The sequence below is a fragment of the Triplophysa dalaica genome, chromosome 12, assembly GCF_015846415.1.
Source record: "Triplophysa dalaica isolate WHDGS20190420 chromosome 12, ASM1584641v1, whole genome shotgun sequence".
NCBI lineage: Eukaryota > Metazoa > Chordata > Actinopteri > Cypriniformes > Nemacheilidae > Triplophysa > Triplophysa dalaica.
Genome location: NC_079553.1, coordinates 21,997,537 through 22,141,715, shown reverse-complemented (window position 1 = coordinate 22,141,715; position 144,179 = coordinate 21,997,537). Strand labels below are relative to the sequence as shown.

Genomic DNA, 144,179 nt, shown 5'->3' with positions numbered 1-144,179 from the left:
CTAAACGGCCCCGGTTTACCTCAGGATTTAATAGCAGTTGAAACATTTGAGATATTGTAAGATATATATAACACTGGCTAGAGGTATTTTACTGCAAAATTCTCACAAACTGTACCTTTAACTGTAATAAGTATTTATAAGACATTACAATGAATTAAAAGGTGCATTAAAAGGCTTTAAAAGGCATAATACATACATGCTTCAAGGAAAGTGTTACCCAAAAGTAACCTGAATTCAGTTTTAACTGAATAAAATGGTCTCTTACATGTTTAGACCCAGCAAAAATGAATAAAACATGCTTTAAGGAGAAATGATTTTAGAAGCACATTGGTGGATCTTAAAAAAGTAAACAAGCAAAGAATAAGAACAAAAACAGGCATAAATCTGATCCCATTGGTATGAAAATTGAACATTTGGGAGATTTTTCTAGGTGTATAGATCAAAGTATGTTTGCCATTATTAGGAGTAGAAATGTATTCTAGCTTTGGGATCCCTATTAAGCGTTGTGTGACGAGACCGTCAACTTCACCAGATACCATATTTTCATTCCTTTTACTTTTTAAATGATGTCTGTTAAGATATAAAATCCTGGGTTCCCATAATGGTTTTCTGTCCAGAATGCTCAGCTGAACTCTATCAGTAGTGGGCGCTGTGATACCACCTCTAATCTCCCTAACATGCAATTCATTACAACTGTCTGGAGTTAAAGACATTGAGCTGAAATGATGAAACTTTCACTTAAGAGTGACAGATGAGAACACTCAGAAGTCAAAAGGGATCCTCAGTTACAGCAGAATAAATAAACCTCACCAGAAGCCAGACGCGCTCGTGCGATGGTCGGTGAATCAGGGGGCGGAGCTGGAACGGTGAGGTGATTAGTCACGTGTGATATCTACAGACAAATAAATAAATCGACAAACAATTACGCAACTGCTTTTACATAACACTGCAAATTTTAATTTTTTTGTTTTGTATTCCAACTCAATTTTCCAGACATACAAAATGTAAATTATAATGCAACGTAAATCGCTTTGGATAAAAGCTTCTGCCAAATGCATAAATGTAAATGTAAAACAAGATTTAATGCCTTGAGTTGCAAAACGACCCAAGCATCTTGATTTCAGCGAAATCTGATAAATATGTTACGGTGTTTTTGCTTTAAACAAGAGAAAGGTGTTTGCCAGCAGGGTAAGAATAAAAAATAAGTTTGCTTTTCCTTTTGAATAAAACCTTTGAAAGCCCACTGGCAAACAGCTTCAGCATCTAGTTTTGAGAAAAATTATAACAATCGTGCTAGATTTCTCAATTTCTTCAAAGATTATTTGCTTCTCAAGTCAATATATCATGATTTAAGGATATTTAGATAAATGTATTGGAAAAACAATACCAACAAATATTACAAGAAAGATTTTTACGCACGGTGCCAAGTACGTACATTTGTCAATAGACAAAAATCTAATTAATATATAACATGTTCGCAAAACTGCTTGAATCGAATGTAAGTTTCATGTAAGCCAAGTCTTAATCTCATATTGACCAACTATCATCTCATTCATCTGCCATCGGCGAGCATCAAACCTTTTCCAGATCCTTAATCCTGTTGCGTTTAATTAGGAAATCATCCCATCCGTCCTCATCCTGATCAGCCACCAGAGTGTGTCGATTGTACGACCTCAGCTAAAAAACACAGAAGAGAGTGAAGATTTATCACGTGATATCAATCAAGGTGTTAGTCACGTGAAGACAGAACAGGAAGTGATGCGTGCTCACCCTCAGACGGGTCTTCTGCAGGTTTGTACGCAGGATCTTTCGGATCTCCTCCTCGCGGGCTTTAGAGACCTGAGGCAGCGCTCTCTCCTGAGTCGCCTTCTTGGGTTGGATGTTTCTTGAAGACATTTCAATAAAGTTCACTACAATGTGATATTCACTTACGCTCGCATGCAAATGTAGACGTCAGGTTTCACTCACTGCATGGATACGGTGGATGGCATAGCAGAGGGAAGTTTTGAAGCGCCGCCGCTCTCCACCAGCTCGATGGCCTGTTTAAACTCCATCTTGTGGTAGAAAGCAATGAGCTGCGGTTCTTTTGAACGCTCCCCCACTATCAGACACTTCTTCACATACTTCTTATTGAAGCGGTTCAGCCTGAAAAGAGGAAGGAAGGGGTGAGCTTTGATTTGAGCGCTGGAGCTTCAGAGACAGATAAGACACAGAGACATTGAATCGGAGTCTTAAATTGATCCAACACGTCTGAAGATCAGTGTGGAGATTCTGATGATTCTGACTGCGTTATGCTACATAATAACACAATTCTCACAAAGAGAAAAACATTTCATAAACTCTTCACATTTAAATGAAACATACTTGTCTTTCCAGTGATGATGTCCGTAATGTCCACAGATGTCCTCGATGCCAGTCAGCAGGTGGTCCAAAAACTAAAGACACCAACACGACAGATCTCGATTTATTAAAAACAAACAACAACATCTGAGAATATCAGTGTAGGAAAAGCTGAACTGCCGACAGAAGGATGACAGACGAGAACGAAAGAAATTTTTGCCCGTCCCCGTCATGAGACGCACTCAAACAGACGTCACCATAGCAACAATCAGTTTTATAAGTGATGAATAAATTGAGATTTGTGAACCAACGCTTGGTTCGGATAACAAAAAGCCTCCTACTCTTTTCCAGTAAAACATTCACAAAACTAGTTGAGCAAATACGCTGTCAAAAGAAAAAGCTGTAATAATACCTACAAAATATTTATATTACATATAAATGTATTTACATTGAATATAATAGAGATTGTGACAATAGTACGCTCATCCTTCTTGGATACAGACACACGTCGAGAATTATAGTTGATAGTGAGATAAAGTATTTAAAGGAGTTTTTCATGCACACAAACTTCCCAATAGCAAAGATCTGTTCTGTATATGTGTTTCGAGTTCTATCTAGACATCTGCAGATGGTCAGATGAGCCCACACGACAAAACGACTAAACTGGCTGGATCCTGTAGGTCTGCTTAAATTCCTCACTAAACCTGTCAAGAATGTGTCTCTGTTTCAAAATTCTAACTTCTAGCATCGTGACCTGATTTTCAAGACGGTTAAGTGAACTGAAGACCTAAAGTCTCACTCCCATAATGCACCAGGACATTTGACTCCAGATTCTTAGATTTCCAACACTGTAAAGCAATGATTCTTACTGTACTTTATTATTAATAACTCCAGCATGGTGCGGGTAACACTAAAGCTTGGACTAAATGCTTGTTTGAGCAGTCTTAACTGAAAACAATTGCAAAGCTCGGCCACCCGGTGGTGCTCAAACACAATCTGAATGTTGAAGAATGTTGGTAAGCAACAATGGGGACCCTACTGACTTCCATTGTGTGAATACAAAATCAAGGAGACCATCCTTAAATGATATCTTCTTTGTGTTACACTGAAGAATGAGACCCATACGGGTTTTAAAAACATGACATAGCATAAATGATACCAGACAAATCTCTTTAACGCAGCATGTCTGCACAATATTTATGTTTGTTAACTCTAGAAACGTCATCTAGTGATTTCACCGAGAATGGCGTTAGAGATGATTTGAGAAATGAGTTGAACCTGTGTGTGAATCTCTTCGTTGATAGATCGCTTGGTTTCTTGTTTTTTCTTCACCGCCAGAAGGTCAACCAGAGGTCGAATGGTCATACCCTGCCAAAACAAAGAGACAAAACATAGAAATCATCATGTGCGTCACATGCAATCCAATTTAAATGTGAACAACATTCAAACCACACCATGATCCCAGAGCAATGAAGTTTCACAGTCTACACATCTGTGATAACATGCATCCAAACGGGGCCTTAACATTTAAAATAAGAGACTTTAAGAATGGTGTGCTTTAAATGCACGTCCTCCTGAGACAGCACATCTTTAAAAGTCCAAAACACTGCTACATTCAATACGAAAGTAATTACCGCGGCTCATTTATGGCTTATTAAGCGATTTGATCGGTCAGTCCAAGAAACTAAAAAAGTATGAAAAACAGCTGTTCATCTCCACCAGAACTCACACTATACAAATGATCTGACCTATAAGTGCGTGAGGCACATGAATGTGATTGGAATTCACCCGTAGATGTGATAATGCCGTTCAGTGCACAGATCAATTGACTAGCTTTATAAAACGCTAATTTAACGCCACAAGGGGCCGGGATTAGTTTTTTATTGAATGTATTTACCTTATCTACTTTTGATTGAACTTTAATTAATTCAACCAAACATATTCATAAATATCTTCATAAAAAACAATGCCACCCACATCTAGGATGTACTGGAGGACTGTGGGTGAGGAAATTAGTAGCAATTTTGGGGAAAAGAAACGCATTAAGGAATATAAAATACAATTTACATGTCCCTCATGTAAAGGCACAAATACTGGATGCAATATTTGTGTGCATGTTTTAAGAATATGGCCTATAAGTAACCGTAATAAAAACAGTATAAAAGGAACAAAATGTAATAAATAACAGAAATACAAAATAACAGAAGAAATCAGGATATGGTAAAAAACAGGCCTGCATCCTATTTATACTTTTGGAATCTAGCCCTCAAAGAAAAGTAGTTGAAGACCACCGGTCTAGACCGTTTAAAGAGCAGAAGACCGCCGGCACTTCCCGTCCATGAGGAAGGAGCTGTAATTCATAGCGTGTCATCGCTGGTGAACATCAGGATTTGTCATACTGTGCCAAGCAAACATTAAGGACAGGAGGGAAGCACTGCAGCCTCTTACGTTTACATTTTTCGAGGTGGCAGGATTTTCCTCAAGGTCGGAAGCTAGTTGAGAACACACTATGCCGCAGATGGTGATAACAAATGCACCGTCATCCCTGCCAGAACCAAACCATCTCAACCTGCCAACCAATACCTGTGAACAGCTCATGTGGAGGAAGAACTCAATGTAAACCACACCTGTATCGACAATAGGGTGACCACCTGCTAATAAGCCGAAGGGGGGACAAGGGGTATGTTTCTGAGGGACAATGTGGGACACTGCCTGGCGCGGCGGTGCCCCCACCCCCCGGACAGACTCACTAGTGGTTTACCCATTTCTAGCACATACCACCTTACATGGTATATTAATAATGCCCTATTCCCCTAAACATGTGTAATTGCTGATGTATGCTCTTGAATAGGCCAGCCAATGTATATTTTTTTAAATAAAGATTCACAATATTTTGAACATTCAATGAATTGACAAATGCACTTCCACTTACGATTTACTTTAGCTATTTTATTTTCCCAGTCTTTCTTGTACCCACACCTTCTCTTTTTAATTAATGGCTCAGACCAGTGGCGTTGCTAGGCCCTTTTTAGGGGAGCTAAAGCCCCCCTAAAGTTCTAGCTCAGCCCCCCTAAAATATTGTGTGTAATGTAATCTGTACAAGAATTCGAGATCGCTTTATAGCCCCCTTTAAAACTCTTATTATGAAAACGGCGTTAGGCTGCTTTATTTAGCGCATTCTTCAGTTCACACAGTAGCACATTGGAGTTAACGTCATTAGCAGAGTAACTTTACAAGGTGTGTTCATTAACATGACATCTGCATTTTTGCCATTCTTTGTTATAAATGCATCTTAATATGATGTGGAAGCGATACAAGACCCTTTCCCATCCACTGTTTAAAAGTTTTATGTGCGTTCACCTCTCGTTAACTTTGTTAACGTAACCTCAAGCGAAATGAAAGCACCATAAGTTATTGTTACTAAATAATGATTCTGCAGTTGATTGTGACATTTATTTTATGGATTGTGGCTGTTGTTGTCACTTTGAAATATAAATGTTGCAGATTGACCGATTAATGTGATATTCATTTGAATAACAATAACTTGTATTTATGCTTTTCTGCATATTCTTTCTTAATGATTTATTTTAGTAACGTATACAATATATGGTGATTAGAGTCTCTCTCTCTCTCTATATATATATCCTCATTGGAGGCTGAGCCCCCCGTATATTGAAAACCTAGAATCGGCCCTGGCTCAGACTCAGTCTCTTTCTCCATTTTTCAAATTGGTCGCGCATCTAAAAGTTCCTTCCCAGTGTGTGCATGTGCGCGCGCTGTCATGACAACAACAACGGAACAACCTAGTCAGCAGTTCAACTGATGGGTGGGTGTGGCAACAGTAGCGTGCTGAACTGTCAAGTAATGTTCGTTTGGCTGCCTGGGGCTCGAGGATATAGAGCGACCAACTTTTTTTTGAGCAAGCTTTGATTATGCGTGACACGGTCTCAATTTGCGGGACGCATGAATTGGGCTTCAAACGCTGTGCGCGCGCACACGCTACGCGGGACGGGTGGTCACCCTAATCGACAACCAAAATGTCTTTGGATAGCCAAGCTAGTCCCAACAAGAAATGTTCTTTAAAACAATAATAATACGCTTAAGATTGTAAAACGGATTGGGCAGCGTGTGTACAGAGTCCTTAACAAGAAGATAATCTCATGAAACAGATCAATAAGACCAGAGAAAATCCAACATTAAACTATACTGACCATTTAAACGTTTTTATTTAATTTAAAATGTTGAAACCGACTCTTTCATTCATTATTCAAGCGTGTTTATATTTTTATCGTGTCAGTGTCAAATTCTGCAGGAATGAGTCTCTGGACCACACATGAAAACTGACTCCAGATCAGTCATGTGTGGCACTTGTGGTGCTCTTGTATAACACACACCACTGACAAACATGCTACAAATCAGGTAAATCACATTTATATTCACAGTAAACCACAGTCTCCGACTTCCTTGAACATTATTTACAATTACGGCAGCGTTGTCATTGCAGCAAAGCACAACGAAGAAGTGAAGAAGCGGGACAAGCACATCTTCGTCTGTGGCGAAGAGCGTGGCCGACTGTGACAAAGTGCATGACCACTGACACCAAGTGCTTCACCAACTATGTCAAAGTGCATCATTGACTGTCTCACAAAACTAAAATCTCACAACATCATATAATAAGTTTTACACACTCCATTAGAAAACACCTGTTGGCAGTATAAACATCTCACACTTGTTTCTCATTATGGTCTGTGTACCGTACACACAGAGTTCCTGCTGGTCCTGGTCTGTTTCAGCACAGAAAGCATCACATCATAATACGAATCAATCCAAACCAAAGTGATGCGGGTTACTTTCTCCACAGCAGCTCAGGCGTATCTTAGAGCCGTATCTACAGCAACATTAGAGAGCCCTCACTGCACTGCCATACAACAAACCATCATTTAACCATCAGCTTTCCTAAAGCTCAGTGGTAAGAGCATTGCGTTAACAACGGAAGGTCGTAGGTTCGATACCACGGGATTGCACATACTTAGAAACTAGGGATGGGCATTTAAAGCAAAATAATATTCGAAGATCGATGAGAACTATTCGAAAATTATCGAAATTTGCACCCCTCCCCCACATGGACGCATTTACAGTTTTACACACACAAACAGAGAGAGAGAGAGAACATTTACACTTTAAATCCGTATGACCGCACACTGCTTTATGTATTATGGAATAGACAATCTTAAATCAAGCCATACATTAAAATAACGTGCTGAAACATTAATATATTAAAAAACGAATGACGGCACTTATTAACAGTACGTCGATCAGCATCAACCGCTCATAATGCTAGGACATTTCCTTGTAAAATATGAGCATGCACATTTATACCAACTAAAAAACAGTGTGATTGATCAAAGAAAATATATTAAAGCCATAAAGATTTTAGACCAGACTTAAAACGTGTTAAAACATATTAACCGAATGACTTATTATTTATTAACAAAGTTTGGAGGCGATTTCATGAATTACCAACTCAAGTCATGAAAAAGTTTCTCCAGTGTGGCAGTGATTGTTCTTATAGACGAACAGTAAACTCGGGCTGTACAAACTCCATAAGATTTTTTAATCTAAAAATTCTTGTGAGAAAATGTTTTCCTCTATCGTCTCTTGATTGACAGCCTTTAGGTCCGTCGTTATTGGCAGCGCCACCCTTTGGTTACATGAACGCATTACGCGTGAAAACACGGTGATTTTTTTAAGATCGCACACACTATTCGAAATTCTATAATTAAATAAACTAATCGAATATTCGAAATTCGTGACTCATCCCTATAAGAAACAAATGTATAGGAATATGCAATGTAAGTCGCTTTGGATAAAAGCGTCTGCCAAATGCATAAAAAAATAAAAAAAATTAAAACACCTGCGACAACAAGAGCACAGACAGCGACGGACACTGACCTGCACAAACACAGTAAAGAAGATGACGGTGATGATGGCCGTGAGGAACATTTCTTTCCTGGTGAAATGGTCTTTGTCCAGGAGGTAAATCAGAGAGAACGCGATCGCCCCCCTCAGGCCGCCGTAAGCAATGATAAACTGGTCTTTAGTGGTCAGTTTCACAATACGAAACTTATTGATCACCAAGGTCAAGCCGATGACACCTGTGGAGAAATGAAACACTGAATCAAACACAAGCAGTGATACGCGGGTCACCAGGTTAACCTTTAGAATTGTAAATTCATAATTTCTTTTATTTGCATTCACGTCAATAAATATTGATAGCGCCAAGTTAAAGTACACCATGTTTCACTCACCCTCAAGCCATCCTAGGTGTATATGACTTACTTCTTTCAGAAGAGTTAAAATACCGTTCATCCTGGGACTTTCAAGCTTTATAATGGGAGTGAATGGGGGGGATGAGATTTCGAGTCTACAAAAAGCGCATCCAGCGATCAAAAAACAACGTTACATCACTTTTTTTCATTTGAACCGTGCCCTGTTCAAACTAAACCGCAAGTGTGACAGCCACCTAGAAGACCCGTTCATAGGTGTGAGCATTTCATGGACTCCAAAAGTATGTTGTCTTGAAAAGTGGTCGCAAAGCCCTGAGATATTCGTTTTTAATGTTTAGGCAGATGGCCATCTAGCAAACTGATATAACTCCTCCACGTCGCCCCCGCGATGTCATCGTCCATCACGATGTTTCACTGTAGTCATCATCCGATGCCACTTTGGTAGACATCGCCCAACCCTAATGACTACATGACATCCGACAGCAGATGTCTCCGAGACGTATTGCAGATGAGCACACAATGTCTTGTTTCCATCGATCAAAAAACTACTTTATAAACAGTATTGTCAATTGTCCGCCCTACATGAGCACCAGTGCATGAGAGTTTATAAAGTTGTAAATACGGACATTTCTCTTAAACGCATCGATTCTCTTTAGAAGGCCTTTTTTAACCCAAAGGAACCCTGAAAGTTTTTTGATCGATGGATGCACTTTCACTCCCATTTTAAAGCTTGGAAGAGCTAAGATAAATGGCATGTTAACTCTGACCGTCTAAAATTCGTCTGAAAAAAGAAAGTCATATACATCTAGGATGCTTTGAGGGCAGGTCAAACATAGGGTCATTTTGGTTTTCCACTGAACTATCTCTTTAACTTCAGTGTGGCAACAAACATGCCAATGATAAGAAACTTTATAAAGACGCAGTCAAAGGCCTGACGGTTTGATCAGGACCCCGAGAGAAATCGTACAGGTCTCTTATTGAGACTGAACAGGTTTAGTTGATATTCTACCAGATGTCAGGAGTTTCACTCACCCAGAACACGGGCCACCAGGCAGAGAATGACCGTAGAGATCACAAATGTCCAGTTCCAGCTGTGCTTCCCTGCCACTGTGGACACGCCCAGGAAGATAAAGATGAGCGTTTCGCTGACGCTGCTCCACATCTTCAGGAAGTACTTGATGGTTGTGTGGGATTTGTGGGATATGTTGGCCTCCACGTAGGGACGCGTGACAGCACCGCATGCGATCAGACTGCAGACAAAAGAAGAGGTTTACGTCTTGCAAAGTGCACGACACATCAAAATATCATCACGATGCAACACAAATCTAAATATAACTGAATCCACGTCAATGAATGTCTTTGAAGTTGCATGACACCATACAGTGTAAATACAAATGATCAGAAGAAGCAAAGAACTCTGTAATAGACTTTTGTGAGCCGTGTTAAATCCATGAGCACTTCATTGCTCTTAAATATTACTATCCAATTCTAAAAACTTGAATGTGACAATGTGTAAAGAAAGACTTTACTAAAGGAGGATTTTGTCGGGGTCCTGATGAGACAATAGCAAATTGCTTCACTTTCAGTCATTGGTTACCGTTCAGTACAGGGACTTAGCATTGCATTGCATTAGCATACACAGCACTGAAAGGAACAGTTCACATTTAGCGTGTGAGGAATAAATTCTGCCTGCAGTGAAATTCGCCATCAGAGGCAGCAGGGGTCATGACAACTTATTATTATTTTAAAGTGTTCACAGACATACGGGGGTGTGATTCTTTAGAAATCTCCACCTAATGAAAGTATGACTTACTATGAATTTACAGGCCTCATACCGCTGTGGGTCTCAAAAACATCATCAGGGCTGAACATTTAACATTCTTACGCCGCATCTAAAAGACCCTTTTCATGGGTGTGAACATTTGTGACAACATTTCATGGATTCTAGTTGGGTGTGGCTTTAACGTACATTTCCTTCTAAATGATATTTTATAGCTGAAATGTCTGCTTGACCCAGATAGCACAGGTACATGTGTAAGACGTCTGCTAAAGATCTGGAGATCTGAAAAACATCTGCTAAACGTCTTAGAAAGAGAAGTTTTACATTCATTCTCAATCATAAACATCTTACAGACCTCTTCTAGATGTCTATGTGACGTCTCAGAGACGTACTGCAGATAAGCACACAATGTCTTGTAGATGTAAATGCAAACATTAAATAGATGTCTGCCAGATGTATCTCAGCTATCTGCAGAGAAATTATCAATATCTGTCCGAATTTTAAATAATAATTTCCAGAGCATTCTGTTATTTCGACCTGTCCAGCCTCGCCTGTTGGAAACCTTCAGACGTGTGGTGATGTACGGCACGGTCTCTTATCGTCAACATCGCACACTCGCTCCATCACTGAATTTCCTGTCACTGCATCATAACTCAAGAGTTGTTTATAGCACTGAAGTATTGAGAGGCCGCTGACATGCTTTATTTCATAAGCAGATGAAGCAAACGCAAACTAGGTTATTGATCAGATCTCAGTTCTGTCTGTGACGGGCCAGCACAGGCCAATAAATCACAGGATGTTTTCAGTCTGAGATATCGGTTTCAATTGATTTATTATCAAAAATAAAATAAGATTGTGTGCAGTTTTGTGCAAATGTTTCTAAAAGACACCTAAAGCGCTTTAAATGACACATTCAAATGACCATAAACCTTAAAATGGGCCTCATTCACTAGCTAAATGTGTGTCTGTTGCTCTTACTGTGTATGGATTATCACTGCACAATATTTCAAATATAATATTTATCTTCTGATCATCTTTCATTAGAATGGAACAACTGGATACACCTCTTAAACAAATTTACTTTTTAGATGACATCACAAATCCCTTTGATGAAGTGAGTTTGAATCTGGTGATCCATTTCATTTTAGTAATACAACATTTCCTAGTGAAAAGCGGGCAAGTTGTTGCAAAACACCTTACGCCATAATGCCCGACAGGTGGAACACCTCTGCGGAGAGATACGCCAGGTAGCTGTAGACGAAGACGAACAGCGGCTCGATGACACGGGTGTGAGAGGTGAAGCGTGACGTGAACGCCGACAGGATTCCATATATAGCTCCCACCATGATGCCGCCGAACGACACCACCAGGAAACATACGATACCCAGAAACACATCTGTGACAGTGATGCTGCCCACGCTACTAAACTCCTCAAAGAGATGATAAAGAACCTGCAGAGCGGGAACAACATCCACACTTCATTAGACATGAAGGCCGTACATATCATCTGCACCGTATAGAAATAATCAAAAGTAACGGACGGAAATAGGATGAAATCAATAACGAATTTGTCTGCAAAATGTACTTACCACAGTGACGGCGTCATTCAGTAGAGACTCTCCGAACACCAGGATGTGGAGCAGTTCATTAATGTGAATCTCCTCGAACACGGCCAGGACGGCCACGGGGTCTACAGCAGAGACGACGGAGCCAAACAGCAAACACGACAGAAGGTCCATGTCCTCCAGGTGAACGCCCTTCAATTGACACACGCCGTACAGCACTCCACCGATGAAGAACGCATTCCACAAAGTTCCCACCACCGCAAACATGAGGATGGTGCCCAGGTTCTCTGTGAAGGGCCGCATCGGTAGAAAATAGCCCGCATCCAGAATTATGGGAGGCAACAGGTAGAAAAAGAAGATCTTGGAGCTTAGCACTGGGGGATCCTCGCCCACCAACTTAATAAGACCACCGATCAGCAGACCTACCACGATGAGCAGACAGCTCTCGGGTACGATATTTGAGACTCGTGGAATCAGATGAAACCCTGTGAGAGAGAAAAGAAGGGTCAGAAAAAAGCACAACAAAAATGGAAAATTCGCATCTCGTGATAGTTGTGCCAATTTCACATCATGCGAGCATAATGGCGCTGCAAAAGGCATTTGTGTGCATCACTAACTTTGAAAACTGCAAATATGTCATGTTTATTTAAGAGTTAGGTTTTCACAACGCAAACAAAAGGCTTAACTCATGCCAGTTCACAAATTAATGACAAGCATCTCAACCTCAAAAACACTTAACCGTCACACAAGCAAAGTTCACTATCAGTCTGATGAAAGGCACCGAAACCGGTCGAGCACAGCACAAAGAGAAAACGTTTCTCTGGAATAACGTTTCTTTCTTGTGAAGTGAAGTGCGTGTTCGTTCTACTGCAAGTTGCAATTCTGTGGTTTGAGCTGGAACTAACAAAACTGTCAATCAATGTTGCTAATAACCGTCTTATTATTTCTTCAATTCAGTCTAAGCGGTTACAGTAGCACTGCAGAAACACACACTTCACATTCATCCAGTTTTTTTTGTTACCAGGTATTGATTTATAGGCGATGTCATATTGCTGCAGTGGGTCTTTGAGGTGAAATGATTCACTACTGAGTCAGTAATAGTGAAGCAGGTGCAGAATGTGTTTGTCACACAGATCAGAGATCAGTCCCAGGAGACAAGCGGCTAAATTAAAACCATGTCAAGCCTGGAAGAATATACGACTCAGAGGAAAGAACAGATCTGTCCGTAATGTCTTCAGACCTCCAACTGAACATCAGTGTTGTGACAATCAAACATCTTGCTGTAGTATTCGGTTACATTACATTACTTATAACAGTAGAAAATGCATGTATTTAAGTAAATATTGTCGTATACTACAGTACATACTATAAGGTTTGAGAACACTGAATACAGTTTACTATGGTACGGTTTGAAATAGCAAGGTATTTTATCATGTGGGCACCTGATGTCAACGCATCCAAGTCTTGGAGCTATTGACTTATTTTCCTGTGTTACTGTGTTTTTACTCTAAGCTTGTTTTTTGCACAATTACACAAAAATAGACATTTGGTTTTAATACATCAACAAAAAAACAAAACTGCGGCAATATTGTGAAACACAATGACCAAGGGTACAAAACGTTTACTATAGTAAAACGTGGTAAGTTTACTTAAGGGTACAGTGAGAAGCGTTTGGGTATCAGAGGCTTTTTTAAGCTTCACACTGGCCTCAGGACACTGACCGAAGCACCCCAGGACTGAGTGAATTATTCAGGGCCGTGGGCTGCTGGCAGGGTGGCACACATCCTGTGGCACACTGGCAGTGTTAAGAGATGAGAAAACAGCGTGTGGTCTGTAAACATGGTACCTGTGTCCTGTGTGCCAGCGCTCACTGAGTACATCCAATTAAAAGCTGCTCATTAACACAGAACAAATGTCAAACATCTCAGCGCTAAACTATGAAATCCTCAAACAAGCTGCCATCTAAATAACTCATCTGCTTCACACGGGAACTTGTTCTTCCCCTCAGCCTGCTTATATCTGGAGAGAAAACACAAACCAGAAATACATTTTCACTTCATCAAATGTGTCCAAATTTCGACTGAGGAACAACTTTACAGAGGAGAGGATGAGTAACAAACGACATAACCTATTGTTTTGATGCATGATGTGTTGAAAGCAGTTAATGGTTATAATATATCGTGTTTGCACAAGCATCGTGTCGGAATAGAACATCTTATAAGCCATATCTTTAGGAATCTTGCATGACTACTTCGAACAGCTTTGCATTAACAAACTGAAAGTAATCCGGTCCGCAAGAAACATTTGACTCTGCGATACTGATCAAAGAGATCATGAGAGCTAAGTCAAACTCTGAGTTTAACTCAATTTCACTGGAGACTGGAGATATATATAGAACACTGACGTTATCTTCGTGATGGTTTTCTGACCATTGTGTTCATCTCCAGCGGTTTTTAAAAATCCTCTCAGTATGTGAAGCGTGTCATTTGTCGTATCAGCTAATACACCACACGTCACAAACACGTAGATCAAACAACCTGAATTAAAACCCAGTATAAATATTTATTCTGTGTTATTAGCATTTCTCATTCTGCTCAAAGGACATTTTTCCATTAACATCAACCACAAAAGCTGTGGACAAACAACCCAACGGAAGGCAACGTTTAGATTAAACTGCAAACATCTGCTGTTCTATTTGTTTGCGTCTCTCCTTTTAAAGAGTCTAAAGGCAAACACATTTGTAAGCAACCATGCAAGCACACAAACGCAGACGTGAACGTTTTGGCCGACACATTGCGAGGCTTCTGCGCTGTTCTGCTGGTACTGGGGTGCTAATAGACCTCCAGACTCAAGGGGGCGCTGACGTGTTCATTAAGTGCAATAACTGCTCCAGTTGGAAACACTAACACGAACTTGTGCAATTCAAAACATACTGCATTTCGCTAAATTACAGAAACACTGCTTAAGTGTATTTCGCATTGGTTTGCTATAACATTTGTTCTGACGTACCGCAGCAGTAAAACATCGCTGTTCACTTTTAAACTGACACTTTCTTTTCAAGAAAAAACATGAAACATACATGTTGGTTAAAGCGGCCGTGCAAAGCTGTTTCATGCATTCTGACTTCTTCACTTTGTTAAACGTGCAGTCTGCTCATGCTTAACATTGTCAACTTGGGTGTATTACGTAGTATTTCTGTGCTCAATATACTCCCCCAGTGATTGCACAGGTTTCGGAAAGTTTTTTCGAACATATAAAATGTTTGTAACAACTTTTCTTAGTCCCTAATTAGACAATTCTCCCGGAAAAAGCATGCGGCACGGCCACATGGACGCATTGAGAGCAGGAAAAGGATCATGCGCAGACGTCACTTTCACTTGTGTGCAGGAGAGAGAGAGAGAGCATATGTTCGCAAAGTTCAGGTGTTTGTTTGTTCACTGCATTTTGGTGATGAATGTTATATAAACGGTGGATATATTGTGGATTTGGCGATCGTTTGAAACTGAAAGATGGAGCCGTCCCAGCGCTGAAGGATGCCGGACATGAACCACATGCGGTGAGTGAAACTGATATCAGTGTTTTGTTGACAATGGGTGCACACGTGCTTTGGTTCAGTCTACCCCTCCCCCCCGCACAAAGTATGCAAAACTACTCTATAGATAGTCAAGATTAATTTGAGATTGGAGGAAACCCTGTGTGTTACGCCCGCTTCAAAGTAATATATAATGTTTAGTTCTTAAGTATATTTTTTCATATAATAATAATATTATCTAGCTTTTACATAATAATAATATTATATAGCTTTTACAAACATTTAAAAAGCCTTTTCATGCTTATTCCATTCCAAGTTATTGCATATGATATTTTTTTGGGAAGTTATTGTACATCACATTTTTTTATTGGTTTGAGGCCTAAGTGCTGTAGTCTAAAACAGCTAATACTCTACTTTATTAAGCACTAGAGCAGATTTTTGTGGCACCTTATCTCAGTCTATGAGACTGTGTGTTTTCAGAGGTATTTTCCTGAACCTTCAGCCTCAAGCGTTTGGATTATTCGGAGAGAGAAATGAAACTGTCGCTCCTGACGTCCCATAATTACAAACTGCAAAGTCATCGCGACTTCTACTGCAGACCACCGGAGATGGACACATCCTAAACGTTAAACTGGCTTTCACACAAGGGCTGGGGAAGAGGACAGTATACACAATATGATGGTAGAAACGTCGACCGGCAGAGATTGCACTTAATCCACAGTACATAAATGTGCATAGCTAGCGGTGTGCGAGACCGGTTTAGCTCAACAAGACATAAACCTGCCTAAAAAACATGGAGTAATGTGAAAATACACAGCGGAACGAGTGCTGAAGTCAAAACGAGGAGGAACTTATGAGTACGTCATTCCAGAGTCACAAGCATCACCTCACCACAAAGTCAGGCGTGTCTGCGCAAACTGCACGTCGTCTTAATACAGCGCCAGATCAACAGTTATAAAGTCAGGCAGTGTGAGGTTTTATGCCCAATAGCTTTGTTCCTAAAAAATGTTCCACGAAAGTGAAACATTTGATGAAATCACAATTCCGGCTTGACATCGTCATTTCTATCAGACCCTAATCTAATTTGATTTAAGTGTCCCTTCATTTTTTCTCCAAATTTTTATGAAAATGATTCATAGGTTTATGTAATATATTATTTTTATATTACACTAAGGCACATAATACAAGTAGCAAATTGAGTATAATACAAATAACCTTGAAGTCAATGTAAAAATAACATTACGGTAATAATAATATACATACAGATATATGCATAGATCTACATTTATTATTTTAAATGTTAATTATTTTATAGCATTGAGTTCAATTTACGTTTACAATATGAATTCCAGTCAAACTTTCACAGCTGAATTTTCAGCATCAAAGACCTTTTTCTTCACTTTTTCAATGGAGATGGTTTTGTGTTATATGTTGGACTTCATCTGCCCTTAAGTTAACTTTGTCTTCAGCACAGACACTCCAATTGCCGTCTAACACAGAAGGAATCCCTGGTTGCAGGGTATCATTGCTGGAGATTTCACAGAACTCTCTCAAGGGCACACGGTAGTCTGCAGAACGCTTTCGTCTCCAGGCATTCATCTGCAGTGAAACACACGGTTGCCTGTTGGGAGGACCAAAACTGCAGCAGTTTGCCAGAACTCTGAGGACAAACAGCCTGCGGGGATCTAGTGTGCATGTCATTCACTCCATCTGTATTTCTATACACCTTATAAACCAGTTCTGGGTATCGATTCTGATGTTCCAATACGATTCCATTCAATTTAATACAAATCCAATAGATATTTCTAAAAAAGATCAGTAAATAGCACATAACAATGGTGAATTAAAAAATGAAATGAAAAGCCACAAACCTGTATATTAAACTTTAGACACACTTAGGTGTATTGAAACAGAACAGGTTATTTTACTTTTAAGATAACAAACCCTTGCATTTTATGTGTAGGTGATGTTAAATTCGACAACACACATGCATCCGCCATGTTAATTAAGCAATAAATGAACAATATGCTCCCTGTTGTAACATCCACCCTTTGTAAAAAGAAAAGTGTTATAAGTGTTGTAACATTCACGTTAATGAAGGTTGAATGCTTGCGGAACTATGAAAGAAAAAGCATTGATTCACCGCTTTTGTGAAACGACCGCATTTTAAGAAACGATTAATTGATTTTAGCGAATTATATACGGTGAATGTCCTCTATATACCTTATACATAGTGCAACCATTAACTAATTTAACTGATATATTTCAATAGAAAAACTGCCCGCACACTCACTTTTTATTAGACCGACGTCAGACAAAGGCTGTTGTGAAAATGTTGGTCTAATAAAAAGCTTGCACAAGTGAGTGTGTTACTTATCTTCTACATATATATTTATCATCCTTGACCAGCACCTCCGAAGGTGAGCGTTTGCTTCTTTACACTTTTAATATTTTATTAGAAACAAAGAAATCAAAGCAAAATTTGCTCCTTTAGATCAGCAGTAAAAATAAGTCAACAAATGTAAATGTGATGGGCTCAAGCGCGTATTTCTCTAAAACAAGCGGACCAGGTTTTCTCATCGAGTTCAGTCTTGCATTAGATACTGGCTCATTCAAATTTCAGGCTGGTGGGTGGAACATGATCATGATCAACAAACATCTGTCATGTAAATCTAAGGGGTGAACAAGCAAGAAATGCAAATGAGAAGATGCAGTAGAGACCTTGCAGTCGTATGTCATGGTCCCCTGGCGTATAAGTTAACTAGCTAAACGTGTTGCATTGATGAAAGTGCCAAAACAACAATAACCAAAAAACATCTGACCAGCCACCCGCTCACCAATCATCATGTTACAATCATGCTTACAATTAAGAGTTTATCCTTTAACTTTATTATAGGAACTAGAACTAAAAATAACAATAACAATAACTATGAGGCGAGAGCAGTTGTCTTCTCACTGGATCTCTTTCCTGACTGATCTCAAACCAGTAGATCTAACTAGATTCATGTGAACCGCAGAGATAACACTGAAGAACTGACCATGAAATCAGCCAGTTTCACACGTGATGGAAAAGGAAGATGACAACACTTCTGCTAAAAACCACAAAGCCACAACTTCAACACACACGATTAACAACCTGAGCCATTCCAATGAACTACAACATCAGGTTCTCTGGATGGGCTCTTCTGACTTTCAAGACCACCCCCAGGACTAATGGGTTATGCCTGAGTGAACATTAGAACTTCAGTTAAAGAGAAGTTTCATATGCTGTCAAAGGCTTAACATGACCACAACACGCACATAAACCCCATGACAGATGACTCTAACTCTAGTTCTCTAGTTTTAGCTCTAGCTTATAACAAAGGTTCTCTGTTTTCTTGCCAGTTAGACGGTGCACACACAAGGCATGAGTAATATCATGAACAAACCCTATCGCATTAACTACAACTCATCTACTACGGGCGGTGAGACCTGGCACTCCACACGACAAGCATTTATTAATAATGAACAGACTCTGAAACATTAATGCTCGGCACTTTCCGAGGTGCCGACGTATTGTAATGTAAACACAACCGCTGGGAAAAACAGCACAGAGAACTCCGATCTTATAGCTGCACCCAATGCAAGACAACCAAGAAAAAACTTTTATTCACAGACAGGGCCGAGCCTATTAAGAGATAAGCTTATAGAGAATACAAATGAATCATAATGTTATCACCAAGCAATGTACATGGCAACTATCAGAAAGCAGAGGTGACCTGGATCCAAGCGCCAATTTAATGCGTCTGGCAGGTGCATTTCTAAACAAAATAACAATCTCTGGGCGTGAAAAGAGCTAACGCTTGAACCTGTTATAGCACAAAATGTACAGCTCGATATATTCAGGGTGCTATTTTTGAACAGAAGAATGATGTTTGCATTATAAATCGTGAATTAATGAAATGAGAACTGGCTGTCAGGTTGACAGTTGACCGAGTACTGACCTTTGGGACCTTTCAAACCTGTTTGTAAAAAAGTGTCTTATCAACGTCTTTGAAGCGTTTCTTTGAGAGGTGCGATAAAACGATCACTCACTATCTGACCTGCAATGTTGATTTATTAATAAATCCATAAATATTCTCACGGCAGTTTTAAAAGGCGGCCAATTCAAATGAATTAGTAAGAAGTGAATCGAAGATAAAAATGCGACTATTAGAAAAAAGCAATCATGAAGCTCCTCTTCTAAAACAAAACATTTGCAGAAGATTTCAAAAGTTCATAGGATTGCACAACCTCATTGTTATTTGTAGGCAAAGGAAGCAAAATCTTTCTTCGGAAATAAAAGTAAGAAACATAAGGAAACATGAGATAACACATTAAACACAGAAGTGCTTTATCTGCTGGTATTTGAAGACACTTTCAGATAGGAGGGTCTGACATCAGGAAGTGTAACTGTCACAGCATACACAGTCTCGCTCATAACCTTTTGTGAAACAGGAAGAACTTTTGCACACATCCGACCTTATCTTCCTTCTTAATAACACTACTGTCTCTTCTTTAAAGATCTTAAAGAACCGCAAATGTGAGCTGAAAATAACATTGGTGTGATTTTAACATATCCAACACAATATAAAGCATCACTTAATAAACCATATTACAGCATCTAATATTTAAAATAACACACCATAACCTTTCTAAGCTTTTAATAACACACAGGGCCTACATCCACCACAGTGTGGTTTGAGTTGGAGCTCTGTCAAGCTTGCCCTTAATACATTGTTTAAATTGTATTTTATATTAAGATTTGTGTTTTACATCATTACTAAAATGTATTAACTCACTCTAAACCGTGTCTTTAATCAAAATCATAATACAACGTACTGATTACTGATAATTACAATTTTTAGCTTTACATTATCCCACATGCTGTTAACACTACTACCATTTCCAAGCACTTTTTTTTCAAACTTGCTCTCACCGATTTCATTACAAATTGCTAATGTCTTTGAAGAGCTTGTTCTTAAAGTCACTCTTCCAGATAGAAGACAAAATAAACCAGGCCCCTACACAGAGTTTGCCGACTTTATGTCAGACCTACTGGTTCATGCTGACAAAACACTAATTGCTGGAAATTTCAACATTCATGTAGATAACGCAAATAATGCTTTTGGAGTTGCATTCATAGATTTATTGAACTCATTTGGGGTCAACCAAAACATAAACAAACCCACCCATCGTTTTAATCATACCCTAGACCTAGTTACATCACATGGAATCGATCTTAGCGATATAGAGACCCTACCTCAAAGTAATGATGTCTGCAATCACTACCTAGTGTCATGAAAAATGCATATTGGAATTACAGAGTGCATCCCTCCACTTTATCGACAGGGCAGAACAATTATCCCAACCACTAAAGATAGATTTAAGGATAACCTGCCCGACCTGTCCCAACTACTTAGCCACGGATGTCCCAGGAATGCAGAGATAACGCCTCAGGACGCGTGTTTCATTCGTTTCCACCAGACAGGTTTAATATCCAAAGAGGGTACTTGCCACATACATGTATCTTAGATAAACAAATATAAATTTGATTTGCTATTCCCACTAAAAATACAAACATTACATCATTGATTACGTATTCATATTTCACATTAGTATTTTTACGTCACGTCTAAAAGAAGGCACGAAATTCCCTTGCAGTAGCTCTCCTATTAGCTTTGCTTTGCTGAGCTTCATTTCACTATGGTGTAGACACGCCGGGAAGACAGAGAATGTCACAGCGCGTTGTGTCGCCCCTAAAGGAACACAACACTTTTTGGGGAAATTGAGGGAGTTGGAGAATGAGCCTGTTTCCAAAACAAGTGGAGTGTTCATTTAAAACAAGGAACTTGAGCTTGAGCAAGGCTGCCAGTGCAGTCTGTTAAGAGGAGTAAAGCCCTGACAAATGTTGCCTCAACAATCAGATGAATTACACTTGTCCAGCTTCGTCAAGTGGTCTGCTCGAAAACGTTTCGGAGGAATTTTTACACCTGTTTGCACGCGTCTGCGAGTTAACACATCACGTATAGCATATTTTTCTTTCACCATAAAGAAAAAAAAAATCATGTATGATTGTATAGTTATTTAATAAGGCATAATAAAAGTTGTATTATTATTATTGAAAAAATATTATTAACATTTAAATTTGTAAAATAAACATATCTTTTGAATCGTTAAACTGATAGTATTAAGTGGTCAAAATGTTTACTATAGGTTAACGGTTAAAGGTCAATATGAGCATCCCTGTACCGAATAGACTATGAAGTACTTTTAATCACATATTAAGCATTAAACGGTTAAGCTCCCGCTTATCTAACAGATCGTCTATCATGCTACATCACGCTCTCTATGATCACAAAACTCCAGACTTCTGAAAGTACCTAGAATAACTAAATCCACCAAAGGGGTTAGAGCTTTCTCATATGTAGCACCTAAACTCTGGAATAGCCCTCCTGATACTATTCGAGGGTCAGACACACTCTCCCAATTTAAATCTAGATTAAAAACACACCTTTAAGGCAAAGCATATGATTCATACCAGTATTATCTCTTGTTTATAAGTAAAAGGAATACCAGCTACACTAGTTGTTCCCTCCGTGTCCCCCTCCCCTACCTCTGGATACCCACCCGGAGGTAAAAGCTGATATGCCCGCTCAAGTAGGACCCCCTGGTGTCATCCTCCTGTGAGAACCTGCGGACTGACTGACCATCAGGATACCCACCCAGAGGAAACTTAATATTACACCACCATCAGCTGATCATCACGTGCTCATAGGATATATCATAGGATATGAGATCCTATGAACTTAACTCATCATCCCAGCTCCAGGCAATCTCCCTCAACAATCAAGAGCCAAGACGGCTCCTTGTTATTTTAACTCTAATACTAACTTTTGTTTCTTTTTGTCTTGCTCCCTGTTAAGCTGCTTTGCAACAATGAAACGGCGCTATAAAGAAAACTGAATTGAATCATTTCGAATTAACATTACGCTATAGTGTGCCGTCCACAATCTGATGCGTGTCAATAAACTGTAAAGTGGACCAGATATGATGCTGATGATCAAAAGTGTTGCTCGGATTGAAACTGACTGCAGATCGAGCTATTGAACCAGAACAGTGTGAAAGAGGGATATGTACACCGGTAACGGAGGAGAGGAATTCCCGCTGGACCGGGGGTCATTTAAGGAGACTCCGTCCTCTACGCTAATGAGGTCACAGCACACAGATGCTGTAAACTGACATAACATTTACATAAATTACACAGTCAATAAATCATCGTGTTACCTCAGTGATCTACAGCAACACCTCTTACATTTCATAGATTAACAAGTGTACATAAAACTGGATTTATTTCATATTGATATGCACAGCATTCCCAAAAGACACAATTCACCTTTAAAATATATAATGCATACATAAAATAACACTGATCACATGATGGTGAATCAACATCATTTGTTGTCAACGCAAAGCAAACACTGCTCACTTAAATACAAATGGCACTCACGCATTTATTTTCAAATTGTGGTTTAGTTCTCCAAATCATTTCTAGGGCTCTAATGTACATAATCCATGTGTACAGACAGGTCAGGTTTTGCCTGTTCATCCCCGCGAGGAATATGACTTTATAAACATATTAATTTATTAAATGAAAATGCTAAAGAGTTTAAAGGGTGAGGTTTAAGGGTAGGTCATGTATAAACTATTCTAGAACTATAAATTCTCAAGGTTTTCATTACAAAAAAAACTCTATTAACTATATACTGTTTACCATAAAATCCATTAGAAAATTCCTTTACGCAGTGTGTTTCTGGGTCTTATTCCAGAAGAATGCAGCTTTACATCCGCCAGATAACATCTCACCAATAAAAGCACACATTGGGGTTTCTATAATGGGCTGTTCCCATTATGACCATTATATCCATTAGAATCTCTTTTGATTGTATTTTTAAGCAGGGTAAATAAACAAACAAACACAATGTGTATACACAGGTCAGGGTTTGCCTGTTCATGCCACAAGGAAAATGACTTAATCGATGAAAATGTAAATAAGCAAAAAGGTTTTGGGGGGGTTACATAGTAGGCTGATAATAAACGCACATATTTAGATGATGAACCTGTAGAGAGAACCAGGAGACAGACACTCACCTAACTTCATGAGGGACGCCAGCAGGACCCATAAAGAGATCTCAAAGGGGACACGAACGTTTTTATAATCGAATGACAGAACCGGAAAGGCCTTTTTCGTGTAGTTGGCTTTGTGACCGGTGTCCCCGTTACCGTGATCAGGCACTTTTTCGTTACCGGATCCCATCTCCGGTGAGCTGGCGTGACCCCCGAGAGGCAACAAACTGGCCACCAGCACGAGGAAGAGGATAAACGTTGTGCGCGTGAGCCGATCCATGATAGAGGTCTGATGTACTGACACGATATTATCTGACCAGGTCGTCCGATGCGCGAGCTGATTCTGAGGCAACGTTAAGTAACTTAATGGATAACTCCCGCATCATTTTATGACTTCAGATTGAGTTTCCAACTTCCTGTCGACTTCACCTGAGCTTCACACCTGAGCGAAAAACCCGGAAATACGAGCAGGTATGTGTGCAGCCTCACATATAAAACCCTGCCAACAACTTCCACGACCGCAATGTGACCCACCCCCTGTCTAAAAGGCGAGGAAGAAGACAATCAAACGTCATCAATGTTAAAACATTCCTTTTAAAACACTGACTGCACTGTGTCTGAAATGTAGAAGCGCGCGAGGTTTACGTTCTGCCTCAAACGTCAAGAGCATCATCTTCGTCTCCTCAGAAACGCGGCGGGAAAAGGACATTCAATGACAACAGTAAAGATGACGAATCAATGCCGGTTCGATGTCATCCAACGGGTCCGATCAGGCATTTTTGCGCTCGATCATCTCAATGTCAGATCTCATCTGTCCTGTCCGATGCGAACAACGCAAAAAGTCGCATGAACTCCGAATGACGCCGCGCGCTGATCGGTCTTCCGCCGTACGCGTGACTGCCCCTTTAAGGATGCGATCGGTGAGTTTTGCCGGTGCGATCGGTGAGTTTTGCCGGTGCGTCCGATCATTCAGTCGGATTTAATCCTCTGGCGGAGAAGCGTGAGACGCGGAGTAAATATACGACAATAAAACACACCCTTTTGGGCAGGTTTAAAAAGAACCGAAGAGTTTGGACATTGGGAGGGGTCTGTTCACTGGGACATCAGCGACATCCGGTGGAGAGGAGGGTCACTGCAACTGCCGGAAGGGATGCCAGATCCTCAATATCCTGCATTGTTGGGTCACTTTCACATTAACATAACATCAGAGCATTTTGTTACTGTTTACTCACTTTCGTGTTATTAGTTTTAGAAAAATGACAACACGTAATACGTAATGTATACATTTTGTGATACATAATATAATATATATGGCAATACTTCATGCTCTCTTTGTAATACTTAAATATTACAATATTTCATATTTGTTAAATTCTGGTGTTTTATACAAAAATATAGTGAATATACAAATGAAAGTGTGTAATTTCATAAATTCGATTGCTTTTTTAAAGGGGTAGAGTTTGAGTTTTGGACTGGGCTTTTTTTCTGCATGCATGCCTGGCAACCCTGCAGGATGATTCAGTCAATTCAACAAACCCCTGCTTTATTGTTCATTCATAATCTATTGTTAGTCATCATAGTACAATAATTGTGTGTCTGTTTGTTTTCCTCCCTGCATTTTATCATCTGATATTCTTCATTTATCATGTCTGTATAGCAGTTTTACTCTATATGGCAGGTTGCCCTTCAATCTCAGCTCAAGGGAGAGTCAAAGTCTCCAAAAACTGCAATGCAGCTCTGACCCCAGACAGCACTTTGTGTCCAAATAATTGTCATTTATTTTAAGACGGTTTTCGGTGTGTTTTTTAGGGAAACCAAGTGATCTAACGGGTGTCAATTTGGCCGAATGAGGCAAACTAGTAGTTTCATAATCCTGTTATGAGCAAAGTTTCCAAGTAAACAACTTCAGTAACCACAATCATCAGAAACAGAAATTACAATGACTTATCTGTGTACAAATGTCTTATATTAAAATGATATTATACATTAACTCTTTCACTGTTTTATTATTTAGACACCTCAAATGATTGTTACCTGATATATATTTACTGAAGTAAAGAAATATGTGACCAACAAATTGTAAAAGACACAACATGACTTGTTCTCCCAAAACTCCTGCCAGTAGCATTTTGTGAATTGTTTGTTTGCATATAAAATGCTAAAAGATCCAAAGCCTATAAACACATTTGAATCGTCAATGTTCCAGAATAGGGAATTGTATACAGGCACTTACAGAAAGGGTGCAGGGGGAAAATGTCAGATAAAATGAAGGATAAATATGCTGCAGCCAGTATTCTTTGCTTGTTGACATTCTTCAAAATGTCTTCTTTTGTGTTCTGCTGAAGAAAGAAGGTGAAACAGGTTTAGAATGATTGAACGGATAAATTAAATAATTTGGGGGTCATCTGTCCCTTTAAGCTTTAACAAAACACTTGATCGATTCTAGAAAGAAGCCATGTCTTCTGTGATGTGATTTGTATCTTGCCTGAAGATGGAGGAAATACAATTAAATAAATAATAGAATCAATTCTTTGTCTGTAACCGCAACCATCAGCACTAATGTTAACAAGGCCAGGGCAAATGTTCTTGCGTTATATGAGACTCAAGAGATCTCAGTTGTGTTTTCTTGATGTATTAAATGTACATTTTCTTTCATGCAGGGAATCTGAAGGCAAATGTTATATAAACTTCAAACCTGCTCCCATTCAAAGCCCTTTATCATTTCATTCTGAATTATTCCACTTTGGTCTACAGAATGAATCTAAAGGTTCAATGTTAAATGATCAAATGTATTTTAGTTCGATCTTGTATTTGACCTTAAATTTGTTCTGAACCAGCAGATCCTGGATTTTTGCAACATCCTGCAATTGTGTTTTGTGATGTGGCTGCAGTTTTCATAGGCAGGAGAAGTTTCTCTGAACTGCTTCAAACACGAGAAAATAAATAGAAACAACTTATGTGTGGTCAAAGATTTCATTGAGCCCAGGTTTTGAACACACGCCTGGTTTATTTCAGCAACTTTATTATTACATGGACAAATGCAAAGAGGTTTAATGTTATTGCCAAGAATGAAGTGAATAAAAGAATGAAAGCCGTAACCTTATATTCCAGTACATATTTTCAAATCTCACAGCGTATTATTACATATGAGACAAACAGACGTAGCCTACCGACAAACATTCAACATATGAATAACCACTTATAAAAACACCAGCGTCAGCAAACACAAAACAGCTAAAGCCAAACAAGATGACATTACATGTAGTCTTTGAAGAAAATAATTTACAAACACTGCTGTCATTGCAAAAGGTTTTAAACATAGTGTGTGAAACCAACAATTACGTCTAGAGAAAACACACACTTGTGCAGCTGGTGGTGATGTTTACAGCTGTACAGCTCTTATGGGACGCCAGTGTCTTCCATACACTGAAATATTCCTTTTCATCTTTTACATTGATGCCATTTCACAAGTGTGGCTCATCTGAAAGTTACATTAAAAAAGTCTTCAGTCATCTAAGCTCATTTAAATCGACAAACATCATGTGAGAACTGTGAGATTAAACATTGAATGAAAACATTTCTCTGGAAAGACTTTCTCTCTTGTTCTCTAAACACGGACTTGGTTTTACATTCTATTGTGCAAACACAAAATAAACTATGCAAAGCCCTTCCAGGATACAACTGCTTTGATGATATCGCGAACACTTCAGACAAATGTCTTATTAAACAAGTGTGTGTGACATCAAGAAACCACAGGATTATATTCATGGTGTAATGTCTGACCAAATTTGTTTATTTTTCTCCATACGCATAGGTCACTGCTTAAATATAACAGCAGTGTTACTAAAATAACTATATTTCAGTGGGGTTTTTCTGCACTGTCTTAATGTTAACTTGCTCTCAAATGTTTTTAATAAATAGAATGTTGCCTATTGTATTTTGCAACAGACATCATATTTTTTAAGTATAGAACGGTGTTCAGATTGGTCAGGTTATCACAATAGAGCGTTATTATTAGAAAAGTGTACTTAGAGAGAAAGTTTTTGGTTTTTATTCAGTAACACTGGTCTCATAACTTACTTGAACATGCTTCTCACACTTCTCATCTCTAAATCCTTAGTATATCCAAAAAATTGTCATTCATTTAAAGCAAAACATTTACAAGGTTTAAAAGTAATAATAAAACGATAAAAATGAACAAGATCAGTATGTTCATGAAAAGAGAAAATAAAGAAATTGTTTAATTTTATACACAGCAGTGGTTCTTCAACTATGGTATAGATGGCGGCCCCTGGTGGTGGGCTAGATGACACGACAATACATTCAAATCTCGCAAAAAATATATTTACAGTTACGTTTATTTAAATCTTACATAGCAATTTAAATGTTTTAAGTTTGTTTACTTGTGAATCAATTTATAAAATGTAGCCTAATTTTATGCTTAATTGTTCATCGGACATCTTAACTCGTGCCACGCAGAGCGTAAACAGGCTGCTCACGTGACATTATTGCGTCTTATCAGAACGCCACTACATCAATAATTAAAGTTATACTTTCGCAGAACACTACCACACAACACTAAACAATAAAACAATAAGCAAAACAATACACTTTTCATTTTATTGTGTGGTATACATGTGGTTTTCACAAGAGAACCAAAGCTCTTAAGGTTTATATAAATAATATTTTGCTTGAAAATCTCCTTAAATATCATTTTGATATTCTTCCAGCAGATGTCGCTGTCTGCCGTTGGGAGACAGCGCCGAAAAATCCATCGTTAGCGACCCCCTCAAAATTCAGGTCTGTTTGGGATGGAGGCCTCTGACTCTATATGGTTAGATGTGTTCCAGGGACACTGGCAGAAGACCATAATACACAGACATTATAATGATGAAATGTGTTAAAACACGTGTGGTCCTTAAGGAGAGGCGGAAAACTCTCGGAAGTTAGAACGAGTGGGATGTCCACTTTAAAACTATTCTTCAAAGATATTTGGTGTTTTATAAAATCTGGTTTAGAAATCTGAAGTAAGATAATGAAGTGATCATTTATGAGAGACAGAACTATATAACCAACACATGTCTCCACAGACTAGATGCATTTCTAAAGATTTTGATTTGATAAAAGACACCAATTAATTAATTAATACAAAAATCGTGAAATTTTTCCTTCTGCATATTATAGAAAAACTTTAAGATTCGAAGTTGTCAAACAACTTAATATTCATTATATATTGACATACAATGTGTGTTTATTAGCATTTTGACTATGAACATTTGAGTCGGACTGGTTTTTACAATAAAGACAAAAAAAGGTTTAAAGATGTCCACTAGATCAGCGGTTCTCAAACTGGGGGCCCCAAGATGGATCCAGGGGGGGCACAGATTTTGTGCCATTTTATGTAATATATAATGTTTTAAATATTTTTGATTTAAATAAAATAAGACTTTATTTGGGGGGCCGCGAAGCGATGTGTCAATACAAAGAGGGCCTTACAACGTAGGAGAACCACTGCACTAGACGCAGGCTGTGATTTTCTGCAGATGTTCACTGACTTCATTGAGACTTAACATGACTTAACCTAAGAGTAAACATGAAGTTAAATGTATTAAATGAAATGTTATTTACTGAATCTTTTCTGCATTCAGTGATATTTTAACGTATCCTTCATATATAACATATTTGATAAAAGGGAAAAAAAGTTTTAAAAATAAGAGATCACACACATCTGTCAATGTTGATGTGATATTTTTAAAGCACCTGTTTGAATCTGAATGTATGTGTTGTGCAAAAACAGGTTTAATGATGTGAATGAGCCGGCCTAAAGTATCTGGCTCATTCAAATTCAGTCTCAGTATATTTCAATACAAGACAGCGGACGGATGCTTCCAGACCTCTGACATGTGTAAATGTGAACAGATGTATGAACATGTTTCTCCACACGCCTGAGCTCAGAGTCACTGCTGATTTGCACATATATAATTCACAGACAAATATGTTATTAAATAAAATAACCTCTCATTTACTGCAGAAGTGAAGTGTGTAAAACGGGAAAGTGAGAGACACGCATGAGAACGGCACATATGATAACACATCTCACTGCCCACGACAATGATAACAAAGACATTTCTGTGTAGGCACGCTTGCTGAAAGTTTTCACCACAAAATGAGAAGGTAACTATATTTAAAGCACTGGGCTCTGTTCCAAAACCTTGCTCAGACGTGACTCTTTCATAGCTCAGGAGACTTGATGGAGATCTCAGTTGTGTGTCAAGTTAGTCTAAACTAAGACTAAAAAACAAATGAAGAAATTAAGAGTGTGGATGTAAATTTTGACTTGTAGAGGTTGTAAATAATCTGGATTTGAGTAAATGTGATGAGAATTCATATTGAGATCTTCAATAATATTGACTTTTGATTCCAGACTTGACAAATCTGAGCTCAGTTTGACACTAGGTTGACATCTCTTCTTAAAAAACAAATTGATATATTTACTTAAAAACCTGAAATGGTAAATGTAGAACTAACAATTTCGTTCTTAATCATCATGTATTGTTACACATCACAAATCAACAGTTTGAAAAGACAGATTAAGCATCAATACAACACAAAAGCATCATTTGCTGCATCAGTTCCAAAAAGCTTCTGTTCTCGTCAACAAGTGAAAAAGTGCAACAATCTGGTCAAGTATCTCACAAAAGAAACATTTACGATGCAAACCATTTCAAACAGCCATCGAGAGCAAACCTTACATGCAACTGGTGTTGTGAGCTTGCCAGCATTGGGGAACAGAGAATGGAAGTGAGCACGGATGTTTTCCATGAAACCGCTGTCGAGTCTCGCCCGTGAACCTGGCACCATCTCCACCGCAGCGATCTCCACTGCATCACCCCACATGAGAGACGCACTCCAGGCCGAGAGCTATAAACGTTCTGTTCCCCACCATGAGACCGCCACAATCTAAACAGAGGAATCCTCCAAACATAGAAAGGTAAAGTAGAGATTTCTATTCCTGGAGTGCTGCTTGAAACTGTGTGTCGAAGGGAGAGGAACATTTAAACACAACATTTAGTGTGTTTGATATAGTTGAGTGTGGACGCAGGATTATCCTGAGCCCTTTATAACATGCTGCTATCACGTCTCTCTGAAGACTCAACAGGTTGAGCAAACACTTGCTTTATGGGTAACCAAAGACTAATGAAACACACAGCAAAGTCTCTCTCAGACCGGTCAAGAATCTAAAGAATCTGTGTGAGGGACAAGCCATGATACACGTTTGTTCAAATGAACTGAGAAACCTCCCTGTTAACTGCGTTTGGGTAAATGTGATGAGAAATGTGTGAGTTCATATCAAGATCCTCAATCATATTGATTTTCGACAGCAGACTTGACAAATCTCAGCTCAGTTTGACACACAGTTGACATCTCAAGCAAAAGCTCTTCATTTTATCTCATTGATGTCCAGCAGAAATAACTGAGATCTCATCTTATGAAAAACATTACACGCATGACCTTTATGTGAATGTGAAGTGCATTGTCTGTCCCAGCGCGTGCGTGAGGCACGTGAATCTCAGTGAAGCGAAATGAGAAGAGACGCTGCTCGAGCGAACAAGCAAGACTGTGAACATGCCCTTTAAATGTTGCATTAGTAGCATCAAACCCTCTTCAGTCCAGCATATAGCCTCTTCTCTCTCCTGTTAACACACTGAATAATGTCACGCATGTTGAAAAAAACAGCAATTTGTTGGGTAAGGTATGTTTTGATGCTGGTTTGACCAGTTTAAACCAGCACATACCAGCATCAAAACATTCCTATCCAGCATATGCTGTTTTTTTTCAACAGGGATGCATGTTCAGACAGAAATCATACAGAATTTCATGTTCATATGCCTCACATTTCTCACCTCCGATGCATTAAACACACGTTCTGGATGCACTAATTTAGTCTTCTTTTGATTGTTATCAGAAATAATCTACAGTCGCTCTATTGTTTGTGAATGTGTTCCTGAAGTACCGGTGAAAACAGATGAAAACCGGATGAAACCGTCTATAGGCTACTACAGTATGTTAATGAGTGTGTGGTGATCAGGGATTGGATAACGGTTGAGAGGCGGTTGGGGTTTGTTGTGTTTAAGAGTTAAAATGAAACAGCACAGGACCACAGGGTCAAGCTCTGTTACTACAGACTATAAAAAAATTAAGTTGCAAGATTCTTCACAGCGGTGCAACAGAAGATTCAGTCAGGGGTTCTTTGAAGAACCCTCTCGTCCTTACTTTTTTACAATCAGATGTTAAAGGTTCTTTAAGGAATCAAAAGGTTCTTCTATGGCACTGAAGAACCTTTTGAAGCACCTTTTTTAAGAGTGTACTCTACTCACGGCCACAAGCTCACAGAACTATGAGTAAAGCCCTGTGACAACAGAAGGAGAACTCACAGGAGAACACTCTTGTCTCATGAACAGCCGGGTGTCTGAGGTGAGTGTGATCACAAGAGTCACATTCTTCTGTCTGTCTATCACCCTCCTGTGTGATCATTCCAACCCAAAACATGTGTTCATATTCAGACATATAAAATTATTCTCAGGTCAACACAATGAACACATTGTTGTCGCCGGTTCTTCTGTAGACATGCTTCACTAACCAAACTTCTCCGTCTCTCTCTGAGATTAAAGAGGAAAACTCTCTCTCCGACTGTCATTTCACAAAGACGTGAGAAGAAAACTCTCGGAAAATACTTGACTTGTGGCTGAAAACACAACAATGACAAATACAATCAGACAATTGAGATCTGTTTTCGTGGTTTGAAGACAGATCTGTATTGTTCAGGAAAATGTGAGGTGACTCAGCTGACAGTGTGGGACTGCTGGGAGAAAGAACCTTTTGTGCTTCTGTTTGTTTATGTGTTGTTGTGTTGGGACAGAAAATGACAACCGAGTCACAGTTTGAAAAGACTCCCAGTTAAACCATTTGGAGGTCTGGTGCAGTATACAACATCACCCTGAATCTGAATTAAACAATTCATAGTCACTTTTTATAAAAGGAAACATTTCCAAAATATATGCTTTTATAAGGAACAGAAAGCAGCATAAATGATAAAGAAATCTATTTGTTAAACTCACGTGAAAAACTTTTCATGAAAGGTTCACAAGCAGCAACACAAACATTTTCCCTTTTATAAATCTGTCTGAACCCAGATACACTTCTAGTCTCACATAAAAAAACACTTAAGTATACATTAGTATTTAATATAGTAAACTCCAAGATACTAGTGTTTTTGAACATTCCTACAGTACATATTGAAGTATGCCAGAGGTGGCGCTATAAGCATCAGATTAGACTGACTTTAAGCGTCAGTTTTCTCTTTCAGGTCATTTCATGTCATGTCATGGCAGTGCAACAGTTTGAAGAGAATTATGGCCAAGTACTTATGACTTAATTCCCATACTTTTGGTGTAAATTTTAATCATTTAACTTTACAAATAAGAAAACAATTGAAACACAAACCTCAACCATGGTAACAATCAAAAAACATCATTCATTGTAAAAACTCTAAACACAACAAAGAACTAACAGTAATAACAATATTAAAGCATAAATTAAGCCATAAAGGACTAAAACACTAATCTTTAGAAGAAAAAAAAACAGAATTGAAAATTGCAGCAATGCATCATGGGATCCTCTTTTTCAGTTTACACTGTTTTTTGCAAGTTTGGCAAACGTTCTTTGACACATTATGGCCAAATACTTTCCAGTCGAAAAAAAAAATCTACGTTAGAATTATGTTTAGTATGTGCGGCAAACTAATTATTTAACCAAAAATGATATGATCAAGTTACTTTATTATCTTTGTAGGGAGAACATTTGGCAAGTTGAATTTTTTACAGTGAATATATTCATGACAATACTGTAAAAAACACTTTATTCATATTACTTATGAATAACAACTGTGCAATTCACAACATGCAGACTAAAGATAATTGAGCCGATTGTCTGTTGCCGTTGCAAGGGAAATTCCTCTAATTATTGATATACAGGTTTCACGGTTAAAAAGAGGTGATGTGAAGAGGTTTGAATGACCAACATCCACAGCAAAGGCCAGCAGATTCTCCTCACAAGCATGTTCATGTCTGTCACTGCGCAGGGATAAAAATACACCTCAAAATACTTTATTCAAGAATTCCTTTTCTAGGTCACATTTCCACAAGAACCGCAGCTCTATATTTACAGAGCGCACAGACCTTTATAACTTCTGTCATCATGTACGAGGGCAGCAGTACAGAAACGTCCAGTCGTACAGTACGACACGTGAACAGCTGGAACTCACTGATGTGTAACACAAAACCAAACACTCACATTTGACAAATATATTGATAAACAAAAATGAATAGTCATGTGTTTCTATAAAGCAGAGTTTATGAATCTGTAACAAACTTCTGTAGAGTCTGACACAGGAAAGAAATGCACTAATAAAATGTTCTTCTTTTCATTTTGATATCTGTGAAATGTGACATGGTCACTTGTTTGTAAATCACTTTTGATGAAATCAAAATGCATGTGATTAATATCAATTTTCTCAAATGAATGGATTTGCTATCACCCCATTTACCACCACATGACATCCAGGATGACTGCTGCAGTGCATTCTGGGATTGTCTTGTCTGTTAAAGGGATATGTCACCTAAAAATGAGAATTCTGTCATGATTTACTCATCTTCGAGTTGTTCCAATTTTGCTTATAACCAGATTTTGCCCCCCATTGACTCCCATAGAAGGAAAAATTACTTTATAATTTTTTTTCTGTTGAATACAAAAGAAGATATTTTGAAGAATGGAGGACAGGAAACAGTTCTGGGGCCCTTTTGACTACCATTGTATGTTTTCCTACTATGGGAGTCAATGGTTGATGTGATCTGTTTGGTTATTACCATTCTTCCAAATATCTTTCTCTACGTTCATCAGAACAAAGACATTTAAACAGATTTGGAACAGGTGAAGTTAATGATGACAGAATTTTAATTTTTGGGTGAAGTATCCCTTTAATGACAAATGGAACTCTGCCTTTGATTTTGTCAAAAACAAACATTAAACATTAAATTCCAACGCTGAAACTAAACTAAAACACAAAATTCACGAATTCAAATCTATTATTTTTTATAAAATTAAATATTAAAGTGAAGAAGATGTGCACTAAATCTGTGACCAACGAAATGCATGTAGTCTTTGAAAAAAACAAATATATTAATTATTAAAATATAATTGCTGGTGTGATTTAATAAGTGAAATCTGTGAACACTTTGATGTGGTGTACTGGAGTGTGTGTTGAATCAGCTGATGGCGTCTGTGTCGCAGTGGGAGCTGTTGCTCCAGACCCATAAAAACTAACAAGAGCTAAAAGTCCAAACTCAGCAGCTCACAGCTCTGAAGTCTCTGAAGCTGTGAGTCCATCCTGCTCTCAGAGGAACCAGAGGAGACCCTCATACACATTAGAGAAGCCCCCCCCCCCCCCCCCCCCGGGGACCAGAGCGAGAGGAAGAGACAACACAAACAAACTCCTGCATTTCCTGTTTCCTCTTCTCTTATCTTCCCTCATCCCTCTTTCATTGTTTCTCTTTAGGATTTGCTCTGTGCTGATACAGCTGTGGACTCATAACACACTCCATCTGTGAGGCTGAATGTGCTAAGTCAAGCACTCTGTCTTTATGAATTTTGTTTTCGCTACAGAAACGTTGAAACACGGAGCTGGGTCAAACATTCTCATAAGGAATAGTCCGCTGTAAGATCGGTCACATTCAGTCACTAGTCAGAAATCTGACCATCTGTCATTAGAGTTTGAGAAGAGATGTCAAAAATGTGTCAAACTAACTGAGCTCAGATTTGTCTTGTCTGTAATCAAAAGTCAATATTATTGAAGATCTCAATATGAAACATTTCTTATTAAAATGTACTCAAATCCAGACTATTCTGTAAAAAATACATTTTTATTCCTCCTAAACAATTTTATGAATTTTTATGAGACGTTGAAGTTGATACAATTATGGAAATGAAACATATGCGCAATTAAAAAAATCTGAGTGATTATCTGCGTCTCGTTTCGGAAGGCAGTGTCCTCGTGTCCTCCGGCGGTCACATCCTCTGAAGGATGGTGTATACGGAGGATCCTCAATTTGGAATTAAACGAAACATCCTTTGTAGTACATAAAAGGAAACAGGAACTATCACGTTGCTATGACAACATTTTGGGCTCTCACACCTGTTAAATTAATTAAAACGATTCTAAGAGCTGAAAAAGTGGTTACTTTCTACCCTAAACAATGCCAGAAGAGTTAAACAAATGTACCATTTATTGCCTCACTGTTTTAAACGTTTAAGGATCACTAAACACTGACAATTGTTTTTACTACATATGTCTGCTGAGGGAAAAAAAAACACGTAACACAAAATTGTAAATAGTTTATTTAAAACCACCATCCATAAAATGTGCCGCTGCTGCCGTTCATTTTAAAAAAAGACATTGGGCAATGCTAAGATTTGTGGGTTATCACTAGAAAAGAAAGAAACACCTCCGAGAAAGAAGGTCGCATTTGAAGAGTGAATTCCGAGTCCTACCTGCTTTTATGAAACGAGACAGCCTCGATGACGTATGCAGCCTTCCAATGTGACCTCCGGAGGACGCAGCCTTCTGAAACAAGACAGCTATTGACAGACTACAAAGACTCACACTCTTCTGCTACATCTCACAGCTCTTGATGTGAACGGGGTCAGAAGAGATGTGAGGTGAGAGGCGTCACATCATTTACACACCATCAGAATAATCAAAGTTTTCAATTTGCAATCTTTTGAATGTGATTAATGCCACAGCTTAAACTTTTTTGGCTCGGTTTTAAACGAAATGCAAAATGCTCTCTCATTTGAAAGTGGCTTTGCATAGAGTTTGTTCAATAGATAAATGTAAATGGTTCTTCAAGAACTTTTTAGTCAAATGTTATTATAAGAACCATTACTTTTGTACCTTTTAACACTCTGTGGACACATTATCTACTGCAAATAACCTTTCTGTGTACCAATGAGAATTTCTTCATTGTTTATTCATCCTCATGTGGCGAACCACAAGTATTACTGATGAGACATTCACCAATGTACTGTGCCTTTAAGGGAGGGAGGGGTTAGTTTAGTTTTTGTGTTCCGTTTGTTGATGTGCGTGGACCGATGTTCAGAGTTTGATTTATTAAAGTTGAGCGTAAAGCTGTCTCGACGCATCTTTGTCTCTTGTCTCCTTATTTATTGTACTCCACACTCACGTCATTTCGTACCTGTGTGAGTTTCTTTCTTCTGAAGAACACAAAAGAAGATTGACTTTCATTGTAAGAACACAAAACCACTGAGACATCTTTCAAAATATCTTCTTTTGTGTTCCATTGAAGAAACATGCAGAAAGATTTTTAATGAGAAGGATAATAAATCATGTCAGAATTTTCAAACAAATAATTAAGTGAACTTTAAATGTAGATGCAATGTAGTTTTATAAATGTGCCGAAATGTTTCCTGTTCACAATGTCAGCTCAGCCTTGACCGGAAGCAAACAGAAAAGAAAGTCGTTGAAGCTTTGACACATGTGATGCTTTTGTCAAGTGTCCATCACATTTGGCATCCTTTTATTCTTTGTCTGACCTAGAGTTTTATTTCAAGATGGTTTCTTCTGTTTGACTCGACCCGTGACTTCTTCTGGCGTGAATGAGCTCAGATAGATCTGCAGACACAAAGGACTTAAACATGCTCAAATGTGGTAAATAAAGCTGAGAGAGGTCTGCGATGATAAAACGGTATAACTGAAGGACTTTGAAAAGCTCTTCATCATGTGTCTGTGGTCTGGTTTATGTGGTACATGCTGACCTGTGTCCGGTGACTCCGGAACAGTGACCGTCTGAAGTCTGAAGCGAGCCGTCACTCTGTCTCCATTGGTTCATAACCTCAGGGCTTCCAGTGTCACGCCGCTGAAGTTTAGTGACGGCTGTTAAACTGAGCAGGGGTGGATTTTGACGCCGCAGTCTGCCACACTGATGCTCTTTATGTGTTCATTGCAAGGCCTGTTGGTCAATGTCTGTGCTGGATGGTTGACATAATGGGATCCTTTAATGGACCTTTAGGGCAATATTAAGCCTACAGGTCACAGGGTTTGACCGGCCGGGGGTGATGGTGGATGTCAGCTGACTGTCGTGCTTTAAATGAACTCAATCTATCTATCAATCTATCTATCTATCTATCTATCTATCTATCTATCTATCTATCTATCTATCTATATCTATCTATCTATCTATCTATCTATCTATCTATCTATCTATCTATCTATCTATCTATCTATATCTATCTATCTATCTATCTATCTATCTATCTATCTATCTATCTATCTATCTATCTATCAATCTATCTATCTATCTATCTATCTATCTATCTATCTATCTATCTATCTATCTATCTATCTATCTATCTATATCTATCTATCTATCTATCTATCTATCTATCTATCTATCTATCTATCTATCTATCTATCTATCTATCTATCTATCTATCTATCTATCTCTATCTATCTATCTATCTATCTATCTATCTATCTATCTATCTATCTATCTATCTATCAATCTATCTATCTATCTATCTATCTATCTATCTATCTATCTATCTATCTATCTATCTATCTATCTATCTATCTATCTATCTATCTATCTATCTATCTATCTATCAAATTATAACTAAGTATACTTCAAGGTAATTTTTTTAAGAAAGTGTAAGTAAAGTTCTCATATGTTTAAAAGGATTAGTACAACCAAAAATGGTCCCCATTGACTTTACCAAGGTAATTTTTATTCTTAGTATTGGAACGTAAATGGGCATCATTTTTGTATGCCCACAAGTATTCTTTATGTAGGAGGTATATTACTAATGTAGTAGTATATGCTTTTACAGTTTTTCTCAGTCGCTTTGGTGCATTTCTCACATCACTATTTACATTTGCACAACAGTTAATGCATTTCTCAAAACAATTAGTACAAACTGCAAAACCTAGTTGATAACCTGCAAAAGCGTGTAACTTGCTCAAAATGGATAGCTCATTCCTCAAAAGCAAGTATTCATGTCAATGAAAGTGTCAGTGTCATCAAGATGAAAAGTCCTGATACCACTGTTTATGAACAAGATAGTCAAATCGGTGTGTCATGTTTTCATTATGACTGTTTACTCTGTAAAGGTTTTCCAATGCAAAAAAGTCAGATTTTGGTGTCACTTCCTGAAAAAGGTTCAATACGGCACTATATACTATTTGCACAGCCATTTGAAAACTACAGTAAAGTTAGACATTACTGTATTTAGTGAGGTATCTGAGTACAAGACACTGAATATGTATGCTTCACATTTTTACTGCATATGCTCTTTGCAGTTCTAATTTGTTCACAGCATTGTGCAAAAGAATAAATACACTCTAATTTACAACAAACATAAACATACATAGTACTGTAAATCATTCATGCACATCCAGAGGTTCCTCTGTGTCTGGCCACATAGTTTCATCTACATCACAGCGAATATCATCTCTTGCAATGCAGCTAGGAAATTATCTCCTTATACCTTCCACCTCCAGGAAGAGAAATTCCTCTATTGGATTTAGGAATGGTGAGTAGGGAGGTTGATATTCCACTAGCATGTGCTGCAAACCACTGTCTGACACATCTGAGTGGTAAAAACGCACATTATCACGAACAACATCATGTTTATTCAGATGGTCTCCAGTTACATCCCTCTCATTCTCAGGGATTATGTAGATTTTGACAACTAGTTCAACATTTTTGTATGTAATGACTCAAGCAATAAAATGAGGACTATTCGTTTTATATGGAATGACTATTCAGCATTCACAAGTTTAGTTAATTTTGACTGACATGACATAAGCAAATGATAATGTTATAAAACAGCGGAGAGTTGTATGAAAGCAAATGATGCATGTCCAAAAGCATTTGCAATTTGTTGGAAGGAATGAGAAACTGCTACTATGATGTGCACAAATGACTTAATATTGTGGAGGTTGAACTAAATGTTGTGCAAATGTTAATAGTGATGTGAGAAATGCACCAAAGCGACTGAGAAAAACTGTAATAACAATTAGGACCAAATTGGCTCACTGTTTAGTTTAAAAAGTGTAGTTTAAAGTACAGTTTAAGTGTGACAATACGTAACTTTGAATACACAACTATGTTGCTCATTTCTACTGCAACTATACTACAAGTAAGTATATTGATAGTTTACCAGTTCAATACTTGCAGCATATTTCATGAAAGTACACTTTGAATTTTCTCCCTACTTTTTTATACTGCAAGTATGCTTGAAAATTTAACTTACAGTTTTTCTCAATTGCTTTGGCACATTTTTCGCAACAGTCTTAACATTCTCTTAAACTGTGAGTGCAAATGTCACAACTGTTTGCTGGAACCTTAGAACTTTATTGCATGTGTCACCCAAAACATTTAATTCATGCTTCAAAACCTAGTTATCTTGTCAGTAATTTGGCCAAGGCCACCAAAATATAAAGTACTTTTCATGTCATCGTGTGAGCCACACTGGTCAAAATGTTTAGTTGTTTTTTCACCATGACAGTCACCCATGGAAATAAAGGTTTCATAAAAAAATTTTTTTGAGAAGAGTCAATGGTACACAGAAAAAAAAGTAATTGAACCTTTTGATTTATTCAGTACATTTATGTTTGTGTGTGTATTACATGTAAACTGAAATCTTGCTTGTCCAATTGCTGTACATTTCATATTTCTAACGGTATGTTACAACAAAAATACAATAGTAAATAACTACAAAATAACCTCCATGAAAAACTAACTGTTCTTGTTGGACATCCTGTCGCTCTTGTTGGTCAGGCCAAAGATTTTCATCAACATCACATCTTATGTTTTCCATTGTCATGCACCGGGGGAAAAAATCTCCTTTAATGCAGCACCCATCCCCTGCAATGATCAGCTGTGATGTCCTCACATGCAGCATTCATGGCATCCAACAGAGACATCTGATCTTGTGGTCTATGATCATATACTTTCCACCTCCAAGCAGAAAAAAACTCTTCTATTGGGTTTAGGAATGGAGAGTATGGTGGAAGGAACTCCACTGTTATCCTTTCATGTGCAGCAAACCACTCACTAACAATGTTGGTTCGGTGGAAGCTGACATTATCCCAGACAACAACATAATTTGCCAATGTAGCAGACATTACAAACAATATCAATGTCATTTATGTAATTTACATGCGTGCATACCAGTTTTTGAGAAGTGAATGGATTGTTTTGAATGTGATGGCATACACGATGAAAAATGATTGAGAAGTCGTGAAGAGTTTGACAGTTTAAGTTAGAATTGACTCATCAGTTTTGATCAACAAGCCCTATGCAATTATTTGTTGTGCAAACTGCAGACGATTGTACTTAATGTTTGCACACATGTGCCAAAGCATTTGCAATTTGCTCAAATCAATAAGAAATTCCAATCTGATGTGAAAAATAAGCTAATTGTTCAGAGATCTGATCTTATTGTTTTGGAAAATACAATTTTCATTTGAGAATTGAGCCAAAGCAATTGAGAAAAACTGTAACATCATACTAAAAGTTTACTCTTTGTTTCTTTTTAATAATGTTACACTATAAACTTGCAGGGAACATGTGTTTATAGACAGTATGCAAGAGTAAACACAACTACAAGCCGAGTTTGCTTAAAATACTTAAAAACAAAGTATACTTTCAGTCTAAATTCTTTGGTCATTTTTGAACGCGATGCTGCAGGTCTAATTGGATTGGATGATCTAGGCTAAGCCATGATAAAAGTGATTTCGCCAGACCCGGAGATCGGCTGAATAGATTCCAAAACGATAAAACTCAACTTATTAACTCTGGGGGAGTTGGAGAATGAGCCTACTCAAGATAAACAAAACACAATAGTGACAAAACTAAAGGTCAAAAAATTATAATGAATCACCATAGTAACAGACAAAACTGTGGGACAAAAACTCTTAAAACTCTTTGAAACTTTCCCAATCATGATCAGTAAAATCATCACATCCAATCACTTCAGCATTTCAATCATGTTGTGGAAAATGTTGATCTTCAAGCTCAAAAAATTGCTCAGACAAGGAAGGTCCAGGTGTCAAAGTTTCAACTTTATTTGTACAAGTCAAACAAAGTGAGATGTTCCAAGTCCCCTAAACATCTGAAAACTTGGTGTTTTCCAGCCTCTACTTATAGTGAAACTTTTCAAAGGTGAACCAATCAGGTAATTACCCGTTATCAACTTTATTTTTTATCATCCTAACTGTCCTTGTCTGCCACCATTATCTTTAGGCAACAAGGTTTCATGTCTAATAGTGGAATCTCAACCTTGACTTAATTTTTTAAAAAATAAGTTGTGCCATCTGGCTTTTCAAAAATGAGCTGTGCTATAATTTATTTGGGTCTGGCCTTCACACCATCCCTGGATTTTGTATTACTGAAAATGATTAAAATAGTTCATAAAGTCAAGAATCATGCATAAATGTATTGATTATATCATTCAAACAATCTTATCGTTCCAATACTCATCTCTAAGTTAATGTGATTTCTGATCTACTCTCTGATCTACTCCAATACTCATCTCTAAGTTAATGTGATTTCTGATCTACTAACACGTCTTTGTTACAAACATTCCTATGAATACTTCTTTATAATCGGGGTAAATAAAAAGCCCCATAGTACACAGAATATGATCAGAATTATACACAATATATTCCCCCCTTTGGGACTCCGTAAGAGTCCCACACATGATTATTACTAACATAGGAGGAATTTCTACTTAAAATATGTGTTCTACAAAACGAATATATGTGTACTTCAAAATGAATATATGTGTGCTTCAAAACGAATATATGTGTGCGTGAGCAAGAATAATCAACAGTAATGATAATAGTTATTGCCTTAAAAGGACATGCTTATAAGCTATAAAAATAGAAATCCATCTGACCGATTAGGTTATCTCGTAACACGGACAACTCCTGCTTGTTACCATTTACTTAATAACAATGCCCTCTGTATTAGATTGCAAAAAATTGATCGTCTCTGACTGAGTATACTACCATCTGATGGTGAGGAGCAGGTCTAGCAATCCTCCTTACCGCCTGCATTATGCAAGGCCAAAGACACAGTAACATCAGAATTGGCGCCACAATGCAGATTATCAACATCAATATATTATGCAAATTGGGAAATATGTTGTTAAGCCAGTTCCATATCCAATTATCTGAATCTACTTCATCCTTTGCCATCATGGCAGAAAGCATTGAAATATTTTGTATTCCTTGTTCGATGAGATGTCCATCTGCATCGTTGTCTGGTATGTATGTGCAACAAGTCTCTCCAATCATAGCACAAACACCTCCTTGCGATGCAGTAAGTTGATCCAATACCAAACGATTCTGAAGAGCAGTAAGACGTAATCCTTGTAATTCTTCCTTGATTCCTTTCATCATGAGTTTTGTTGTGTTGATGAATGAAGAAAACTCATATCTAGTGATTTCCAAACCAGTCATCAGTGATTCTACTCCTATTGCCGGAGCAAATGCAACCGCAATCTTTTCTGCAACTGTCCATATGTGATGATTTTTTGGCACTGGGCTGTCCGTTAGGAAGTTGAACAATCCTCTTCTCACACGCCGTTGACTGTTCATTGCTTGATGAGGCAAGATAATAACTCCTCCATGTAACTGAACCAAAGCACACAGTCCTGTCCAGTTCTTTGGTAGTGACAAATATATTTGATAGCCACAGAGCCAATAGTATCCTTCAACGACTCCAGTTCCCTTGCGATCAGGAACATGCACAGTTGAGCATGATGGACATTTTGCTCGTCCTTTTTCGGAAGTAAGAAGATATTGGTAGGTAACAAGTGGCTGTGGTACTTTATGAGTAACGGTGAAAGTTGTAACAGGGGGATTTAAGTCGTCTGCATACCGAAGACAGGCCATACAACTTCGTTTCACCGATTTGCTTATAGGCTTATAGATGTCTGAACATTTTTGCTCTGGTATCGTCCCCAAAGCATGACTTCCTGACTTTCTTTCATAACAGACTAGATAGTTAGGGACATGTTTAACAGTTGCTATCTGAGCAAAAAGTCTATTAGGAAGAGGGTGTGGAATCCAAGTGTCGTGCATCATATTCTCATCAATTTGGGGTAACTTTAGTCCTATTTCTTCTCGTAATTTAGCGTCAAGGCCTTTCTTTCGTCCAGCAGCTGCTACTGCAGCCTTGGCTGCTTCAAATGTGTTGTTGGGATTCTGATGTGGCCACCAATCCCCTCCGGTGGTGCTGTGAGGAAAGTGAGCACAAACATAACAGTGTCCGGCAGCATTCATTCTTACGGTATGATTCGTCAACCTCCACCACATGTTAGTAGCATAATGATGAGGGGGATTGGGGTGTTCCATCCATGCGTCGGAAGGCTGTCTCATCTTGCTGTTGACACTTCGTCTTTTCTTTTGATGCTTTGACTCAGACTCTGGAACCAGTAGATCGCCGAAGAAATGTTCAGATGATGTACCATTTACTCCACAGTCCACCCGTCCCAAGGTAGTGTTCAAGACGTCCATGTCATTTGGATCCATATTCATGCCGTTTCTCATAATAATTGGTATTATTATTACACATGTTAAAATGAACATCATAGAAGCTATGCCTCGCTCTCCGCACAGTCCTCGAAACCCCCTGGGATGCCATGGGTGTCGCTTTCCTTCCATTGTGATAGCTGCTACGGTTCAATTCACCTCGTATCCTTCGGTACGATAATTGAAGATCATCCACTGACCTGGTTTTAACCTGGATCCCGCTTTGAATCGTGTATGACAATTATGTAGTTTTAATGTCAAAATCCCTGTATGTAGGTTAATTGAGGGCCAAAGCAAATATTGGGTGTACACAGTCAAAGTCCAACTAGGTTTTCTTTCAGTCCATGTATCCTCTTGTGTTGAAGTAAATCCTACTGCCAGTATAGCATCATCCCGCGGTAACAATCTCAAAGTGTCTATCTGTGACTGTGGTTGTCTTTGTCCTGAAAATGCAGACACATAACCAGAGATCACCAAGTCATAACAACACTGTCTCTCAGTACATTCACTTCTTGATGGAAAATAGAGCGATGTCCTTCTTATTCGGTCCGCAGGTAGTTGTCGGTGTGGAGAATCGATCATATGATATGGCCTGAACTTCTCAGCAAACTGCTTAAAGGCAGCTGACATCAATCATGTATTCCTTTTTTAGGTCTAGTTTCTTGGGTAATGTGCACACTGGTATTCCCACTCCGTGATAGGTAAGTTGTGACGTGTAGTTGTCAAAATGTTCTGCGCTCGATTTATAACTGGTCGTTGTCCAGGTTGTGTAAAGAAAAAGACAATAGTTATTCCAGCCAGGTTGTCGTAATAGGCTTGAACAGCGACTGAATGTCCTACGGCCAGAACCGCTGGATCTTGTTCCAGTATTTGTCGTGCTGCTGGTCCTAGGTGTAGTCTGGGGTACCACGGTCGTGAAGGATGTAGCACCACTCTCTCACTCCAGTGTTGTTGCCTTCCCCATGCGTATTCTTCCTCCTGCAGTGGAAGGCGTCGTTTCCATCCTATCTTAACCTCCTGTCGTCTTCTGTATCTCGCTGCTGACGTCAGTTTGATGATCCCCTGCAACTCTCTCCCAGGAACACACCCAGCCTTGGCCTCTATATTGTGATAATAGTAGCAGAAAGAGAAAAAGAAAGAAAGAAACACATAATGCATGTCCCTCTTATTGTCATTTTGGGATCTGCCATGGGCAAACAAAAACAAGGGGAAAGGGTTTTTTGCCAAAAACAACAAACAAAACATCAGCTATCTTCCTACCTATTTATATCTAAAAGAATATAACTACGCTACACGCCCCAAAAGGAAATACAATTCTAGACTTTCTCCCTTTCTTATATACAAACAGAGTCATAATAGCAAAATAAAAGTGGCACCCTTTTTCTGGTTTGGTTGTTTAACAAGCTAAGGGGTCTCAGATTCTTCACATTTGTCCATTGCTGTAATCATGGTTAACATAAATGCTTCAGAGTCATGTTGCACATTTATCTCTGTATGCAGTAACATTTGTCTAGCTGTGGCCTTAACCAACAACGATCTTAGTGTGGGGAGAACACAACAGAACAATATTGCAAAGATCATTAATACAACAGCAATCGTTATTCCTACTTTGGTCAGCCATTTTCCCCAGGACCCAAATATTGTCTCAAACCATGTCCCAAATGCCACATCTCTTCCTGCATTAGCCGTTATTTCATCTCTAAGGTTTTTCAACTTCTCCATAGCATGAGTAAAAGATCCATCAGGGGCAGTGTTATTGGGAATGTAAGTACAGCAATCTTCTCCAAACATTACACAGACTCCTCCTTTTTCAGCTAATAACCAATTCAGAGCTTGTCTATTCTGCCATGCCATTTTACTTGTTGGGGCTAGTTGTTCTCCAAGAGCTTTAAGTGCATCATTTGTGTAGTTAATAAACCTTTGTTGATTGTAATACAGATAATTTATCCATTCTGTGTTCTTATTTGGGGTAATCCATACAAAAATAGACTCAAATCCAGATTTAACTTCATCTCTTGCTTTAAACTGGTGTGGGATATTTCTAGGTTGACCAATGGCATCTATGTAAACATTTGGGTCACTCTGATAGGCCCTTTTCACTATTTTCTGTTTTGGCTCACTTTTAACATTCTCATTCGGATCCCATGTGATCATAGTGGCATCTTGTATTAGCTTTACTCTTGCACATAAACCTCTCCAGTGTTTTGGTAGTGTTGGTCTTAGTTTGCCTCCACCACAAACCCAAAAGTAATCAGCTATAGCATTAGCCTGATTTTCATACGATTCAATCAAGGGCCATCCTATTGTCATTTTTGGGCAATTTTCCCATCCTATCACTGTGAAATTATCTGAAATTGTAGCGGAAGCAAATTTATTATTCCATTGTCTTATTATCCCCTGCTGCCCTCTCATAGTCTTATCTAAATGCCAAATAGTTATACAATTCCCTTCAAAAATTCCCACATTATTGCCCTCTTTTTCATTTGTGCTATTGTAACATTCGTACTGCAATGTATAATCTATTTCATAAACTGCGGGAACTTCAATCATATTTGTTGGGATCCTCACATCAATATCCATACACTCCTCTCCCCATAATGAATGAGCATAGTAACGTTCCCTATTTTCACGGCCTGCCAGGGCTAAACATTCTGCATGGCAAAAAGGAACAGTGTTTCTCTTGGCACTGCAGTGCCCTACATAATGTCCAGCGCAATGTCTGTAATCATATGGGTTTGGTACAACGAACAGTTTGCTCAATGGTGACGGGGTGCAAAACACGCAACTATCCATGTACGACTGGTCCACTGTGAAGTGTGCCCACCTGTACCATTCATTTTGAACAGCAATGTCCCAAAGTCTCTCATACTGGGGCGCTTCATCACATGTTGAACTCGTAGGGTGTCCATTCAAGTGCTGACAAGTCAATTGTTGGGAACTCTTCTGCCAGTAGTTGTTCGTCGGATAATTCTGGGCTGGCAAACTCTCGGTCTGTGGTATGGTCTGCACCAAGCTCATCAAGAGTAGTACAGTGACCATAAGGTCCTGCATCTCCCTCCCGACCTGGGCCCGGCCGTGGTTCACCGGCGCCTGTTGCGGTTGGGGTGGTGTCTGGTTCTGGTCTATGGCGGCTATCTCGAGCTGCACTATGTTCCCCATGTATGTCAGGATCGTATAAAGTCCTGATAGCATGTTCCTCCGGGTGTCTCTGTTCTGTGCTCTGTCTTGGCTCGTCGGACTCCTGCTCTGGCTGTGATGCGTGCTCTGACTGTGCCGGCTCTGGCTCCTGGTGTGGCTCCTCCTGCTGTGTCCTCTGCTCTGGCTCGTGCTGTGGGAGCTGCTCCGGTCCCTCAGCTGCCCTCGGCGTCTCTGGTGCGGACTCTGGAATCCCCTCAGGGGTTCTCTGACTATCATCTTGGCTCTGACCTTCGTCTGAAGTCTCCGATAGGTCCTCGGCTTCCTCGTCAGGTTGCTCAGGATCTCGCCGTCGCAGTTGTGGTACTCTGGTGCAGTGATTCAGATGGTACCAGGTAGTACTCCCCTCCACTTGTACTGCCGTTGGTGTTGCTCTTGTGACTGTGTAGGGCCCCTCTCGTCTTGGCTCATTCCATTTTCTTCTGAAGACTCTTAGATACACTTTGTCTCCTGGTACGATTGCACATGGAGCTTCTTCGTCCTCTCTAGGCCCTCGACGTTGCTCCTGTGAAGATATAGCCTCATGTATAGCAGTTAATTGTCTCATGTAAGTTCTTAACTCAACTTGCAGCTGTTCCAAAGGCGGTCCATCATATGGGCCTCTTAAGTAGGGCACCGGCATAGGCCTACCCGTGAGCATCTCATGTGGTGTCAAATTTGTAGTCCTGTTAGTTTGCATGCGATAGTTCATTAGTGCCAGAGGTAGGGCATCTACCCAGTTCAACTTGGTGTCTGCACAGATTTTGCTAATCTTTGCTTTTAAGGTTCCGTTTGCCTTCTCAACCATTCCTTGAGATTGGGGATGGTAGACACACCCTAGCCGCTGTTTTATTCGCAACTGTTGCAAGACAGTTTTTACAGTTCTTTGAATAAATGAGGAGCCGTTGTCCGAACTGATCTCAGAGGGAATTCCAAACCTGGGAATCACTTCTCTCGTCAAAAACTTTATCACAGTCCCAGAGCCCTGGTCTGATGATGGCACAGCTTCCACCCATCTGCTGAATCTATCTATTATCACCAACATGTATCTCTTCCCTCTGACTGACTTGATCATGTCGACATAATCCATTACCAAGTGTTTAAAAGGTCCCTCGGGTACAGGGATGTGTCCTATAGGTGCTGAAGTCCCTTTTCTCACATTGTTCTGAGCACAAATATCACACCCTATTAGAAAATCATCCACTGTCGCTTGCAAATAAGGTGACCAATATCCTTGTTGCTTGATTTTTCTCAGTATCTCATTTCGACCGCAATGATCAAATCCATGTGTCTCAGAAATTAACACAGTCAATAGAACATGTGGTGCAATGATTAGTCCTTCATGAGATCGCCATACTCCATTTACATCTCTTGTGGCCCCCCTTTGCTGCCATACTGATTGTTCAACAGCACTTGCCTGCTCTTGTATGCGAGCAAGGTCTGTAATTCGGGGCTCGGGTTGTATTAACACCATGGGGGCCATTACAGCAACTTGGCACCCTGAGGCTTTTCTGGCCTCTGCGTCGGCAGCATTATTTCCTTGTATTACAAAGTCATTTCCCTTTTTGTGAGCTTGGCACTTAATAATACCCAAGAGTTTAGGTTGCATCATAGCTGAAATTAACTGTACTATCTGCTCAGCATGCTGTATTGGGGAACCATCACTTTTCCTGAACCCTCTTTGTTTCCAAACTGCTCCATAAAGATGACAAACTCCATGAGCATATGCAGAGTCTGTATAAATATTTACAACTTGCCCCTTTGCTAGCTGGCAAGCTGTGGTCAAGGCTTTCAACTCAGCCAGTTGTGCTGAACATGGCTGTTCACACTGCTGAGAAATTACAGGAAGAAATTCATTTCCTTCTCGTTTGACCACAGCAAAACCAGCATGATTTCCTAAATGGTCTCTGAAGCAGGAGCCATCTACAAAGTAATCAGCCGCCGCATTTAGTATGGGCGTAGACTCTAAATCTGGTCTAAGACGGGTAAACGCCAACGATTCAGACACACAATCATGTGGCGTGCCTTCATTATCCAGAGGTATGTAATTTGCTGGGTTTACAGTAGCACAATATTTTAATGTTACATCAGGATATGTCAAAAGAGCTGAATATGCCAGGGTTCTGGCCTGTGTTAAAACAAATCTACCTTGTTCCAACATTTCAACCACCTTGTGATGTGCATATATTATCACAGGGTATCCCATGGTCAAAGTAGAAGCCTTCTCATAAGCATAATATACAGCTGCAAGTCCTTGATAACAAGGAGGATACCCCTGTGCTACACTGTCCAACTTTGTACTATAAAAGGCAATGGGCTGTTTTCCCCTCCCCTTACAAGTCTCCTGCATCAATACTGCAGAGGCATATCCCTCTTTTCTGTTAGCTACATAGAGGTGAAAGGGTTTTGTATAGTCAGGACTTGTGAGAGCTGGAGCACTTTGCAGTTCTCTTTTAATGGATTCAAATGCTATTGTCGCATCATTATTCCATGTTAGTGTGGTTCTCAGATTTTGCTGCCCTGCCTGTTTCATTAAGGCTCTTAATGGGGCAGTTTTGATTGCATAATCCTCTATCCAATCTGAGCTGAATCCAGTCATGCCCAGGAATGTCATCATATGACCAACAGTCTGTGGAAGCGGCACTTTGCTAATTCCTTCCAATTGACTTTGTGATATTGCTTTGGTTTTATATGCAATTATTCTTCCCAAGTATTCTACCTGGGGAAGACAATACTGCAGCTTTGTCTTGGAGGCTTTATGTCCTCCTTCTGCCAATTTAGTCAGAACCTTAATGGAATCTCTGTGGCATTGCTCAAGTGTAGGGGCACAGATCAACAAGTCATCCACATACTGGAGAAGTGTACTGTCCAGTACTAGATCTTCCAGATCAGCTTTTAACAGCTGATTAAATATGTGAGGGCTATGGCGGAACCCTTGAGGGACCCTTGTATAGGATATTTGCTTCCCCTCATAAGTAAAGGCAAACAAATGCCTGCTGCTCTCTGCCAATGGAATGCTGAAAAAGGCAGAGCACAGATCAATCACTGTAAAATACTTAGCATCAGGCGGCACATTTGTAAGCAGGGTGTGAGGATTCGGAACTTCTGCTGGCCAATCTTCTACTATGTCATTGACTGCCCTTAAATCATGCACCAAGCGCCATTTTGCTTTATCCGCTTTGGTAACTGGCAATATAGGGGTGTTACAAGGACTGGATGTCTCAAACAGCACTCCTGCTGTGGTTAGTCCTTCTATAGTACCTCTGATGCCTTTTATTGCCTCAGGTTTTAAGGGATATTGGTACTTGTGTGGCAACTTAGCCCCTGATTTTGTCTTAATGACTATAGGGCTAGCAGATTTTATCAGCCCAACATCTGTGTCATGTTTTGACCACAATTTTTCAGGAACTAATTGCTCCATTTCTTCAATTAGCTCCGTTTGTTTCATCTCTTTTTCTAGGATGATTTCCGAACTCATGTTTCTCTGATTACTGACTTCCACCTCTCTAGGAGTTCCCTGCATAATTGTTGCACATGCAATTTTCATGAAATGTTTATCTGCTGAAATAAAAATTAAGGGGTTGTCTGTGCTTTTCCATTGTATTCCCTTGGCTTTCTTCATCATTGGGCCTATTTCTTTGTTCTCACTTCCCTGCTCTAAATATAATGTTATATGGGGGACTGAATTTGGGATCTGGAACCATTCTTTAATAAAATCATTCCTGTCAACTTGTAATGCCGCTCCTTGTGGTCCTACAATTATGTGCTGTGAAATGAGGGGAACTTTCTTGTCTTTTGTTTCTTGCAACCACTTTTTCTCTATGTCTACTCTTCTCAGTGGGTCATATATCATGGTACAGTGGAATTCTAATTCAGGTAGCTTAGGATCTTTTAGTTGTTCTTTAACAAACTTTTCCCATTTTTGCACTGTCTTTCCTACCTCTTCCTCTAAATCTCCTATCCAGTAGGCATTGGCCTGGGGGGCTGTGACTACCATTTGCCTAACTCCCTTGCTGCTTATGTAAATACCTTCAGGGGAACATGATATTTGTAGCTTTAGTTTACATAGGGCGTCCCTCCCTAGCAGATTAACAGGGGTCTGTTCTGATACTAGAATAGGCAGAGTTACTTCTTTGTCCTTTGTCCTCAGACGCACTGGAGCCGTTATTGGAATTAGCTGCGTTTGCCCGGAAAATCCTACTGTCTTTGCGAACTTGCCAGACATGGGGAGGTGTGAGGCATGACTTGAACTTATACAGGTATAAGTTGCTCCAGTGTCTATCATCATTGGTGTGTTCTTGCCTTCAATATTGACCTGCAGCATCGGTTCTGTGTCAGCATCTTCCGTTATCAGTGGGTGCTGACCCCTCCCCGTAGGATCTTCTTGGCAGCCCTAGTATCCGATATCTGGACCACGCCATGGGTTGACTGGTCCCTGTTGCTGTTGTCCTTGTTCTGGTTGATTTTGTTGGTCCTGCCAGCGGGGTCCCTGTTGATTCTGCTCTTGCCATTGGGGTTGCTGTTGCCCTTCCTGCCCTGGGGGTCGCTGCTGCCTCTGACCTTGCCATGGAGGTCGTTGTGGTTGGCCTGCTTGCCATTGGGAACTCTGTTGCTGGTTTGTATTCCAAGGGTTGGTAGGACAGTCTCTTCTGTTGTGCCCCTGTTGACCACATCCCCAGCATGAGTTCCTTCCTCTATTCTGTCTTCCTTGCTCTCCCTGCCCAGGTCTTGGGCCAAATCTATTTTGTTGTTCAGGCTTCACATAGATGACGATAGGTGCTGGCTGCTGAGGTCCACTTCCAGGTATCTGTTGCACAGTGACTGCACCCGGTTGCTGTGTCATAGGAACTGGGACATTTACTGGAGCCATCATTGCTGCATGATCTTTTTCTTCATCTTTGTCTTTGACCATGGCTTGCGTCTTTTTCTTTCTTGCCAGTTCTTCGAGCTGCAGCTGTACCAGTTTTCTTTGAAGTTCTTTTTCTTGGTTCCTCAGCTTTAGTTCATTACTTCTATACTGTCTGACTGCATGGGTCACATGATCACAGAACTCTTTATGTGACTTGGAGTTCAGACCCACTACATCTTCCAGCTTGGTCTTAACTAGCGGAGGCATTGCATCAACAACAGCATTCCTGAACAATGTCGTCATCAATAAGTCTTCTTCAGGATCTCTTTCAAGTTCTTGCTTCCACTTCCTCAGTTGTTTCTGTATGTATGTGGCAGGGTTCTCTTCTTCTCCCATCTGTTCTCCCTTGAGTGCTCTGGGATCGATGCGATTGGGAAATTCGTCTCGTAACCCCTGCCATATATCCCTTCTATATCTGTCGAATGGGTGTCCATCAAGATCTGGGATGTCAATCGCTCGGATGTGTGCTGCTCTTAAAAGTTCATTCAGCTTGGAACTTCCCACGCATTTGGCAAGGAGTGCTTTGATATCCCCCAATGCCAATAGCTTCCCTGTTGTCTCCTCCTCCAGCATTCTTATCCACTTGCCTGCCCCTTCATCTAGGTTTGGTAGACGTGCAACCAGTCCATCCAGGTCTTGAGATGCCCATGGCACGTATTGTGCTTGAGCCCCTTTTATCAGTATGGGGAACTGCTTCCCTTCTTTGGTGCCGCGTGACTTCGGTATTGTGGCTTCAGGAAGGAGGGTGGTACTTGCAGATCTTCTCAGTCTCCCTTCTGGAGTTCGGGTCCAGGGCAGTAGCCACGGTTCGAGGTCTGCATCCTGGAGATAGAGACTGCCTGTGACCAGCTTTCGCTCCCCTTTTGGCAGACTTCTTGTGGCCGCTCTCGAACGGACTCTTTGGTTGCTCGCTGGCTGGCGTGTCCTTTCTTGGCTACTGGCTTTTACGGCATCGTCTTCTTCCTCATCTTCTTCTTCTGAGGCGTTGCCTGAAACTTGACTTAAAGCATGTGCAGAATCTGTATGTATTTGCATTAGATCTTCTGTCATACTTTCGTAGGTCTCCTCACGTCTCTTTGTCATGTTTTTCAGTGCCTCTGCCAGTTCTCTATAAGGATCGGGACTGCATGCACCTCTGCCTTCCTCATCTTCTGGGTCTCTATAAACTGGGGATTGTTGACTTGCCCTGTCACCTTTTCTCTTTTCTGCTTCCCTTCTATCAGGTGATTCTGTACCTATTTCTACCTGCCCTTCTATTTTGACATCTCCTGATATTGCTACCATTGGCATTTGGGTTGATGTTTGTATCTTTTCTAACTTTTGGCTGGGAGGTTCATAGGGAGGTGGCTGAGTCATTTTCTCAAAGTTTTCTTCATTCTTCTCATCATCCTTTTTTAACACTTCTCTTATTTTTCTCATATTTTTCAGGAAATTAACTCCTTCGTTTCTGAACAGGTTGAGTACTTCCTGTTCTAATTTTCTCTTTTCTTCTCGTTTTTTGCTACTGTCTTTTGGTTTATAATTTTTAATTAATCCCTCCATTTCCTCACACACTGCTACATCAAAGGTACCATTTTCTGGCCATATTGTTCTCAAGTTTTTGGTTCTTGCGGCCCATTTTTTAGATATTCTTTCTATTGAATTTTTGCATACCGGGTATCTGGACCCCAACAAATCTACAGGGGTGGATGACATACTTAAAACAATGCACAAATCAGTATTATTCTTAAATGTATTATTATAAAGTGAAAATACAGAGATTTTAAATGTTTTTCATTTGTTTATTTAAGCATTAAGGTGCAAACCAAGACCTAGGGTTCTCTGGGGCTATTTCCATCACCAATTTTTTCAAAGTTACTGCCACAAACTGTTGAGGAACCACTTCTCCAATTTCATTCCAAGTACACAGTGTCTTGCTTGTCCAATTTACATATCGAGTTTCTGCATAGACTCTCACCTCGGGGAAACCAATAAGCCGCCCAGTTTGTCCTCGCCCTAAGGAAAACCCCTGCAGCTCTCCTATCTCAAAGTAAGCCCCTGTGAGCCTACCAATAGGGATCCTTTGAACCAATAAAGTTCTCGCAGTCAGACCTGAGGGACAATTAGATCTGTTATGCTGGTAAGCACAGACTTCATTCAGGTAGTGATTCAATACATTTACTTTACAACAATTTTTAACAATCTCTTCCCAATTTATGTAAGGCCACTCCGATTGGGCAATTTCTAGATTTCGAATCTCTGTCAGTTGACTCAGGTACCAGTCTTTTCTTTCTTCTAACAGAATTTGTTCTATCCCCTGGGCATCAATGTATGTATCTTCTTCCCAAAAATGATTTCCAATTCCCTTAGTTTCAAAAAGTACTTTTCTTAGCGTCAGTATCTTAGTATGAAAGGCCTCTCTTCTTTCATAATCAAGGCCTGGCCCCTCTTCAGCCATGCAACTGTAATGCAGTGCACTGAAATAAAAACAACATAAAGCAAAAATCACCAATGGGGAAAAAGTTTAAGACATGAAATTTAACCATTAATTTAAGATCATTGATCAATATGGGCAATGAGAGTTTCATACCATTCTATAATAATCAATAAGAAGAGTAATTATCAAAAACCTCAATGTTAATCCTCCAATATGCTGCAATAAAATAAAAATAAAACACAGTAGCTATTGGGGAAGGGTAGTTTTATAAAACTTGATGCTAGAAATTATAAGACTCAATTTTTCCCAGGGGGAATACTCTTACAGCTCAACTAAAAATGTATTTGGTTGAGACTAATAAATCAGATACTTTCAGATCTAGACTCAAAGTATTTCTGCTTTTATAACTTTTGTTACTATCGTATCTTTTATTATTCCATTTGCTTAGAAAAAATGCAGTACATGCATCATATTGTGACCATGGGTGATTTTCCTATGTTGGTTCTCACACAGCCTTTCAGCCGTGATCATCCCTAATATATCACCTTCTTTTATCTGGGTGTTTGTCCTATATGAGCTCTCACAAGGCAATGCCCTGATCGTCTCCTATACACCTCGTATTCTTTTTTACTTTGGTCACAATATATCAGCATACAATGACATTTTCTTATTTTTTCAAAGTATCATATTATCTATAATCAAATTATTACCAAAATACATTCATAACTCTTATTTATATCTTAAACTCATTCCTTTTAAAATAAAAAGCTTTACTTATTATAGTTTTATAGTTATCTATTCTCTCCCTTGCTCCTTTACACATGCTTTCTCACACACACATAGTCACCGCTCATTCTGGGACTGTGGCCAGCAGCCCCTCCTTCCTACTCTCTCCATTTCTTTAGACACTGACACTGACACAGACAAACAGAACTATTCTACATCCCCACGTGGTTCTCTTCTTTGCAGTAAATTCACAATAAATACATGCCTTCTCCAAGCAGGCAAATACCCTCTCAAAACGGGTAAGACTTATTTACATGGCCCACTCACTAAAGGCCGTTACCTTCTCAAAACAGGTAACACTTATTTACATGGCCCACTCACTAAAGGCCGTTACCTTCTCAAAACAGGTAACACTTATTTACATGGCCCACTCACTAAAGGCCGTTACCTTCTCAAAACAGGTAACACTTATTTACATGGCCCACTCACTAAAGGCCGTTACCTTCTCAAAACAGGTAACACTTATTTACATTATGTCTAGACATCATTCATTCGCCTTCGTTCATTCTTTACTTTGAGACCTGGGGCCCTCCTGCAATATTAGTGTCAATTAGTTCTTAGACTGGAGAAGCTTTTTATAGACATCAACTCTACCCAGAACTCACCTCCGGCAGACCACACAGATATAAAAATTTACACTTTAAGCAAAAGCATGCTCACCTGATCTGTGCAGTCAGCCGGATGATTCGCCCCCGGGTGTCGTCCGATGCCTTCAGCCTCTGCCCAGCCCCACGTTGGGCGCCAAAAATATGTTGTGGAAAATGTTGATCTTCAAGCTCAAAAAATTGCTCAGACAAGGAAGGTCCAGGTGTCAAAGTTTCAACTTTATTTGTACAAGTCAAACAAAGTGAGATGTTCCAAGTCCCCTAAACATCTGAAAACTTGGTGTTTTCCAGCCTCTACTTATAGTGAAACTTTTCAAAGGTGAACCAATCAGGTAATTACCCGTTATCAACTTTATTTTTTATCATCCTAACTGTCCTTGTCTGCCACCATTATCTTTAGGCAACAAGGTTTCATGTCTAATAGTGGAATCTCAACCTTGACTTAATTTTTTAAAAAATAAGTTGTGCCATCTGGCTTTTCAAAAATGAGCTGTGCTATAATTTATTTGGGTCTGGCCTTCACACCATCCCTGGATTTTGTATTACTGAAAATGATTAAAATAGTTCATAAAGTCAAGAATCATGCATAAATGTATTGATTATATCATTCAAACAATCTTATCGTTCCAATACTCATCTCTAAGTTAATGTGATTTCTGATCTACTCTCTGATCTACTCCAATACTCATCTCTAAGTTAATGTGATTTCTGATCTACTAACACGTCTTTGTTACAAACATTCCTATGAATACTTCTTTATAATCGGGGTAAATAAAAAGCCCCATAGTACACAGAATATGATCAGAATTATACACAATAATCACAGCCTGAAAGAAAGAATAGGAGCACATGAGGTTGAGTAAACAGACAGCATCCGGTGCTGGAGGCAACCTATGAAGGGAAATAATGGCCCACATCCTGTCCTTTATGAGCTCACTTCCTGTTTGACCTATAAAAGGTTTTACTGGTATCGCTTTAATGCAGTTCCCTGAATCTATCTAAGCAGAAAGTACAATAACACTGAATCAACCAGTGAAACCAGTCTCTGTGAATTAAAGAAACAGTTCACCACTAAATGATTTAGGATAAACTGAATTGAAAATTGTTGGCCGAAACCAAAAAATATATATGACTTGGCCGAATCAAGAACACAGTTTTTTCGCATTTCCTCTATTTATTTAGTTATCTTTTTACTATTACATAAAATGGTCAAAATGGGCTTTTTATATTTTGTCTTTGCTTTTCAATATATTAAAACATAACTTCAAATATAATTGAGTAGAACATGTAAATTAATTATTATTTTTTCTAATTCATTTTGGTTGCCAAACATTCGGTGCAATCCTATAAATGATTATCAGAATGATTGTTTTTATTAATTTATGTTTCCTTTATCATGCCCTTCTTTGGTACTCTATGGAACAGGGAAAAGGATGCTTGTTTGAGAAATCACAAGGGTGTTAATAATAACAGACTTGTACCGTTTTGTTGAAATAGCGGGGGTTTGCGTCTTCTTTTTTTAAAGTCGCATACCTTTCAATCCTTCCCAAATGTTCATTTGAAGACACGAGCTTGTCATGCACCAGTAATAGAAAAGAAGACACTGGATCCAAAATCACAGGAACAAGGTCCAATCTCCTCATCTCTTGTTCTTACAAGCCCTGTCCACTTAGCAGCGTGTTTTGGGAACAGGACGGGTGATGATGCTTCTCCACCTGAGCGCAGCTACATCTAAACACACAGAATAATGGAAGAAAAGATGGTGAGGATGTGTTTCCCGACCGCCACAAACATCAGGAGAGGCCACCGGAGAAAGACATGACAATGGGAGGTGTGGAGAGAGACCACCAGAGTCTAAATCCAGCAAAAATGAGTTGTGTTGTTTGTTTGCATGCGGTGTTGTGCTGTTAGACACAAAACCAGAAATGTGCCAAACTCTGCATAGACACACAGCAATACTCCACCATTGAAAATAAGAGAAAACAAAGAGATATTCAGATAACACTCATGTCCTATGTGTTACACAATAGACAATAAAGATTGCGTCTCGTGCTATAACTGTCTGACTGTCTGTCCAAAAAATATATATATATTGTTGTTCATTCTCTCCTTTGCTTACTCCAGCTTTAATCCTCCTAGTAGCATGGCATTTTAAACTAACAGGATTGTTTGGCATGTTTATATTCTCACCTACATGTAAATCGCTTTGGATAAAAGCGTCTGATCAAATGAATAAATGTATACTAGCCGCTGTAAGTAAACTTATAAAAACATTTTAATATTAAGATAACCATGTGACAATGTCCAAATACACCAATGCTCGTGTTCTGCAGCAGTAATTATGTAAAAAGATTTCAAGCATCTAGTTCAAAACGGCTTTAAAACATTATATTTGTCATAAATTCTGTCCTTTGAACTAAATTTTTTAAATACTTATGTATTTACTAACACCGTTGGATAAACATATGAACACAATGAAACAAAACAAAAATTTTGCCTGAATTTTGAGCTTTATTTAAACATTTTACTTAAAAGACTATAATAAAAAATGAACTATAATAGATTTATTGGGAGGTTTCCCTGCAGGTCAGCTTTTGCTCATCCCATATAAAAGTCCCAGAGAACCAGAAGTTGCGATCGTTTTTACTTCTATATTTTGACGCATTTATGAGTGAAATGGAATTTCTCTGATGAGAAAATAGTGGGCGTCATCTTTCGCTACGATTTGACTGGATATATAAAATAGCCGTTGCATTTTGACATGGAACTGGCAGCAGACTGAAAGTTGAAGGGGAGTAGTTAACGGATGCTCGGCCCAAGCCATATAACATACGTCATTTAAGATGGATAGTCACTACATAGTGCATTTTCACATTTTAAGTTAAGATTATGAGTACACACAAATTTTCTAAAAGAGAATGACCCACATTGATAATTTATTTAAAATAAACGCTGCAAAATAGGCATTGTCATTTTTAATTTCACTTTAAATATGTCATTTTGCAACACTCCGGTTAATTCATGAAAATGGTATTTCTGAATATTTCAAACATCCCATTCTATCAATGAAAATGTTCATGAAATAAAGTTTTTGGCAGACCTTTGAGGGAATGTGTCCTGTTGATGGTACGATAGAAATATTCTCGAGCTCTTTTGTGTTCAAAATGTACACTTTAAGAAAAATACTGCATGATGTTGTATTCTATTTCCACTATCATGAAGTAGACTCTTGAAACAGATGTCTAGACATCAGATTGTGACATTATATTTAGAAGTGTGAAAGTGTAGACAAACGCCAGGTCTCCTGATATCTGCTGGTGTAAATAAATCCTTTTGTATTCACGTTTAAATGTATTGTACAACACTGCTCATCCAAACAGAATCCAAGCTGGATTTAATCTGTTTTTAGACTCTATATTAATGAGCAAAACCATGTTTGGAAGTTCTGATTATAAAATAGAAACATGTAAAACGTTTTTTTTTTCTCCTGTAAAGCTGTTTTGGAACATAGGACATTGTGAAAAGAGGCATGTAAATAAAATTGAATTGAATTGCTGTTAAACTTTGAACCAGGTGTGATTGCGAAGGTTTATTTTGCTAGCACAGAGTGGTTAACATCTGAACATCATTTGGATTTGGTTTGATTTTGCCAAACACCATTAAGGTCTAGAGAGTTTGAAAACACATGGAGAGAAGATCAGAGATCCGGTCACAGAACCAGAAGACAAACAATCTGTCCAACTCTCTCTATCAATCAAATAATCAATCAAAGCTTGGAAGACGTCGTCCTCACCAGACCAAACAACATAAGCCATTGAAGTCAACAATGCGAGACACAGTCGGGCCGGGAGGATTTTCTTCGTGGTTCTGTTTCTCAACTGGGAGATTACGAGCGCTAAACAAAACAACATGAGGACGCGGAACTCCACACCAGATGTTGACACTAAACAAAAGCCGTGGTGATGGGGTAGGTAAGAGTGTGGTAGGTCAAAGGTCAGGGCAGAGAGAAAAGAGTCCAAAGTGAGATATCTTCAGAAACTGACTGAGAGCTGTGCATCAAAAACATTTCACCAACAAACAACTTATGTAAGAAGGAAACCTTTTATCTCCATATTTTGTCCTTTTTATTTTTTGAAATAAAAATTGGTCACCCTTCACATCTGTCTGTGGGTTCTGCCAACATTTAAACAATGAAAAGTACACCGTCAAAAAAATAGGTCAGTCAACTTAAAATAATAAGCCAACCCATCACAAGCCACTTGACCTGAAAGAATACGTTTAAGTCATAAGTTGTCACAACATAGACAAGTTTACCTAATGAACAACAGAACTAAATCTTTATTGTGGGCTGAACTTAAATAGAAAATACCGGTTGTACCGTTGTGTCATGCATTTACACCTCAACATTGAACGCACAAACCTCAACCATGATAATAATCAAAAACCATCATTCATTAAAAAACTCTAAACAAAACAGATAAATAACAGTAACAACAATATTAAGACGTTAATTAAGCCATTAAAAACACAATTGAACTGTTGCTTTGCTATTGTTTGTTCAGATGACACCACTTTGCAAGTCACCCAAACTTTCTGACAAATTTTGGCCCAAAACTTGAGAATCTAAATCCATTCAACAAAAATAATCTTTGTTAGAAACATATTTAGGCTGATTATGTTCAAGTCACTTTATTATCTTTGTAGGAAGAACATTTTACAAGTTAAATCTTTCACAGTGTATTAATAAGAGGCTGTGACTAAACCCTTGATCTCCTCTAGATCCTCAAACCGTCTGTGAAACGTTATAACTTCACCTCGTCTCTATTGTCAATGTATCTGCATTGTAAATCCAAAACCCTGATCTTCTCTAGATTTTCAACCATCCATTGAAATCTATTCACAGGTTGATTATTGGGACATAACAAGTAAACAGGCCCATTATCAGACAATCATGGACAGCCGGACATTGTCCGTGTCATTATTCGTCTTCTCCTACACGATCATCAGAGATTAGCGGCGCATGATAATAGGAAGTAAACAGCTGCCCGGCACCGCAGATTGTGTGTGGATTTCATCACCTGCTACTGTGAGAAGAGCCACCCGAGCAGGGGAACAACAGCACAGAACTGACGTTTAAAAGATGATTTCATCGCTCCAGAGACACGGCATGCGATGCTGTCACACGGGTCAGGGCCCTTACCGCCCCACATGCGGTGGCCTTCAGGAAGTCTGGTTTCCAGGGTCCCCTGGGTTTAGGTCAAGGGTCAGTGGGGTATCAGGAGCGGGTTAAACGGTGTTGGGTTTCTACTTACAGATGTGTTGCGGAGATCTGGATCAGCAAAGAAGAACAGCAAAAATAGCATGGGATGCCTGAGGTCATACTGACAAAGTTTCTTTTTCCAAATGTGCAAGGATGTGCAGAAATGCAACATGATTTCTTAAGTGGACAGTTATACATGAAGAAAAGGCAGACGTGGGACCCACCCCCCGGTCACTGGTCTCTTTACACCCCAGCCCTGATCTCCTGACGGACCCCCGTGAGGCTCATTGTACCTTGAACAATCACAACAACACGAGTCAAAGTACAACAAACCCTCAATGTTTAATCTAATCTTCACTTTCTTTCATGACCGCGTGAAGAATGGCTCAGACGCAGACGGTTGTTGTGAACGTTTCTGAGTAATGTTTGCTAGAAAAAAAAGACATTGGTGATAGATTATCATGGTTATTATTCATTTATCTCCAGTTATCTATTCACCGTCCACACTGTATATCTGTGAAATCTGTGCAAAACAAAGTCATATATGTTTAGATTTTCTCTGTTTAGATTTACCAACACTAGAATTAGCAGTTTAAATGCATTTTTCAAAAGTCAGCCCCAGGCAAAGTCATAATCTATATGAATGCTTTACATATCAACAAGAGACAATATCACACATTTTTTACACATAACTACCTTCACCGACAGGTGTCAGATGTATGAAGTCAATTATTCAAAAATACAACATGTATGAACAACAGGTGAGCTCAATCACATGGACACGTGTGCAAAAGCTTTTATATTTTTTTATCACTTTAAAGGGACAGTTCAGCCCAAAATGGAAATTTTGCCATCATTTACAGAGAAAGATATTTGGAAGAATGCTTGTAACCAAACAGTTCTCAGACCCCATTGACTACCATAAGAAAAATTACTACTTATTTTTTTCTTCTGTTGAACAGAAGAATATATTTGGAAGAATGTATAGAAGCGAACAGTTCTGGGACACTTGACTACAATTGTAATATTTGCTACTAAACTATGGTAGTCAATGGTGCCCAAGAACTGTTTCAGCATTCTTCCAAATACGTTTCTCTGTGTTTAACCAAACATTAACGTTTTTCGAGAGTTTTTTGCGTGAACTATCCCTTTTATTCGAACAAACTTCTTTTGTTAAAGCTATATTTTAAATAAACCCTGCTTGTTTTGACATTACTGTACAATGTAGTGTGGAGATAAACACCACAGTTAATACGTTTGGAGTCAATTGAGTGAAATGTTTCTCTTGAGCTTAAAAAAACTCCTTAACTCCTTCCTCAAAATTAGTTTTGTAGACAAACATATTAATTACATTAAAAAAGTAAGATTTTATGTCTTCTTAAACGAATCAGTCAGTAAGAGCATATGTGAGACCTTTGGAAAACTTTGAGAAAAGCACAATTGTGTAAACTGATGAATACGAAAGATAACTTTTTAGTCACAAGACAATTCCCCAAAATCATACGATTATACCTTTTGGTGTTTTAAGTTTACTTTTATTCTGACCCTAAACGTTTGAACACACAGAATAGTTTATCGTAAGCCAGCAAGATCATTTATATGAGCTGAATGAGGTAAAAACATCACACGTTTATCTTCACATAAAATAAAAGTACACATTTATACGCAACATACATAAACACAAGTTGTACAGATGTTATGTGTGGGGGTGTTTAGAGGCTCGTACCTGTCCGCCCCGTGTCGTGGTGGGATGGTCTCGCGCCTCACAAGCATGAGAAACGAGCGCGCCTCCAGTATTCAGTCAGTGCGCGCGGCTCGTGCCAGCTGCATCAGCTCCAGTCGAGTTCTCATGTGGGGAATAACACGCTTTTAAACGTGGAGACGGATCACACTGTAAGGTAAGAATAAAAAAACACTTATTATATTACTACTCATATTAGATTCTGAGGCGATGGTCAAAAGTCAGAAATCTCGCGTCATTTTCGCGACGAAATAAACTCGTGAAGGACGTTAAATTAATCATTCTTCACTTTTAATGCACTTGTCTGAGTTTAGATCTAGACGTGGCGTATAACATTTACTTTTAATCGGCCTTTTCTTTTCGTGAGTTTGCAGTTTGGATATGAATGAAACTTGTGTTAATTGTTTTTTATTCTGATGCCATTGGAGATTTAAAGAGATGAAGTTATGTGTGGAATGAGTGCGAAGTACAGATTATGGATAAAGTCCGTGTTTTGTTTTAATAACGTTAACTAAATTAGCACTTCGTTTTCATGACACAAACACACACATGTGTCGTAAATATTTCGGAACTTTATTAGCCTATATTGTGAATTAGACCACGAGGACATTTTACTGTAAATATGTTTTGATGTTTACGTATTTTTCAGTTTTCAGTATTGTTCATGTTTGTAATGCTACAGTATGATTTATAACATAAGTTTATTTAAGAAAAATAAAGGTTGTATTGTTTAGGATATAAAACAGTGGTAAAATAGTGAAGACATTCCCCAGTCGGCCATTGTTGCGTCAAACAGTTACCTCCACCCCCAAATTCTATTGCTAAAGCATCCTTTTGCTGTTTCCGTATTTGGTGAATAATTTCAAATAGTAGAATTATGTTTTAACAGGCCCATAAACACATGTTTTACACTCAAAGGGTGTTAAACTAATAGCTTTCTTAGAGTTATTTATGTTTTTAGAAAGAGTGGAATATGACATCTGCCGAAATCATGAAAGTTTATAATGTTTACAGAGTTAAAGCACTCAGAGTAAGAGTCTAAAGTCAGATTAGTGTAATGTGAGATGTGTTAAAGAGATCTGCAACTAAGGCAAAGTAAAGTGAGCATGTGTGTTTTTGGAAAGCATGACAACCATAGCCCCAAACAGTTTGTTTTGTGACGCTTAACAACATTGTTTATAGATCTGGCTATTTTAACCCTCCCACCAAATAGGTTTTATTTGGGTGAGATGTGCAGACCGTGCATTCACTTTCTGCCAGGTCAGCACTATAAAGCCCTCAGGGTTAGTCTAAACACACCATAAAACTAAACCGAACGCTGGGATTTCACCTGTTCTTCAGCCACACCGGTGAAGTTCGCTCATGCTGGTGTATTGTCTTTTTCTAAAATAGGATAAACACGTGTCTATGGTGAGGTTTTGCTCTTTGTCTCTTTCGTCTCAGCCTGTTGGGTGTAAAATGTAAATACTGGTGTGATGCTGAGAGCCGTGATGCTTCTCTGTAGCACTTTCCATCTCAAGAATGTGTTTGAAGACATTTCTTGTAACTGTAGCTGGGAAGACCAGCGTTACTTTTCTTTCCTACAAGAGAGAAAAATCACAGATGAGATCTCTTTAATGTTGATATTCTTACCTAGACACCAATGAGCGTAAAGAACATATGGAAACTTACTGAAGTCTTACAAAAGGGATCAAAACTATGTCACAAACTCATATCTGAACCGCAATGAAAAGATTAGTGTGTTTAATATGAACTCAGAGACATTTCTCATCCAAAGACTTGATCATCCTGTCTATATATATATATTTTTAAATATATATATAATCTATATAATCTGTCTATATAATCTAAATTAATTTGAAAGTTTGATAGATCTAAAGCTATATATTTGTACACAAAGATTAGTAAAAACCACGTCAAACTTTTTGCAGTATTGCCAAATGATCAGACGTCACACACAAATGATGACGTCCAACAGGCCCAGAAGTAACAAGCTCTTAAAAGTCTTTTGAAGGTAAAAGCAGGCATGCACACTTTTTATTAGTGTCAGCGAGAGCTCCAGGGCAGAACCGATGTGTGCCAGACCCGGCCCGTCCCCATCTCTCATCTGATCCATTGACAACTCTGACATCACTGAGATGACCTGGAGGGGATGATGGCCAACATAAGGTCCTGTAAGACCCCATGAGCCTTGATCTGTGACTGGAAATGAACCTTAAACGAGAAACAAACCTCTGATCACATCAGTCTCTACCTCTGAGTTTATGGGTAACCCGACAGCTGGTTTTTTTGTTGTTGTTGGAACTTCTCAAAGCCAAATGTTGCTTGTCTTTCAGTCTGCTATTTTCTCCTCGAGTGTAATCATGTAAACAGTCATTTCCCCAAAAGAAAACGTTAGATTTGTAGTGCTAATGTGTGGTTGCAGGACGGCTGTGTGTTAAACCCCCCGCAGTAAGAGCGAAGCTCCGGTTACTAATGACAGGGTGAAGGGTCCCGTCTCCGCGTCTTTATGTGTGCTTGTTATGGGTTGACTCATTCATTTCACTCCCTGCACACCTAGTCCTCTTGTTTTTTTCCTTTCACCATTGCATCTATTACTTATAAACCTCATGATTTATTTATTCGTGTTATTATTAATATTAAATCAGCAAATCTGAAAGGAACCCCAGGTGGTCGGTCTGACAGCTGTGAGAGCGGGTCAGTCTCATGTCCTTCTGGGAACTTTCTACTTAAAAGCTTGGAAATCTAAATTAGATGTGCCGTATACGCTCAACTGATTTCAATTGGAGAAAAAAGGATGCTAGGGGCGATTTTATATTTCTTTCTGGTTTTATACTTGCTGACATGGACTAAAAGGTTTTTAGCACTAATGCAACAAAATGAGGAGCAGATGATGCATGAGATGCATAATTGATGCTTTTTGCGCTGCCACACAGAGAATAATAGGATAGGCGCCTCATAAATTGTCTGAATGAATTGTTCTGGGCGAGCTTCATTGCTATTTGTCAATGACAATAACTAATTGGACAGCAAAAAATTCACCGTTAAAAGTTGTATATGACCAAAACCAACTTATTTCTGCGGTGATTCTGGAAATGACGACATAGATGAGAGAGTTTTATTGCTCATAAGGGGTGTAACAAAACTGATTTGGATTGTCAACGATTAAATTTCCAGCGATTCGATGCATTGATGCCACACGTGAAATATCGATACGAGAGACCTTTATTTTGACACTATCGTATTGTACCACTATGAACAGTCCGATATACACCCCTGTTGATCAGATGTTGCCCTTTCGTAGCTCAGGAGATTTGATTGAATTCTCAGTCGTGTTTCATTTAAGTATCAACTTACTCAGTTTTTTCTCCTAATACGTATTAGTAGGAGAAATAAAGAATGTTTTTATGACATTGTGGCGATATTAAAGTTCACTCATCATGTAAACACAATACTTCCGACATGACTTAAAGGCAGCGATGATCACACATCATCTTAATTGTCCTCGGATCATCCATCCTGTCAGGTCCAATCAGATTCATCGCTGCCGCCTCCATCTTTCAGCACAGATGAAAGAGGCTGTACTGTGTGTCATCGCTCTGACATGATCTTTGCATGATGCTTTGAATGATGTAGTGGGGCACTGAGGCAAGATCTGAGGCTATTTCTATGCCACTCAGAGTCTGGACTGTTAATGAGAGAAGACAGCTGAAAGCTTCACTGGAGGTTAAGAAGGAAGAGAAAATGGCAATGATCATGTGGTGTATTTAAAGAAAAAGAGCGACTGAGGCCTAACCTGTCTCTGGCGTTCTCATCATTGAAATTAGTCAGGCACATTCGGCTGTGTTGATGTCCATATTGATGCACTGATTCACAATGCAATGAAACATTCAATCGATAGTGTCACGTAATGGATACAACAGGGCCTAGAGGAAAACATCCAAACATTTCCCCAATATAAACACATGTACAGTGACATCAAAGAAAAACCTTTGCATAGAAAATAAACCGAGTAATCAGAAATTTCCCAGTTTATAAAAAGTAAAGGTCTTTGCACATACAGTCGTACTTTTTCCTATGTGTTTTTTTTCGCAATTTGGCGCCCGTTTGTACGGTGTCTCCGAATTGTCAAAACGCCTCTAAAAAGGGTTGATACGGAGGCCAAAAACGCAAAAAAACAAACCCATTCATTTAGAAAGTTTTTTTTTTAAAACAAAGAGATGAAGTATACATTCAATTTAAGTTTGATGCACATCTCAGAATAATGTAACTGGAAACTAGTTGTTGCTTGAAGTTTACTATTGTTACACTTTTAAAGGTACACTTTTAAAATCTAAAAAGTGGGGCAATTTAATTTAAAAAGCAGTATTAAAATAGTACACTTCCAGGTGCACTAGTCTTAAAAATTACTACACAAAGTATACTTATATAAACTAAACCTGAATTTTGCTAAAGCATACTATATATAATAGACTTGAGGTACTCTTATTTTTGTAAAATGAAAGATTAAATCGAATGATGCTCTTTACATTTATTATTCTCTTACCAACAACTGATAACAAACAAATTTTTGATAATATTGACAAAATTGACAAAGCAACAGGGCTAATAGATCTATATTGCTTTTTCTGATATATACATAGTCTCGAATGGTTGATTTTGAAGTGTTACATGCTGGTTGTTATTTAGGTCACATGACGGCAATGGTACAGTTGAGCATTTGTCAATGAGAGAAAAGAGAGATCAGGATTATCAGTGTCATATTAAATGGGTTGATGGGAGGGCAGCACACTGGATTTTCCCTCTGGAGATGTTAGTGCACCTGACAAGTTACATTGGTTTGGCTGTTAACACTTGTTTGGACTTTCGATGGCTTTGACGTGTGCCTGGCACATCAGAATATCAAGTAAATGTGTGAGTGCACGCATAAGCCCTTTTCTAAGGAAAATATCCACACGCTGACAAAACAGGAGGTTAGCAAATGTGTTGACTTGTCAGATCCTGAGAAATACGTGTTAACAGTGAAAACAAAAGTGATCACTTTGCCCCGAGAGGAGATTTTTCTTACACGGACAAAAGCAGATTAAAGAAATCAAGTTAAGACTTAGCCTTCTATCCTGCCACAACACATCAAAATAATACTTCTGAAAAGCCTTTTCAATGCGCACAGGTCAGATCTATGTTTCTTTACATGCCTCAGGTTTATTAAATAAGTAGTTCACGTCGGAGGCTTTCGATCAGAAAACATTTCCACATGCCGAGCTTTTGATACGGGCACAGTCAGAACACGGTGCTCCCTTTGCAAAATGTATTATGCATAATAAAATCAGTCTGTGTATTATGACGGGGAAATTTCAGCAAAACCTTTAGTCTTTAAGACAAAAAAAAAACACGGCATGTATGATCCTTCATCCCGATCACCTTGTCTTGCACAGATTTTAGACTTTTAATGACCTGACCTTCACCATTTTACTTGCCGGTAGCTCCTAGACTTCTGTTCCTGATCTCCGCATCATGTTATATTAGTAAAGCAGGTCAATGTGAGACGGGTGTGTGTTGAATGAAACAATACAATGTTTTTCTAACACTTGTAGTTTTATCATAACGTTTTGTTATCTTAAAGTGATTTTTCTAGGGTGTGAACCTGCAAGTTGATAAGACCAAAACAACCTTTAACTCGGCCTTCAATGGTGTTAATGGTCCTGTTTTTAACACCGCATGATTCATAGGTCACCAGATTGAGTTAAGGACCAAAGAAACATTTTCACATTTTAGATTAGATTAATCCAAACACGGCCCCGTTCCCACCCGGTATTGACATCCGGTCTTCGGTTATCTGATCAAAAGTGGGCAGTGAAACACATTGTCATTTACATTTTGTATGTCGCTTTAAAAGCATCTGCTAATTGACTAAATGTTAATGACATCTGGTATTTACATGTGTCTCGAAAAGATCCTTTATAAAAAAAAAGTGTAATTTTGTATTACAATTGTAGGACAGAAACAAAAAACATCCTGATTCTCTTTATATTATTCAAGTCAGGATTTAATAATTGAATTCATGAAATAATGCAATTAGGTTATTATAGTTTTGATTGTAGGTTTATTCAAATTTTAAATTCACTTTTATTTTTAAACTTTTAGTTTTTCTATGTTCATTTTATGTCATTTTATAATAATTTTGTTCATTTTTTATGTTGCTATATAAGGTCAATTTTTATATTAATTTCGAGCCAACAATTCAATTTTTCATTTCTTTGAGTTTTTCCCCCAAAAAAATATCATGTTTAAACTAAACTAACCTTTACGAATACATTAAATAATTATTTGTCAAAACAGCAATCTCTTTTAAATAAAACAGTTGTTTACAAGTGTGTTTATCACTGCGTCGTTTGATGGGATCACCCGAGACAAAACCGGGTGTAAACAGGGTCACACGACCCGGATGAAAAGACGCCCATCCGCTCACCCTGCCCATCAGTCTCCGACGTTCTACTCTCACATTTGGCACGTTTGAATGACAATAGCAGCACAGACTCTGTTGAGTATCCACCTCATGATGTGGAGTGAATTTAGAGGGTTCTGTGGGGGTGTGTTGTGTTTAAAGAGACCCCCGCCCTCCCGACATCATACATCAACTACATAATGACAAACCACACCTCAGTATAGACAGGAGATACACACCACCACTGCTTTTGTTCTGAGGGTTAGTCTCTGTTGAATTTTATTGTCATGTCATCTCTTTCTCTCGGCTTCTCTTAATAATGAGCCACAGCATTCGGTCTCACTCTCAAGACCCAGAGGGCTCTATTGTCTGGGCCGATAAATAATGCACGAGTTGCTCGGTGTTATAGTTCCTTTTTGATCAAAAATCCAACATGGGAACTCTTTGGCTGGTCAAAAACATTAGTGAAGAATTGAGAAAATGTTCTTCTATCACAAACACATGCAGGACAAAGAAGAAAAGACAGCGTTAATGAGTAATATAATATAAAAAAATATTTTAAATACACAAAAAGGCTTTCCTATAGTTCAGTGATAAGAGCATGGCATTAACAACGGCAAGGTCGTGGGTTTGATCACAGGGGATTGCACAATTGTATTGCATATACCATGCAAGTCGCTTTGGATAAAAGCGTCTGCCAAATTCATAAATGTAAATGTAAAATCCACGAGTCTTAAAATATGCACAAGAAAAAACACAACCAAGGTGCATGAATAAATAGTCAAAGTCTTACGTTCTTGGTTTCTTGGTTTGGTTCTCGTGTGGTCTTCAGGAGACCAGTCTTAGATACAACCCGACAGAACACATCTGGTTTCTCTTTGACCTTGTTGGATGGCTGTGATCACCCCTGCAGGCCCACCAGCTTCATGAAAGTCAGAAAGATGAGAGAAGACGGAATTAACAGAGCTTAATTACAAACCACTGAGTGACCAGAGCAGGTCACGTGTCAAAAGATCACAGCCAATGTTACCTTTCATTTATTTAGAGCCAATGAGGGGAATACAGACAAAAGATCAGATGCTGTGAGAAGTGATGTGTATAAATATGCAAAAATTCCCGTAGGAATGTGGATGGATATCTTTTACAGTATATAAATCTATTAGCATCAAGTGAGCTTGTTTTACTGATAATAAAAGCCCTTTCTCAATTCTTATGTCTTATTTTCACTAACAAGACAAATGTTAGGTCATGTCTCTTGACTTAATACGTTTAAGATACTTTTACTTTTTAACAAGACAAAAAAGCTTAGTAAGAAATTCACTTTTGCAGTGGGTTTGTTAAACCTCCTCGTGTTAAATAATGTTAAGCTCATATTGGGTAAGATACTTGCTTAGTTTGATTGAAATTATATATTTAGTATTCAGTAACATAATCATAATCTGATTGAATTTGTTTGCATTACATGCATTAACCAACATGAACTCTATGAAGACTAAACAGTGTAGATTTTGTCAAGCATTTATTAATTTTTGTTCATGTCATTTGATGCCAATTGTTGATGTTCGTTCATTGTGCAAAAACTAACATTAAGAGATTCTACTATTCATGAAAAAAAGGAAATGCTAACATTTACAAACTCAGATGAATAAATGCTGCAGAAATATTTATATTTATGTTCATTGTTAGCTAATGCATTAACTAATGTTAACAAATATGTTGTTGTAAAAATATCTTAATAACCTTCTTTAATTAAATGTAAAAAATGTAACATTTTGCTTTCGTCAATATAATATTAAGAGGCAATGTTTAGTCAAAATTCTCTGTACAATATATACTGTGTACAGTGTGACTTCTTATTACTCAACTATCTTTAAAAAGCCTCTAAATCTAGAAGCTTCTCATGCTCAACACCTGTTCAAAATTCTTTCCCGGAACTTTCCCAAACAATAGATGCTTTTCCCGTCCTCACTGACATCTGGAAAATGTTGCAGTTCCCCTTCAGACGGGATTTATTGCGTTGGACTTCAGAGGGGGTTCATGAGAGGCTGGAAGACAGAAAGTCATTTGAAATAAATGCAGATCTCTTTTATGTAAAGCCATTAATTCTTTTCAAAAGTTTTGATTTAGGAGAGGTTTTTTTTTTCCGTTGAGATAAAGCTGGCAGTGGGCAGACCTGGATCGAGTTTAATTCTGGGTCAGTAAATGACGACGGTTATACCAGAACACGTCAAAGTTCATTGGGTCACATGAACATGTGTAACTGAAATGGCACTTTATAGTTTCTTTTTCCTGTGATGTGTCATGTTTTCTATTCCTTTTCGAAACTAAAGACACAGTTAAACATAAAATTGTAATATTGTAATTGTAATTGTTTGTACTTGTAATATTCTTAATGCAGTAAATCCACAGAGTTATGAGGTTTAGTAACTACACAGCATGTACAGAATTGAATGCAACAAAAAGTCGTGCAGCATCAGAGGAAATGTCTGTGTTTCATAAGCTCATTTTGGAGTCTCTAGAATACATGTGCTCTCATGCATTATGTAGTAACGGCCTGAAGGAATGCAAATGTGGCATGAGGGTTAAACTAATGCGGACCAAGTGATGTGAAGCCCATTATTACCCTGCAGAATGAATGCACAGCGTCTTTCTAAATGCATTCGAGAGTAAATGCGTGAAATATTGTGTGCTTACAGCCCAACGATCTCAAATATATCAAGAGTGTACAATGTACATTAAGACAATTTGGCAAAAAAAATTATTCATTATTTTCACTCTCATGTCCATTAAAACCTGTATGACTCTTTGTTCTGTGGAACACACAAGAAGATATTTTGAGAAATGTTAAGAAGGATTCAACGTGGTTTGGATAACAGCGTTTTTAAAATATCTTTTTTCATATTCTGCAAAAGTGGGTTCAGTGCATGCGTAAAGCAATGTAGTCCCAGACATGAATATCTGTCAGCCATATGGCGTGTGTTTTGGGAGGTCAGCCCCTTCTTTGAGAAATGCTAAGCAGAGTTAACTCTGACTCTTTTTACCTTTTGTCTCCGCAGGGTTCCAGGTACAGACGGAAAAGGACATGACCCTTGTCTGTTAAACTCTGAAGTGCCCCGGTGCCAGCTCTACAGGTCAACCCAAGCGGAACGGCGCAGGACAAAAGCGGACCGACCCAGAGACCTGAGACAGATATCAAAAAGCAAACAGTCAAGCTCATTAGCTCAAGACAAGCCAAGGTGAAAGGTTCTTTCAACGTATAAAGGGGTTGAAACGACAAAAAGGAAAGACGTATTCAGAGCGAATGCTGACTGCTATTTATGCCGCTCTGTGGTGAAGAGAACGTCTTATTTAGGATTGGGCGGAAAGGATTTCTCTAGATAGAAATGTGTGTGTAAATACAGCATGAAGATATTGGATCGTCTCCTGCAAAACTGCCCAACAAAGTGACTAATTATAGCAAAGCCCAGCTGCCAACTGTTACTTAAACCTCCCAGACTGATAACTCAATTTTGGAATGACACGATCCTAAAAATGGATCCCAAAAATTCCCAGTGATTTAGAAACATCATCATAAAGTAACTGATTGGTTTCCGTTACGATTCCTGTACTTCCGGATAGGACAAAGCAGCCGTTTTGTCTTTTCTTATTGGATGTGTTCTTCCAAAACGTCAAAATGAAACCCTTAACCCCCATTGGTTCGCCCTCTCCCCTGCGGCTCCTAAACAAGGGTCCGGATTACCTGCGCCGGCAGATGGATTCCGGAAGCAGGGGTCGTTCCATCAGCGCTGTTGAACGTCTAGAAGCAGACAAAGCAAAATACGTCAAGAGTCAACAGGTAATCAATACCAAACAAGAGCCTGTTTTAGTCCCCTGTGCCACCCCTCCACCGATACCCCGTCGCAACTTCACAACATCTACCCCCTCGACGCCTGTCCTCCCCGCACGCAGACAAACAATCCCGTCCTCTTCCTCGCAGCTCTCAGGTGATGACAATGAGGGCGACTCAAGAAAAGAGAACTTTCAGAGCGAGGTGGAAACAAGCAACCGAAACAATGCAAACAAGCCCCCCGCACCTTCTCTGAGAACCCCAAACACTAAACCATTAGTCGCCCCGCACAGCGCTCCCATGATGCGCAGGAGCACCGGCAAGCGCATGCTGCGCCCGGACTCGCTGGTCATTTACAGACAGAAGAAAGAATGCAAGAGTCCGGACAACCCCGGTGGAAACGTCAATGCGGAGGCCAGGGGCTACAGCTTCGTCCGGAGGCTCTTCCAGGGATCCATGCGTGAGAAACACAGCACGAGCGAAGCGGCTCACAAAATGGTGATCAGTGAAGAGAAGGCCTCTTCGTCTCGGGACGGGGACTCACGGATGTCCTGGTCCAATGACAGAGACACAGTCGATGGAGGAAATGAGACGATGAGATCGAGCAGATCCGAGCGGGATCCCTCGATGCCGCGCCCTGAAAACGACAACTCTGGCTTTCTAGAAAAACAATCGAAGAACAGCATGCTTAACACTTTACGAAACAGCATGGGTCACTGTAACAATAATGACATGGACCCGTGGAAACCGGTCGTTCCACGAATGAGGTCGGATTTAAAACGTTCAAAGTCGGACTTGCTTCTGCGCTTTTCACTGGCCGTGTCCGAGCAGGAGCGCTTCTTTGATTTCTGCGGACTGGACCTGGATATGGTGGAGAGACTCGGACCGGATAACTTTTTAACAGCCGCCAGTTCGATCGACACACTCTCGTTGCTCCTGAGGAGCGTGGGAGGAGGCTCGGAACCCAGCGAGTTTTCTCGCCACTCAGGGGACGGACTTTTTCAGGATGAGCTCGCCGAACAGATCCCCACTGGTGTGTCTATTATTGAGAGAAACGCACGTGTTATTAAGTGGCTATACGGGTGTAAGAACGCAGCACAGGAGGGCCCTAAAGAGTCAACGGTTTGATCAACAACAACTAAAAACAAGACTTTTATTCTTCAGAGTTGTCTTGAATAACATTCTGACACTGAAGAAAATGATCACTGCAGATTATACTGTATTTATTTTATGAACAATTTGTATTTAAGAGATTTCTTTAGCATTCGCAACCAGTACCTTCTTATGAAGATGCTATATTCACAATGTGGTATTACAAGTGATATTACTTCCTGTTCTTCTTAAATAAGGTCCGTCCTGTTACAGAAACAAGAGTTATTTGTTTAACATAACTTCACGAACATCTTGTAATTTCAAAAAGAAACCACTAAGCTTTTCACTGGGTCTGGGAGACTAACGCATGAGCCCTAAATGAACCATGTGTACCTCAATTCCCAACTGTCCCCGTTTGGTTTGTGTGTTGCCTTTTCTTCCTTAAACGCAGGCGTTGGAACAAACACACAGACCCCCTCGCGGGGATATTAATGCACTGAACTGGAGAGAAAGAGTGAGAGTGTGTGAGAGAGAGAGAGAGCGAGAGAGCTATATGTACTGATCAAATAACTTATTTTTAACATCAAGTGTATGTTGGGTGTTAACAGCAACCTGATTCATTAAGAGTGCCAAAGAAATGAGCACACATACTCTGTTCCAAACCCTGTTTGTTGTCTACATAGGCAGCTGCCTTCTAAGTCAGCATCACAATTTTACATTTAGTCATTTAACAGACACTTTTATCCAAAGCAACTTAGTAATGAGGTAAACCAAGTATTAAAGAACTAATAACATATCAGTCATAATTTATAAGTAACTGAATTAAATTGCGTTTAAACATTACTATAGCATACATTGAAGTATACTATAGTACTTACTTTAGTAGATCAATTTACCAGTTTATACTATAGTATACAATAACAAAGTATAGCAGTTACTATTCTTTTACTAAAGTATACCACAATTTACTATAGTAAATACAGTGTACTACAGGATTTCATTTAGATTGACACAGCACACATCAAACTTGGCTTAATATAATACATTATTTAGAGATGCACGGATAAATCAGCCAATAATCGGTTATCGGACGACAGTTTAAAAACAGCTGAATACAACCAATATATCCTTTCAATCAAAAGCGGACAGGAAAATGCAATGAATTTGTGCTTTGTATAGGAAAATTGAAATCACCAGTTGGATGTTCAATGAAGTAATAACATTCAAAAAGTAAAGAAATATTCATTAAAGAATCGGTATCGGCAGATATCACTCTAAATAATTGTCTATCAGTATCGGTTGAGAAATGTAATATCGTTGCTTCCTTGATATTATTATTATATTTTGTATTATTTAAATATTTGACTAATGTAAAATGCTAAAAATATCGTCCAAGTAGACAGTTCTCTAGGGTTTGGCACACAATCACTTTATCCTTCTAAAAACTACCAAAACAAAACCCTAAACTCCATTCCCATGTTATTGCACACATAGGCATTGCTTTGACTACTCTGATAAAAATGCTTTTTCTCCACATTCATCTAAAGGAAAATAATATAATTGACATTCTTCTGTGAACACTTGAGGATCATGGTTTTGTGTTACGCCCAACATTTATCAAACTGGAGAAAGGCCAAAGAAGAGAACTGATGGGGTCACACACTCCTGATGCAGGACATGGTGATCTGTTCTCAAACTAAAGGAGACGTCTGACTCCCATCTAAACACATTCACCAGACACTGATTCTTCTTTAAATCCCCCGACATTCATCCGTCTCTATCACACCACTGATAAATGGATTAGAGGTCCTCGCCGGCGTGCTCGGGTCAAACTGCGGCCCGCAAACAAACATGTGGAACTGTGATGCGTAATACAAATCTTTCCAGTCCACATTTCCAAATTGTTTTGTGGCTTACCTCCAACAGTCAAGCAGCACCTGAGATCTCTCTCCTGCATGTTTACAGAGCAGTTGTGTGTTTGTATATGTTTCTACAAAAAAGACATGTAGATTTGAATCCAAAGAGATGTTTCACAGGTAAAGTAAAATAAAGTATATTTCTGAACTACCGTTTTCTTGGAGTGTGAAAGTGATTTTAGTTAACTGATGCATGCATGGAAAAGACTGTTTGTTTGCATGCATAGGGTTTGTCCTGTAAACACATAAAAAAAGGAAAACTCATGGAAATGCATTGAAGGCGTTGAAGATGGAAATGATGTAACTGGAAAAATAGGATGACACAAGCTAATGTTGTAATCATTGAATGCTGTAATGTAAAACATGACGCAGTCGGGTGTACGTGTTAGCACAGGTCTGATAATTACACACCTGTCACTCTTATATTTCCTTTAATGTTGTTTAAACAAGAGTTAGCTCTCTGAAAGTTTATTGGGCTGCTAACTAACTTTGTGCCAGAAGGGCAAAGAACAAAACTACATGATGTCAAACAGCTCATCATTGGATTGGTGGTTTGTAAAGGATGAGTCACACTTCAGTGAAATCTCAACATCTCTCATTCCGGCTCACGGCTCGAACTCTCACTCATTCTCAAGTGCTTGTTATCCTGAAACCATTTACACAACATGCAACGACACACTTTAACAAGGCTGGTAGGAACACATTAACATTTCAGCTTCACAGTAACCTTCACTTAATAATCTTTAAAACATTTCCAAATACAAGAGTGACGAAATAAAATTATTCTACTACAAATTCAAATATGTTAGTTAGGAACACGAGAAATTGCTCACACATAAGCCTTTATTAAAAAGATCTGCTGTGTATTTGCTCTGTTTTCCTTCAGCACATGTGAATAACGCAGCTGTGCTTCGGCCTGTTGTGATATCCTGTTTTTGGTTCTCTATAAACTGTTTTCTTACACATTTGGTTATCACAAGCTCCATGTAAACAGACAGCACCCTCAGACAGCTGGCCTGGGGTGGAAAGGGTGAGAGATCAAGGGTGTAGACGTTCTCGCAATCTTCCTCTTTATTCTACACGTAATCTTGAAGGGTGATGACAGATGAATATTAAAACTTATAGCTATAAGCGATCGACTTAACAATCCTCACAAAACTCTATAGCCACTTTTTATAATAAGTACATATCATAATAATAAATATTCCTTTAGCTCAAATCTTCCTACAGCGCTTTCACATCACAGAAAAAGCGGTCAAATTACAGAAAAAAGACTGCAAATTTGTATGAAAAACATGTAATTTTAAACGGTTATTTTTTACGATATATTTCTGCCGCTCCTGCTGTTAGTATTTTTTTTAAAATGATTCTTCTTATATATATATATTAACTGTAAAACTGTATTGCAACAATGAAAAACTGTAGAGAACAATAAAAATTAATTTGCACTGAATTTACTCCACATTTTGTAAGGGAAACACTCGTAGCTGTTCTACATCGGATGCAGCGCTATGAGACAAGAGACAATAGAAGACATTATTGTCCACACTGGATGAGGCGCGATGCGACAATCCCCTTAGAACAAGCCGTGTGTCACGCTGCATCACGCCGAGTCTGGTGTAGACGTGTGTGAGTTTAGTCTGAAAAGGCTATTGGGCAAAGCGTGCAAAGATTTCCACTCTAACTGTGCCAGAGCAAAATAATGGGATTCTGTCCATAGTTGCCCTCATCCACTGGAAAGGAATGCACATCAGGCTGGACCGGGGTTATGAAGTGTGTTAAATCTGGCCTAATTCTTCTGGGCCAGCAGCTCCAATATGCCAGAACCGCACATGTCTGAGAGACTCCACCATGAGTCATGATAACAAGACCCACACACAGCACAAATCCGACAAAGTGGGCTCAAAACAATAAAGGAAAATGATGATCTATCTATTATTGTGTTTAGAGAGAAAGGCTGGTGAAATATAACAACAACGGTAAAAACAAAGTGTATAGAAGTGCAACAGGAAGAAATAAAGACACGCAGCTGCAGGAAACCTCACTGAAGTCTGAAAATAAGAAAACAAACAACATCCTCATACAGGAACTAAACGTGTCATTTATATATTATAATACACTTCAGACTTTAAACTCTGTTTGAAGCCATCATAAACACAAACCTGTGACTGTACTTTACATATATAGAATAAACATTATATATTACTTATGTATTTATTATTATATACATGGTTTTAAAATTATTATTATTTTGCCATCCTGAGTGTTAAAATTAAGGCTGTCACCATATCAGATGCACTGCATTTATTGTGGCAAACCCCCCCGAAATATCTATTGAATTAAATAATTATAATTCATATAATAATAATGATAACGCATATAATTCATCTTTAATTTTGTGTTTGGTATTTTTTGGTCAGTGAATCACACTGAAAATATGAGTGTAGGAAGGTGGAGAGAGTTTGGTAATTCTACTTTGTTAAAGTGTCAGTCACATAAGAGATATTTACCATATTATCACAGGTGTAGTATTAACACAATATAAAAAAAACAGGATTACTCAGCCTTTTGGTAATATTGTGACAGCCCTTGTGAAAATAAATGTCTTCCTGCCTTAAACAAGTTCTTGGCAAACTTTGCACATGTGCTCAAGCTTCAAATCTTACTTCAATGGCCTCCGGAAACTTAAAACTCTCAAGGGTTTCGGGGAGTGTCTGTTTCAGTGCTTCACAAAAACCATCCCGGAGCAGAAGATCCAATAGCATCAGAAGGTCATAAATCAGAGGACAGTCCTTTTCACTTGGGTTTCTCAGGCGTAACCTCCCTTCTGAAGGGTCAGATAGAGAGAGAGAGACACTGTGGAAACCTGTTGGTGAATTATGGCTCTTTGAAATGACCTCATGACATCAGCAGAGATCTTAGAATGAAGGTCAGTGTGAGTGTTTGCTGGAGAAAGACAGGAAAACCAGACAAGGCCTTGTTTTTTCTCATTTTATGGTTTCTCCTTCCAACGATAGGTCCGTAGGAAGCCTTTAGGACAATATGTGATTTGGAGTATCAACTCGGTCTCTGATGTTTCCCCTAAAAGGAGAAATGAAATAAAACAAGTGAGAGTATAATTGTTGAAAGGTATGAAGAGAGTGGAGGTGTAAATTCATCTAGATTATAGAGGTCAAATCATCTGGATTTGAGTTCATATTGAGATCTTCAATATTATTGACTTTTGATCGCAGACTTGACAAATCTGAGCTCAGTTTTACACATTGATGACATTTCTGACTCTTTTCCTCAGGGAAAATATCTGAGACACAGACGAGAATGAAGCAAAAGTTTCCATATAATCACCTGTGATTTTATGGGTACAGTAATATATATAATACAAATTAAATTAAAAGAACTCAATGCTATCAAAGATGTGCTATTACATAAAACATATTTTGTTTTAATTATGTTTAATTGCATTGACTTCTAGGATAAAACAGTCGAATCAGTGAATTTTATGTTATAAAATGTTACTTTCCAACATCTGAAAACATCCAGGAGATTATTTTTGGTTCACCTACAGGATCCGTACGGGAACCAGACGCAGACAATCAGAAACGAGCACACCAAAAGGACACAAATGCAATAACGGTTTTACCATGAGTTTAAAGAGCAACCCAAACAGGACAGAGCTTAACTTGTGTTATTGGGAGAGTGACGACGGCTGTGTTGGAGACGCTCAGAGATCCAGACTTTGATGTTATTGGGGGTTAAAGGGTAACACAATGCTTAACGTCTCCACACAACCTTGTTAAAGTTGCTCATAAGCTCTCCATACAAATGGAGTCTGTGTCAAATAAATCTATCGCATTACTCTGTTTAATATGCTGTGCCAAATAACATTTCTGAATCTGAGAAAACGGAGTTATCTGTACGAGGGCACATGAAGCTGGTGGTGCCCTACGCTTTCAAGCGCTGCTGTTTGCAGAGATTTAGAGATTTGAGTATAGAGGTCACAATACACCGGTAACCAGGAGTAACATCAGGTCGACAGCTGTGCTGTGTTTAGAGTTCACCGCACTACATCCACAAGCATATAAACCTCATTAATAATATTCCATATTACTGCGTTTGAGTATTCCAGGCGTCTTAAAACATGTAGGTAAATCAAAGACTCATTAAAAAAGAAATTTAAATTTTAGAATGCATTCACCAACTTGTTTATGCTTTTAATTTCTATCGATTTAAAGTGTCGATTTGATTTATTGTTATATAAAAGTCAACCCGTTCTCATCAATTGCGTATAAATAAGACAATATTGTGTAATACGTACACCAAAGTTCAATTTTGCATGCATATGATACGGCAATGTTTGCATGCACCTCGGTGGAGAGCAGCCATTTTGAAACGTACATGAAGAGAAAACACTGAAATAATTAAAATAATACTGACAGGTGTGGGGTTTGGGGACAGGTTTAAAAGACAAATTGCCATTTAATATGCATGCATGCTAAAATTTGCATATCATATATACGCAAAAGTAGGCATATTGAATGCACACAAAATTTAACTTGCAACAGCGTGTGTTATTTATATGCAATTTACGAGAATGAGTTTTATAACTATCAATAAAATCAAATGCAAAATTTGTAAAATACCAACACAATCTCAAACACTTTCCTACAATCTGGTTTCATGCAAGTGACTGTCTTTTTTCAAATTTTGTACAATTCTCTTCATAAGAATTTATAAAATTTGCCACCTTTAAAAATGTCCATGAGATTGTGCTGAAAACATGCTTCATTTTCTTCAAACATGTGCAAAGTGTGTTTGTGTGCGAGCAAATACTTCATGTACTAAAAATGTCCTTCATGCATGTTGCAGGACGGGTGTTTCTCCACAGAGAGATGTGCTTGATTATAAAGTGCTGTGTAATGATGGGCAGTTGGATTTGCGTATAATTTCGTCCTACTTTCTGTAATTGCCAGTTTTCGGTGTAGGAGGAGTCAAGCAGACGTTCCCACAGTCTCGGGTCGGTCACGCTGAGCTTTGCGGGTATTTCTCCAGGGATCAGGTAAGTCTGGGGCACTTCTGGAAAGGTTAATCAGACGGATAAAAGATCTGGGGAATTTAGTACATGTAACCTGGAAAAAGTCCATATGCTTTCTCTGGGAAAATTCCATCTGTTTGTTTGTTTGTGTGTGTGTGTAAGAGCCCATGTGTATCCTCGCCTGCACTCGAACCATCTGCAGCGCTCCAATGAAACGACGCATCAAAGACTAGTTGGGGAGTAACCTCGCCCGCAGTTTTTGGGGTGGGCTGTTCTGTATTTAACCCTGGCCGGCGTGACAGAGGGATACGTGTCTCAGCCACAGTTACAAGCTTCAAACCAACCCCCTGATGGTAGACAGCTAGGTCAACATGTTGTATTACAATCAGAGCATGTTTGTGAACTCAACATATACGTTATGGTGTCACAGACACATTTGGAACATGACGAATAACATTTTACCTCTCCCGTGAAGTTTCAGCAGGTGGGTTCTCAAAACAGCCTTTCATGAGGAGGATCTGACAGCCGAGGGTCAATCCAGGTCCGTCCCAAAACATCAGACCTGTACAAGTTTAATGAAAAACATTAATAGTAATATAAATATAGATCTAGATATACAGTATCTTTCACAAAGGTAAATAACGGTTCTTTGCATTTTACCCCAAATATATTATTAAAGATTATTAAAAATTTAAGACGTTGTATTAATGTTGCATAGTTGTATAAAGTTGTATAAACTGCAGTTCAGCTTTGAGAATAATGTAAAGGGACAGTTAATCCTACAATGAAAATTCTCTCATCATCTACTCACCTTCACCCCTCTTTTGACTACTATTCTACTTTTCCTACCATGGTAGTCAATGGGGTCCAAGGACTGTTTGGTTATAAAAATTCTTCCAAATATATTTTTCTGCGCTCTACCAAACAAAGATATGTATACAGGTTTGGAACAACTTGAAGTGAGTAAATTATGACAGAATTAAAATTTTTGGGTGAAGCATCCCTTTAAGGAGAATTGGCAAATTTTTTTAAAACAACGCATGTGGAAGGAGAGTGGCTACAAAATATTACCACAAAAGAGAATCAACAAATGTTAATGTAATAAAATATTTAATATTACAAAAAATTTGAAATACATATTATTATTAACAGTTTTGACCCTCTGCATCATAAATATATTTTGATGGTATAATTAAAAATGAGAGGGAATAAAAAGCCAATATTGTACCAACATGCTCTCTGGACACTACTTTTGGCTAATTCTGTATTCATATTGTCTGTGAAAGTAAACCCGTTGTTTTATCATTCAAATGAATAGACTACTTCAATTGACACTTGAGAAATGAGAAAATGTTGCTCATGATCTTCAAAATCGTTTAATCTGAAGAACTCATTGAATTCTTTAGGCGATTTAAGAACACTTTCATTTCGAGTAATTTCTTGAACATTTTCAACTAGCTGACATATTCCAGAAAACGGTCTTGTTTCTTCTTCCGGGAAATCCACAACACACCTTCGACAACATTTTGATGAGAAAAGCGTTTACTTTTAAGTAGCAACTTTCTTTCATCACGTCCAGAAATCAAGCAGATTTCATTCAGGGTCAGTTCCTCTACGGATCATATCATTTATGTGAAGATGTGTCATCTAAATCTCATCTTTCTTCAACCCTACAGTAACAACACACAGATCCCACCTGAGGTTTATAACGTGAGCTTTCTGAAAGCCACTCCAAACACAAAGCATGTAAATCAAATCCTAATGTGAATGTCTAAATAAACTGATTTCAAATAAAATCATCAGCTAAGAAAGTGAAGGAGCTAATGGTAATCTATAAGTGACAAAGAAACTGTAATTAAACAACAATACACGATCCAGAAATAAAGGCACACAAGCGATTTTATGAGGAACCTAAGAAGCAACTCTGTGTTCAATGGCACGTTGCTGACAGGTCGGACACGCGGGAACGTTTGACCCTGAGCAGATCAGACTGGGTGAAAATAGAGTGGGATATCTGAGATCTTTTAAACTGAAATGGCGTGGAGGACCAGGCACTGCCAGGTACGCTGTATATTAACTGCTTTTAATCCTCCCTTTGACTCTGGTTTGGCCTTCGGGGGGGGGCTTGTAGGAAACAGGAGGAAGGGGATTTAAAGCGCTATTGGCAGCACGGGTGCAAAGTAAAGACAACATCTCAGACAGCTGCAGAAACAGTAAACGGACACCAGCGCGGGGGTCAAAGAGAGCTGTCAAACTCGTCCCAAAATACAGGACACACAATAGCTTCATCCGCTTAATGTCATACCTGTTACCTGCACCACGACAAAATGGCAAAAGTCATACTTGAAGAACGTATACAATCACAGATATGGAAACATTTTAAAATTTCTAAAAACAAGGTCCAAATCAGACTGGAAAATGTGGGATCTGACATGCTTAAATACGGCAACAATGAATGCAATATTTGTGTTGATGCAATTTTATATAGAAATTTCCATCACATAACGTACTGAATATGCTCATGTATCAATATTCATGCTCACACATGACATCTATATTGATTTGTGAATGAGCATCATGGGATAAAATCTCCCATGAGTGCTCTTCACCTCCCATCAGCATCATCCATCTGATGTTTACCAACTGACTGATAACACAGAAAAATCAATATGTTTGGTGGAATTGTTGGGTTGAATTGTCGGGTCCCTTGAACTTAAACTAGGTCACATTTCGGAGTCAAAATATTCAGGGGGGTGAATGTGGAGGAAAAACTTTACAAGATTATGGGCTCCAATGAGTTTGTAATCTCTTGAAATCTTTGAGCAAGCAAAGAAGTCTCTCAGGAAACTGCTCCTGTGGCCTGCGGGGTGATATAAATAATGAACATTTTTCTCCCACATTCAGCTATTCAGTGAAAAAACACATTCAGCAACAGGACTCTTTCGAAATCCTTTGAGGTGAAATCACTAAACAGTCTCCGGCAGCCCAGTTTAACCAGATGCAATTTGTACAGAAACAGCAGAGATGTGTTATCAAATATATTGTCACACCTACTTTCCAAGGCAAAATTGTATTTTCATAAAACTTAGTTTTTATTCACAAACTAGCATTTGTTGACATTTTTCATTTAACACAAACGCAGTAATTCATTCAAATGATAGTGAAAATGAGCATTACAAACACATATAGCCAGAGATGTGTTTTCAAAGAAATCTGAATGAGTTCACCCAAAAATACAAATTCTGTCATTTATTTACCCTCAAAACCTGGAAATGACTTTTTCTTCTAAAGAAGATAATTTGAGAAATGTCTTAGTGGTTTTCTGTTCATACAACAGAAGTCAATGGAGTTAAATGTTGTTTGGTTATCGACATTCTTTAAAATGTGTATTTTGTGGTGAATATTGAAGAGTTTGGTTCCAAAATGAGCTAACCAATTACATTATCATGTTTCCGTTGTGTTTTATTGTGTTAGTTAGCTGTATTTTTAAGTTATTATGGCTTTAATCAACTCAAACCAACTGCAGTTTGATTGATTTTGATCGGAATGCACATTAAAAAAACATGATTTTTGAAAACATTTTAAAATGTAGTTATCTCATTAAGAACCAAACTCTTCCTATCTTTAACCGTCTGCAAGATGTTCGAGCTCCTACCTGATTTGCATGATTTCTTTGATGAAAAGTGCATTAAAACAATGCAGGCAGTGTGCTTTGTTTATTCAAACGGACAGCCTTTAAAATAGTCAAAGCGAAAGACTAAAAGCCTTTTTACTGACCCATCAAAAAGAAACAGATGGCCGATTCTGCTCCATCAGAGAAGAAGCACAGGTGAGGAGGTCAACGCTTCTCTCAATAACAGCTCACATTTGTTCACGGCGGTACCCGGCAGTAATTGCATTTGTGTCTGTGTGCGGCTCAACGTGGGAAACTACACCTGGCCTCAGGCAGGTCTGTATTTGTAGGGGGTTGAAAACGAAGAGAATATACCTGTGTCTGTGCGGGTCTGCTCAAACAGATTTCCTCCAGATGGACCGCTTGCCTTCACAGATGAGTCACGAGCCCTCATTCAGCCACGGGCGGCTCTGTCTGCTGCTTTATGTGTGGATGACTAAGGTCCGGGCTGAGGTGGTGCACGCTTTATTATGGTTGTCTCGTAATTTCACTTACGGTGATGTCTCGCCTACAGACGACAGAGACAGCATGCATGAACGCTAGACTTAAAACAAGACATGAGAAGAGAGGAAGTAAAATGCAGACATGCTAAAATCACATTTCAGTCCAAAAGGAAAAGAGAAAAATTAAGATATGAAACTTTGCATATTTGAGGACAATTAAGATTATGACAGTATGGAAATTCAACAAAAAAATGCTTTTTTTGGAATTCACTGCTTAATCTCTTCTGTGCAAATAAAATGATGGGGACTAAAGGTTTCATCTGTTTAAAATGACACAAAAGCCAAAATAACAGCTTTATAAAAGGAGGTTCATGCATTCAGTGCAGTAAAATGTCAAACACACGTTTTTGTGCACGTCAAACACAAAACACACAAGTTAAGCATCACTTTGACCTTATAATTTGTCTCGGGTGGATAACTTCTGCAAAACTGAAAGTCAATCCATCCTGACCCATATTAGCTTTGTTTCCATTAATGTTCATTTGTCTGCAGCGATTCTTTGTTCACCTCTTTCTCAACACCTGTATGTTAAAAAGCACACCTGCAGGCCATAGACATGTAAGTCAAACTACCAAAGGACATATGGAGCCATATGTTATGAAAGACTTACAGGGTTATATTACCTGTGAGACAATAAACAACAACCTTCATTAGCATGCTTATGATGTTCATGTAAACAGTCCAAAAAACACCAAATATAAATGAGTATTTAGTCAACGAACAGTAGAAATTGGTATCTGGAAGCCGTCTGCCATGCTCGGGTGTTGTGGCCGTTTACCAGGGTGTTGCTATGGTGTTCTGAGTAGCTACTCACCAGACAATGACCACATTAATTTAAGCATTAACGTATCACCATATAATTACTTTATATAATCATATGTCATATATCATTTAAGTCTCAAGTCTCAAGTGTGCTTTATTGTCAATTCTTTCACATGTACAGTACATACATACAGAGAATTGAAATTGCGTTACTCTCAGACCCTTGGTGCATACAATTAACATTAAACACTGACAGTAGACGTTGAAATACAGATAAATAAATATAAAGCAGGTGCATTTTACAATATTTATTTAGATTATTTATATAATATTTTATTATTTATTTAGATATCAATTGATTAATGTATCCAAATAAATTATGTGTAATAAAACAGTCCAATAAAGCTGCTCTCTATTTAGGCCTACTGTTGTGTACATTGTATCTGTTGTCAGACAGATCCTGTGAAACAGTGACTGAAAGCAAACCATTAAAACCACTGAAAGATGCTGAGGTTTGTTTTTAGTGAATGTGTCGCTAGTCCGTTTTATACGAAAAAACTAGTGTGATTGAAAAGTGTGTTTGGTTGTAAACTTTCTATTATAAATCCTGCGGCGCCCCCTGGTGTTCAGTGGCAGACACTACATTCAACCCCAACCTGAGCTGAACACGCTTAACTGTTCTTTCAAAATCACGTCAAATATATATCTATTTTTCTAAAAACAAATATGAGATTTCAAACTGTAAAAATAACATAGTGAGAACTTGCTGTCTTTGCAACATAACTTTATTATGCCATGAAATGAAACAAAAAATTGATACTCATTTAACATTTTTTAAAAACAGTGCAAGGTTTGAATGTAGAAGGACAATAGAAGTCGACCTAAAGCACTTTTGAGACACTGTGCATACATCACCTTGAACACAAGGAGAAAATAAATTGATTTAAACAATTTGTCAGAAACATGAAAAGGACACAACACTGCATAACAGCCAGACACATATTCTGTAAACCTACACCTCAAAAATAAAGACAAAATAAATTAAGATATAAAATATTCTCTAACTGTGGTCAACATGGTGCTGGCGACAGCAGGGTAAACCGTTCAATGTATAACCCAAATGCACTCTAAGTGACTTAAAAAGCAAAGTGACTTACAAATGCACCAATGACTGTGCTCGATAAAACACACACACACACAGGATACAACATATATGTGTTTCCTTATTTTTAGCATGTTCTGGTGCTTTAGAGGATGTTTTATGTGGTTATATCATTGAAAAATAAATCTGTAGTTTCTATTGATGTTATTCTTGTGAAAATATATTGCAGGTGAATTGTTGGTATTTTGTTTAATTATCTTTACTCTAGCTTGCATTCTTTGCATGAATCTTTTGATGAATATTAACAGAATGCGATCTCAAATATTAATTCTTTGGTCTGATAATTCCCTGATGTATCATTTGTTTTTCCTTAAAGGTCAAGTGTGTCATTTTTTCTGCCGCTTGCATCATCGATTTTGTTTTTAGATCACAGGTGTCAAACCACTATAAGATTCCACCCAGTTTTTATCGTTTGGACAAACAAATTGTGTTGAAAAGGTTTTCCAACATTTGAAGAAAAATGACACACTTCACCTCCAGAAATCCAGGCTTTCCACTCCAGGCCAAGAGAGGCCAGATAGTTTTTTAACTGGTTCAGTAAAATGTGATCATCATACGCATGATAAAGCACTGAACCCTTCTCTAGTTTTTGTATTTATCTGGCCTGCTCCTCTCGACCATTGGCTAGTTGCTCTTGGCCATGCTTCTAGTCTTCAGATCAGCCAGCTTACTGGTGACAAAGTTCCACTTGAAGGTTGGCGTGTCCTCGTCTCCTCCCAGTGTCGCATACTTGGAAAAGCTGTTGCTTACCCCGCCTTTCCCGGCACCGCTTTCCTGCCCGGCCTGATTTTCCCCGTCTTCTCCCCTTCCTCCGGTCTCATTCTCCACCTCCTGGATGCTGCCGTCGGCATCTTCCTCCATTCCTGAGGCCACCGATGTCTCCGCCTGGTGCCACTTAGTGGCGAAATTATCCCAGAATCCCGTGGTGCGCTTGTTGGGTCTCGGAGGCTCCTCTGGTTTCACTGCCAGCGGACTGCACACAATGAAATGAAACATGAAGAGAAATCTCCATGACATCATTCAGCGTGATCACATCATTACAAGAAGATTTCAATCCCAAGAAAGGGAGACTTAGCTATTATGATGTATTGATTGTACTTGATTTTTTTACATTATGATGATAAAAGTACTTAAATGACAAATATGATAAGTCGTCAAATTCTTAAAGGAACCTAACCTAAACCTAACCTTCTCTCGAATCAAAAATTTCTCAACCTATAATGCCATAAATAAGACCAAAATATACATAATTTCTCTAACAAACTTTTCGTTTCTCTTCTGAAGACATTTATGAACCCAATGGAGTCATTTGGATTATTTTAATGATGAATGCTTGTGCTTGCAGAAAGTGACTGCATTTTGTTAGAGTCCCCGTGAACCAGAAGTTGCGATCGTTTTTACTTCCTTATTCTGACACTTTTTACTGCAAATTGATTGGATGTGTGAAAACAGCTGTTGCATTGATTTTGAAATGAAACTGGCAGCAGACTGACAGGTGAAGGCGAGGAGTTTATTTGAGATGGATCGTCATTTCAGGGCGGAAGTGCATTTGCAGATTTTAATTGACGATTATGAGGGTATACGAATTTGAGAAAGAAAATGACCCACAATGATAATTTATTTACTATAAACGCTGCAATATTTCATGAAAAAATAAGAATTGTCATTTTTTTATTTCAGATAATATAAAAAAAAAATATAATTGATTGTGTCTTGAGGTCATACACATGTGACATTAAAATTCCTTTAAGGTAAAATGCTCCCTCGTTTTGATTATAAAGTGCCTGCTAAATGAATAAATGTCCTAATGTAAAGTGTGATGGATTATTTTCCCATACTGATCTGCAACAGGCTGATTCTCTGTCTCTGTCTCCAGCAGCTGGTGTTCATCATCTTTGTTGAAGAGTCCTGAAACACTCTTCCAGCCCTTCACACTGGCCCCCTGCATCTAAGGAGACACATGAGGACATATTCACAAAAACATAACGTCCAAATGCACTGCAGTGTGCTTTTTGGCATTTTCTTGTGAAAATTAACTGTGGTTTTACTACAATTAAATCCAAAACATGGTTATTATAGTAAAATTATGGTAAAATTCCTACAGTAACTAGTTAACCCAGAATATGTGGTTGCTACGTTTTTATATTTCCAAATGTAATATGAACAGCATTTCCATGAAATTCAATATCTTCTTCTGAAGTGGACATGAATTCCATTGAATTCAACAAATGACTAAAGAAAGGGAACCAGCGTACTCGCTTGGCCAGTTGTGACATTGAACTGGGAGAATCATCTTGCTGGATGGGAGTCATGTCTTCAGAAACATCATTGACCTACACAAACATCCAGAAAAACAATGTCATCGATAATAAATGCAACAGTTCTTCTTTCTTCTATGGCACAGAAAGAAGATATTTTGAAGGATGTTGATAACCATACAACATTTACCTCCATTGACTTTCATTGTATGAACAATAAACCACATTTCTCAAAATATCTTCTTTTGTGTTACACTGAAGAAACAATCACATACAGGTTTAGACTGACATAAGGGTGAATAAATGATGACAGAATTGTTTATTTTTCGGTGAAACAGGTAGCCCACATTAAGAATGTAATATAAATATTTTGTCTCCCTCTTGTGGTGAAACTGAAATAGATCTGTTCAGCTTAAAAACTTTGAGGGTTTGTTTGTTTCTCATCTATTTTAATGAATTGTTTGTCTCTTAATATTTACTTCTGCCTGTATTGTACACAAAAAAGTTGCCTGATATACATTTCAATGAAGTCATTTGTTTTATCAGATAATCGTCGTATCTGTTTTATGGTGTGGAAACTATGTGAGCTGGCTGTTTAAGAAGAAGACAGGTGAGAACTGTGTGGAAGCTGCCAGCGGTCCACACACACCCTTGTGTATATTATCTGTCTGGAATTAGTCACTGGAATGCCATCCTAATCCAAACGGAGAGTCAAGATCCAGTTACAGGGCCTTTTGAAAAGTGGGTCAAGGGTTTCCTTCATCAGGCTTTTAAAAGAATAGTTTAAATATTTGAAGGCCTCCTGAATTCATTCTTCAAACAAGTGGGCCTGCCACTCAATATAATCTTTAAAAAGTTGTCTCAACAGCAGAAAACCTTCATGAAGTACTAAATGCAACTGCACAATTAGTTTATTTAGAACTCTTATTTTATAATGTGTAAACTTTATCAGACAATGCAGTTATGCAAAGGGACAATTAGGCACATTGGGGAAAAAAAATTCTTTAATATTCTTTTTGAATGCATTATGTTAGTTCTATAGGGAACAGTATGTTCCAGAAGATCTCAATTTTCTCTTACATTAATTTACAGAACTTTAAGATAAATGCCCAAAAGTTTAATTAAGATATACATATATACTGGAATCCTGTACAAATACTATTAGAATTTGTATTAATATTCAATGTGCATTATTCACAACTTGTACTTGTTAAATGTTTTGATGTTCATATGAACACCAAAAGCCAGAATGGGCAGTATTACGTTGTAATAAGGATTTACTTTAAAGATTTGCTCTAAAGCAGGCAGTTATCAGTCCGTAGAGTTAATAGGTTTACCTCCTCGACTGGGTCGTCCTCCATGTCTGGGTTAAGGGTCTTCATCACTTTACTCTTATAGACTTTCCACATGGGATTCATGATGGACACCTTCAAAAACTCCTGAACGTGTGCAAAACGTCATAAAAAGAGCTCCACAACCAACAAACTCCAGGCCTTCGACTGGATCTACAGATCAATATTCCTGTTCCATCTGTGAATGCACTAAAGACGGATCACGCAAGACGATATCCAGATTTTAGTGCAAAATCAGCATTTTTCTCATCGTATATCTACATTCATTTGTGTTAAGAAAAGCACAGTGTCTGAGTCGAGTCCTTGATTTCAATGTGAAAAAGAAGATGAAAGAGGCGCGCACACAGTGACATGCTTCAGAAGCCCAGCATTGGTTACCTGGAAACAGGTATGGGTTTCCTACTGAATATTTCAGGCAGGTCTGCTAATAGTTGAGCCGTCATTGTTGGTTGCTGTAAGAAGCGCATGTAACATTAACCCCGCACACTAAACATATAGAGATAACAAAGAGGTCAGACATTGAGGATGTTTCATTATACTTTGTTCAATAATATCAAAACAGACCCAGTTCCTACAGTGTCACAGCAAGATCAAAACAAATGAATCCATTTAAATTAAAGGATCATTGTATTTTATTATCTATTAAATTTTAACATTATCCGGAAAACCATTGTAATATAAATGAGTTTAAAGTTCACACAAAGCTTTCGTTCATGTGAAGGCCTCACTAGCCTTTACATTCATTAAAACGATAGGAGTATGAGAATCATGACAGAATCCAGCATGCAGAAGGAAAATAGAATAATGTTTGTCGTGTAATTTCACCCGACACTTTGGTTTCCTGTAGCTTGTTCATGGTAACCTAATCTGAAGTGGCCTGCTGTGAAATATATGGAGACAGATGTTATAAAAAATGTATGCTTTTGAGGTGTCTGTTACCTCTGGAACATCTAATGCAGTTCTGCTAATATTAGAAGACAATAATTGCTTGTGCACCATAAATGTTTTGACACGTTATGTTTTACGAATGAATACGCCTTTTTTAATGCTGCTTGCATTAATGTAAATTCAACTTTTTGATATACTTTAGTTTAACTTTGAAACATTCCAGGCTGCAGCATTTAAAAGTGTGTTGGATGAAGAACTGTTTTTGGAGAAAACATGTGCTGCATTGAGTTTCGCTAGTTCTTCATTATTCAAAAAGCTCTGTAACGGCCATTCATGCCTGGCAATCGAATCCCTCCACTGTCGCACACAGATCAACCAATCACAACAACAGCCCTGAATGACATGGGCTGACCAATTGTGTTCAAATTTAAGAAATCTGGATGTTATTATACTTTGGTAGATAACAGGGTGAAACTAGACAGCGAATTCTCTTTTATTAAATGTGTAATCCACCAGGTGGACCAGGTTTTATCAAGGGGACCTGTCACTTTTAATAACACCATCTATTTCTGCAAATCTTTTTGATTTCTTATTTTGTCTTTTGGAGGTTAATTCATACATGTGCTTAAGCACATGATGGGCAAACATGTTTGCTTGAATAATAAAAAACAGGATTTTACAAGATTTTAAACGACAGAAACAATTTGTTCACAATGTGTTAAATCAGACTCTATCAAATAAAATATAAACTTATGTTGTCTTAATCAATGTCTGAATTTTCAAGTATAGTTTAAATTACTAGCGTACTTCTAACTGTTAATTAAAACTGAAAAGTCATGTTTTAAGGTTTATCTTTTTACGAAACACCTTACTTATTATAAAAGTCACCTGGTAAGTCCTGCCCCAACATCCTATTTCAGCTCATGTGCATTTATCAGGGACACGTTCAAGCTCGAACCGGTGTGTAATGTTTAACGGTTTCCGGGTCGATGACATGTTTCCTGGAAACATTGTGCAATGATGTGAAAAAGGGGTTTGAGGTACCTTTTCTCTTGTTTGGTTGGTGTGTCAAGAATGTCATTCCATCAGCAGCAACATGTACTGTATATAAGCCACACGGTATCAAAGAGACAGCTCGCACAATGGGTCCAAGTAAATTAGTTTACAAATATGTAAATGCAAAAATTAAAGATATTAGAAGACATGTATTTTGCAGTATTCAACAATTATTTAACGGTCAACGATGCCGCCATTTTGGACCGGGGAAAACTGCCTATGTAAAAGTGCAGGATTTTCTAGACATTTTTCAACGGTTTCATTGCTTTCAACGAATCAACGTGAAGTACATGAATGTTTCGTTTGCAGTTCCATATTGTCATAAAGGATTTTGCTTCTCAAGCATTGGTTAAGTTTCACCGTATCGCTGGAAATCTGGAATGCACTTTCAACCAATTCATACGAATTTAAAAAACGCTTGAAAAATTTCTGGAGAGCGAAAATTAGGCGACCATTTGGAGCACAGAGGAAAATCAGGCAAACAAAAAAGGCCTTACGAGTCTTGCAGTATGTGTAAAAGCACAATTCAATTTATCAAACTTTTGTGGCTTTTGCTCATGAATTATGAACTGTTTTTTTAGAAAGTTATAATGATGACTTAAAAAAGTGGTGCATAGGCCTATATAAAACAAAAAATGTTTATAGATTATACAGATGAAGCTTTGGGGAATTTCTCTCTTCTGTTAAATATAGGGCTTGGTTTAATGGTGTGACCGTTCTTTTTTAAGTAGCCCAATTGTTTTCCCACAGTGGAAGAATTCTTGTAACCTGACTGGGGTGTGTGCAGGTAATGTCATTGTTATGCAATGAGACTGTTCAGGTGGGGTTAATCAAACCCACGGGCTGGACCTGTCATGGGTATCGGCATGACCAGTGTGTGTTTTAAAACACATTACATCCCTCTTTTCATCAGTAGGATTAAATTCGATTTATTTGCTTACAGCACAATGTTCCATGATCCAAACCTTTCAAAAAATAATCTAGCCATAACCTGCTCAGTTTTGAGTTCATTCAGGATGATGTGATGTTTGTCATCCTGTTGTGAATTGTAAGCATTTATTTATGAGGAAGTCTTTTCTGAGAACAGTTGGTCATCATGAGTCTTTCACAAGCCAAGTGACACTCTCTGAATAAAAATTTGGCTGCGTCCGAAATCGCCTACTTTCATATTATATAGTAGGTGAAAATTAGTACTTATAGTAGTACTCCTAGTAATCAGTAGTATTAGTAGAGTCACGAACGCCGAGATTCATGAGTGTGGATCGGATGGACACTGCCACGGGAGCTGAGCAACAGTCAAATTTCAAAAGTAAATCAAATAAATATAGCGGAAAACTTCGAGGTGGACGTCTGTTTGTAATGTAAGTGTCAGTAAATGAATTACTCGTGACTAAATTATGTTTTTTATCAACGCTCACGTGTAGGATGTTGTTAATACGTCATAGGTCAGATGACCATAAAACATGGCAGACGCAGTATGTCCAAAATATATTCATACTACTCCCACTCATAGTATATAGAACGTACTGGTTTAACGACCGTTAGGTAGGTACTTATTCAAATTTCGGACGCAACCATGGGTAAAATTTAGAAATTTGGTGAGTCAAGAGTTTTTGGCTTCAAATCAAAACAATACACAAGCAAACACCCAAAACACCATTCTTTCTTAATACACACTGTTTTAACAACATTATATTTGGAAACCTCAGACGATTACACCCAATGACTCACTGCTGTTTATTTTATTCTTATAGTTTATTTAATTTGTATTATATGACACGTGAAATTATTATGAATGAAGGGAAAATGTGTTTAGATTTTGAAGTTTAGTAACATTGAATAACAATATAGAAAATTTAGAAATTATGAACATTGCCAAATGTTAAAGAAACAACGGAATTGCATTTATTTTTATTTTTGAATGAAATTAAATCAGCTATGTGGTTGAAGAATGTTTGTAGTAGTAGTAGCATCAACTCATCTACTGCACTGTAACTTTAATAGCTAATGTCTGTAACTAATGCACACTCAAGTCACTTGCACTATTGTATAGTCTATATTGTTATCTGTTCATAACCACCTGTACATTAATGTTCACAGTATATAGCCTTCTGTTTATATTGTTCATAGTACATACAGACTATCATATTTTCATAGTACATGCCCATTGTATAGTATTTTCCTAATATTGTATTCTGTATTTATTCACACTGTATATCCTGCACTTGCTAATTGCACTTCTGGTTAGACCTAAACTACATTTCGTTACACTGTACTTGTATATGTGTAATGACAATAAAGTTGAATCTAATCATCTAATCTAAGTTGTCGATTAATATGTGTTGATTCATTAGCTGATGCAGATATTGATATACAGAGGTTGGCAGATATAAAGCACTATTTTAACAAAATACAAATACATAACAAATAAATCTGAAAAGCATTGAACAGGTTCTGTTTGTTGAAATGTGTTTATGTGGGAACACCTTAATGACAAGGTTTTACTCAAGACCTTGAAAATATGCCCTTTATATAATTGCATAATCAAAAGAAGCAGATGCAATCTATATGGGTGAGGTCAGGTAAAATTATCTGCACATATAATTTCTTTACAATGTGGGAGGGCTAGATTTGGGAAGAAAGCAGGGCGTTTTAGGGAGAGACATCATTTATTAGACTTACACCCATTACAGTTAAATCATTCGCATCTGACAGGCAGTAGAGATTCAGGGTTCAAGCTAACTTTTACGGGTACAGTTATAATTGTATTGACTCTCTTTGATCTATGTTACAAAGTATGGCATTGCAATCCATTTATGAATATATTATTTATAGTATTTTAATGCATTATTGATTGATTTAGACAGCCCATAATCAAATGCTTTGTAAATTTGCAATTGTTGTGTGAATATGAAGGATATGTACAGCTTCTCTTAGGGATGGATCACCTTATATTAAAATGCTAAGATTTAAATATATACATTTATTATTTGATGGACTATCCTGCTAGAACCAGACAGATGTCATAGAATTGTCATGTAGGCTTAAATGGAAAACGTTCTATTCTGTATTGTTTTATACATAATATCTCATACATCTTTTTGTTTGTTCAGGTTGTGAAAATGGAGCCTTTTTCTGCAGCAAACACGCAATTCTCTCTCAATTTGTTCAAGAAGATCAGTGAGCAGGAAAAAGGAAAGAATGTCTTCTACTCTCCTCTAAGCATCTCTTCTGCTCTGGCTATGGTGTCACTCGGTGCCAAAGGAAACACACAAGATCAGATGTTAAAGGTGATGTAACATATTATAAATGTTTTGTAAAAGTATTGAGACGAGCTGAAGAGGAAGCTGCTTCTTTTTAGAGAAGCATTAGCAGTAATAGCAGCAAACAGACACTGACTTGATGCAGCTTGATTGTTGTTAAATATCGATAAATAGATTTTTATTTAGATAAATCATTTGGAAATGTGTATGAGGAAATCCAGCTCTTTCACAGATTTTTTACCTGAGGGAGGGGTTTTAGCAGACCAGTCACAGAACAGAATTTTGGTATTACATTTTGGAGAGGTGCATACCGTTTAGGTTCAGTATATCGTCTTTATAAGGGTCCATTTATGTGCCTCTTATCTTATATGAAAGTACTGGATTTTTGTAAGTAACAAGAAAATGCCTTTTTCGACTTCTGTTTTTGCATTTACTGATGTATGTTTGATCAAATGCCTGTGTTCATTAACAGGAAATGACTCTAAAAAGTCAGATCGTTTATCAAAATCAGATTTATAATATTCCTAATGCATATTAAAGTATTCCGACATAGTGCTTTTGAGCACTTAAGAGTGAAGTTATCCGTAACTCTTTATTCTGTCATCAATCCTGTGTAGGTGATGTGCCTTAACAATCTTGTAAAACCTGACACTGTGACTCCAGCACATAGACTACCAGCGCAGGCTGAACCTCCAAAGCTACAAGACCCCTTGAAGCCCCAGAAACCTATCCAGGGTCACTGTGAACCTCCAAAGGTACAAGACCCCTTGAAGCCCCAGAAACCTATCCAGGGTCACTGTGAACCTCCAAAGGTACAAGACCCCTTGAAGCCACAGAAACCCGTCCAGGGTCCGTGTGAACCCCCAAAGGTACAAGACCCCTTGAAGCCACAGAAACCTGTCCAGGGTCCGTGTGAACCCCCAAAGGTACAAGACCCCTTGAAGCCACAGAAACCCAAGCATCAAATACCTGGTCAGGATCAGTGTGAAGTTCCGAAGGTACAAGACCCCTTGAAGCCCCAGAAACCTTTCCAGGGTCAGTGTGAACCCCCAAAGGTACAAGACCCCCTGAAGCCACAGAAACCTTTTCAGGGTCAGTGTGAACCTACAAAGGTACAAGACCCCCAGAAGCCCCAGAAACCTGTCCAGGGTCAGGGTGGACCTCCAAAGCTGCAAGAACCCTTGAAGCATCAGCTTCCTGTCCCCGTCAAGGTTCAGTATGAATTCTTTCAAGATATGTGTTTTTTGTGTCATTTATGTACATGTAGACTTCTTTGGATGTGTATGCATCTTGATTTAGATCACTAGTTATATTTGATCATTTTGATATTGACTGAAGTATTTTTCTCAGCAGGAGGATCTTATTCATTCCAGCTTCAGCAAGCTCATAAGTGACTTGAACAAACCAGGAGTCCCATATATGTTGAATCTTGCCAATCGTCTCTACGGAGAAAAATCCTTCCAGTTTATTGATGTAAGAGCACTTGATTCATTCACAGCTCAAATCGTTCATGCTCATATTAATGAATGTTTCAGCTCTAATGTGACTTATTTCAATTAATTTATGTTAAAGAAATTCATAAGAGACTCACAGAAATACTATCAGGCTGGACTGGAGCCTGTGGACTTTAAAACAAATGCAGAAGCTGCAAGAGTCAACATCAACAACTGGGTGGAGAAGAACACACAAGGTTTAAGACTAGAGTAAAATGATTATGAACTGAGTATGTCATCAATGTGTGAATAGAATATCAAATTTACTTAAAATTGTGTTTTTTTATCAGGGAAGATTAAGAATTTGCTGGCAGAGAGGACAGTCAGTGCAATGACGCGTTTGGTCTTGGTGAACGCCATCTACTTCAAGAGCAACTGGGAGAAAAAGTTCCCAAAGGAAGCTACGGTTGAGAAGCAGTTTAAGCTGAACAAGGTGAGAGTAATGATTCTCTTGCGTTCTTTATATGAAGTTCAGTATTTCAAACAGTCGTGAGATTTGAGGGGTGTTCTCATTGATTGTTGACAGAACAAAACTAAGCCGGTGAAGATGATGAACCAGAAGTCAAAGTTTCCTCTGAGCTTTATTCAAGAGGTGAACAGTCAGATCGTGGAGCTGCCGTATGTCGGGAAGAATCTGAGTATGCTGATCATCCTTCCAAATGAGATTGAAGACGACTCCACTGGCCTTCAGAAGGTGAGACAGGAGAGTTTTGATCTGTGCTCTTTCACAAATAACATCATTAAAGTATGATCGATTCATCACATTTCACAATAACATTAACTGATTCTCTTATCCAGCTGGAGAAAACACTGACCTATGAGAAGCTCATGGACTGGACCAAACCCGACAACATGAGTGTGCAAGAAGTTCAGATATCTCTTCCCAAATTCAAGCTTGAGGAAACGTACAGCATGAACCGTCTGCTGAAGAGTCTAGGAATGGTGGATGCCTTTGAGGCGAAGGCAAACTTCTCAGGCATTTCCACCAACAGTGATCTGATGCTGTCTGATGTGATTCATAAATCCTTTGTCGAAGTCAATGAAGAAGGAACAGAAGCAGCGGCGGCTACTGGTGTTGTTATGGTAGCCACAAGCATACAACGTCCACAGGTCTTTAATGCTGATCATCCGTTCCTGTTCTTCATCCGACACAATCCCACCAACAGCATTCTGTTTTACGGATGCTTCTGTACTCCATGAGCTCTTGCTGGTATAGCCTTTTGGAAATTTAGCTGCCGAAGGTTGTGATTTGGTTTAAATGTATCTTACATTGATAGTTCTGGACTGGGGTCATGGGTTTCTCATATATAATCAAAGCTTTCTATATAAAAAAAGAGTTTGTAAGTTCTTTTATTGTTTTTTTCTATTCAATAAAGGGCCAATATAACACTCTATTGCTTGATTTATAAAGTTTAATTCCCATCACACACTTTTGTGCATATGTTCATTTCTAAAGTGTACAGTAGGCATGAGAAAAGTTGATTAATTATGATAGAACTGTGGTATAAATTATGATAGACTGGATTTCATTTAGATTGAATCGTGATGATGGTGTTAAGCAGCCAATCAGTGCAAAACGCTTGCAGGTGAATTGTGTTGTTTATGTTCATGTGCTTCAGTCAACAGCCTTAATATGTTTTTAACTTTACAACAAAAATAGAGAAATAGTATTTCTACTTCATTAAAAGCAAACTTCTGATATTCCCCATGTTGAAATTCTTTCAATAGAAGGTCAGAAGTGGGGTCACAATTGTTACAGAGGGATTAGTCTTATGGTGTGTATTAACATGCCTATAATTTATAAATATAAATACAATTTGATTTAACTTGAATACTTTAAGAAAATAATAATCCTAGAATCGCCCCTGGACTCTCTCTTGTCCTCTTAAAGGAGTAGATCACCTTCAAAATGAATGAATTCTGTCATCATTTACACCCTCTCTTGTCATTTCAAACCTGTAGGACTTTCTATCTTCTTCTGATCACAAAAGTAGATATTTTGAAAAATGTTGTTAACAGAGCTGCTATTATTCAAAATAGCCTATTTGAATTTGTTTATTTTGGGTTGGTCTTTGTTGCTTTGTTTTATCAATGAAGATATGCCTTCACAGACATTTTCAGCATCATTTCAGCATCGACGTCAGTTCAGCATTTAACACAACCATCACGCAACAGCTCACTCACAAATTGCCACTAAACCCTTCTGTGTGCAACAGGTTGTTGGATATCCTTACGGGGAGACCTCAGGCAGTTCGGCTCACCAGTAGCACATCCAGTACCATCACACTGAACACGGGGGCCCCTCAAGGATGCATGCTTAGCCCTCTCCTCTATACCCTGCTTACCCACGACTGCACACCGACACACAACTCCAACCTCTTCATCTAGTTTGTGGACGGCACGACTGTGGTGGGTCTCATTAGCAACAGAGATGAGACAAACTACAGGAGCGAGGTGAGCCACCTGGGCAGGTGGTGCAGTGACAACAATCTCTCTCTGAATGTGGAGAAGACGAAGGAGATTGTTGTTAACTTCAGGAAAAAAAAAACTCTCAACATGCTCCTCTGACTGTCAATGGTCAACAGCACGCTGAAGCAGCTTTTGTTGACACATCTTGCCCGCACTGCGGGCAGAGTGTCATCCAGAAGTTGTGGTCATGGGTGGCTGTCCTCCTCCGGGAACCAGCCACCATTTCGTCTGTTACCCGGACCGTGACGTAGGTGGCTAAGGCCCCGATGTCCTGCCAGTGCTAGCGGCGTTAGTGATATGGGGACCTCTGCGAGCGTATACCCGCCAGCCAAGCGCTCGGTTCCCCAAACGACGGTGGCAAACCGTCCGGATCCTCAGGCACGCAGTCGGAAATGACGGGCGCGGTGCCGAAGCCATTCTTCCCGGCGGTGCATGAGGAGCTGTGTAACCATGCTCTGTCACCATGTCGGTGTAATTGTCCACAGTACGCGCCCAGTCGGTGTTGAACTGCATGGCACTTCAGGCAGCCAGCGGTCCCCCTGAAACAGTTTTCAGAGGCTCCTGGGACACATGGCGTCCACGGCGGGGGTAATACCCCTCGGGTTGATGCACATGAGACTGCTCCAACAATGACTGAAGAGTCGAGTTCCGAGGAGAGCGTGGCACACCGGTAGCAGGCGCATAGTGATGACACCCCTCTGCCGACACACCCTAACCCCCCCCCCCCCCCCCGTCTAGACAGCACTACAGCCGTGGCGTACATCTATCCTCAGGGTGGCTTACGCTCATGGCAGCCAACACGACTTGCCCGACGCCTCCTCCGGTGGAGTCAACAGGTGATCCGCTCCCTGCGTGTAGCAACATTAGTAAATAAATAAAATCTGTAGTAAAAACACATTAGTATCGATGTTTTCATGTTAGGATCGATCCTTTTCGATACAACCTAAGCATCGGAAGTATCGATATTTCAGGATCGATCCGCCCACCCCTAGTGGGGCGGCGCATCTAGACTACTATATCTGTGACACAGGAAAACAATCGCGCTTATGAGACACACTGAAAGGTAATGATTTAATTACACTCCTCTGTTTCTTACTGTAAAGTTTAGATTCTATCCTACAGATTTCTGAAAATGTGAGACTTTTTTCTGTTTATTATAAGATGATGAACCAGGAATCATCCAGCTGGAGAAAACACTGACCTATGAGAAGCTTATGGACTGGACCAAACCTGAAAAGATGAGTGAAGTCAGAGTTGACTTATCTCTTCCAAAATTCAGGTTGGAGGAAACATACGACGTGAAGAGTCTGCTGAAGAGTCTAGGAATGGTGGATGCTTTTGAGATGGGGACGGCAAATTTTTCAGGCATGTCCACCAACAGTGATCTGATGCTTTCTGATGTGATTCATAAATCTTTTATTGATGTTAATGAGGACGGAACAGAAGCAGCAGCAGCAGCTACTGGTTCAGTCTCTCAGGTCCTATGTGGTTATATTAATGTAGCAGTCTTCAATGCCGATCACCCGTTCCTGTTCTTCATCAGACACAATCCCACCAACAGCATTCTGTTTTACGGACGCTTCTGTTCTCCATGAGTTCCTGCTGAGACAACCTTCTGCAAGCTTGAACAAGTTACTGTTATGAAATCAAATCTTTTAGGTTACATGTGCATATATGATGTAGTCTGGAGTCAATAAAGGTTGAATGAAGTGAAAAGGTCTCGTTCATGAAACATTCGTAAATATTTGTATGACTTGCATGTAAAACGGACCTTCCTGAAAATGTTCCTCCGGATTCACAAAGATCTAATATATATACCTAACAATAAATTAATAATTTGACGTGTGTCCACCAAAGCGTTTTTGGCCATCTGAAATAATGTGTGGTGCACTTCTCGAAATAACCAGCTGGTGGCGCTTGAGAGCGCTTTGGATGCACTGCGCGTTTTTCCGGAGACAGTTGGTTATCATGATTATGACTATACACGACAGTAACATGTTACGAGTATCTCATATTAAAGATTATTAATGATTATAAAAATGCAGTAAGCAGCTATGTTAACTTCTCCATCGTTGTGTTGTACAAGTGTGATGGTTTGTCAATGTAGTGTTTGTCCCGCCTCTCCTCCACTGTGATTGGACAGCTCTGTTAAAAGTGACAGTGACGAGCTCTGTGTTTTACCCAAAGTTAAAGATTAAAAAAAGAGACATGAACTGGTGAAATATCATTATAATACACAGTGCATCTAAATAAGTTTGTCAAAAAGAACACAGATCACGACTTTACCAATCAATAACATAAAAATGTGTTCTGTGTTTCATGAATGAGGCCCAAGTCATAAACACACATACATACACACACCGGACCAGTGGACAGACAATCACTGTGGTGAACAGACAACACCTGGAGAAAGTCTGTTGCTGCAAATATCAATTTTTGTAATTTGGTTTGTATATCGTCATATATAGATTTGAGAAAAGATGGACGCAGTTAAATATTTGAGTTGGAGTTGTGACTAATCTAAGCAGCCCATTGCAGTATTTTAAAAGTGGTCATCCGATGCTCGGAAGTTCTGCATCAAGGAGCGGTCTTGTGAAGTGTTGCCATGTTCGTTTATTTTAAGCGCTTTTATACTTGGTATTTGGTCTTTATTTAGCTTATGAAGGTCGAACGTTTATTTGTTTAATATGTTTTTTCAGTCTTTCTGGTGTTATAAAATAGTCTATTACCTCTTTGAATTTTTTTAGATTTATTTTTGGTTGGTCTTTGTTGGTTTGATTCATCTATGAATATCTGGCAACCATGTTACTGGATCAAGTCTCGTGAGAACGGGAAGTCATGCACACATTTGATTCTACAATTTACACACTATTCATTTTATGTATTTACTCTCTCTCTCTCTTTCTCGATATGTCATGAGTGTAAATAGATTAATAATCACTTTTGAACAACATTTAATTCTTTAAACACAGACTTTAAATGATAACTACGCCCTCTCATGGTACGCACAGTGCAGGCGCCCCTGGGGTGTGGGGCGGCGCATCTACACTAATGTATCTGTGACACAGGAAAACAATCGCGCTTATGAGACACACTGAAAGGTAATGATTTAATAACACTCCTCTGTTTCTTACTGTAAAGTTTAGATTCTATCCTACAGATTTCTGAAAATGTGAGACTTTTTTCTGTTTATATGTAAAAATCTGTCCGACTTAAAAACTGCAAAAGAGAGGAAAGTAGATGTCATTACATGTTATGAACATCAGACGTTTCTTTGCGCTGGAAATGACGTGAAATGAGAATGTTTTGGTTAAACTCGTGACCATCTTAGACATAAAGACCTTAAAAATCTTTATATGGTGGGATTTCTAACAAGCATGTTAAAGGTACAGAACGTCCTATTTCATTTCTTCCACTGAAGCCCACAATATGCTCCTTTAAACATTTTAATATCATAATAAACTAAAATAACATGTTATATTGATCACATCATGTTGTAACTCTCTTAATCTCCAGTTCTCTCTTTTTCTTTGCTCAGGTTGTGAAAATGGATTCTTTGTCAGCATCAAACACACAATTCTCTCTCAATCTGTTCAAGAAGATCAGTGAGAAGAACACAAGAGCAAATGTCTTCTACTCTCCTCTCAGCATCTCTTCTGCTCTGGCTATGGTGTCACTCGGTGCCAAAGGAAACACACAAGATCAGATGTTAAAGGTGGTGTCATATAGTCTGACGAATTGCTTACTGTGCATATAGCTGAAAGAAATGAACTGGATATGAATTGGGAAAAAATTTTAATGACTTTCTCTTTAACCATATATTGAAATGTATTAAAACCAGAAATTAAATATTTGAATGTAATATTATTGAGAAATGTCCATAGTTTTCTCTGTTAATGCTGAGCTGTTTTGTTCATACCTGACACACCTTAAAGGTCTTTTGTTGCTATTGATTCTCTGGAAGTGCTCGACACAAGAGAAAGTCTCATATACTGGTTTATGTCCGTTATTGTTATAAACACAGTTTCACTAAACGTGTCTGAAATCAATGGTGTTATCCAGACGTTATGTCGTCACAGCAAGCACAGTGCATTATAGGCCAGAGCTTAGATCTTTATTTTGTTTACTTTATACCGAGTAACTTTCTTACTTTTGTCTGACACTACACGTTGTTTTTTTTCAGAAATGATTATTTCACGATAATTATTCTTTAGTGCAGTTGGAGCGCTTTGGCTGATGTCGGACATAGTCAAATTGAATATACATGCATAATGTATACAGAACAGATGTTTGTGTTATTAGAATGGTGAAATTGTGTTTATGAACTCCTTTATCTGCTGCTGTAGGTTCTGTGTCTTAACAAAGAGGAGGATCATCATTCCAGCTTCAATACGCTCATGAGTGACTTGAACAAACCTGGAGACTCGTGTATATTGAGTCTTGCCAATCGTCTCTATGGAGAGAAATCCTACCAGTTCATTGATGTAAGAGCGGTTTACTCATTCACAACTCAAATAAAGGTCTAAAAAGTGTTCTCGGCTCTAATGTGACTTGTGCATCAATTGATCTGTTATAGAAATACATTAGTGACTCACAGAAATACTATCAGGCTGGACTGGAGTCTGTGGACTTTAAAACAAATGCAGAAGCTGAACGAGTCAACATCAACAAGTGGGTGGAGAAAGAGACGCAAGGTAAAAACCAGTGTGAAACTTTGTACAATTTAAAGTCCCTGTGAACTGAAAGCAATGGTCGACTTTATTTTAGTGTTGTGACATATTTCTAAGTGAAACAGAATTTCAAAGATAAAATAGTGGGCGTGGCTTGTGATTTCCATTCAATCATTATCATGATCAAATGCGTAGCGATAATGTGTAAAATCATTAACAAGTCATTATTTGCTAAATACCAAAAAGCTATTTGTAAATGCATAAAGAAAGCAGGACTTTGAATGATTTGCTGAAAAAAAAAACATTTCCAGACGTCATACCTAGATTTCCTTTTTAAACCATTTTGATCAATTTAACCATTCATTCTAATTGTAGCAAAAACATACTCAAAGTAAAAATGATGTTGTAAATAAACACAAAGTACTCTAAACATTGAGGCGTATAAAGAAATATTAAATCCTGATTTAAGTTAGTATGACATCTGTTCAATCCTATTTGTTGAGCTGCCGACATGGAATCAGCATCAACATATATAATGTTTTGTGTTTTGTTTGCTTAATTTTGTGCGTTAATGCTGTAAGCAGTTTAGCTTTCTTAATTTCTTTCCTTATTTTATTTTTTATTAAAACTCACTTTTTATATTAATGTTACTGATGTATTCCCATATCCTTAAATGTTTCGAATATATATTTTATATTTGTTATTTTCATTTCCATTATTTATTCTTATAATTTTTTTACATTTTGCACAAAATAATGTGAAACATTCGTATTTGTAAAGCCGTGTGTCATATTAAATTGTGAGTTGAGTGTATTGTTTTACAATAACTAAACAGATTTGTTCAGTAACAAATGAAACAAACAGCATTTCCGTTTGGTCATATTCTGGTCCATTTCACTTTCATTTGATTTTCATTGTTCATGTAGTGAATTTAATATTCATGTGTATCAGGGAAGATCACTGACTTGCTGGCAAAGGGGATCGTCAATGATCAAACGCGTTTGGTTTTGATAAATGCAATCTACCTGAAGGCCGATTGGGCAAGAAAATTCACACCTGAATGGCATGGCACTAAAGAGAAGCAGTTTAGGCTGAACAAGGTGACATTAATGTTCTTCTTGTGTTCTTTATATCAAGTTCAATATTGTGAGATTTGAGGGGTTATAACATGTTCTCATTGATGATTGGCAGAATGAAACTAAGACGGTGAAGATGATGAACCAGAAGTCACACTTTCCTCTGACCTTCATCTCAGAGGTGAACAGTCAGATCGTGGAGCTGCCGTATGTCGGGAAGAATCTGATTATGCTGATCATCCTTCCAAAAGAGATTGAAGACGACACCACTGGCCTTCAGAAGGTGAGACAGGAGAGTTTTGATCTGTGCTCTTTCACAAATAACATCATTAAAGTATGATCGATTCATCACATTTCACAATAACATTAACTGATTCTCTTATCCAGCTGGAGAAAACACTGACCTATGAGAAGCTCATGGACTGGACCAAACCTGAAAAGATGAGTGAAGTCAGAGTTGACTTATCTCTTCCAAAATTCAAGTTGGAAGAAACGTACGACGTGAAGAGTCTGCTGAAGAGTCTAGGAATGGTGGATGCTTTTGAGATAGGGACGGCAAATTTTTCAGGCATGTCCACCAACAATGATCTGATGCTTTCTGATGTGATTCATAAATCTTTTATTGATGTTAATGAGGACGGAACAGAAGCAGCAGCAGCTACTGGTTCAGTCTCTCAGGTCAAATGTGGTTACATTAATAAACCAGAGGTCTTCAATGCCGATCACCCGTTCCTGTTCTTCATCAGACACAATCCCACCAACAGCATTCTGTTTTACGGACGCTTCTGTTCTCCATGAGTTCATGCTGTGACAACCTTCTGAAAGCTTAAACAAGTTACTGTTATGTAATAAAATCTTTTAGGTTATATGTGCATATACGTTGTAGTCAATAAAGGTTGAATGAAGTGAAAAGGTCTCATTCATGAAACATTCGTAAATATTTGTGTGACTTGCATGTAAAACGGACCTTCCTGAAAATGTTCCTCCGGATTCAGAAAGATCTAATATATATACCTAACAATAAATTCATAATTTGACGTGTGTCCACCAAAGCGTTTTTGGCCATCTGAAATAATGTGTGGTGCACTTCTGGAAATAACCAGCTGGTGGCGCTTGAGAGCGCTTTGGATGCACTGCGCGTTTTTCCGGAGACAGTTGGTTATCATGATTATGACTATACACGACAGTAACATGTTACGAGTATCTCATATTAAAGATTATTAATGATTATAAAAATGCAGTAAGCAGCTATGTTAACTTCTCCATCGTTGTGTTGTACAAGTGTGATGGTTTGTCAATGTAGTGTTTGTCCCGCCTCTCCTCCACTGTGATTGGACAGCTCTGTTAAAAGTGACAGTGACGAGCTCTGTGTTTTACCCAAAGTTAAAGATTAAAAAAAGAGACATGAACTGGTGAAATATCATTATAATACACAGTGCATCTAAATAAGTTTGTCAAAAAGAACACAGATCACGACTTTACCAATCAATAACATAAAAATGTGTTCTGTGTTTCATGAATGAGGCCCAAATCATAAACACACATACATACACACACCGGACCAGTGGACAGACAATCACTGTGGTGAACAGACAACACCTGGAGAAAGTCTGTTGCTGCAAATATCAATATTTGTAATTTGGTTTGTATATCGTCATGTATAGATTTGAGAAAAGATGGACGCAGTTAAATATTTGAGTTGGAGTTGTGACTAATCTAAGCAGCCCATTGCAGTATTTTAAAGTGGTCATCCGATGCTCTGAAGTTCTGCATCAAGGAGCGGCCTTGTGAAGTGTTGCCATGTTCGTTTATTTTAAGCGCTTTTATACTTGGTATTTGGTCTTTATTTAGCTTATGAAGGTCGAACGTTTATTTGTTCAAAATGTTTTTTCAGTCTTTCTGGTGTTATAAAATAGCCTATTACCTATTTGAATTTTTTTAGATTTATTTTTGGTTGGTCTTTGTTGGTTGCTTTCATCTATGAATATCTGGCAACCATGTTCCTGGATCAAGTCTCGTGAGAACGGGAAGTCATGCACACATTTGATTCTACAATTTACACACTATTCATTTTATTTATTTACTCTAATTCTCTCTCTTTCTTAATTTATCATGAGTGTACATAGATTAATAATCACTTTTGAACAACATTTAATTCTTTAAACACAGACTTTAAATGATAACTACGCCCTCTCATGGTACGCACAGTGCAGCGCCCCTGGGGTGTGGGGCGGCGCATCTACACTAATGTATCTGTGACACAGGAAAACAATCGCGCTTATGAGACACACTGAAAGGTAATGATTTAATAACACTCCTCTGTTTCTTACTGTAAAGTTTAGATTCTATCCTACAGATTTCTGAAAATGTGAGACTTTTTTCTGTTTATGTGTAAAAATCTGTCCGACTTAAAAACTCCAAAAGAGAGGAAAGTAGATGTCATTACATGTTATGAACATCAGACGTTTCTTTGCGCTGGAAATGACGTGAAATGAGAATGTTTTGGTTAAACTCGTGACCATCTTAGACATAAAGACCTTAAATATCTTTATATGGTGGGATTTCTAACAAGCATGTTAAAGGTACAGAACGTCCTATTTAATTTCTTCCACTGAAGCCCACAATATGCTCCTTTAAACATTTTAATATCATAATAAACTAAAATAACATGTTATATTGATCACATCATGTTGTAACTCTCTTAATCTCCAGTTCTCTCTTTTTCTTTGCTCAGGTTGTGAAAATGGATTCTTTGTCAGCAGCAAACACACAATTCTCTCTCAATCTGTTCAAGAAGATCAGTGAGAAGAACACAAGAGCAAATGTCTTCTACTCTCCTCTCAGCATCTCTTCTGCTCTGGCTATGGTGTCACTCGGTGCCAAAGGAAACACACAAGATCAGATGTTAAAGGTGGTGTCATATAGTCTGACGAATTGCTTACTGTGCATATAGCTGAAAGAAATAAACTGGATATGAATTGGGAAAAAAATCTTAAAGACTTTCTCTCTAACCATATATTGAAATGTATTAAAACCAGAAATTAAATATTTGAATGTAATATTATTGAGAAATGTCCATAGTTTTCTCTGTTAATGCTGAGCTGTTTTGTTCATACCTGACACACCTTAAAGGTCTTTTGTTGCTATTGATTGTCTGGAAGTGCTCGACACAAGAGAAAGTCTCATATACTGGTTTATGTCCGTTATGGTTATAATCACAGTTTCACTAAACGTGTCTGAAATCAATGGTGCTATCCAGACGTTATGTCATCACAGCAAGCACAGTGCATTATAGGCCAGAGCTTCAATCTTTATTTTGTTTACTTTATACCGAGTAACTTTATTGCTTTTGTCTGAAAGTACACGTCATTTTTTTCCAGAAATGATTATTTCACGAAAAATAATTTTTTAGTGCTGTTGGAGCGCTTTGGCTGATGTCGGACAGTCAAATTGAATATACATGCATAATGTATACAGAACAGATGTTTGCTTTATTTAAATGGTGAAATTGTGTTTATGAACTCCTTTATCTGCTGCTGTAGGTTCTGTGTCTTAACAAAGAGGAGGATCATCATTCCAGCTTCAATAAGCTCATGAGTGACTTGAACAAACCTGGAGACTCGTGTATATTGAGTCTTGCCAATCGTCTCTATGGAGAGAAATCCTACCAGTTCATTGATGTAAGAGCGGTTTATTCATTCACAACTCAAATAAAGGTCTAAAAACTGTTCTCGGCTTTATGTGACCTGGGCATCAATTGATCTGTTATAGAAATACATCAGTGACTCACAGAAATACTATCAGGCTGGACTGGAGTCTGTGGACTTTAAAACAAATGCAGAAGCTGAACGAGTCAACATCAACAACTGGGTGGAGAAACAGACGCAAGGTAAAAACCAGTGTGAAACTTTGTACAATTTAAAGTCCCTGTGAACTGAAAGCAATGGTCGACTTTATTTTAGTGTTGTGACATATTTCTAAGTGAAACAGAATTTCAAAGATAAAATAGTGGGCGTGGCTTGTGATTTCCATTCAATCATTATCATGATCAAGTGCGTAGCGATAATGTGTAAAATCATTAACAAGTCATTATTTGCTAAATACAAAAAAACTATTTGTAAATTCATAAAAAAAGCCGGACTTTGAATGGATCTGCTGAAAAAAAAACATTTTCCAGACATCATACTGTAATTTCCTTTTTAAACCATTTTTGATCATTTTAATCATTCATTCTAATTGTAGCAAAAATATACTCAAATAAAAATGATGTTGTAAATAAACAAAAAGTATTTTAAACATTGAGGCGTATAAAGATATATTAAATCATGATTTAAGTAAGTGTGACATCTGTTCAATCCTATTTGTTGAGCTGCCGACATGGAATCAGCATCAACATATATAATGATTTATGTTCCCTTTCGAGGGAACTCGCACTGCGTCGCCATGGCAACGCTTTGGGGAACGCCTCAGCGTGACCAGCTCTGAGCACGTGTGTCAACATCGTCCAGTAGTGGAACGCTACGTCATAGATGACGTATGGAGCAGGCGGTATAAAACGACATCCGAAATAGTGAACTTCAGCTCTTTTCTTCTCAGCAACGGCTCTGTGTGTAGTGTGTGTTTGTCTAGTTAAAAGAAGCGTGAGTGTGTTCTGTAAAAGAAGTGTGTTTGGTAAGCCAGTTTGCTAACATGTCAGAGAAAAGTTTCAGACATTGTGCTCCTCCTTGTTCGCGTTTTATCACGAGCAATGATACGCATGATCTCTGTGTAGTCTGTCTGGGAGCGGAGCATGCACAGTCAGCGCTCGAGGGAGCTGACTGTGAAGCCTGTGGACTTTTACCACAGCGTACGCTCCGTTCCCGTTCAGCACTATTTGATAAGCACGGCCAGGTGCGAGCTCCGCGTGGTGATGGTCCCACTTTTGCCGAGGCAGAGCGGAATCTTCGCTCGTGGGGCTCGCAGATGGACGTCAGGGAGTCTGAAGAGACATGCTCCGGCTTCTCTTTACCCTCCGTAGCTTCCACCTCTCTCTCTGCTGAGTCGGGAGCACGCACTGCGGTTTCTCCCGCTCAGAGAGGGAGTCCGGTTCGGCAAAGTTCTGCATCTGTGGATGTAGACATAACTGGTATCGAAGCAGGAGAGTTAGATTGTGTTCCCCCTCTTGCTGCTTCGGTTCACGCCGATCTGGTGGAAGTCATGACAGCTGCGGTAGCCCAACTAACAATAGACTGGCCCGCAGATAAACCTAACGCTCGTCCTGAGAATAAGATGGACGAGCGATGTCTCAAGCATAGCACACAACACTCACGACGCAAACTCCCTTTCTTTTCTGACCTACATCAGGAGGTGTGTAAGTCGTGGCAGCATCCATATACCGCACGAGTATTCACGCCACAGACTTGCATTTATTCTAATGTTCAGGGCTATAAAGAAAGAGGTTACGGGGTGATGCCGAGAATAGAACAGACGCTTGCGAGCTATCTGTCTCCATCCACGGCTTCGTCCCTAAAAGCCCCTACCTTGCCATCAAAGCCATGCAGGGTGACATCGACTTTGATTGGCAAGGCATATGCGGCAGCAGGGCAGTCCGGGGCTTGCTTACACTCTGTGGCACTACTTCAGGCGTATCAAGCAGATGCGCTACGTGAATTGGTCGACACGGGAGTGGTGGCGGCAGACGTTTTACAACCCGTCCGTCATGCTATGGATGTTTCTCTCCGTGCTACTCGTGAGGCTGCCCGTTCCTTGGGCCGCTCCATGGGCGCTATGGTAGCCACTGAGAGGCATTTATGGTTGAACCTGTCAGACATGAAACCTTCTGACAAGTCATTTCTCCTAGACGCCCCATTATCCCCTACGGGCCTTTTCGGCAACGCTGTAGACACCGTTGTTGAGAGGTTCGAGGAGGCTAAGAAACAGGCTGCGGCATTTAAACTTTATCTCCCCCGCCGCGGAGAAACTCCCGGGGCGGTTGGGCGGGTACAGCCACAAGCGTCCACTAGCTATTGTGAGCGTCAGAGGCAGAGTGTTGCTTCTCAAGCCCCACCCCAGAAGGACGGGGCTCCGGGAAGACATTATCATTCGCAGCCTTACATACCTAGGACTGACCTGAGGGCGGTCATTCAGGCAAGGAAAGGGGAAAACGAGCGGGGAGCGTGCGCTCGCACCTCATTATACGGTGCCCGTTCCTCCTCAGTTCCCCAGAAGGGTTCAGCCGGCTCTGCCAATCGAGGTTTGCCGAGCCGTAGCGGTTCCCGTTATGATGTCACCAGACAGGGTTTTGTACACCGAGGTGTGCTCCGAGCAGACTCTGGTGATGGAACAAGAAGTTCTAGCCAAGTCGGAACATCTGTCGGTTCAACATCGAGATGTTGTTCTCGCACATATGGAGGAGCTAGGGCTGAGGCTGAATACATAGAAAAGTGTGCTTTCTCCAGTACAGAGAACCACTTTTTTAGGACTAATATGGGACTCCATCACGATGCAGGTGCGGCTCGCGCCTGCTTGTATTTTTGCACTCCTGTCAGCCGTTTGCAGCCCAGTGTTGGGAAGCAGTTGTCGGCGCGTTGCACTGACAACCGATTCTTCTCTCGCAGGTTGCGGAGCTGTTATGGAAGGCCAATTGGGTCAAAACCGATGGGGGAGCCACTTTCGATCTTGGCACATAAATTGCCTAGAGATGATGGCAGTGTTCCTGGCGTTGGAACACTTTCTCCCACAGCTCAGAGGCCAGCATGTGCTTGTCAGGGCAGACAACACAGCTGTGGTCTCATATATAAATCACCAAGGGGATCTACGGTCACAGCAGATCCTCCTGTGGTCTCAGGGGACGCTCCTCTCCTTGAGGGCAGTCTATATCCCCTGTCACCTGAACCGAGGAGTAGACATCTTGTCGAGACAGGAGCTGAGGCCGGGGGAATGGATACTCCACCCAGAGGTGGTGGAGCGGATTTGGATGAGGTTTTGCTGGGCAGAGGTAGATCTGTTCGCGACTCAGGTAAGTATGACACAGGTGTGGCCGAGGCTTCACCTGTACGCTTTTCCCCCGATCGCTCTACTCCCGGGAGTTCTGGAAAGGGTGCGTTATGGATAATGTACCGAGACCCATTACCTTGCAAGCATTCTGTCCTCCACCTTTCAGGAGCCAGGACCAGGAAAGGTTAAATTTGTCGTGTCCAGTGCGAGCACTGGACTCGTATGTACACAGAACTGCGGCTTGGAGAAAAGCGCAGCAGCTCTTCGTATGTTTTGGTTCACCGAAGAAAGGTCAGTCGGCAACCAAGCAAACCATCAGCAGATGGATAGTTGAGACAATCTCTCTGGCCTATGAGGCCTCTGGCAGACCATCGCCTTTGGATGTCAGAGCTCATTCTACTAGGGGTATGGCGGCCTCCGTAGCCTTAAGGTCGGGGGCGTCTATGCGGGACGTGTGTGATGCGGCAGGCTGGTCCTCTCCGCTCACATTCGTGAGATTTTATAGTCTGGACATGAATCTCACCCCGGGAGCCCAGGTGCTTGTGTCTTCCACGTGACATTTTTGTACACACATACAGGCATTTGGGCGTATGGCGGTTTGGGTATTTCGTTCCCCAAAGCGTTGCCATGGCGACGCAGTGCGAGTTCCCTCGAAAGGGAACGTCTCGGGTTACGTCTGTAACCCTTGTTCCCTGAGAAGGGAACGAGACACTGCGTCACCTTACCATACTCCCTACATCCCTGTAAGCCTTTTGCTTCGAAGTTTTTCGAGCTGAAGTTCACTATTTCGGATGTCGTTTTATACCGCCTGGTCCATACGTCATCTATGACGTAGCGTTCCACTACTGGACGATGTTGACACACGTGCTCAGAGCTGGTCACGCTGAGGCGTTCCCCAAAGCGTTGCCATGGCGACGCAGTGTCTCGTTCCCTTCTCAGGGAACAAGGGTTACAGACGTAACCCGAGACGTTTTGTTTGCTTAATTTTGTGTGTTAATGCTGTAAGCAGTTTAGCTTTCTTAATTTCCTTCCTTATTTTATTTTTTATTAAAACTCACTTTTTATATGAATGTTACTGATGTATTCCCATATCCTTAAATGTTTCGAATATATATTTTATGTTTGTTATTTTCATTTCCATTATTTATTCATATAATTTTTTTACATTTTGCACAAAATAATGTGAAACATTCGTATTTGTAAAGCCGTGTGTCATATTAAATTGTGAGTTGAGTGTACTGTTATACACTAACTAAACAGATTTGTTCAGTAACAAATGAAACAAACAGCATTTCCGTTTTGGTCATATTCTGGTGCATTTCACTTTGATTTGATTTTCATTGTTCATGTAGTGAATTTAATATTCATGTGTATCAGGGAAAATCAATGACTTGCTGGCAAAGGGGATCGTCAATGATCAAACGCGTTTGGTTTTGATAAATGCAATCTACCTGAAGGCCGATTGGGCAAGAAAATTCACACCTGAATGGCATGGCACTAAAGAGAAGCAGTTTAGGTTGAACAAGGTGACATTAATGTTCTTCTTGTGTTCTTTATATCAAGTTCAATATTGTGAGATTTGAGGGGTTATAACATGTTCTCATTGATGTTTGGCAGAATGAAACTAAGCCGGTGAAGATGATGAACCAGAAGTCACACTTTCCTCTTACCTTCATCTCAGAGGTGAACAGTCAGATCGTGGAGCTGCCGTATGTCGGGAAGAATCTGAGTATGCTGATCATCCTTCCTAAAGAGATTGAAGACGACACCACTGGCCTTCAGAAGGTGAGACAGGAGAGTTTTGATCTGTGCTCTTTCACAAATAACATCATTAAAGTATGATCGATTCATCACATTTCACAATAACATTAACTGATTCTCTTATCCAGCTGGAGAAAACACTGACCTATGAGAAGCTCATGGACTGGACCAAACCTGAAAAGATGAGTGAAGTCAGAGTTGACTTATCTCTTCCCAAATTCAGGTTGGAGGAAACATACGACGTGAAAAGTCTGCTGAAGAGTCTAGGAATGGTCGATGCTTTTGAGATGGGGACGGCAAATTTTTCAGGCATCTCCACCAACAGTGATCTGATGCTGTCTGATGTGATTCATAAATCTTTTATTGATGTTAATGAGGACGGAACAGAAGCAGCAGCAGCAGCTACTGGTTCAGTCTCTCAGGTCCTATGTGGTTATATTAATGTAGCAGTCTTCAATGCCGATCACCCGTTCCTGTTCTTCATCAGACACAATCCCACCAACAGCATTCTGTTTTACGGACGCTTCTGTTCTCCATGAGTTCCTGCTGAGACAACCTTCTGAAAGCTTGAACAAGTTACTGTTATGTAATGAAATCTTTTAGGTTACATGTGCATATATGATGTAGTCTGGAGTCAATAAAGGTTGAATGAAGTGAAAAGGTCTCATTCATGAAACATTCGTAAATATTTGTGTGACTTGCATGTAAAACGGACCTTCCTGAAAATGTTCTTCCGGATTCACAAGATCTAATATATATACCTAACAATAAATTCATAATTTGACGTGTGTCCACCAAAGCGTTTTTGGCCATCTGAAATAATGTGTGGTGCACTTCTGGAAATAACCAGCTGGTGGCGCTTGAGAGCGCTTTGGATGCACTGCGCGTTTTTCCGGAGACAGTTGGTTATCATGATTATGACTATACACGACAGTAACATGTTACGAGTATCTCATATTAAATATTATTAATGAATATAAAAATGCAGTAACCAGCGATGTTAACTTCTCCATCGTTGTGTTGTACAAGTGTGATGGTTTTTAATGTAGTGTTTGTCCCGCCTCTCCTCCACTGTGATTGGACAGCTCTGTTAAAGGTGACAGTGACGAGCTCTATGTTTTACCCAAAGTTAAAGAGTAAAAAAAGAGACATGAACTGGTGAAATATCATTATAATACACAGTGCATCTAAATACAGTGCATAAGTTTGTTAAAAAGAACACAGATCATTTGAATGTTGTACGCAGCATCTGCACGTAGGGAGCATGTGTACATTTTTTTTCGTACCAACTAACATTTTTAAAATACAAACAATTTAGTCTGCTCAACTTTAAGTACGGTTGACACAAAAAATCTTTCTCTACGTGTTTCATGAATTTGGTCCAACACGGACCAGTGGGCAGACCATCACTGTGGTGCACAGACAACATCTGGGGAAAGACTGTTGTTGCAGACAATCCATTTTTAAATCAAACTATAATATATATATAAATGTTTGAGAACTATTGGACATTGTGGCGCAATTGTAATGCAGATGCACGTTATCCCCACTAGGGGGCTGTCCTGGTTTATATAGAGTGCCTGTATGGCAAGCCATTTTGTCATTTAACCCGTGAGGTTTACTAGTGTCTATTTTTAGGCTACTAGTACTTATTGTTTAGTTACTAGTAACTATTCCATTAGACACTAGTACCTAAATATTAGAAACTAGTGCTTATTTATTAGATACTGGTACTTATTTAGTAGATACTAGTACCTAAAATTAAATACTAGTACTTATTCATTACATACTAGTAACTTTTTAGATCAAAGATATCCTGAACATAATAGATACTAGTTTAAGCTTATACTCAGTATGCAAGTTATATGTTGAATATTAATAAGACAACGTAATATGTAAGGGAGATTGGGCCGGAGAGTAAGAAAGAAGATGAAATTGGAGGTTCTCGAGCAAATACAGAGAAAATGCAGCTTTATTGAAAGAAAATTAATTTGTGTTTAGTGAACTTAAGAAGAATCGTGGGCATGCTGGGTTGCAAAAAGATGAATGTTCATGCACAAATAGATAAGAGCCGCATCGGCTTGCGGTAAAGAGGCGACCCTAAGCCGATGTAACGGAGAGCAGGTTAGAGCTCTAACTGACTGAATTATCCGCCTATGCCTGGCCGATATTTATTCGATGTGTTTGGTAGGGGGCCCGACGTCCTGCTTTTAGAACGACGTCGGCCAAACATACGTGTGCTATCTTGGTTTCCTCCCAGCTCTCCTCCATGTATAGGGCTAAATCCAAGAGGCTGAATCCAGCTTCTAATTGACACTATCCGTTCCACCTTAAAAACGCGTGGCATCCGCTTTTCCAGTTTCTTATTCACTCTCAGCTTAGGGCCCATCTCGACTTTCTCTTCTTTCACGTTTTTTTTTAAATTTGTGTGTGTGTGTGTGTTTTTGTATCTTTCCTTTTTAATTTTTTGTGTGCGTGTGTGTGTGTGTTTTTGTATCTTTCCTTTTTACTTTTTTGTGTGCGTGTGTGTGTGTTTTTGTATCTTTCCTTTTTACTTTTTTTGTGTGTGCGTGTGTGCGTGCATGTGTGATTTTGTGTGTGTGTGTGATTTTGTGTGTGTGTGTGATTTTGTGTGTGTGTGATTTTGTGTGTGCCTGTGTGTCTGTGCGTGTGTGTCTCTTTGGGCGTGTCTGCGTGTGTGTGCGTGCGTGTGTGTGTGTGTGTGCGTGCGTGGGTGCGTGCGTGCATGATTTTGTGTATGTGTGTGATTTTGTGTGTGTGTGTGATTTTGTGTGTGTGTGTGCGTGTGTGTCTGTGCGTGTGTGTGTCTTTGGGCGTGTCCGTGTGTGTGCCTGCGTGTGTGTGCGTGCGTGCGTGTGTGTGAGTGCGTGCGTGTGTGATTTTGTGTGTGATTTTGTGTGTGTGTGTGATTTTGTGTGTGTGTGATTTTATGTGTGTGTCTGTAAGTGTGTGTGTCTTTGGGCATGTCTGTGTGTGTGCCTGCGTGTGTGTGTGTGCGTGTGTGTGTGAGTCTGTGTGTGTGTGTGTGCGTGCGTGTGTGTGTGTGTGTGTGTGGGCGTGTCTGTGTGTGTGTGTGTGAGTCTGTGTGTGTGTGTGTGTGTGTGTGTGAGTCTGTGTGTGTGTGAGTCTGTGTGCGTGTGTGTGTGTGTGTGTGTGTGTGTGTGAGAGAGAGTGCACAGATGATGGTCTGCTGCTTGCTGTCTGAGTCAAAACATGCTGAATGCCCCTTGAGATGACCGTGAACTTCACGTGGAACCTCCATCACCACTCCCCTTACCATTCTCAATATTACTTTGATAGAACAGTTTTTAGGCAGCCTATCTCCACCATGAATATTAATCACATCCAATAGTACCTACATGTTTGAAAGTGCAATATTCTAGTGCAGAGCATGCAATACGGTTTATACATAATGAAGTCAATTACGTGTATATTTGTAAAAAGCATAGCATACACAGTTTTGTCATACTTTGCATATCTATTATTAACTGTCTCTCCTACCTCTTATGTACATTAATTATTTTCATCATTGAAATATTAATTTTTATTCTTTATATTTATTTTTTCCATTTTTTTCCAAAAAAAATCTGATCCATTGCTCTGATACAATTTAGTATACACCTGTTGGTCTTAGCCAGTGCGTTATACACACATTATATTTCTACTATGTAGTTACATGTATATAGATTTATGTAAACTTTGTCACTTGTTGTATGTACAGAAAATGTCTATTGTCAGAACTGTGTATTTGTACAAGTATGTCTTTGATGGTGCGTTCAAAGTTCCACAGCTAGGTTATACCTTGTTTTGATGTCTACCGTCATGCAAGAAAACATTATTTTTTACTGTAGCATTTTTAAGTTATGGACCGCTGAATTTGGCATATCTCACAGTACTGTTCAATGGGCCTTCGCACTTATGGGAAACACAAACGCGTTTTCGTAGTTCGGTTCGGAGTTGCGAGGAAAACAAGGATGCTCAAACAAACAAACAGATGACTTTAGCCCTGTTAAAACAACGACCAGATGTGATTTTAAATTCACACTCGTAAATACCTCTCGTTTTATGTGAGAGGGAAACAAAATGTTTGACCCTCAGGGCTGCAAATGAGGTTCGAGTGATTCATAAGTCTGTATAGGTATAATACCATTTTTTTAATACTGATATAAAGAAAGTGTGAATAAGAAAAGTTTGTTTGCAGGGAATTTTAATGACCGCCATTATTTTTCCATTTGTATAATTTTGGGTTTACTGATGAACAAATTATCCTGTTTGAATGTGCCTCCTTAAATTCAGTGACAACCTGTACATTTCTGTACTGTAAATTTTGACAAGACAATGTCATGATCCTAGGGTGTGTAATAAATAACTAGTCATAAATACATTCATGTGTTGTGTAATATTTGAAAAAATGATAAACGTCTTAAAGGTTCTCAAAAGATGTGTAGACGACTGCACTGTGACCTGAGGGGGTGTTAAAATGTTCATCCCATGATGGTGTATGGATGGGCTGAACAAATCCACAAGCCTTCACCTGCTGCAGGTGAGTCAGTAGATGGATTTAGCATTAATAAAGGTTGTCGTTTTAACCCGGTGTGTAATTTAAAACACATCGCCTCATTTTAACAGACTGATCATGACATGTTGTACTCACAGGAAGCAACAAGATTTTTAAGCTTCAAATATGTCATACATAATCCGGTTTGACAGCCCTGATGTCATGAATGCGCTCTCGATCATCAGCTTTGATCGTATTCTCTATGTGTTCATACTTCATACAGAAAACAGTCTTAGTTATCCTCGTCATTACACAACTGAGCTTCTTTCTTCTTCAGAACACAAAAGATATTTTGAAGAATGTTGATTATCAAACAACATTGAACCCCACTGACTTCCATTGTAGGGACAAAAAATAAATGAGACATTTCTCAAAATGTATTCTTTTCTGTTTCTTTTGAATTATAAAATGAGATTACAAGCTTTAAAGCTTTTACATTCCCTTTGACCGTTTGGACTTTTTTGTCTTCCAAAAAAAGTCTTAATGTACTCCGCATGAATAAAAATACATCACACACTGTAAATGCTTTCTCAGAGAGTGTGCAAACATATCAATTCCAATGAAAAAAACGATACTAATAAGTACGTAAAACAAAGCGAACACCAAACAGAAGACTTGGCTTTTTTAATATTATAAACAACACCAGTTTTACAGTTTTCCCTCATCGGACATTATGGTCCACAATTGTGAGTGTATGTCTCACAATTCTAAGAAAAGTCAAAATTGTGAGATATATTCACAATTGTGATGAAAATATCAATATTGAGACAAAACGTCACAATTACCTAAATAATTACTTAAACAAACACAAACAACTATCACAAAACATGTAAACAGTCGTTGATCATTCAGGTAACAACATACAACAAGGGTTGTGTTTGTACATTTTTAAATTTCATTGAAAGTCATTTTGTCTTGTGGAGTATATGGAAACTTCTTTTATTTGAAATTGCTTATTCAGGACAGTTCCAAATAAAATTATCACGTAATTTCTTAATACAGTTACTCAAATGATGTATTTTGAAACCGTAACTAAGTTACATGAACTCCGTTACTCCCAAGCCCTGAATATAAATAACATCAAATTTGCAGTTATTGGCACAGTTTGTAGAAAATGCTTTCAAAAAGCTGACAGTTTGTCACACTGTAACTCCTGTGCAGTACATCTCCCATCATCTATTTTCTTAGTTGAAACCAGTAATCTATAACATATGTCATATACATACAATTTTATTAAGACCATATAAATAGGATCCCAGATAGCAGGAGAACATGTGAAAACCCTTGAATCATTTGTTAATGTTAATGCATGATAATGTTTCCTTTAGCATGGCGCTAGCAACGGCAAGGTAATGAGTTCGATCCAAGAGAGTTTCACATGCTCAGATACATATGTATAGTATAATGCAATGTAAGTCATGTTGAATAAATGCGTCTTCAAAATGCATAAATGTAAATATCAGTTTTGCATCTGCAAATAGTGTAAGAATGTAGAAATTTCAACAAATCACCGTTATTGTGAAAATGCTGCATTGGCCACTATAAATGTTTTAAAAGAGTTGTACCTTAACATCCTACAACATAAAATATAGATTTACATATTTTCCGAGTGCTTCAGTGTGATAAGAAGAAAGACATTACATAGAGACTGTGCTGTCTTCTCCTGCCCTTAGTGCCTTTTTTTTTCGGGCCATGCCCCTCAAAATGTCTGTGCACGGCCCTGCATGAATCAGTTTTCCGGTTGTCATATGGTAACATTCCTCTTTCACGAGGTTGGGCGTTTCAGGGCGAGGCTTCATTCTTTAAAACAACACCAACCCAAAACAATTCATTCAGTTGTGACACACGGGAGAACTTCACTATTTCTGCTAAGTATTTTATAGGTAAAGCTTTTGTTTCATTCATTTCTTGGCTACATTTTACAGAGTTTCGTAATGTAATATCATTTATGGATTATAATACACAAGTCACATATTTCTGCAAAGATATGTCAAACATTAACTATATCTACTCCATAACTTGAAATTGCTGCATTTAGTCGTAAGAGATGTGAGACTAAATTGACGATTTTTGTTGATTTTTCTTCTGAACTTATACGCATCTATTGGTTATTTGCAGTGAATCATTTTGTTTGATTAATCTCTCTTTTTCTTTGCTCAGGTTGTTAAAAATGGAGTCTTTGTCAGCAGGAAACACACAATTCTCTCTCAATCTGTTCAAGAAGATCAGTGAGAAGGGAAAAGATACGAATGTCTTCTACTCTCCTCTCAGCATCTCTTCTGCTCTGGCTATGGTGTCACTCGGTGCCAAAGGAAACACACAAGATCAGATGTTAAAGGTGATGTCATGTAGTCCAGCTTTCGTTCTTTAATGTGCAAAATTGTTGGGAGTGACGAGAATCTTTTCTTGCTTAGAATAGTAGTTCAGCTTGATTTCACTTCATTATGTAACCGTGACTGGGAGGGCCGGAGTTTGAACAGGAATAGGTGTAGTTGACAACTGATTTTGTGAACATATTTAAAGTTTGATTGCATTTAAGGTTTTTAGAACAAATTGTTTTGCAGCTTAGTTTTAATAAAAAGTCTTTACATTATGCGCCCAAAGTACAATAAATTATCCTTCCTTAACCATAATGAACAATCCTCTCATGACATGAGCCCCACAAATCCTACAAACAAGCAAACGTGTCAGTGCAATATTTGCCTGTTATTGACCATGAGGTAATGTTTGAATAAAGTTTGTACATGTTCAGACGCAACTTGGGTTGGGTGTTGTTATGGTTTTTGTTGAGCCGAGTGAATGTACAATTTCACTCCCTGACATAGAAGAAAAACAGAAACACCACTTGTCAGACAGAAAAAGAATTTATCTTGATTCCTCTTTGTCAATTCATGCTCGGCAAGACCGTTTTGTGCTTGAGCGCCACCAAGTCGTGTTTTACTGTAACTTCAGCAGCTCCAGGCATGCGAACAAAAGCGGCAATCTCAATGGTGGGCCAGTTTTTAACACGTGTGTGAAACCATAAAAACTACCCCGCTTTTAAGCCTGCCATTTTTGTGAGTCGGTGTGCACACTCACATTGGTGCCCTTTATTTATTCACGAGGCGTTGAACGTCGACGATAAATGTGTGCGATTATCGTCCAGATGAGGACATGCCCTGAATGTATTTAACCTGTTAAATCTGTTTACATGCAGGTGGTCAAAGCTAGCTGAAAAATAAAACAATCCTCCTCCACCTTATGTCTCATTTCTATTACATTTTATTTGAATCTCGAGCTCTCTATTATGAATCAAATGAGTACATTCAATTCTATTCTGTTGTCATATTTGTATACAAATTGTATTTATTTATTTTTCCCTCAATTCTGCTTTAGGTTCTGTGTCTTAACAAACTTGTCAAAGCTGACGGCGCGACACCTGGACCATCACCTCAACAGCCGAGCCCGAAACCCCAGACAACCGTCAGCAGCAAGGGTCAATCTCAACCGCCCATGATGCAACAGACCCAGAAATCTGTGATACCTGACTTCATCAAGGTTCAGAATGAGTATTTAAATATTAAATAACCTCATGTTTCTGGTTCTCATAAACATAGAAAGAGAAAGCGTATGTGTGTGTTTTGAATGTGTAAAGATTTTGTGTTGTGATCATTGTGTTTGTATTTATTGAGGAAGCTAGTGGTGATCTGTTTTGTATCAATGTGTTTTTATCTTGTTACTCTAAAGTCGAAATTTCCTGGCCAGCCAAAACCTGGAAGCAAAAGTGAAGATCTTATTCATTCCAGCTTCAATAAGCTCATGAGTGAGTTGAACAAACCAGGAGTCCCATATAAGTTGAGTCTTGCCAATCGTCTCTACGGAGAGAAATCCTACCAGTTCATTGATGTAAGAGCGGTTTATTCATTCACAACTCAAATCATTCTTCTTTGTGCGAATTCCAGAAATGTTCTCTGCTCTAACGTGACTTTCGCGTCAAACGATTTTTGTTATAGAAATTCATAAGCGACTCGCAAAAATACTACCAGGCCAGACTGGAGCCTGTGGACTTTAAACAAAACGCAGAAGCGGCACGAGTCAACGTCAACAACTGGGTGGAGAAGACGACGCAAGGTAAAACCATGGTGAATTCTTCAATTGTGCTGTGTAAGTGTCTTGAATTGGCTATAAATATGTATGTTTATCAGGGAAGATCAAGGACTTGCTGAAGCCCGGGGTCCTCGATAATATGACGCGTTTGGTCTTGGTGAACGCCATCTACTTCAAGGGCAACTGGGAGAAAAAATTCTCAAAGGAAGCCACTGTTGAGCAGCAGTTTAGGCTGAACAAGGTGAGATTTATTGTTCTTCTTGTGTTCTTTATATCAAGTTCAATATTGTGAGATTTGAGGGGTTATAACATGTTCTCATGGATGTTTGGCAGAATGAAACAAAGCCGGTGAAGATGATGAACCAGAAGTCAAAGTTTCCTCTGACCTTCATCCCAGAGGTGAACAGTCAGATCGTGGAGCTGCCGTATGTCGGGAAGAATCTGAGTATGCTGATCGTCCTTCCAAATGAGATTGAAGACGACACCACTGGCCTTCAGAAGGTGAGACGGGTTTGCTCCTTAAAAAAATCTTCATTTACAAATCGACAGACACTAACATGATTCTCTTATCCAGCTGGAGAAAGCACTGACCTATGAGAATCTCATGGACTGGACCAAACCCGACAACATGAGCGTAAAAGAGGTTCGGGTATCTCTGCCCAAATTCAAGCTGGAGGAAACTTATGACATGAAGAGTCTGCTGGAGAGCCTGGGAATGGTGGATGCTTTCGATATGGGGGGGGCAAACTTCTCAGGCATGTCCGCCAGCAACGATCTGGTGCTGTCTAAAGTGATTCATAAATCTTTTGTTGAAGTCAATGAAGAAGGTACAGAAGCAGCGGCGGCTACTGCTGCCGTTATGATGACCAGAAGTGCAATGCTTCCTCTGTTTTTTAACGCTGATCATCCGTTCCTGTTCTTCATTCGACACAATCCCACCAAGAGCATTCTGTTTTATGGACGCTTTTGCTCTCCATGAGCTCCTGCTGGTACTAGTTGTGTCATTCTGTCTTTAAAAGAGTGTTTATTTTGAATAAACTATTAGGTGCTTGTGGTTTCCTGTTTAGAAAGATAAATTAAATTGTTCTGGAAAAATGTATCTCCATCTTTTGTTGTCAAAATCATGCCAAAGAAATGCATACAAGATTCCATTAAGCAACTTTCAAGATTAATTTGGTCCCCTACACCCTTTAACCCTTCAAAGCTCTCACTCCGGAGGGTAACCATTCGATAGGGTTAGGGAATAGGGATGAGCCCTTCGAAATGGAACGCAGGGACAGACATAATGCCCTGCATCCGAAATCGCCTACTTCCATACTATATAGTAGGCGAAAATGTGTATAAATCATGAGTAGTATGTCCGAATCCTCAGTATTCACAAAACACTAGACGAGAAATACCCGGATGGTCTATAAAGTATAGACTTGGATTCAGGAATAGACTCTGCATTGAGCACTTTGGGATTTTGTGTTATATTCAAGAGGGTAAGACAACGCTATAATGACATAGCCTACAGGTCAACGGGGAGCTGTGTTTCCAACATTTACATTTCTCATGTTTTTGTACTCCAATTGAAATTGGTTGAGAAATGTAAATGTTATTGTGCTTTTTATCCAGAACAAATGCTGGTAATGTGAAATATTTTCTTATATGTATTTTATTTTCTAGAGTTACAGTTGAATCCTTTGACGGAGTTATAGGCGAGATAGGCATATCCAGTGTTTCAGTTTGTCACATGTTTTTACATTGTTCTCATCTTTTCAGTTATATATACATCAAATACTTGACGTCAAAAGGTTGTCAACTAGACCCGCATTCTTTACATTACAGTGAGGCAAATGTTTTCCATAGATGTAAATATATGTCAGTATTGTTCACACCAAATGCGAAGCATCGCTTTCCTCGTTCTTCATTACCCACAGGAACGTTTTTTTATCTTTGGGTGATTCACACAAAAACATTGGAGTGTCTTCATACATCTGGACGTGTTAAACATTAGGTGTCAATCAGCTCTAAGCGCAAATTTCGCATTGCCCGGGGCAAGTTTGTGTCTGTTTCCGTCTTTGCATTAACTTTGTGTGTAATTTATTCAAACTAATCACTTAATTCGCGTTTGGTGTGAACGCAGCATTAGCACACAAATGTCAGGTATAGGCTAAACAGGCCCGTCAGCTAATGACTGAGACACTGAGACAGCATTAACATCAAAAAGTCCAAATCTGGATTTTTTATAATGGCTTAAATCTTGTATATATTAAATTCGTATGATTAATATGTTTGTTTGTATTTCTGACCAACAAGATTAAAATAGACAAGATAGATCAAAATACACCAAGTATCGTCTTTATTTTCTTTATTATTTAAGTACTGTTTTCTACATATGTTTATGTTACAGCACCTTACAGAAAACTGTCTGCATTAATGTGTCAGTTTGGCTGACTGTTTGTAAAAAACGGCGTCCTCCTTAAGTTAAAATGAGAATTAAATGTAGTTTTTTTTCAAGAAATTAAAATATTGATGCATTTCTAATGACAAATGCTAGTAGTGTAAGGCTATTTTAACATTTTAATACACACAAGTCTTCCTAGTCGGGGATCCCTTTAAATCTGTCCTTAAAAACATAAGGAGCAAAAACTTGACAATTAGGATAAGAATCCTTATGATTCACAAACCATATGACTTAAATGTTCTAGCTATTAAAAAAAAATGTTTTATTGATCATTTTTATAAAAGGATTTTAGTTTGTACTGTCTCACATTCATCTTTTCTGCAGGATCTACAAACAGATTTGCTTACATTTTAAAATGTTGTCATTTTTTTGGATTGGTTAACTCATATTTGTCATCGTTATGTCCAAACGTCAAACATGGCAAACACAGTCAACTGTGCTATTCAAAGATGGTTTAGTATTAAGCCGAAGACTCCACACACCTCTTTTCATAAAACAGAGTTTTGTCAGCCTGCTGTGTTGAACTCTTTGACTTCCACATAAAGTGATATTTGCACAAACTGAACACATTACAACACATTGATGACAGATACTTGCTGCCAGTCGTGTAGGTGACAACTTTATGACTAAACACATAAATATGCAAACCACACAGTTGAACCCAAGATAAATCATATCTTTATTTTTGTTTGTTTTTTACTTGTTCAACGATAAGGACAAGTTTATTCTTTACATAGATGGATGAGTGTATAATTTTTCATGTCAATTCTATTTGAAATGTCGACTGATATGCAAAGAGGGTTGGATAACGACTGAAGGCAATGACGTGTCATTTGAATGTTCACAGCTTTATCTTTCATGCGATTTTATGCCATAATCTAATGAGATTTACTAATCTTTCAGAAACTGGATGGATTTACTGTATTTAGATGCTTGTTGGGTGGTTAAGTGCAGCCATTTTACATAAGAACGACGACCAGGACACATCATCAATACTGCTGAATATTCCAGGTGATTCCAATGATTTTATTTCATTTCTCTGTTACTCTTGATGCAGTTGAGACTCACTTCAACATATATTGCAAACATTTCCATACATTTCCATATAAAAATAAAATTTTGCAATGTAATTTTTAAACACCCTGGAATCTATTTTGACCTCTAATTGACTGGTTTTTCTTTGTGGCTCAGGTTGTGAAAATGGAGTCTTTGTCAGCAGCAAACACACAATTCTCTCTCAATCTGTTCAAGAAGATCAGTGAGAAGAACACAAGAGAAGAACACACTTCTACTCTCCTCTCAGCATCTCTTCTGCTCTGGCTAACACATAAACTCAGATGTTACAGGTCAGACGTCACATTGAGAACAAGGCGAAATGGAAGGAAAGTGATGAAATTGTAGAAGTCTGTTTGTGTGTGTGTTCAGATTTTTATGACCTTCTGCATCGCTGTGAGAAACCTCACCACTCAGGGTGCGACTGACTGACGTTATGTCACACGCTGGATGTGTTATGATTCAGACAGCTGAGTATAGACATGTTGACTTGCTCTGTAAAATGGTCTTCAGACTTTTGCTACACCAAAAGGAACTTGTGATATAATACGTGTTAAAAAAGTTCATAATTATCTCAAAGAGAGATACAATTTTAATTTTGGAGTATTGTGGGAAAATTATAACGTATACATTTAATAACAAAAAGGTAAAAAACTGTTTTATGTTTACTTGAACTTTCTTCTTTTTTGGTTGAGAGTAAAGAAAAGGCGTGACATCATTAGTTCTTAAAGCTGTCATTATTTAAAGCTTGTTTAAAGGGATTGTTATTGTGTATTCCCAATAGACGTTTGAATTATTACAACAGTGAATTTGGATTGATTTCTTCATTCTCTCATCAGGTTCTTTCTCTTAACAAACTTATCAAACCTGGAGCTAGAAGCCCACCATCTGGATCACCGGTTCAGTAGGAGACCAAGATTTCTGTCCAGGTACTTACACAACATATTAACTTTCCAACTTTTATACCAAAACTGTGTTTGGTGTTTTATGGAATGGTCATCTTCAAAATTATTTGTCTGTCTGTTGTGGATTTTCATGGATCTCAATGTGATTTGATAATGTTAAAGTTTACAGAAGTCTTATCATCAACGGGAGGATCATCATTCCAGCTTCAATAAGCTCATGAGTGACTTGAACAAACCAGAAGACTACTGTATGTTGAGTCTTGCCAATCGTCTCTGGAGAGACATCCTACCAGTTAGACATGATACACTTGCAGACTTTTTGAAAGTTTCAGATGGAAACACATTATCTGATCATAACTGGGACAGACTTTCTGCAACAAGTCCAGACTGAAAATCTGAGCAAAAGTCTGTAGTGTATTTTAGCTTTTAAGTGATCCATAAATGTTTTGTTGAAGTCAACAAAGGTACAGAAGCAGCGGAGCAACTAGTGTTGTCATGATGAGAAGAAGTATACAATTCTTCAATGCTTGCAGTTGGGTCCAATCTCAAATGATAATTTTAGTTAACTTTATTATTACGTTTACTGAACCATGTCGTTGTTATAAACCCATTTGTGATAAAGGAAACACACTTTTTTTATCTTTAAAATGTATATATATATATTTTTTATTAGACATTTGTTAAAACCCTTTGCGTTTTAAGTTTGATTTAAGGAACGAAATCTATTTTGCACACAACCTCAGAGCGACACATTCGCGTGTTCACCGGCAGGTGGCGACAGAGCGCTTTTTAATCTCGCTGCGCGAATTTCTGTACGTGCAGGAACAAAATGTACAGAACACAATGTTCCCTTGAAACTGGACCCTCATGTCACTTTATACACATAGTCTTTGTCTGCATGTATATCTCTGTCCTCTACTTAAAGCCCTGCACTTCTGCTCTTACTGCAAATATTCCATTTACATTTATTCATTTAGCAGATACATTTATTCACTCAAAGCGACTTACAAATGAGAGAACATTTAACATTTTGTCAAAATTCTAGATCAAAAAGTGAAGCTATGCTTAAAGGTATACAAAGGGACGAAATATGAAGATGTACAAAAACCAACATGCAAAAGATATGCAGAATTGCAATCCAAAAAATTTTTTAAAACAAAGAAGGATGTATATAAAATCAAGTTTATGCAAATATATATGGGGAAATATATATGTGTGGCAGCTCTAACAGCAGATTAATAATTTTGTTTCTTTGTGGCCTGCTTCTGACTCTCAATGTTTTGAGAAGTTGAAGTTTATTTCCTTATTGTTTATTTGATATGTAAATACTATTATGTGAAACATAAACTGTTATGTTTTATGTGAAACATCAAAATGTTGACCCTTTTTCATACGCAGTTTTAGGATTGTAAAAGGATTTTTTTTGCTGTGACGTTTCTTTTATTCAATTGATGCCTTGTTCTATTCAAGCTTGCAGATCAGGAAAATTACTGAGATGTTTGTAGTTCTCTAGATCATTTGATTTTACTTCCTTGTCTTTTGCAATGCATTTTCTTTTTGTGCAGACAACTCAACAGCACATTTGCAAACTTCAAACCGGAACCAATCAAGAAATAATTCCATTCCATTCCATTCCATTTTCTACCGCATATCCGAACTACCTCGGGTCACGGGGAGCCTGCGCCTATCTCAGGAGTCATCGGGCATCAAGGCAGGATACACCCTGGATGGAGTGCCAACCCATCGCAGGGCACACACACTCACTCATTCACTCACTCACTCACACCCTACGGACAATTTTTCCAGAGATGCCAATCAACCTACCATGCATGTCTTTGGACCAGGAGAGGAAACCGGAGTACCCGGAGGAAACCCCCGAGGCACGGGGAGAACATGCAAACTCCCTGGAGGTGTGAGGCGAACGTGCTAACCACTAAGCCACCGTGCCCCCCCTAAAGAAATAATAGCATACATAAATTGTAAACAATTCAAATTGTTCCAGGGTCTATTCTTCAACTGGCTCAGGTCAAGTTCTTCAAATCTAATGATCAGACTGTTGCCACGAGTGCTGCATTTATAGAATCACAGCTGAGCCCTTGAACACTTCAACAAGTCACTGGAAAACTGTCAGATTTTTTTAAGTCTGCTAACTAAAACACAAGTTTTGCAAAAACTGTAAAATTCATTTCACATGCACATCTGTGTTATCAGTTTATAATGGCTGTGTGTGTTCTGTAAGTCATTCTGTGTGTATGTGAGTGATATATGAGCTGCTGTGCATCCTGCTGTGATGGTGCGGTGTAGAGTTTATGCTGTTGATACTGGTATGTACGTATATATACACATGTGTGCACGATGCTGTTGGCAGCACAGGGTGTCCTCTCTGTAAATAGATCTTTTAAAACAATATGAGCCTAGAAGAATCCAAACGCTGCGTAATTCCCTGACGTCTGATACATTTCTCATTTTTTGTTTATTACGTGTAGAACATTCATGTCATAAACCAGAAGACGCCGATAAGCAAAAGATCTTGACAGCTTTTCTGTCACAGTATCCACACGGTAGTCATCGCCATATGTGTTTAACATGGTTCATCTCGTGTTCTTGGAGCTCAGTTGGTAGAGCATTGTGTTCACAAAATCCATGGGTTTGATTCCCAGGGTATGATTAAAATGTATAGATTTAATGCACCACATGCATAAATGCAAATGACAGGAAAGTGAAGAAGGAAATTCATACAGGTTTGAAATGACATGAGGGTGAGTTAAAACTTTTTTTTGATCACATTTCTATGAATGAAAGCAAAAATCCTCTAAAGGCCATAGGTATAGGAAAAGTTTTCCTAATAACTACATTTTCTCTTAGAAAAACCAAGCCACTAATAGTTTATTGCTTGTTTTAAAAAACAATTCGATAATTTTGTGATTGTCAGCGCTGATTCAGGCCAAGACAAGATTTCTGCATCATTTGGGAGATGCTTTTACCCAAAGCAACTTAAATTGCATTGTATTATACATTTGTTTAAGACTATGTGCAATCCCCTGGGATCAAACCCATGACCTTGGCATTGTTATAGTGTCACGCTCTAACCACTGAGCCACAGGAAAGCTAAGCAGAAATTCTATAGGTGTAGATAAGGGTATGTAAAGGTGTTATGTAAAAGACATGTGGGTGAATATAGATGAGAGCAAAACGAGCTGCTACATGACATACATCAGCACACAGTACATGCTTGGATATACAGTCTATTGTGAGTTTGACCTTTGACCTCAGTCACCTTCACCTCCCCCAAAACTGAACTGGTGTCCAGGACTTACTTACCGCGGTAATACCACAAGATGGGTTCTGGAAGAAAGAGGTGCACTGAATCCAGTATTCCAAACCCGCTGCATGAATCTCAACAGTAAATCTGCTGGGCTGCTCATGTGACACAAAGAGATATTCTCACCCAGAGCCAAGATGAACCTCAGCCAGTAACTTTACATCCCAACACCCTGTCAATGACAATGACATCACACTTGTTTACCATCTCAATGTCATAAACACTGTTATTCAAGCTACATCGCCCAATAAAGAAAAATCAGGAGATAATATTTCTCCAAGACAGTGAGATTAAACAGAGAGAACTTGGAGGCTCATATGCGTCTCAGATACATTTGTCACATTCCTGACTCTCAGGAGAAGAATCTATGTCATTAGAGTTTGAGTTTTGTTGTCAACAATGTGTCAAACTGAGCTCAGATTTCAAAAGTCAATATTATTGAAGATCTCAATATCAACTCAAACATTTCTTATTGAATTTACTCTGTTTTAAATCAGATCTGAGAGTAAGTTGAGTCTCAGCGTAAGAGACCTTCGTCACTGTGACACGTCATACCCTTGATCTATACAAGAGCATTTCTCAAATGTCTCACCACACTGCCAGTCTGCCACCAGCGCTTCTCATGGTGGATTTTTCTCTGGAGTTGTCTTGTTTATGACGGGTGCCCTTTAAATTTGGCCAAAAGTTCTCTTGGGAAGGCAGCGAATTGTGTTGTTTGCCCATGCTGATTTTTATCCTCTAGCTAAACAGATATCCCAGCAAAGAAAAACGTTTCCAAACTTTTCTTTTTTTAATGTTTTAAATGTTCAACTACATTTCCAGTTGTTTTGGCAGCGTAAAGGTCACAGGTTTGATTCCCAGAGAACACACATACCGTTGAAAATGAAAACCCTGATGTACTGAAAGTGAATTAAAGACACTGTTATGTCTTTCCCTCAAATTTTGAAACACAGTTTATGTCATTGGTTTTGATCTCAGAAAGCGTTTTGTTTGTGGTCTTGTTAAGGAATGTTAAGTCAGCATTTTTCTCTCCTGTTTGTGTTTGTATTCCCACCACCCTCCTCTCTCTGCTTCTCATGATAACTGGTTCAGACTGGCTTCAGATCAGTCACTCTTCAGGTTTCTCTGCATGTTTCAACTCACTTCTCAATCAAATGCCTCCAGCGCATTATGTGCTGGCAACCCCATGTTTATGAGGACATTCCACAGACTTCCATTGATTTTATATCAGGCTTATGATATATTCTATCCCCTAACCCGACAACAACACCTAAACCTAATAATCACACATAACTTTCTGCATTTTTTTTAGTGGTGGGCCGTTAACGGCGTTAACGGCGTTAACGGAGTGAGACTCTTATCGCGCGATAAAAAAAATGTCGCCGTTAATCTATTCTCAAAGTTGTGTTGGGAGCTGGGTCTATACTACGCAAGCTATGATGACTTTCACCTTGATATTTTAGCGCGGATGTATACCAGCTTAACTGCACTGTACGGGGCGAGAACGAGATTTTTTAACTCACGTGATTCGCGTCATTCGCGGAAGCAGAAGTCGCCTCATCATCTCATAACCAGGGCTTCATTCGCGGAAGCAGAAGCCGCCTCATCATCTCATAACCAGGGCTTCATTCGCGCAGCAAGTAGGTCTATTGGCTCTTTGCATTAACACATAAATCACTCGCGCTTGACGCGCCATTCGCGTTTGGTCTGAACACAACATAACGTTACTGTGAAATTACCGCATCAAACGTGACGTGCTAACATGGATGCAGCTATGAAGCCGCCGGGTTTGCTTCAGGGAATATTCATTTTTAAGAAGCTTCCCAATGGAAACATCGACAAGACTAAGGTTGTTTGCACCTTGTGCAATGAGGAATTGGTTTAAAAAAAAAACTTTCTCTTAACAGGTAGTGGTCTAGCTTTAGTTGAAACCAGAACTTTGTATTGAGATCTAATGTATTATGGCTCCTGTATGACATATCGCTTGTTGCTCCCTCACTCTTTGTAAGTCGCTTTGGATAAAAGCGTCTGCTAAATGACTAAATGTAAATGTACTGTAGGAGCTCTTCCAGTCTCAAGTACCACCTAAACACAAAGTTCATCTTATTGAACATAATTTAATTTTCATCACAAATTATCATAGTAGAACAGCTTTCTAAAGCAGTTTGTGATGCATTTGGAAACAGGAGATGAGCCTCTGGTCTTATGCGCCACCTGGCTTGAGAAACCCGTTCTCAAAGACTAACTTTTAGTCATTATTTGGGTAGCACACATATTCTGAATGCCTTCGGCAGAATCCAAATGAGCCATTTTAATCTAGATTAATCTAGATTAAATCCAAGATTAATCTAGATTAATCTAGATTAAAAAAATTAATCTATGCCAACCACTAATTTTTTTTCACTAAATATCATTCTGTATGATTTACGTATAAGCTGTTTTCCAGCATGGGGACAAAAAATGTCCCCACAAGGTCAAAATCTACAGGTATTGCTATCTTTGCACATTGATGAATACCAGTACACAAAAACACACGTTTATTCTTCTAGGATGTGTGATGTTCACAGCGCTTTGTGCACATCTACATAAGAACAGAATAAATGAAATAAAATAAATAAACACAGTTTGAGACTCGGTCTGAAACAGAAATGTCCTGCAGTGTTTCACTGGGGTTTTAATACTTAAGACAGGTTGAAGAGACCCCGATGGTACATGACACGACAGAAAACTCTAAATATGAATTTATATTTCCTGTTTTAAATACAATTCAAATGTTTGATACATTATTGGTAAATAGGGAATACTTCTCAGCCTGTGTGCAATTTTAACATAGTTGTATGAATGATTGTTTATTTATCAGTGGTCGATGGTTTTGTGATATTTGATATTTTTGAGACGTCGCTTTAACAAGAGCCGCTGCAGTAACGTGAAAATCTCTATCTGTTGTATACAGCTGTTCTCTCAATGTTAAAGTATACGTATATTTATTTATCTAATGTGTTAAATATTCTTTCCACATTTTTTGTCTGTAATATAAATTGGTTTATTTTTTCTACAAGTCAACTCAAACTCAAAACAGAAAAGTGTTTTGTGTTCACTATTACTGCTGACTAACTTTAGAAACATGAAAAAAACATGTTCTTTAGTTTGAAAACAGCCGGTAACTAAAAAAGTGTTTCAACTATTAATTTGAGTGTTTATTCGTGTGAGTTTCTGTGGGGATGTGGTACTTGGAACAACTCATTTTATTAAAAGTGATGATCTGAAATGTTTGAGAACCACTGGAGTAAATGATGACAGAAATTTCATTTTTGGTTCACTATGCCTTTAAATATATGTGCTGTCATATATGTACATTCAACGGAAAAATCAGTCATGAATTAGTATAAAGATGATAACATACAATCCAGGACAGCTTAGTGCATCTTATGTAACTGTCACGTGACCTCAGACACACACGCGCCACATTTATCTGCTGTCACTGTGATGAAGCAAGCGCACATATAATCTTCATCCCGTTCCATTTCAGATCAACATCTGTGACACGTGTTGACCGAAAGTAGAAGTGACACCTCCTGCATGAAGCGCGTGGCATTGAACAAAATACATTTGGCCGTCGTCTAGTTCCAATTGCTGTTTTGGCTCAGTCGGTGCATGCCGGGCCTATATGTTTCACCTGATCTCAGATGTCTTCCAGAATGTGGCGTCCAAAAAAGCATCTATCGGTCACATGTCAGTCAATGAGTTAAATTGATCGGGGGGTGTTGTCTACACATGTCGCAGCATAATAATTTAATATCAGTTCTTGTGAGGCTGCCAGGAAAAAATCTTTGAAGAAAACACGGCTACATAACAATTGTATTTTCAAGTTCATTGAAAGAGGTTGTTTTGTGTTTCCTTTCAACATTGTTCTTAGGACTTCAAAATGTGTTTTGTCTTTTTACTTAATTTTAGAAGAAAAATCTGAGACTAAGTTGATACTTAATAAAACAACGGAGAACTTCCTCAAGTCTTCTGAGCTGTGAAAGAGAAATCTCTGAGTGATAAAGTGTCCTCTTGGCAGTGATACATCCTCTTAAATATCCCTCATAAGCTTCAGTTGTGTAACAGTCATAAATCCGGATGTGTGACGTGCTCTTCAGTTGGCAGGTTGCTTTATGGGGACATTCTCAATTTTGCTTTGGATGACCATCTCTGTACAACTTTATTATTTATAGGATGTTCAAAAGGACTTACAAAGCGAAGATGTCTTTAATGTGGCATAAAGGAAGACGGGTTGGGTCTCTAATGCGTCGTTTTTGTTTTGAACAAATCTTAAACAGCCTCATATCTGATAAGTGATAGATCCACTTCATTTGTTTACTCTTCAACCATAGAGTAACAAACCAGACCTGAATGAAATACTTCAAGTGCTGTCGACTTTAAAGTGAAAACCTCATCATAAATCACTGTTCAAACATGAAACACATGAGTTAAGAGAGGACTCAAGCCACGAGCGTGTTATAAATATGTCAATGTCTCGAGACACCTGTGTTCTGTTTTATTGTGTTGTGTTGTACTCTGACTAGTTGTTTAATAACCTAAAACAATGCATGTTTGCTCCATATGAATAATCATGCATAAACCGAATCCCTACCAAAGTCTTTATTCACAAACTGATTTATTTTTTGCACTTAGTCGGTATCAAAAATCTATACTTATGAGCAAAACCTTAACACTTGTGAAAAATCTCTATATATGTTCACATGTTTTGTGTTGTGTTATACATCATGTTCTGTTTGTCTGTGATTTACAAACGCATAACCGTGCCAAGACAGTTGTGGTTTATATTTGCATAAAACATCAACGTTTCTTTTTAATTGCATCTGTTTGAAATGCACTCGACGTGTTTTTAAAAGATAACCGAACAGATAGGGATGATCTTTGAGTGAGATTAAAGTAAGATCCAGGGGACGGATTCACAAAACATTATTAAGAAAAAGATTTGTCTTAACTGCTATATTTTTCTTAAACTGTCATTTAGGAAAAAAGTTAGGAATATTTCCACTCACGAAAAAAAATCTTAAGGCAGATCTTACATTTTTTTCTTAAGCATGCGTCCTTTTATTCTTATGAAAAAATGAAGATGTTCTTGAAAAAATATTTGAGAACTTCTTATGAAGGAACATTCATATGAGCTTCCTATCATTTATCTGAAGAACAATCTTATATTTCGTCTTGAGAACAGTTTCGAGAATCTGCCCACAGATTTGATAGATTTTTAAAGGATTATGTTGTGATCTTAGTTCTCTGGTTTCTTGAGTCATCATTTCAGTTTCTCTATTTTGCAACATGGGTCCGAAAGTAATTCATAATCTTTCCAAAACAAATAATGGCTGTTCATGTTGGCAGGAATGTTTCTCTGTGTGTCTGATGGCTGAATACCAGACTGGCTCTGTGCATGAAGTATAGCAACGACTGCTTAAAAAAACATGGAGCAGGGAACTAAAGTAAACTAAACGAAAACAATTATAAAATAATAATAATAAAATTAAAAAGTAATATAAAATAAAATAAAAAAATAATATAATATAATATAAATAACATAGAATAACATAAAATAATATTAATAAAATAAAAAAATAAAATATACAATAAATAAAATAATAAATAAAATGTCATGTATTTGGGTCGAATCAAAACAATAAGGTCATGAAGGTCATATGAATGTAAGATTATAGACTCCAAATCTTTTGCTGTTGATGGTTATATCATTGCTGTCCTGATTTTTGGGTCACGGCCCACCAGTAGAGCAACTGAGAAGTAGGACACACAGTTTCTCACACAGTGTGTGAGGTGAAGGAAAAAAAACACGTGATTTAAATGAATTTAAAGATGCATGAGAAACAACATCAAGTCAACACATTTACAAACATAATCACTCTGTTTCTCAGACAAGGCATAAGATCAGTCCCAGACTAAAATGAATGTTTCAGCTGTCTTAACTGAAAAGAACTTGCCCTGACATACCTTAAAATATGTCACTACCATTGTTTTGTCTCAAGATGCACACCAGTAACATTTATTTCTAAGGCATTTACAGAAAAGTGACTTAAATATCCTAATTTAACTAAGGCATAGTCCTGGCTTAAGCTTAGCCTTGTCTGTGAAACCAGGCAATAGTTGATGCTTTTATACAAACTGGAGCAGAGAAGGGCCTCTGACAAATTAAATAAAAATCTAAACAATGACCATAAAATCCACAATTAAAAGTTTATGAAAAGAAATGAATAACATTTATTATAGTCAACAAGAGCTGCCAGATAAACAGTCTCTGTTGAAAGAGAAAGATAGTTCATGAAATTACACGGATGACAGATCAGTGAAGAACACAGTGGCCTACTTCCACCGCAGAGCTTACAGAACAGATTGGATGTGAGGACGGATGTTGAACAGACACAGAGAGTTTTTGTCATGATTTAGACAGAACGTCAGACTCCAGCCACAATACTGACGTCCACACAGCTGCTGTTTGACTGGACACATCAATGACCTCTGTACATTACATGTCTACAATACGTATGTGTTTATGATCATTGATTAGAATTCTAGTGGTTGTTTAGTTTGTGTTCCTCTTTCCCAGGGGTTGTCAAACTGGGGGCCCCAAGAAGGTTCCAGGGGGCCACAGACTTTGTGGCATTTTATGAAACATAATGTATCAAGAATTGTATGCAATCAAACATCAGAAAAAGAAGCCTACCAACCCAAATAATTCATGTTACAGCACGCTCTAACATCATATGTTTTTGATTGAATAAAAATTCTAAGTTTAAGATTCTAAGTCTTTATTTGGGGGGCCACAAGCACAGTGCACTAAGGGGGCCCTACAACGAGAAAGTATGAGAACCACTGCTCTATTCAATGTAATCTTTTCCTTTATGTATTTTGAGGATTAGGGCGTGGTGTCACGTCTGTCTGATTGGATCAGCGTATAGATGACAAGGAAATTGATGCATGGCCTCTGATATCAAATGAAACACATGAAATGCTTTTTCTTGCTTATAAAAGATGAGAAAAAAAAGATTCTTGCCTATTTTTGACTTTCCTACAATGTAAAACTTTGCTCTAGTTTTTGAATCAGGTTTGCCAGTAACTTACTGTAGATTTAATCACTAGAATTCCTTTGATTTGACTTTTGAGATCCAAATGAGCAAAAAGAGACCGGCAATAGCACAGCAACACTGTAAAAAATGTTTAAATACTAATTTAAAATATAAAATATCATATTTAAAACTTCTTAAATTACGATACATTAACACAACAAGAAATCTTGTTTTAAGGAAGAAAATATATAGTTTATGCTTAAAACTAAATTATACATTAAATCTAGAGTAAGCTACTGGCAAACCTGCTGCGAAATTACAGCAAAGTTTAACAGTGTAAAAAAAGTGTTACTGCTCAGAGAATTTACCGTTGAGAGCCACAAAATCCATTGGAAGCCTCAGTTAAGTTTTATGGATCAACTCAGTTGTGTCTTCTAAGAGAGATAAAAAATGGGAACGTCGTTGTGAGACAGTTAATGTTGACGATAAGATCATATGAATGTAAGATTATAGACTCCAAATCTTTTGCTGTTGATGGTTATATCATTGGTGTCCCATTTTTGGGTCACAGCCCAACAGTAGAGTAACTGAGATGTAGGACACACAGTTTCTCACACAGTGTGTGAGGTAAAGGAAACTTAACACGTGATTTAAACAAATTTAAAAATTCACAAGAAACAATATAATTCAGAGTGAAATCTTGACAGCATCAGTCTCACGGTGTTCAAATATCTCAAAAGTTTCATCATATTTTAAATAAAATTAAAGCCACTGCTCACGTATATAATTGTCTTGTTTTTGTATTCGTCTCCTCATTGTATAAACAGGCTTTTTGTGTGTGTTTTTAAAGCACAAGCACCCACGTGTATAGCCCTGCCGCCAACGTGATCCCCATCCTTTTGTTTCAGCAGCTCAAAACAGCAACGACATCATGACGCATCACCGGACGGCCAATAGGGCGGCGGCGTTTGGGTTTGTGTCCTGAGCTTGCATGTCAAAGTGCCCCAGTGGTATTTTTGGGCACATTTGCCTAGTGATCAGAGATGAGGGGGAGGAGCCAAAGGTGGTGGGCGGAACAACATGTGTCACGCAATATGGCCTCAGCCTGTCAAAGGACATCACATCTGCCCTGAGCATCCATGCAAACACGGACGGAAAGCAATGTGTTTGAAATGATGTTTTAAGCCTAAATTACTTAGCCGGACTAGTCTGCAACACGTTTGAATGTTGAGGTGTAGGTTTGGTTAAAAGGAATATTTTACCCGGAAATTTATATTTATACATCATTTACTCATGTCATTCCAAACCTGTGCGAGTTTCTCTCTTCTGCAGAACACAAAAGATTTTTTGAAGAACATTGATAACCAAACGACACTGAACCTCATTGACTGCCATTGTATGAACACAAAACCACCGAAACATTTCTCAAAATATCTTGTGTTCCACTGAAGAAAGAGTCATGCACATTTATTACCACATGAGAGAGAGTTTTATTTTTGGATGAACTATCCTTCTGAGAAAATCAGACACCAAACTGAACATCAGCAGCAGGCTGGTAGAAAAATATCGTGTGCTGACAGAGGAAGCGGTTGCTCGAGGCTACGACCACTTCCTGTTCCACCGCATGCTCCTGTGGACACAAAATTCTTTAATAAACCATCAGAGCAAAACTCAGTCGAGGTGAGGTGGACAATTTCAGAGATATACATTCAAAACAGATTTCATAACCACATTCTTTTAAACATGTGTTCTTTATTCAACCCTCTTTCGCAGTTATTACTCTCAAACATCAGTGAGATTTAAGAGAAAATGGAAACGTCTGCGTCTCAGATATTTCTCTTGAGGTGGAGTCAAAAATCTCACAAATGTGTCGGTCATAAATGTTTGAGAAGATGTCAACAAAAGTCAATATTATTGAAGATCTCAAACACTTCATACATTTGTTTTACACAGATATACCCTTCATGCGTTTCAACAATAATTTTCAAAAACAAAATTTTATGAGAAATATCAGAAGACAGCTATGAAACAACTTATGAGCAATAAAGTATTTTTTTTCTCTGAGAAAAGACTTGCAGGCCATAACGTTGATGTTGTTCAGAAAGTTCACAGCTTTATTTGTTCATAGATTCACAAAAACATAACAAACATTCATCATAAATCACAGTATTATATTTAAAAACTGTTAGAAATAATGTCACGGATTGCACAAATACACAAAGTGAACGTTAAATGTCTGACAGGAACTACTGGATAATCCACTGATCAAGACCATTAAACATGATATGAAATCTTGTGTTTAGTTAAAATGAAAAGTCCCTTTACGAGAGATCCCAAAGTGGTGACGGTGTAGTATTGTAATCTGTCTTGATAACACCTCGTCCATCACAGAGACGACAAGTGTGTTGATGCCTTTGTGTCCTCGGGTCGGTGTGAGTTTTCGGTGATAAATCGAAAATAATCTCTCATTCTGCTGTCACTAGTTGACCGGTACATCTGAAATGCAGAGGTCGCTCACTTTGAAGGCTTTATGGCTCACAGTAGCAGCAGTATTCTCCATGATGGAGGAGATAAACTTATTTTCTAGAAATCTCGGGCAGTATTGATCGACTCTCTGATGCATGTACAAAGTCAACTTTCAAGATATAAAGACCAAGAAACCCAAATAAAGCAGATTTCAACCTGCTGAGAGCGAAACTAAAGTGACAGAACCCTAGCAGACCAGGATTGGTGGTTAGTGAATGCTCAGAAATCAGTTTCTGATAGATACAGAGAGGGAGTATTGTGAAAGACTGGACGTGGTGATCCCGCTCCACCTTCACCTACAGATTGGCTTCTTTCTTTCCTCTCCAGAAGCAAACGAACGAGGAGCGTTTTCATGGCGCGGGCTTGTGCCCAACCTTCTCCGTCATCTGTTTGGCACTGTAGTAGGAAAGGCTGAGACCCATGATGGCCAGCATCATGGCAATTTGGTTGGTGGAGCGGTCACGTGTTGGGGCCTGCACCTCACCAGCTACCTGTCTCTGTAGAGAGAACATCAAAACAAGGTCAGAAACGGTTTTTTAAGGAGTATAATCAAATCGCCTACAGCCAAGAAAAAAAAAAAAAAATCCCATTTCTAGATGCATTGTGCTCATTTCAGTCCAGTGGCTGTTGAATTTCAACTAAATCAAACCTCAGAAGTTACAAAGTCATCCAACAGCAATGTGAAAGACTGACAGCATGACAAGACATGAAAACTGATAGAAAAATCCAGGTTATCAAATAAAATAAAAACCCTATTGAACTGTTCCTAAATGCATGTAAATATGACTGTTGTATTGCTTAAAAGTGAATATTAATTTGTTTTCTTTGCAGTATTACATGAACATGAATAGAAATAGAAACGATATTTTTTATTCAAGACTGGACTGTGCTCAAATCAGCTGGTCTGAAATTGAAAAGTCAGAGTAGTGATTTTCTGAGTAAATCAACTCAAGAGTTCAGATTTAAACTCTGTGTTTGTTGACCTTTCTTATTGAAACGGGCCCCAGGAGTGGAGAAATACTCTGCATGTAATCGTAAGCAGACAATGGTGTTCAGAGGCAAATGGCAAAAGAATTACAAGGCTCCAGGAGGTCTGTTAAACAGCATGGGGTCATTCCATTCAGATCGAGTAAAACATCCAGTTAAACTGCTGGAAAATGTTCATGACAGGGCTGCGATTTTAACAAGATTTATTAAAGCGAGCAGGTCAAGACGGCGATAAACCTACTTAAGATTAGAAAGATTCTCTAGTCTAAACTCTTTAGAGCAAGTTTAATATTAACAACAAAGTTACTTTAAAATAAGAGTTTGGGACATGTTATAGTTTCAATGTAACTAAACTGCGACCAGTGTTTGATTCTTGCATCATCTCAGCATCTATAAAACTCGCGTGCCAAGCAACGTGACATTGCAAACTGCGGCATTGTCACGTTACACTTGTACGTGTTGAAAGAAGTAGCTTGTTATTAGAAAAACTTAGAAGAGCAACTGCACTAATACTAATAAATGCTTTTTGGTTTGTAGAACAGGGTTATTAACAGATTCTCCAAACTTGAACATATGCTTAAATTGATCATTTTGACGGACACAAAATATCTTGCTATTGTCCCCTGTGGGTTTCATGTCATTTTTATATTCCAAGTGTTGAGAAATCTATTCAGCGCATGAGATGAATCGACCTGGTATTTCCCCGTGTACACACGCTCATTGTTCATATCATTTGGCTTCAGTCACTTTTAGCTGACAGGAATTCAGGGGACCGCTGGGGTCCGGCCGGAGCGGATGTACACTTCCCAAACTAACCACCGTATTACTTCAAGCATTATGTAAGGGACCCATAAAACAAAAAATTAATCCACAAATTTACAGACGGAACCAGATTTGAAGAAATATGTATATACCTGCAAAAGACGGAAGTATCCAGGAGTCAGTCTGCCAAGTCTGATGATCATCGCTGTCGTCTTTGAACACCAAACAACTAAACAGAATCTCCTGATGGATGCGAGACCTGCAGATAATAAAAGCCAAGTGTAAATATAAATATATTAAAGCATGGATTTTAAAGCAGATTTTACAAACAAGCAAACAGATTTCAATCCAAACTGAATGTTCAATAATGAAAGCATCAATGCGTGAGAACTGAAAATGCAAAGCTGCGCTTAAGAATAATGTTCATTTATTCAAAGAAACCAGAGTGAATCCAGAGACTGCATGAGGTTGGGCAGTACACGTCTAGCTGCAGGCAACAATCCCAAACAAATATCCAGATGAGTCCGGTTACATCTTCATAAAGAGATCCGTGAACTAATCTGCGGTCTGAAAATACATTATGTATTGGTTTGATTCACAGACAAAGTAGACAAGACCCCGACAAACTCTACATAACAAAACCTGAGAAAGATCCATCTAGATGTACAATATCTTTTACAGCAAAACAAAGGAAGGACTCGAGCAGAAGTGGACGGAATGGACAGGGGTCAAAACTGAAGGAGGCGAGAACGATAGACACATGTCTGCATCTACCAACCTGACTGTCCAGAATCCACAAAATCTGCTGATGTTCCTACAAAAGGCAAACCATGCGGTTGTAGCAGTTGAAGTTGGATTTAAACTGTTGGAAGAACATCATCTGCAGCCTGCGCATGAAAACACTAGAGGAAGTTTCGCTGGAGCTCCGCCCCATTATACAACCTGTCATCTTGCAACCAGATTGGTGGATTCTCTTTCTCTCTCGCTTTACCATGCACAGCTGTCAGAACTCATCACGCTCGCACATGTGCACGCCTGCTTAACCAACACTGATGAAACTTGTCAGACACTATTTTCTCACCAGCTTAAACGAAACAAGAGATCAAGAGAGCGATAAATGAAAAGCTTTATTTGTTGGGTGACATCGGTCGTTGATACTTCAACACCAGGGCAGCATGTGACCGCATTCACCTATCAGTACAATTCTAAATTTCCGACCACATGGCCATGCATGGTGTGTTTTTGTTATGAAAGGCCATTTCGCTTCACTGGTCTGAAATTACAGAACGCATCAGGGCAGATTTTGGCAGAAGTGTGTTGTCACCATTAAGGTCGTCTCTATGAACAGAAATCTGTGCTTCCTAACAAGGGAACCGTTGGAGTCATCTTACAGTTCTGTTAGACTAGAAGTAACAATGAATGTACAGAGAAGATCAATTGCACTAAAGTGATTTCTGTTCCTTTAAAACTATGAAAAATGAGCATAAGGCCTTGTTTTGTCAAGCACATGAAAATAACCAGAATGAAAAAGAAGCCAACACC

At 38.6% G+C, this 144,179-nt stretch overlaps 8 protein-coding genes and 1 long non-coding RNA gene across 13 annotated transcripts in view; 5 read left to right on the top strand and 4 right to left on the bottom strand.

Annotated features, from left to right (window-relative positions):
* The window catches only part of slc9a1a (solute carrier family 9 member A1a), a 29,981-nt gene extending 4,603 nt beyond the window's left edge, over nt 1-25,378 (bottom strand). Inside the window, exons 1-11 of the mRNA XM_056762196.1 lie at nt 23,674-25,378; nt 11,997-12,457; nt 11,608-11,858; nt 9,660-9,877; nt 8,293-8,495; nt 3,619-3,708; nt 2,365-2,435; nt 1,969-2,145; nt 1,771-1,885; nt 1,579-1,677; nt 811-892 (exon numbers count right to left, since the gene is read on the bottom strand). Coding sequence (XP_056618174.1) covers nt 811-892; nt 1,579-1,677; nt 1,771-1,885; nt 1,969-2,145; nt 2,365-2,435; nt 3,619-3,708; nt 8,293-8,495; nt 9,660-9,877; nt 11,608-11,858; nt 11,997-12,457; nt 23,674-23,929 — 2,023 coding nt within the window. The 5' untranslated portion in view covers nt 23,930-25,378. The remainder of the gene's footprint in view (nt 1-810; nt 893-1,578; nt 1,678-1,770; nt 1,886-1,968; nt 2,146-2,364; nt 2,436-3,618; nt 3,709-8,292; nt 8,496-9,659; nt 9,878-11,607; nt 11,859-11,996; nt 12,458-23,673) is intronic.
* A 26,512-nt stretch (nt 25,379-51,890) lies between these two features.
* On the bottom strand, nt 51,891-63,576 carry LOC130432826 (uncharacterized). 3 transcript variants are annotated; one of them, XM_056762357.1, is made up of 4 exons: nt 63,555-63,576; nt 63,200-63,364; nt 57,747-57,944; nt 51,891-54,862 (listed from the first exon to the last, which is right to left on the bottom strand). In XM_056762357.1, the coding sequence occupies exon 4, from the start codon at nt 54,099-54,101 to the stop codon at nt 51,891-51,893; it is 2,211 nt and encodes a 736-aa protein (XP_056618335.1). In that variant the 5' UTR covers nt 54,102-54,862; nt 57,747-57,944; nt 63,200-63,364; nt 63,555-63,576. The 3 variants fall into 3 exon arrangements, with proteins under 3 accessions (XP_056618335.1, XP_056618336.1, XP_056618337.1); XM_056762358.1 differs by lacking the exons at nt 63,200-63,364; nt 63,555-63,576 and having other exon boundaries at nt 57,747-58,062; XM_056762359.1 differs by lacking the exons at nt 57,747-57,944; nt 63,200-63,364; nt 63,555-63,576 and adding an exon at nt 56,269-57,011.
* fam110d (family with sequence similarity 110 member D) lies at nt 63,284-76,641 on the top strand. Its single transcript, XM_056762360.1, has 2 exons — nt 63,284-63,371; nt 72,716-76,641. Exon 2 carries the CDS (start codon nt 73,333-73,335, stop codon nt 74,611-74,613), a length of 1,281 nt encoding a protein of 426 aa, XP_056618338.1. The 5' UTR covers nt 63,284-63,371; nt 72,716-73,332; the 3' UTR covers nt 74,614-76,641.
* Nucleotides 76,642-87,472: 10,831 nt separating this feature from the next.
* Nucleotides 87,473-91,301, bottom strand: LOC130433333 (uncharacterized protein C1orf232). The gene is made up of 4 exons (XM_056763156.1): nt 91,221-91,301; nt 89,881-89,958; nt 89,464-89,573; nt 87,473-88,598 (listed from the first exon to the last, which is right to left on the bottom strand). Exons 1-4 carry the CDS (start codon nt 91,299-91,301, stop codon nt 88,250-88,252), a joined length of 618 nt encoding a protein of 205 aa, XP_056619134.1. The 3' UTR covers nt 87,473-88,249.
* Nucleotides 91,302-95,878: 4,577 nt separating this feature from the next.
* Nucleotides 95,879-99,327, top strand: LOC130432592 (leukocyte elastase inhibitor-like). Of its 3 annotated transcripts, XM_056762032.1 has the most exons (9): nt 95,879-95,930; nt 96,293-96,469; nt 97,060-97,197; nt 97,255-97,653; nt 97,793-97,915; nt 98,015-98,132; nt 98,226-98,368; nt 98,462-98,629; nt 98,734-99,327. In XM_056762032.1, exons 2-9 carry the CDS (start codon nt 96,302-96,304, stop codon nt 99,133-99,135), a joined length of 1,659 nt encoding a protein of 552 aa, XP_056618010.1. In that variant the 5' UTR covers nt 95,879-95,930; nt 96,293-96,301; the 3' UTR covers nt 99,136-99,327. The 3 variants fall into 3 exon arrangements, with proteins under 3 accessions (XP_056618010.1, XP_056618009.1, XP_056618008.1); XM_056762031.1 differs by having other exon boundaries at nt 97,060-97,653; nt 97,796-97,915; XM_056762030.1 differs by having other exon boundaries at nt 97,060-97,653.
* Nucleotides 99,328-103,261: 3,934 nt separating this feature from the next.
* LOC130432594 (leukocyte elastase inhibitor-like) lies at nt 103,262-107,062 on the top strand. Its single transcript, XM_056762033.1, has 7 exons — nt 103,262-103,505; nt 103,943-104,119; nt 104,751-104,888; nt 104,981-105,098; nt 106,026-106,174; nt 106,266-106,433; nt 106,538-107,062. The coding sequence occupies exons 2-7, from the start codon at nt 103,952-103,954 to the stop codon at nt 106,946-106,948; spliced, it is 1,152 nt and encodes a 383-aa protein (XP_056618011.1). The 5' UTR covers nt 103,262-103,505; nt 103,943-103,951; the 3' UTR covers nt 106,949-107,062.
* Nucleotides 107,063-108,012: 950 nt separating this feature from the next.
* On the top strand, nt 108,013-115,546 carry LOC130432595 (leukocyte elastase inhibitor-like). Its single transcript, XM_056762034.1, has 7 exons — nt 108,013-108,447; nt 108,885-109,061; nt 109,693-109,830; nt 109,922-110,039; nt 114,503-114,651; nt 114,743-114,910; nt 115,015-115,546. The coding sequence occupies exons 2-7, from the start codon at nt 108,894-108,896 to the stop codon at nt 115,423-115,425; spliced, it is 1,152 nt and encodes a 383-aa protein (XP_056618012.1). The 5' UTR covers nt 108,013-108,447; nt 108,885-108,893; the 3' UTR covers nt 115,426-115,546.
* Nucleotides 115,547-121,242: 5,696 nt separating this feature from the next.
* Nucleotides 121,243-124,650, top strand: serpinb14 (serpin peptidase inhibitor, clade B (ovalbumin), member 14). Its single transcript, XM_056762472.1, has 8 exons — nt 121,243-121,348; nt 121,626-121,803; nt 122,841-123,002; nt 123,192-123,350; nt 123,458-123,575; nt 123,650-123,792; nt 123,885-124,052; nt 124,126-124,650. The coding sequence occupies exons 2-8, from the start codon at nt 121,636-121,638 to the stop codon at nt 124,528-124,530; spliced, it is 1,323 nt and encodes a 440-aa protein (XP_056618450.1). The 5' UTR covers nt 121,243-121,348; nt 121,626-121,635; the 3' UTR covers nt 124,531-124,650.
* Nucleotides 124,651-140,453: 15,803 nt separating this feature from the next.
* Nucleotides 140,454-143,557, bottom strand: LOC130433044 (uncharacterized). Its single transcript, XR_008908528.1, has 3 exons — nt 143,416-143,557; nt 142,790-142,896; nt 140,454-141,385 (listed from the first exon to the last, which is right to left on the bottom strand). It is a non-coding gene; the product is annotated as an uncharacterized LOC130433044 (long non-coding RNA).
* Nucleotides 143,558-144,179: the final 622 nt, after the last annotated feature.

What these genes read in the sequence shown, in the direction of transcription:
- LOC130432826 (XM_056762357.1), bottom strand. Translation starts at nt 54,101, where the DNA reads ATGTCATCCACCCCTGTAGATTTGTTGGGGTCCAGATACCCGGTATGC.
- fam110d (XM_056762360.1), top strand. Translation starts at nt 73,333, where the DNA reads ATGAAACCCTTAACCCCCATTGGTTCGCCCTCTCCCCTGCGGCTCCTA.
- LOC130433333 (XM_056763156.1), bottom strand. Translation starts at nt 91,301, where the DNA reads ATGAATCCCATGTGGAAAGTCTATAAGAGTAAAGTGATGAAGACCCTT. An exon ending in AGGACGACCCAGTCGAGGAG is followed by an intron (nt 89,959 to 91,220) that starts GTAAACCTATTA and finishes ATGTTTGTGTAG; the next exon opens with GTCAATGATGTTTCTGAAGA. An exon ending in AATCAGCCTGTTGCAGATCA is followed by an intron (nt 88,599 to 89,463) that starts GTATGGGAAAAT and finishes CATTGTGTGCAG; the next exon opens with TCCGCTGGCAGTGAAACCAG.
- LOC130432592 (XM_056762030.1), top strand. Translation starts at nt 96,302, where the DNA reads ATGGAGCCTTTTTCTGCAGCAAACACGCAATTCTCTCTCAATTTGTTC. An exon ending in CACAAGATCAGATGTTAAAG is followed by an intron (nt 96,470 to 97,059) that starts GTGATGTAACAT and finishes AATCCTGTGTAG; the next exon opens with GTGATGTGCCTTAACAATCT. An exon ending in AGCAGTTTAAGCTGAACAAG is followed by an intron (nt 98,369 to 98,461) that starts GTGAGAGTAATG and finishes GATTGTTGACAG; the next exon opens with AACAAAACTAAGCCGGTGAA.
- LOC130432594 (XM_056762033.1), top strand. Translation starts at nt 103,952, where the DNA reads ATGGATTCTTTGTCAGCATCAAACACACAATTCTCTCTCAATCTGTTC. An exon ending in CACAAGATCAGATGTTAAAG is followed by an intron (nt 104,120 to 104,750) that starts GTGGTGTCATAT and finishes CTGCTGCTGTAG; the next exon opens with GTTCTGTGTCTTAACAAAGA. An exon ending in GGTGGAGAAAGAGACGCAAG is followed by an intron (nt 105,099 to 106,025) that starts GTAAAAACCAGT and finishes CATGTGTATCAG; the next exon opens with GGAAGATCACTGACTTGCTG.
- LOC130432595 (XM_056762034.1), top strand. Translation starts at nt 108,894, where the DNA reads ATGGATTCTTTGTCAGCAGCAAACACACAATTCTCTCTCAATCTGTTC. An exon ending in AGCAGTTTAGGTTGAACAAG is followed by an intron (nt 114,652 to 114,742) that starts GTGACATTAATG and finishes GATGTTTGGCAG; the next exon opens with AATGAAACTAAGCCGGTGAA. An exon ending in ACACCACTGGCCTTCAGAAG is followed by an intron (nt 114,911 to 115,014) that starts GTGAGACAGGAG and finishes TCTCTTATCCAG; the next exon opens with CTGGAGAAAACACTGACCTA.
- serpinb14 (XM_056762472.1), top strand. Translation starts at nt 121,636, where the DNA reads ATGGAGTCTTTGTCAGCAGGAAACACACAATTCTCTCTCAATCTGTTC. An exon ending in TGATACCTGACTTCATCAAG is followed by an intron (nt 123,003 to 123,191) that starts GTTCAGAATGAG and finishes GTTACTCTAAAG; the next exon opens with TCGAAATTTCCTGGCCAGCC. An exon ending in ACACCACTGGCCTTCAGAAG is followed by an intron (nt 124,053 to 124,125) that starts GTGAGACGGGTT and finishes TCTCTTATCCAG; the next exon opens with CTGGAGAAAGCACTGACCTA.